Here is a 118,056-nt window from a genome sequence, read left to right as displayed (position 1 = left end):
GGGGTCCTGTCGTGGCCTCTCTGTCTTTTGTGTTTGGGAGCTCAGAGGGACAGAAAGAAAGAAAGAGAGAAAGAGAGAGAGAGAGAGGAAAAGAGGAAATGAAGGAGAAGAGCGGCCGAAAAAAGATAACAAAGATGACATCACGGGTATTTTTTTTTATCCCACAAGTGAGAATTTGGTAGGTAGCCCGATGATGGTAATGATGATGATGATGATGATGATGATTAGCCAGAGGCACAAAATGGGTGGCAGCTCAGTCTGAGAAAGAGAGAGAGAGGAGAGAGGGAGAGAGGCCCAGAGCTGAATGGGGCATTGTGGGAAAGACAGTGGGCACACTGGGCAGTAACACAGAGAACACTAACTCACAGATCATGCCAGAGAGTCTGAAAACACCCACACTGGGCGACAATGGCAAACTTCATCGCTCCACTTGGCCTCTTCTGAATACACACATACAATGGCAGAATCCAAATAAGATGCTCTGTTATTCGGGAAATTCAACACACTAAATTCCTTCACTGCCTCTGTCCCTTTGACCGGCAGCAGATGGCCGGGGCCCGAGCTGAGAAAATGTGCACGTACGTGTGCATGTGTGTGGTCTTGCTTTGGTGTTGCATCATGGGTAAGTAAGAAGTAGCTGAAATGTGGGAAATAATGCTTTTAGGCCTGACAGGTGTCATGTGTATGTTATTTAACTCAGTCTCACCAAATTTCAAATAATATCATGCAGATTAAACTTGTCTGTGTAGTGACTTTAAACACAATTAGCTGAATCAGTGAAATAAATCTATCCTAATTAGAAAGACATCCAGGGAGTCTCAGAAGCAACAGGTCTGACCTTCCTCCAGCTAGTCAGTATCAGTCAACAGCTCTCTGCTGCCCCCTTGTGGCGTATGTGAGGAACTGCACAGCTCTTTTTTCCCTACAGAATCCTCAATATACTCAAATATATATATAGTATATATTTATACTCATTCCAATGGATTTTACAAAGGAAACATACAAACTATTGATATAAATCATGTAGAAGCATTAGCAGTTGCTCTAGATCTGGAAATTGGGTCCTTGAACTAACAGGTGTAGTTTCCCCTCATTGGACCTCTGACACTCTTGTTGACAAAGCTGGTGTCAGAAGTCATTGGCGAGCACTGCTGTGTTTCAAAAGGTAATCTGTTTTCAGCTGAGAGTGCTCAGGACGGTGAGCACTAAAACACTGAATTACATTGGTACTCCTGTGATATATCACATACATGTGGAATACTTTGATTTCAGGTGCAATACCTCAATAACCATGTTCAATATTTTAACTTAATGCTGTAAGTGGACACAGGCCGCTAAAATAACGATTTTATAACTGTGACTTTTAGAATAAATATAATGTAGCACCTCAAATAATTAACAAGTATCTCTACATGCTGTACTATGCTGCAGTCTGCTGGGGAAGCAGTATAAAACACAAGGATGCGAGGCGACTGGACAAACTAGTGAAAAAAGCTGCCACTGTGATTGGAACCAGGTTGGACTCACTGGAGGCTGTGGTGTAGAGATGCACACAAAAGAAGCTAGAGGCCATTTCAAATTACACAGATCATCCACTTCACAACTTCTTTGTGGACCAGAGAAACAGCAGCAGTGGACGGCTCATCTTTCTGCGCTGCAGGACTGAGAGACACAGAAAATCATTCATCCCTGCAGCCATTAAGCTTCAGAACTCTCTAGCCAATGGGAGATGAGCTGACAGACACATGAATTAATTGTTTTATGTGATTTTTATAATTTCATCTGCCAGACACCTGAATTTCCCACTTCGGGGAATAATAAAGTATATTATATTCTACATAATGAGAAAAATGTGGTAATTATCAGAAATATCTCAAGTCTGACTGCAGGACAGTTGCTTTAAAATTAACAAAAGCCTTTTCTCGTTAAATTGGATCAAAGTGAGTATCAAAAGCAATATCTGGAGGATAAAAGTAGTACTAATAGGGAATTAAAGGAAAACAGTCAGTGGATATGATGTAATTTATGTCAAAGAAAAGGTAATCAGGTTGCAAGTATCAGAGTCTTTTTTTTCAAAAGAGGACTTTAACTTAAAAAATGTTACTGTACTTGATGACAGTATAGTGTAAACATGTAGTTTTAAAGACCTTGTTTATTCAACAGGCGCTCCCTATAGTATTGCCCCTTACTGCCTGTTCTGATGACGTTACGACAGTTCAACGACAGTAAACCGGTTTACGGCAGAGCGTGCTGCTGGAGGTCAGGGACATGACGAGAACTCGAACTCAGTCCTCTACCACGATAAGAACTGTAGTTTAAATCGAACCCTCTCTTTGAAACTCACCAGGCGGTCTGACGGGACCTCGTTTATCAGTCTTGGTGAATCCAGCTTCTCGTCGTCGACCACTTCGTGAGTTTTGTGACATATTAGCCAACGCGTGCTAACGTCAGGCTAGCTGCTTACACCTGGCTCCAGTCTTCTCCAGGTGACCCCCCTTCGGAACTCTCACAGCCATGGACAACAACTCACAAGGATCGGGGGCAGCGAAAGGGGGTCTCGGAAGTCTCTTTGGGGGCGGTGGACCTGAATACTCCAACACAGAGCTCGCCGGTGTCCCATGTAAGTATGATGTAATTTTACCTCAGTGCTAACTAGCTAGCTGCTTCAAAGCTAACAACACCTGAACAGATGTACTGTGAGATATTACCATCACCTTTATTACCTATAAATACAACATGTTTTTGTATTAAGGTATTAAACTGTGTAAAAAGGTCGTTAAACATGTCTGTTTTGTCATTTTAGTGACCGGCATGAGTCCCCTGTCCCCCTACCTCAACGTTGACCCTCGTTACCTGGTTCAGGTAAGCAGAATAAACGCTACTTCAAGTGTCACAGCTGTTGAATTAAACACATCTGTTACAACACATGTTTGTCTTCTTTAGGACACAGATGAGTTTATCCTACCCACAGGCGCCAACAAAACCAGAGGGAGGTTTGAACTGGCTTTCTTTACTATTGGAGGATCCTGCATTACAGGTAAGATGTGTTGTGCACCTGTAACAACCAGGCCTGTCACCTATAGCATGTTTAAAACTGTGATACAAGAACAATACCACTGTGACTAAACACTAAAAAGATATAAAGACTCTTAGCTTTGCAGTTGCATGTTTAACAATCATTTGGAAATATTCCAAATTGGAAACTTTCCATGGGAATTATCTGGGAATAGAGGGTTATTTAATGGAAAGGTATCATATCCAAGCATTAACATGTTTTGTTATAAGTAGACAACCATCCAAAATAATACAATTAAAACAGATTTATTTGTAAGTAGAACTTTATCCACTGTTAGACATTTGATTGAACAATCAATTCTATCATTGAAGAACAAAAACATGAATGTTGAGTTAAATATTACTAACCCCCCCGACCCGACCCAACCCAACCCATTCAAAAATGAATAAAAATGCAATCCCAACAAAGTCCCATTCAAAATGTTTAATGAAAAGATCCCCTCTCCCTCCAAAAAAGTCCCATTCAACATGCAAATAAAAAAAGCATCTTCCCTCAAGCTTCTCAAGCCTAGCCTCTGTATGTTTGCTAAACCCTTTCAGGCAATGGGCTCTTCCTGGCTCTCATCAAGATCCTCCATGTCCACTTCCTCAACATCCAACTCTGAATCTTCCTCTTCAGTGTCACTGTCCAGCCTTGTTGAGGATGGCTCAGCATAGATATTCAACTGTGCTTGCGTGAAATCTGTTAGTTTTAGTCAGGATTATGCTAAAATATATTTCCCCCAACTATATTTAAGTTCCCTATGAAGAGCCAACCTTCAATTTAGTAAATTCCTGTTTATTCCCATAAATTCCCATTAATTCCCATGGGAAGTTTCCAACTTTGAAAACTCCCGGAATTTTGCAACCTTAGTCTTGTGCATCTCTCTGACTCTCTGTGTCCTTTTTGTCCTACAGGAGCTGCTTTTGGAACTGTAAATGGTCTCAGGATGGGCCTGAAGGAGACCAGAGACATGGCCTGGTCTAAACCTCGTAATGTACAGTAAGTATGGAGACGTTTACAAGAGGTCATACTCCTTCCTCTTCGCTTGAATCCTCCTCTGAGTGATTGTTCTCTCTGCCCAGGATTATCAACATGGTGACCAGACAGGGTGCTTCATGGGCCAACACTCTTGGCTCTGTTGGTAAGACCTTACTCATGATGTCATCAGGCAGATTAACTCAACTCAGAGATGAAAATAATTTTGTAGCATTAAAGAATGGATTGATATGGGTTTTGTGAGGCTTTTGGGGGTGTGTGTTTCTAAGTTCCACTTTGAGTTAAGTCGTGTGTGTTTGGTTAATGTTCTGTGCCTTAAGCAGCTTTGTGTATGATTCTGTGTCACTGCAGCCTTGTTGTACAGTGTGTTTGGCGTGGCGATAGAAAAAGCTAGAGGAGCTGAAGATGACATCAACACAGTGGCTGCTGGGACGCTAACAGGGATGCTGTTTAAATCAGGAAGTAAGTGTATTTTCTGATTAAATATTTTCCCTTTCATTCTGTATTTAACCTTTTGCTACAAATGTTTGATTCAATAGGATGCATTTAATTTGATTCTATCACTTAGATCCTCTTTATCTTATCCTGTCTAAATACTGATGTATCTATTCTAATGTTTCATTACAATATTAGGCTTCAACAAGTTATTAGTGCAGCTGTTTATTATTGTAGGAGTTGTTTGTCATGGGTTTGGGTTATTATCTGTCAGTGCTCATGAAGTCAGTATGTCAAAAACACTGTAGGAAGAATTCTACTATTTGTCATAGATGTGAGATGGTCTCAAGGATGAACAGAGAAGAATTTAGTCTACTTCTTCAATTACCGCATAAATAAAAGACTGCAAAAACAACAAAGGAAAGCAGAGTTCCTACATTTTAGAAGCTGGGATCAGATGATCTTTTTTTTCACAGTTTTTGGTTGAACTCAAACTATCTGGTACTTTTGTTTATTGTATGTTGATACACAGATTTCCTCCCTCCTTCTTCTTCTTCTTCTGACTGATTTTTTTTTTTAGCTTTTTAACAAGTGTTTGTAGCCGTCTTGGTGTTGTTTTCTCTGCCCCTGTTTTTATCTGTGGATTCAGGTACAGCAAAACAAAAAAATACAAACCCCAAATTCTAAACTTTTTAATTGGAGAAGCAAAAATGGCCATCTACCTGACCCGTAGGGACAAACTGAAGGCGGGACCTGAACTTGATGCTGTGGCTTTGTGGAGGTGCAACATAAAGGCCAGACTGAGGCTGAAGTTTTGCTTCCACAAAGCCACCAGGAACATGGGGGAGTTCCTGCAGAGGTGGGGGTTTGAGGGCATTCTGTGTGAGGTCTCTGAACAAACAGAAACAGCTGACCTTTAATGATTGTCTTGGCTGAGTGAACTATGTGAAATACTCTTTGTTAAATGTTTGCCTGATAAACTTTATTATAAAATAAAGTGTTTTTCTAAAATCTACCAAAAAAAATCTTCTCATCCTTCTTCTTCTTCTTCTGTGTTTGCAGGCGGTCTAAAGGGTGTCGCCCGCGGCGGTCTGGCTGGTCTAGCTCTGTCTGGTGCCTACGCTCTTTACAGTAACTGGGACCACATCACAGGCTCCTCATCTTCATCGTCCAGACTGTACTAACCCCTACCACACTCATCTGCCTCCACATCAGGGCCAAACATCTCATCCCAGGACACAGCCTTTAACCACAGCGCTCAGAGGAGTTAGACTCTGGTCAAATGCAGTGTGCTGTGAGCAAAGTGTGAGTTGGTCCAGTTCACTGGTCCCCCCCCATCCCTTTGAGTGCCACCTTCCTTTCCTGGAGTATTCTGGGAAATGAAAGAAGTGCTTTAAGAAGAAGATGTGTAAATGGGGACTAAATTCCACTTATAAACCAGACTCTGACCATCCTAAAACAACATTTGTCTGTGTCCTCTGAGGTTCTCTTGTTGCTGATCAGATCAGCGATGAAAGGAGCCTGTGAGGATGTTATAAAGAAGTGATTCATCTATTTTATCATTGTTGATGCAGGACGACGAAAAAGTCTTCTTTGATGCTTGTATGGAAATCAACTTACTCCCTGATTTTGGACTGAAAGACTCTTTCAACTAAGCACAGAACTATGCCTTACGGTCTGTTCTGCTCTTGTATTTATTGAAGTATATCCGCTGTGGGTTCTGTTTTACCGTGCAAGAAGGAATCACTGTAAAGCTGTACTGGATGCACATGTTGTTCATGTATTCTATCAAACCTGCTGTATGTAAAACTAATAAAAAAAATGGGAAACGTTGCCAAAGATGCTTTTTACCAGTTTTATTGTACAAATGTCGACTGGCTGTGAAAGGTAAGGAGTTGTGTAAACCTTGTAGTCACGGTATTCTTCTGTTTGAAACCACTGAAGTTCATAGTTTAGACTTTAAGATACAGTGATTTAGAAAACGATTATTGCACGTTAAGAACATGTTTGCACATCTGTAAGTGGGTGTAAGTTCACAAACTGGTGAACATGTCTTCATAGAACTGTGAGAAAAAAAAGTTTGTAGTCATGTGTGGACATGAGACACTGAACAGAGCAGAGCTTATGTTTGCTGTCAGTCAGGTGGTCCGCTTAGTGCAGGAAGAAGTCCCTGATGCGCGTCGCCTCGATCCAGGGAATGTAGGCGGCGGTGCGGGTGAAGACGCTGGGTTTGTTCTCCACCGTGCAGCCGATGGGGCCGAAGCTCACCACGCCGTGCACCTCCCAGCGGTCCCGACCCAGCTGGCATAGCAGAGGTCCGCCAGAGTCGCCCTGAGAGAGGATGGAAGGAGGTGAGTGTTACTCATGTGAGGAACTTTGTGTGGATCATAGTGAACAGACTTGTAACTCTGGTCTGTGCTGACCTTGTCCTTTAACTGTAGTAGTATTTTTTAAATTAAAAATATCTCATCCTGTTGTCTTTTAAACATCAAATGTCAGACATCACTTACTGTGAAACTTTACACATGGAAAATAGAAGAAATAGACTTCCTGCAGCATGCTGTTTATCTCTACATCTAACACCTACCCTACTGCTGTGTTCCCAGGTATTCAAAATAACTAAAGAAATAATCCCAGGTCTCACTGTTGGTCTTGTCTGCTTCTTGTGGAGGCCCCAGTATTAATTTCAGCCCACATTCATAATCAGCTAAAAACTCCTTACAGGAACTTTAAGTAAGAAAACAACACATCTGGATTGTATTATTCTCTGTGAAAGTCAGTCAGTCGTACCTGGCATGCAGCAGGAGGGTCCTCAGTGTCTCTGAACCCAGCGCAGATCATCGAGTCTCGGACACGATCGCCCCAGAATTTCTTCTGCCGGCAGGTCTTGAAGTCGATGATGGGCAGGCGAGCCTGATTCAAGGCTTCAGCTAGAGACACATTCTCCTTCCCGCCTGAAATACATCAAAAGAAATGGAGGTACATTTAGCTGTGACTATTGACCGTTCAGCCTCACCAGTGTGCCTTTAGTCCTGATCCATTACTGTATGAGTTCAAACATCTCTATAACTATTAATTCATTCATGCTCATTACAATTTTAACTTTGAGTGAAATCCAAACACTAGAGATTTCTATAAACTGTGCAATAACCTTACCACTTTAATATCCATGTATATATAACTTTTCTTTCAGAAGCACTGAATCTAAAATATTCAGTGCTTCTGTCCTTACTTTTTATTGTTATTGTTGTTTTTATTTTATTAGTACTTATATCCTGTGATAGGTTGGTGACCTGTCCAGTGTGTACCCTGCCTTCCGCCTGAAGTCAGCTGGGATTGGCTCCAGCCTCCCGTGACCCCTAACGGGATAAGCGGTCAGGATAATGGATGGATGGATAGTACTTATATCTTATTTTATTCCTTCTTTCTATTAATATTCCAATATTCTTACTTATTATTATTATTATTTTTCTTTTATTATTTTAATGTTCCCTTATTCATCCTTTGCACTTTTTCTAATTTTCCTGATGTTATGTCGTCCTTTTACGTCCTTTTACGTCCTTTTACTCTGAAAACCTCTTTTATTGTCCTCTTAATGCTTTTATTTACTTCTCCATTTTTATTTATTCATTTATTTTTATCTATTTACCCTAAAAAACCTCTCAACAATGATTTACTGGTCCATTGTCACACCACTCCATACTGTTTAAATTGACGTGTATTCCCTTTATCCTCTTGCGTTGCATTTTGTTTTGCATTGATCAAATTTTCTCCTCCCTGTCTTTCAAATTGTTTACCCTACTATTTGAACCATGCTTTGTTTGTCAAAGCACTTTGTAAACATTTGTTTTTAAAGGTGCTATATAAATATTATTATTATTATTATTATTGTGTATAAGAGCGACAGTAATGACTGAATTTCCTCTCTAGGATAAATAAAGTATTTCTGATTCTGATTCTGAAATCCAAAATAATAACGTCCTCCTTTTTTAACATTCCCATCACAATAATCAGATCAAACCTTGACTTGCCAGATAGTTTGGATCATGATTTTTCCTGGAGTTTTAGTGTCCATGCCATCATTTCAGCATTATGACACTTAATGGAAACAAAAGAAGGATCTTAATATTTAACTGTGTGCTTTAAAACTTAGCTTTTCTTTAATTTCTTCAATTGCAATCCTAAAGAGCTCTTATGAAATACTTTAAATAAAGTAAACCCTCAACCCTCATGGACAGCATTGTTAAATTTTGACTCTTAATGTAGGTTTTTTCAAATTCCCAGATTACTAAATAATTGATTTATTAATTAATAAACAAACTATTATGGGAATGTATTGGTCTCATAGTGTTTAGACTTTGCTCAGAGCATGGCTGTATGTTCAATCTTATTATCCATTGTACATAACGACTCTCTCCCCTCTCTTTTGTCTCTCCCTGTGTTCTCTGCTCACCCCGGGTGTCGCCCCAGCCTGTCACCCAGCAATAGTGTCCTGGTTTGAGGCTGGTCTGCTTGCGCGGCAGGCAGGCGTAGCGGATGAAGTTCGAGGGGACGATTTCCGTGCCAGCCTTCACCAGGGCGATGTCGTAGTCCAGCTCGCTGTGAGCCGGGTAACGGAAGTTCTCGTGACGGTAGATCCTCTTCACAGGGAAGACCCTCTCTGGCGTCTCTGAGCGCTTCAGCTGGTGCTTCCCCAGGACGATCCTCCAGCTCCCAGCATCCTCAGCTTTACCTCTGAGAGACCAGACAGACAGCTACAGTAAGACCTCTACAGCTCACATTGTCACTTTTCTTTTAACATTGCCGTGATAAAGATATAGTCTTACTTTTGGAAGCAGTGAGCAGCCGTAAGGATCCAGTTCTTGTGGATGAGAGTTCCTCCACAGACATGAATGTAATGTTTACTCCCCCTGGGGCGAACCTGTTAGAGACATGCAGACAGCTACCTCAGATTAGAAATACTATCTCATCTCCTTCAGAAACTCTCTCATGTGAAAGTATAAATCCTGTTATTTAGAGTTATTACATACCCTACCTAAACCCTAGCTTCAAGAGAAAGCCCAGACCTAATCTCTCTTAATGTCACCTCTTCTTAAAACTCAAGATTTAAAATGTTGATAAAACAAACAGATAGTCAAAGTAGTTACTACACCTTTAAAAACCAATTAAAGGTTTAATAGTAGACTTTTAGAGCAATTTACTCCAAAGTGTGAAAAGTGACAGCCCAACCACACACTGTGTAAATGTACACTAATACTGCAGTGTGGAGTTTCTGCCACTAGGGGTCTCCCTGTGAAAAAATAACGACAGATTTTATCGTAGGTTAAATAAACATTATCTGACCTTTCCTTGTTTTCCATGAAGAAAAATGGTCGAATGAATTGCTGAGTTACTGTTCATAAAGAATGCATTTCTCTGGGGTTGAACATTGTTGGAAAAACTGAGATAATGTCCACTTCAGATCAACTAATTACAAACTTTGGTGTATATCATCCAAAATAACAGCTAATTAGTGAAATCATGAGACTAACTGCATCGATTTGCAAGATAAAAACAGAGTGCCGTGTTTGTCCACAAGAGGGCGCCAAGGAGTGAAATTTTCACCTTTTTTCCTCAATACATTTTACATTCTCTATGTGATAGGAAGATAAAGATGCGACGAATAAACAAAAATAAGAATGTATATTTTAACTCACAGATTGAATGCCTCTCTGCTCTCCTTCATGTCTTAAGCCTTACCTGTGTTTAAAAATGTTTCTCCAAATTAATCCCCAAAACATTTTTTATTACCCATAATTTGGTACTAATTAATCTGAGACTAGCTGATAGTTTCAATGTACACATGCTCAGTGAGAATGCATTGGTTGTTTACACAAATTGGTAAATGTACTGTTTATGAAGCACTTTCTCTAGCCATCTGACCTCTCAGAGCACTTTTACATTCATTCATCACCCATTCATACACTGACGGTAGAGCCCATCAGTTTTGACATATCTCTTTCACACACCACTAGCATAGCCAATTGGGGCATTTGCGTGTCAGACAGTGGGACCTGGGACCGGACCCCTGACCTTCTGATTGAGAAACGACCGGGTCTACCACTGAGCCACAGTATATCGAGATGAAGTCAGACCTTTTATAACGTGCTCATATCCCAATAACAATAAAGATGTGATTAAATAGGCAGCTCTAACTCATACTAGTGTCACGAATCTGTGTTGTAAACAAATATTGTAAATTGAGCTGTAGTGTCTTATATAATATCTTCATTCCAAAAATCTCAAGCATGATTTACAAAGAATAAATTCACATAAAGGCTTTCCAACTGACTCAGAAATATTTTAGAAAATGTATTTGAACTAAGTGTTGACAAAGAAATGAATTACTCAAAACTCCATAAACTACTAATAATAATGAAAACAACCATTAGTTTTGCAAATATCAGCATAATCCGTTATTTGGTGATTGTGATTTAAAACCTCTTCCTTCCTAGAAACTCAAACATGTCAACACTCAGACAGATTTACCTGCAGTGAGACCTGCCAGGGCCAGGAGTGAGGTCTCGCCTCATTCCCAGACACAATTCTCTCCGCCATGTTGGGCTTAAAGTGAGGCATGCCACAGTCCTTCGGCCAGTCTGACAGGACACACAGAACACAGGATGAAGCACAGATAAACAGAGGAATGGTAAAAATCACAGGGAAGTTTTATGAGGTTGGCATTCTGGTGTTGGTCCTCACCCAGATGGAGGATTTTGGGCTGAGGCTGTCGTCCAGAGGTGAGTGTGTATGCAGCTGCAGGCAGAGATGCCTTGCTAAAAAGCAGCGGCAGCAGCACAGACAGAAGAAGCAGAGGAGGTCCAGGCACAGCCATCTTCATCCACAGAATCATCGGCCGGCACACTTCTCACGCTATTTATACCAGGCAGCGAGTCCACGCAGATGTACATGTAGAGGCACACATACAGTACACAAACACACACGCACACACACAACAACAGCACACCTCCAGCGACAATGTGCTGTGTCACAACAAAGGCCCAGCGCTGGATTGTTCTCCTGTAGCGATGAGTTTCCACTGCCGCTGAGAAAAAGGGGATTTCAGGGAGTGTCATCAGCACTTTCACATACATATAGTATGCTCACAGTACGACAACATGCACACAGGACAAAGAAGATACTGCACTGTACCACAACAACAAACATCACATCACATGACCTAGAGCAGTGACATAGTGACCTGAAAATGACCCCTTATATCTGATGTCCAGATCCTCTTTGTCATAAATATTTATATCCTGTGTAAGTGCGACCCAGAGAAAAAGTTCAATACCTGCCAAAAACAATTCGTATGACTTTTTTTTTCATACTCCCACCGCATGAATCTCAACATCATGTTTGATTTCAATGTCACCAAAGTGCAGTAAAACTATAACCTTTGATTTTAAGTTAAATGTATTGACAGCTATTGAATGAGCTCTCATTTAGACACTCAGAGTGTTTCTGCAAAACTATTTTTTCTTTATCAGCCTCAGTTTTAGTTTGTGTTGTGTGTTAATAAGCTAATTAACAAGTGCTTGCATGCTCACTTGCTAAATTTTACCACGATCAATGTCACACCATTTGGTGTGATTGAGCAAGACTTGGAGCCAGGGCCTTATTTTTATCTTAACACTTTAATGTAATATGCCTGTTAAGCTACCGTAGTCTGACTGCAAACCTCAATACTGTGCAATATTTTCAGAGTTACAAACGAACAAGCACACCTTTTTTTCTCTTTACTCGTTCCCTTTGCAACACATGGCTCTGTTTCACTTCTTTAATGTCCGCTCTTTAAGGTGTTTCACGACTATTCCTGTGCAACTCTGTGGAAGAGAACTTAATACTCGCGTGTTTCTGCTCTGTAGTGATTAAAAGGCTTCTTCTCTCTTTCTGAACAGGTGTTGACTAGTACAAGGTTTCCCAAACTTTTCACCCCGTGACCCCCAAAATATAGGTGCCAAAGACTTACGACCCCCACTGTCCCTCAAAGGGATTTAATGTGGCTGGTATTCAGAAAATTAGCCTACCTATATGAGCATGTGGCTGTGTTTCCTGTGCCGTTATGAATTAACCTACTGCTACTGATGCTTTAGATAATTAATTGGTCACTAACGCTAAACTTAGGAGTCATCTGGCAAAAAGAAAGGCAGAAAATGTATTATCTTTTCTATTTTTCTAGGTTTTATTTCAAGTTTAGCATCTATTTTTGTCGATACTTTCTATTATAATAGGTTAAATGTACTATTTTTTAGATCATTCAAAAAAAAAAAACATTCTGGAAGACATCTCACGACCCCCCATTTGTGTCTTGCGACCCCCCAAAGGGTCCCGACCCCCACTTTGTGAACCCCTGACCTAGTATAACCTCAGAAAGCTGCTAACTGTGTGGTGAGTTTTGGGAAATCTTGATAAATGGACAATTAAGGTCATAGCCTGGTCACCAGGAGTAAAACTGGAGGGATCCCAATCCAAAAAAAATGTTGTAATATTTTAGCATTTAACATTTTTAATGACCTCCAGTGCTAGCGTCAAAAATCTAGTATCAGCCCTTTAAAATAAGAAGTTAAAAAATGTCGTATCACTTTTAAGTTTTAATAGTTTTCATATTTGTACGTGGTGCTGCTAACTTGAAGAAATAGTCCCTCTCTAAACCTGTGAAAGAGTACATCGTGGATTATGTGATTCAGATGTCTGCTGAAAAAACAAAAACAAACAGATCCTGATCAAATGTGTTTGTACTGAACACTAAGACAAGAAAACAGGAACAGACAAAGACAGTGGCCCTTCTGTGTGCTCTACACACATCTGTGAAAATATGACAACAATACCTGTAGTGGAAGCCACTGGTGTGTAGAGCTTTTTTCTGCAGTGAATGAAAGAGAATGTGCCCGCTCATCTGAACAGTAGAGCCTGAATGGTCAGACCTCACCACTGAGGTTCACCAAGTTTACACATTGCTCAACTTTGTGTATGTTTTCCACAGTGAATGAGTAGAGGGAGAGTAGGTGTTTTCTTCACATTGTCCCAGTGTTTTAATCACTTTATTTGTTGTGCAGTAATCACAGATTCATTATCATAGACGCCTTCTTATTTCAGTTTTTTTTTATTGTGGCTCAAGACAAGTCTTTGTTCTTATGTCCAGAGGAATATGTCATTTCAGGTTTTAACAGGTTCAAGATTTATTACAAATGTAAGACTCAAGAAGTGCAGAACAAAAGGTGCTCGAACAGCAATTACAGAGTACAAATTATCATCAGCTAGATGATCTCATGATATTATGAGTAAAAGGAAGAATTCGATATGATGTCATAAATGTGTAATTGATTACATATTACTTATTTCCTAATTTGCATACAGTATTTTACCTGCTGAGGTGAAGCAGCTTTGAACACTTGGTAAAATTGAATTGAATTTCATGAAGAGATTATAAGTTTTGTGTTTCATTAAAGTCTAGAAGAGTAGTCGTTTAATAAACAGATGAATAAATAAATATTTTTCTCTAAACAGTATCAGAGAAAGAGAGAGAAATTATAATCTGTCAGTGCAAAGTTGCGACAGATTCATAGGTATAAGTAGAGCCAATAAGTAACAAACTGTTGAAGACATTTCTAAGATATCTTTAAACAGTTCTATATTTGTAAATCTTAAAAAATAAAACATTTTAACATTGATATCAACATGGACCTGGTTCAACAGCTGTTGGGCTTGAATATAAAATAACAATGACAAAAGTATCGAAGTCCAAGTCAATCAAAAACTGTACCCATTATAATCTTAACAAAGTTTAAGATTAACCGGATACAAAGACAGATCTGTTTTTAATGGCCGTCTAGTAGAGGTGGTGGCTGACAGGAGAATTATGGCCAAGCTGTCGTCTTTGATGAACATTTTTTTGTTGTTTTTGTTCATATTCTTGTTGAAATTCTTCTTTTTGTTTGCTGCTGTAACTCCATGAATTTCCCCTTTGTGGGACAAATAAAGGAGTATCTTATCTTATCTTATCTTAAAGTGTGACCAGGGATTCCATGAAAACTTCACCAGAAATCCACCAACCCATCACTAAGCCTTGAGTTTGGCATGTCTCCATCTGTTTTTTTGGGGGGGGCAGAAAGGACAATATTCTAATATAATATGATAAGGGGGTGGATGAAGTGTCATCTTGCATGCAGTCAGCAGCCCCTAAAGTGAGGATTTCCTTTAAAGCTCCTGTGGTAGTGAAACAGACCAAAATTCTTATTTATGATCACTGACAGGAAGATGGACAATTTCTATCTGGTTCTTTTTAATGCCTGAAACCACTGCTGTGTGGAAGGTGTCAGTAACAGCAGGCTGCAGAAAAAACACTTTTGTTTTACATACTCCATGGCAAAACTTATCAATTAATGATGCTCAGGATGAAATTTTAGGTTAAAAAAAAACATTACTTAAACATGTATCGGACAAAATCAGCAAAGGAAATGTGGGAACCAGTATGTCCACAGGGGGGGCGCCAAAATCAACACACATTTAAAGTTCCTCACAGGAGTTCTCATGAAGCAAAATGAGGAACTCTAAGGAAACAAATCCTCTTTCTATAGTTTTAATTTAAGGATGAAGCCATATAGAATTCATTTTTTTAAACCAGGCATAAAGAATCAGGTTTCAACTTAGGAATCATAAGATCAAAGCCTGGGCTTGACCGTCTTATGGAGCCAGCCTCAAGTGGCCATTTGAGGAACTACAGATTTTGACACTTTCTTAGCTTTCAAGGCAAATACTTAAGTAAAGTTTATTTATATTGCACATTTGAAGAGCAAGTGTGGTGCTCTGTTTAAATAATATACATGATACCTCTGCATAGAAGTCTATGAAAACACAACTGTACTTCTGCCTTCATTTATTACCTCAGTGAAAACACACCGTGATAAATTGATGGTCTCAATTGACACTTCAAATATCCTTTAAGACAGCATGTAGTTCATTTTTCAAATTATGAACCCAATTTGAGGAAAATAGACAACACAACTACTTCTCAACCAAGCTCCCAGCATGTACCAACTCTTTCTCTCTTCTACATGGTAACTGAGCTGCCAGACACAAACAGATTGTCCGAGTGTTTGGATGAAATACACCAAAGCTACGGGGACAGGAGTGAGACTTTGAGATATCTTGATGTAGACTATGTCAGTGCTTTAAAGTGTACCCTGATTCCCCTAACACTGAATCTGTCCTTTTTTGTAAATGAAGAAACTAAAATCTAGTCAATAGTAGGATAGAACCAAATGAAAGCAAAAGCTTCAAATACTTAAAACTTCCTTTCTCGTAGTGCTTCTGTGCAAACTGAGAACTGAACCACCTATGGATCATCAATACGCCATCAAAGTCATTGGATTATTCTCCAAGATCAGTCATCTGCCTTTCTCGAGCCTCCACACCACCCAGTCCTCAGAGACCTGATCACACTCCTCTTGCGAACCTGTCCACTTCCATGTGAGGGGGACTTGAGTTGGCTGGTGCTTTCCTCTCCGCACACCTCCTCTTCTTCTGCATCAAGCGCCTCTGCTCTGCTCACTCTACGAACAGTTCTGTTTCCTCCTTTGTGCCTGCTCCTTTCTCCACCACCTGACCCCCTTTCTCTGTCTTGGCTGGGTCCTCACTCTGAGGCTCCACTATACAAGTGGATGAAATGATCAACGGAGGTGGATTAAGTTCTGGGGTCATGGCCTTCACTACATTTGATATGAGAGGAGGCTTTGGTGCTCTTTTCTTCTTCTTTGATGGACGCTTTTCGGGTTGGGGGCTGTTCTTGAGGTCCAGGTGCTTCTGGATGGCTGTGCTCAGAACCTCTGGGTCCAGAGATGCTCCGTGAATGTCCCATGTCATCCCTTCCTCGTCCCACTGCACCTGCTTCATGCTGCTTCTCCTACGAAGTTTGTCCCTCATTTCACCGTGCATCTTGAGACAGGATCTCCTCCTCTCTGGATTGTGCATGGTGGGAGAGTTGATCTCCCATGTTGGGTCATCTTCCTGCCTCTCCCCCTCATCCTCACTGCTCACTGGGAACATGCTTGAGGATGGAGACACTAGATTAGAGTTGGACCCCACTGATGATTTCAGGTTCAGCCTTGATCCAGGCGGCGAACCCAAGAGAGAGTGAGAGCCCATGTTGGAGTTGGAAGTGTTCCTCCTGAGACCCCAAAAAGAGCCGGCTGGGGAGATAGTCTGCATCGCTGCGTCCACCATCCCCAGATGTGAAGTCATTGTTCCTACCTGTGGAAAGACCTCAACCTTTGGAGCCTTTGTGAAGCCATCTCTCAAGTTCAAGTTGCACTTGCAGCATTCACCCAACTGTGAGTCACTCAAGGAATAAACCAGAGGTAACCTCCTGCTGTGGCCTGTTGGAAAGCTCTGGACTGGTGGACATGGCAGCTCAAGATGGCAAACTGATATTCCACTTCTTGATTCTTGTTCCTCTGCTGGAGAAGTTGGATTTGGAAGGTTAAACGTGTGCCTCAGGACTTTGTAGCTCTGGAGAAGGACAGAAATCTTGCTTAAAGTGGCCAAACCTTTGTATGGGGCTTCTCATTCCTTCGCTCTCTGATAACTGTGTGCCTCCAGGACTTTGTGTCCTGGAGGAGGGACAGGAATCAGACTGTAAGTAACCAGTAGGCAGTGGGCTTCTAACTTCACCACATTCTGATAATCGTGAGCTTCCAGGACTGTGTAGATCTGGAGAGACACAGGAATCATGCCTCAGGGGGCTGAACATTTGCACTGGGCTTCCCACTTCTCCACTCTCAAATAACTGTGTGCCTCCTGGACTCAGCAGGTTTGGAGAAGGATAAGGATCAAGCCTAAGGGGGCTCAACATTTGCAATGGGCTCCCCACTCCTCCGCTCTCCGATAACTGTGTGCCTCCTGGACTCAGTAGGTTTGGAGAAGGGTAAGAATCAAGCTGAAGGGGGCTCACCAATTGCGCTGGGGTTCTCAGCCCTCCACTCTCTAATATCTGTGTACCTCCAGGACTTCGCAGTGCTTCTATCACATCATCAACAATGCTGCAAGCATCTGATGGGACACCTCCCTCTGATATGCTAACAGATGAAGGGGCTGGTGAAGGGAAGGAAAAAGTAAGCATGTTATTCTCCAGGAAGCCCTCGTTCTTTGTACTGGAGAGGAGGTGGGCATTTGGGGAGTTGGACGGCAAAGGTGAGGAGGCGGAAGCCTGCAGGGGTGACTGCGGAAGGGAGGATGGAGGCGAAGTCTCATGGTTGTCTTTCTGCTGATTAGCGTTCAGTGTGAGTAGAGAAGAAGAAGAAACAGTTGAAGTTGGTGTCTGCACGGGGAGGTGAAGGGGGAGGGTGTGGTTGGTGCAGAGACTGGTTTGAACATGGGAGAGTCCGGCACAGCAGAGCAAGAGGTTTCTTGGGTAAAACTGGTTGGGCGCGAGTTCCCTTCTTTCCCCACGACTGTATCTGGAGTGCTGCTGCGGCTGTGTGTGCTGGCGCTGCACCCGCTCCAGCGCTGCATGTTAGAAATCCAACGCTCACTGAGGACAGGAGGGCTGTGCATGTCCACATTTTGGGCTGATAGACATAATTGGTGGCTGTTTGTGGTGTTGATGTGCTGCCACATTTGAGGGTGAAGCTGCTGCAGTGTGACAGAGTTCTGCTCAGAGTGCGTGTTGGTGCTGGAGCTGCGTCTCAGGTCCGTTCTAGCCCAGGCTGGATCCCGCTTGTGTGGCAACCCTGAAACCATGACCATATCCATGGAGCTCTTTGAGAGAGAGAAAATGGGCGCCTGATCGTCCTCGTCATCCAATCCAACGATCTCAGCAGCACCGGATAAAGAGACTGATGGACTTCCTGAATAGCAGATCGACTGGTATCCGTCAGATGCAGGGCGACTCTGCCTCGCCATTGTAGCAGAACAAATCTGTCAAGAAAGTAACATTTTGATTGTTTAGTTGCTCGTCATTCTTAAGCCTTCAAGAGAATATGTTGTTGGCACCAAGCGGCAACCTCCGGTCTCAAACTATGAAGCCCATGAAGAAGTGTTATAAACTGCAATTCATCGAGAATCCGTTTGAGGCTGGCTGCAGAAACACCGGAAACCACATACACACCAATTAAAAAAAGACGATTTTTGCAGCATTAATAAAATGTTTACAGCCTGGTTCAAAAAACGGCTTGGGTCTACCTAGCTAATCTCTCTATCGGCACACACTGTACGGGGGGTGAATTTTTTTCTAATGCGACGGTTCAGAAGATATTAAGATTAAGAGTTTTTGCCAAAATAAGGGCATGACTGACTTGACTCCTGGACGGGAAACACATAGCTGTTGGCTAGGAGGCTCAAACTCCGCCTCTTACGTCACACTCTGCCTGGTTGAGTTCTGCATTTCCAATATGGCTGCCACCGTCCGATCGGCTTCAAAACAGTGGTCAGGAACAGATGGGTGATGCACGGATACTACATCCATTATTTATACAGTCTATGGTTGGCACCACTCTCTCATTTTAGCATGAAGCTAAAGTGGCATGTAAGCTTGGTTTTGCATAAAAAATGTATTAAAAAAGGAGAAAACAACTGGCTCTTTGGGTCACAGTGACAATTGTCCTGCAAAGCGCTGAGGGTGCAATTGCTGCTGTTTGTGAAGAAGTAGTCTCCTACAAAAGAAATGTACTTCTTTAGTTTGTTACAGGTGAGCTGTAAGCGTACAGGTTGGTGAATTTGTCTCTTTTTACCTGGGCTAGCTGTTTCTCTACGCTTCTTGTCGTTACACTAAACCAAGCTAGCTGGCTCATGGTTCATATTTACATATGTTTCATATTCAAGTGAAACTATTTTCAAAATGAAAATGATATACAGAAATGTTTTATTCTGACTTTAAAACACTACCTTAACCCTGTCAGCCTGCGCACACACACACCCACACAAACACATGCCAACAGATTCACAGGCACTTCCAGATTAGGCTAATGGGATTACACAATCCAGATTACTTGATCATTGGGACGGACTGAGATTAATCTCGACAGTTTAAGGAAGCATTTGGCCTCCACTTAGCGGATGACAAAGAAACAAAAGAGACAAAGAAACGGCAAGAATGGACTTGTGTCGTCAGGAGAAATTATCCAAAACATGTTTTTTCTCATCTTCAAACAGAGTCAGTCAGCATGTTGTGTTTAATTTGGGCCTTCTGCATTGTAATTGTTTAAATAAACTTATTTTTTTCAATATTTCTGACATTAACCTCTTGAAAACAGTGTTACTCTGCATGATTTGGTCACACAAAAACATATTTACACCCAAACTTTCAAATTTAACTGTGTCCCAAACTGACCTAGCAGTGATTCACAACAACCTGCAGATATAAAGCCTACCTTACCGTACAGGAAAACTGCTAACCCATGCAAGTTACCATCTGTGTGCATGAAAATACATCATTATGTAAAATAAAAGGCTCTTACCTTGATGTTCACACCTCCAGAGTAAGTAGCACTAAATGGTGTCTCTCTGTCCTCTGCTCATTCCCTCCAACCTTCTTTCCTCACATCTTATGAAAATCCCCTTCCCTGCTCCTGGCTGCCCTCACACCCTCAAACAGTTGGCTTGCTCTGTTGTCACCTGTCTTCAGCTTGATCTTTTCCGCTGTCTCTTTCCACATCACCGGCCCCAATGTGAACTTGGCTTGAGTGTAAATATGGGGATTCTTCCTCCTCGATGTGTGTGCTTAGTGATGTGTGCATGTGCGTGTGTGTAAGAGAGAGAGCCATTACTCTGCCTTGAGCTCTCAGGATTAGCTGTCATCCCATTAGCTACCGTCCAATCCTTAAACAGTACGAGTGTGTGTGTGCATGTGTGTAAGTGAAACAAGGGCTGGTGGCTGAGTGGCTAATGAGCCTTTTGATTCTGACTTAAGAGCAGGTCATTTGTCAGGGCAGTCATTACACGTTTCTGTTAAGTTATTTAGAAGCATGTTGTTCTTTGTTAGGTGGATCAGACATGACTATTTAAAGCAGCGGATCAGTTTAAAACTAGACTGCATTGTAAGACTGTACACGATAGCAACAGGGTGCTTTGAGCTTATGCTGACTCCAGCTGCTCACAGTGAAAGTTTCCGTGTTAACTGCGTTGGCGCAGCTTGCTTACATTCGTCATTACCCAGCTGTGTTAAATACTCGATTCTGATTGGTTAAAACCCCTTAAAGTTGATGTTTGTAGTCACAGAGTAAACATATGTTCAGAGAGGGACTTCGAATGTCAACACTATCCCTCCCAACCAGATTTCCTCTTAGCCCACCAACACAGATCGGTGTGTGCAGTCATGATAGTGCCGGACTCATAACCAATCGGAGGACATAGTAGGGGCCACCCCTTAACCAATCAGGACAGAGGATTGGAGATTAGTTATGATTGGTCCGTCATAACAGGAACAAGAGGAATAATAACATTGCTTGATAAAAAAAAAAAGCCTTTGAAAATGAAGATATTTTGCAATAGTCTCACATTACTCCAATTACCGATGAGTACCGATGGGCATTATGACCTTTTCTCCAAACCCAGCAGAAAAAAAGCAATGTTCTTTACACCATTCCTACCAACAGCAGTTTTAAACACTTGATTCTGATTGGTCAAAACCCCTTAACAGTGGTAAACAATTGTCTACAGCAAAAGTGACGCCAGGGACAACTTGATCACATAGGTTGCACCAAATCGATTTGCGTAAAAGAGTTCGGCACATTTCACCACTGCCTGTTGACACTGTGTCTATCTCAGGCTGGTCTTAAGAGGTGAGAAACAATGAGTTACAAGTTACAGATTACATGTGAGATATTCACATATAGTGTGATACAATACTTTTCAGCTTCATGGTGGCTTGAAAGGAAAATCCAGTGAATTAATTAAGTCATTAGGATCCATCTTCTGGGTTCCTTGAATGCCAGTATAAAGGTTGAGTATATACCAAGCGGCAACCTCCGGTCTAAAAATATGAGTCCAATGCGTAAGTGCTAAAAACTGCAGTTCATCGAGGATCCACTTGAGGCTGGCTCCAGACGTACAGGAAACCACATACACACCAATTCAAAAAAGCTGATCATTACAGCAGAAATAAACTTGTTTACAGCCTGGTACAAAAGACGAGTGTAGTCTGCATAGCTCATTTCTCGATTGGCACACACTGTACGGGGGTGATTTTTTTTCTAATGCAGCAATTTCGAAGATATTGAGATTCCGAGTCTTCCAATGAGAGGCACCAGCTGACTTGATTGACAGGCGGGAACACTGTAGCTGTTGGCTAGGAGGCTCAAAGCCCGCCTCTTTACGTCACAATTGCTCGACAGCAGCAATATGGCTGCCGCCGCCGATTGGCCTCAAAACAGCGCTTCAGAAACAGATGGATGACGTCACGGATACTACGTCCATATTTTATACAGTCTATGGTATAGACCTTTAAATAGCTTTTCAGATATTTAAATATGGACAAAAATTACTGGCCAACAACAGCAGGTACTGTCAAAGAGGAGGGTCATGCCTCATAATTTGTGTATGTGGGCTAAAACAAAATCAGCCGTGTGTTCCTTTAAGCCGGCGACCAAAAGTCAAGATAACAGAGTGGAATGTGAGAATCAGCCACCTGTGTCGTACTTCCAGTATTCACTTCACACACTGCTGCTAAACGGGAGAACCACACGCAACACTCATTTTTAAGTAGCTTCAACTTTAAATTGTGCTGACAAGAAACAAGACAAGAAGAATCTCCTCTTGTGGATGTCACTGAAAAACAATGACAGGTAAGCATAAAACTGTTTTACACTCCATGTGTAGCACACTTGTTTTCCTTGTTAATGTGTTTATTTGTTCAGACCAGGTCTCTCTGGCTGCCGGTGTGTCTGTGGGACTCCTGTTTCTACTGCTGCTGGGTGTGATGGTTTACTGTCTGTGGAGGAGGAAGAAGAGGAGTCAGAGTCAGTATGAGGAGCTACTCTCTACTGTGCCTTCAGTGCCGGCATGCTCTCCTCCTGTGATCCTGGTGTCTCAGGGCTTCTGGACCACGTTGGTACCAAGCAAAAAAAAAAACAGCTACTAAGCATGCACATGATTCTACCTAGACCCTTTGTTTATTTATGCTGTCTTTCAATTCTACATGCTAGTACAGTACCAATACACAGTTCACGAAAGCTCTAATTTATATGTGAGATTATTTAAGATAGCATATAATGTTTCTTCGAGGAGCAAAACCAGCAACTTTTTCTACTAAAACAATGAAAAAAGTTGCATCAGTGAGTTGACATGCAGAAGGCATTATAAATAGTTTTCTTCTGTATGAAAGGCCCAGTGAGATCCCTTTTACCCTGCCTCCTCGCTCCATGACACAAAACGACGCTGATCTGAAAAATGAGCAGGAGGAAAATGTAGAAGAGTTGAAGATGGACGTTCGGAGGACCATGCTGGACCATCGTGGATCACTGTCAGTAAGCAGTAGGTCATTAAAGCTGTTATTTGAACACATGCTAAAATAGTTTTTTTTTTTAAAGAATATGAGGGGTTTGAAACTTAATTTAAAGGTATTAATTCAAGCATAAAGAATCTGATGATAGATTTTTTTAAAGATATTTTAGCTTCTGAAGTGATACAACCTCTACACAGCCGTGCTAGCTCAGGCAAAGTGGTGCTTTAAGCTGAATGATAACTTTAAGCATGCTAGAAATGCTGAGTAATGCTGGGGTTGACATAACTAAGTCTTATCTTTGTTTATATGTTAGTATTTAGATTTGTACTTACCATATTTTATGCTAAGATTAGCAAGCTCTATGTAGAAATATATGAAAAAAAGCTTTCTCTTTAGGATGTGAACTTGTTTCCAGAGCTTGTTTGCTTGAGCAGCCATCTATTGAATTTTTGCATTGTACTGAGAGAAAAAAGTCAGAACTTCTTAGAAATAAGAAGTCCAAAAAATATATGTTTAAGTAATTCAAATAGCTGAAGTCTGGTAGTATTATGTAAAACAGAAAAAACTTTTTTCATTTGGTAGCATCAAGAAGCCAAACATTGTCTACCTCTGTATTGCATCTCACACTAATATTTTTTAAAATTACAGTAAAAAAAAACAAAACACACATTTTATTGAAACACTGCATTTGTTCAAGCTCTTATATTTATCACATGTAATACTCATTGTCTCATAATTTTATGAAATACCTCTCAAGTCTCCACAAATATAAGCCTCATGGTGGCGCTAGATAAAAAGTCAAGGTATCAAAAGGAAGATATTAGGATTCAACCTCTGGGGACCATGAATATCAGTACAGTAATCATCCAATAACATGGACATTTCACAGAAATGATTTTTATTTTTTCACAGATATGTTTATTGACATTTTGTTAAATGCAAACAACACAAAACAAAGACAGCACAGAGACAGTGACACACAACAACAACAATAATAGTACATATTATATTAAAATGTAAATGATAAAGAGAATCGTATACAAATTAATGTGTATAAATAAATAGAAAAATAAAGTAAATAAATAATTAAGCAAATAGATAAATACAAAAATTAATAAAATTAAATAAAAATTAAAACAATTAAAAATAAATAAATTGTTATTGGTCAGTCTGTCACCCTCAACATCACTTTTGAAAATTGCCAAAAAGGTAATCACCTAATCAGGGATATCAGAGAGGTCCAGCTCCTGCAGATACTTACAGAACGAGTCCCACATCCTGAGAAACTCCCTCAGGGAGCCTCTCACTAAGTGTCTGATTCTTTCCAGCTTGACAAAGTGAAGGATGTCCTTTAACCACACAATATGGCAAGGAGGTGTGGTGGATTTTCATTTAAGCAATATTAACATCTGGCTGAAAGAGGGACAAAGGCCATGAAGGTGGTTTCTCGTGAAGAAAGTGGTGCTTTGGGTGGAGTTACACCAAACAGTGCGAACATAGCATTTGGTTCATAAATGATTCAATTGAAGTTTGCTTTCTATATAATAAAACTTGTCTCCATCAGGATGGTATCCAGTGGGGACGGTTCTGTCTGGTCTCTACTCGGTTCCTCCTTTTAACGAGGTGGTGGCCCCTCCCCCCGGCATGGCCACCCGTCTCTGCTTCTCTGTGGAGTACCGACATGGCAGTGAGCAGCTTGTGGTCTCTTTGCTCCGCCTTGGCAACCTCCCTCCTCGTTTTCATGGGAATGTGACACTGGTGGAGCTTCGGCTTCTCCCTGATGACCGGCGGCCCCGCCAGGCCAAGGCCCGGGGAACGGGGCCGGACCCTGAGTTCAATGACTGCTTTGTTTTCCAGGTGAGTACATATAAGTTTACACATATAACACATCTGCTGAGAAGAACTAGAAAGGGTTGTAAAAACATAAAGAAAGTAAGTGCACTTTGCTTAAAAACTGTACAGAGTCTACAAATAAAAGTACTGAGTCACACCAACCGCTGCTGAGGTGTTTGTTTCCCTCCACAGGTCTCAGGAGTGTGTGTACCTCAGGGCACGCTGAGTGTGTGTGTGCTGAGTGTAGAGCAAGATGGCAAACGCCACGCTGTGGGCAGGGTGCTGTTTCCTCTGGAGGGGGAGCTCGGTCAGGCGGGCAGGGTGCTGTGGAGGGACCTGGAGACAGAGGACGACCCACAGGTACACACTGTAACACACACAATGTTCACACATGAACAAGAGGTTTAACTTTGAATCTTATCTGTCATCTTTACTCTGTGTCAGTGTTCAGAGCAGGGGGATGTGCAGATATCTCTCAGCTACAGTCCGTCTCTGCAGCGCCTCTCTGTGGTCGTCCTGAGGGCCCGAGGGCTACACCTGCTCACAGACGCAGGTATGAGGTCCTGTGAGCTTAAAAAAGACTCAAAAAGATTGTGGATGATAAAATATGAGGCAAAGAGTCTCAGAGTAAACATGCAGGCCTTTGTAATCCAGTCCTGTATGTGTGTTTTCCAGGTGTGTGTGTCCAGGTGAGCTTACAGATACACACTCAGGTGGTGAAAATAAAGCGCAGCTGTGTGGTGAAAGGTGTCAACCCCAATTTCAACCACAGGATGACCTTTAAACTCCGTGCGCAGCACTTGGATGAGGCCTGTCTCAGGTTTGAGCTGCAGGAGCCGAACGACGTCTGCTCAGGTCAGATGTTATCAAATCTTATTTCAGAGACAGTCTGCTGTTACTTTAGCAGACAAATCCAATAAACACCTACAGTTTCTTCTCCAATGTGGACTCTGACAATCCTTCTTTTCTGAGAGCTAGAGTAACAGATTTATTTCTGTGTAGTATCTGTTCTTCCAATGACTGCTGAGTGTCGTTGTGCTCCTCTAAAACTGAAATGTTATTTTTCAAGAGGCACTGCCAGAAATTTAGATTCAAAAACTTAATCCTATATTTACTGACAGTAAAATGAGATTAACATCACCAAAGGGGTTTCCAAAGATACTAAAATCTAGATTGAGTGCTCTAAAGTCTTTAGTTTGACTCTCTCTGTCTTTTTTCTTTCATCCCAGAGCCTCCAGTACTACTCGGTGTGCTGGTGTTGGGTCCCTTCATGTATGCCAGAGGCCAGCAGCTGAAGCACTGGATGGACATGGCCAACGCACCACAGGAGACCATTAAGCTGTGGCACGGACTGGGCCGGGGCACTTAACACACAAAAGTATACCTGCAAAAATGTTTGAACAATAAAAGATGAAAATAGTATTCAGGTAATCATCATTTGCATAAGTCTGTAACCAGGAATTTGAGGATTTTTTTATGCTTGGCTTCCAACTTCAAATTCAACTTTTACACCTTTCACACCAACAGGGGATGGAGATTATTTAGGGTGTGAAATTGGGATTGTCAACTCTCTCACTCTCAAATTTTAGGCTTATTGTTTTGCTGACACTTATTGGGTTATTGTCACATGTAACTCTTGACCTTGGGGTTTGGAGCGGCTGATTTGATTGCAAATTTGATTAACATCTATTTAGCAAATAATGATATATTTAAAAATGTAGATAGGGTTATTGTGAATGCATGATTATAGTCCTATTTACAAGGTTGATCTTTTTTTTTTTTATGTAAAAGCCAGACAAGTTATGGATAAAACAATCTCTACCTTAAATATCAGGTACCATAAAATATGTTAGTACATTATAGTCAATCCACTTTAAAGTTATTTAATTTTATTGTGCATTTGTTTATATGATAACTTATGGAAGAGGATTAGGTCCACTGAAAAAAAAGGTACAATTTAAAAAATATGTTTTTTATCCAAATAATTAATTGTTTCAAATTGTATTTGATTATTTATTGTTTTAATTTATTTTAATTTTTTTCATTTACTATTATAATGTTCCTAATTTCTTCTGAACACTTTTTCTAATTTTCCCGATGTGATGTCGTCCTCTTATATGAAAACCTCTTTGATTGTCCTTTTAATGCTTTTACTTACTTATCCATTTTTATTTATTTATTTGTATTTACTTATTTATCCTTGAAAAACCTCTCAACATTGATTTACTGGTCTATTTTCTACCACTTCATTCTGTTTAATTGACGTGTATTCTTTTTAACCTCTTACGTTGCATTTTGTTTTGCATTGTTAAAGTTCCTCCTCCCTGTCATTCGAAGTGTTTGCTATGTTATTTGAACCAGGCTTTGTTTGTCAAAGCACTTTGTAAACATTTGTTTTTAAAGGTGCTATATAAATGAAGTTATTACTATTATTCTGAGAGTAAAGTCAGAATTTTGAATTAAATCTCAGAATTCTGACTTTAATGTTAAAAAGAAAATATTGCACCATATTTTTTATTTCAGTGGCCCTAATCCTCTTCTGTAATAACTTGTTTCCATTAATATTTTAATATTTTTGAATAGCCCTTCACTCATTCCTGAGCACTTCCTGACTTTATCCAGCAGGCGGCGCGCGCAGCCTTTCAGCCAGTTGACGCAGCCGCAGTTTAAATAGGAAGTGAGTGAGGATTCAGTATCATGCACAGAAACGTTAGGCTGTGCTAAATATTTTATCGTTTACATTGGTTCTTTATGCTTTTTTTTTCTACCATGAAGATAAACGAGAACACTTTACTGGAGGGAAGCAAAGTCGTGTTGGTTCCTTACACGGAGGAGCACGTACCAAGGTAAACACGAACAGCTGCCTGTGCTAACAGCAGCAGCAGTCTGACACGTGAACACATCACATCCCCAACCTCTTTGTGTCCTCTGTTACATTCATCGATCATTTATCATCTTCATGGTGGATTATGACTGAATTTAGTTTGATTTGAGTCCTATTATTTGTGTCTGAGTGTTTTTCTGAAGGTTGAAGTAGGTGCTATATATGCAGCAAATAAAACGGGTGCTTTAATTATGTACTATCATTGTAAACCTCTTAATGCTACTGTACATTTGTTTGTCTTGACAAGCTGCAAGATGAAAGTGATGCACACATGAATGCATCACTGGTTATACTCTTTGTTTATTTATTGAATGTCTATAGAGACTGCTGATGGATTATTACAGTAGAAATAGATCAGCTCTGGATACAAATAAACAAAAACATCATCATGTATTCATATATTTATTGCAAATCAATATCAAACACATCTAGTTATTTTTCTGATTATTTGTCCCCCTGCATCAGGTACCATGAGTGGATGAAGTCCCCTGAGCTTCAGCAGCTGACCGCCTCAGAGCCGCTGACCCTGGAGCAGGAGTATGACATGGCGAGGAGCTGGAGGGAAGATGATGACAGTAAGGAGTTCTCTGACAACAATGTGAACACAAAAAAAGAAAACATTCAGCCCGGGCGGTTCTGGGGAGGGGCCAACAGGGGCCAGTGCCCCTGTAAAAGGAACCTGGACCCCCTGTGCCCCTCCCTCCACACCAAACAAATATTATACAATAAAAAAGCTTCGGTATCGCACCGATGTTACAGGCGGAACACATGTGTGTGGCACTTGGTTCCAGTCCCTTAGAGCGCTAAGGGACAGCCAAACAGCTGCTGTCAGTCTGCATTTTGATATAGTACACATTAGTCTATATGTCTAGTATAGGGATGCACTGATGTTTTGTCAGTTTGTTCTCAGCCGGTCCTCGACCTTCTCAGTCTCTTTTATCAGGGTTGAATGTGTCCGTCTGACAACACCACTGGCCCAAGACTGGCCCCCCCAGTAAAATTGGTCTAGAACCGCCACTGCATTCAGCCCCCTGAATTGCCGTCTTTATGGCTGCAGATCAGTAAGCATGTAGGACCAGAAACCTCCCATCCGACTCCCGGGTTGAAAAAATATAGTTCTTAGCATTTGAAAGTGTCAGAAATTCATGTTTGTACAATTTATTTGTATTCAGAACATCATGCTTCAGATGTATTTGCCCATAGCTCTTGTAAATAACAGTTAATGACTGGATATCATTTAAAAAAATACCAGCATCAGCCTACCTCATTGTATAAGCGTGTAAAATATTTCAACTTTACCAAAAAGTGGCTTTGATTGTTTCATTGTCATTCTATCTTTCAGAGTGCACCTTCATCATCTTGGACAAGCAGCTGTGGGCGCACAGCAGTGTGGAAACAGAGCAGTGCATGGTGGGAGATGTCAACATCTTCCTGACTGACCCTACGGACCCATCCTTGGCTGAGTTGGAGGTCATGATCGCAGGTGAGGACCATCATTTTGTCACAAGCAAAACGTCACATAAGGATTTACCTTTCCCTAAGGTTTCAAGTGTAATCCTACCAGTTCAAATACATGTCCGACCATATGAAACATTTTGACACTGACACTCTAACTTTCTTGTTCCCACAGAGCCCAGTTACAGAGGAAAGGGAATTGGGAAAGAGGTGACGAGCATGATGATGTGCTATGGTGAGCAGATTGTACAACCAGACGGGTTTGATGGGATGCTAACACTGCATATTTTACAGTTGTTTTTTTTAAGCTTGCAACAGGGAGACAAATGGTTAAGTCCTAATAAATCATTGTGATTATTCTTAATAAGCATACTAAGACCAACAATAAAACAAAGGTGTATGAGCATAAAAAGAGCCACTGAGGCGGAGAGCTGTGGCAGGAAGCAGCAGTCCACTTCTCTCAGAAAAGTCTCAGTTTTTAGGAGAGAGAAAAATTAGATTTTTTGTTTATTTGTTTGTTTTAAAGTTATATTTTGTGGCTTCTACACCTTTATTCAGAGATGAGTTCACAGTGAATAGAGCAGGAGACTGGGAGAGAATGGGGGAATGACATGCCGCTTGCATCAAACCCGGGTCGCCCTCTACATGGGTGCGCAATTTAACCACTAAGATAAATCAGCGTTAAAAAAACAATCAGAATTGTTTCATTGCATTTTAAAAATCTACACATAAGAACTTTGATATAATTTGATGTGAACTGTAATGTGGACTTTGTGTCTTTTAGACGTTGAATGAGGGTTTCTACTCACAAGCTATTATCTAGCTCTCATGCAGTTTTCCCTTCAGACTAAAACCACCTCTGAAAATTAAACTCATGTTAAGAACTGTGATTAGTTGTCTCTGAGTGGAGCTGACCGCCCTGTTCTCCTCCACCAGGAGTCACCAAACTCGGGGTGAAAAAGTTTGAAGTGAAAATCGGACTGGACAACGAGATCAGCGTCGGCATGTTCAAGAAACTCCACTTCCACGAGGTAACGAGATCACATGACCGCAGTGTGTGAGACGGCTGAACTTAAACATGAATCTAACAACCCGTCCTGTCGTTTGTCACAGGTGTCTGTGTGTAAAGTGTTCAAAGAGGTGACCCTGGAGCTGACAGTGGATGAGTCTGTCAGAAAGAGGCTGCTGGATGACGTGGCCGACATGAAGGAGGGAGACTACAGACACACCTGCAGCAACAGACAGGAACTGCTTTCACAGTGAGGAGTTGTTCAGAGCTGCACTCACTTCCATTCATGAAGGAGATCATTCTGCACACAGAGGAAGTACATCTGAAGCCCAAAGGTGGTGTGTGGTTGAAGTCTGTGTGTTAATACACACCTATAACAAGACTGGGCTAAGTACTTGATTCTGATAGCTGCATCTCGAGCAACATGTCATCACAACTGTCTGTTATTTCTTGATGACAGACCGTTGCTGTTGCTGGAGATGCAGCTCTATACACAGACTCTGGAGGTCCAACTGTAATCATATCAATGCACAGAAAGAAGTCTGGTCAGTTTGATGTTTGTTTGTTTACGGCGGGAAAACCATGAAAAGAGGCAAAAACAGGAGAGAGTTCAAAGACACTTAAACTGTAGTCGATGACAGAGCGACCCACAAAACTGAGCATGCATGAAGTAGACACTTAACCGAATGAGGATGAGACATGGAGGTGTTCATGGGCCGTTAAATGGATTAGAAAATGACAGACTGACCGGGACAAGGCTGAAACCACTACTATCGAAGCAGCTCAAACTTAGAGTGGAATTAAGTACTTTTAGTTTAGCTTATTAGATCACACGTATACAAATAATACAGATTAACATACATCTAGACAATTAGAGATGTGATGGAGACATGCAGAAACCCTCACGGCCAAATTCCACCAGATCTGTCTCCGATCCATGGCACCGGATCTGATAGGTTTTTCTTCAAGTCAATGTGTTAACTCCCACTGGATCTGCTCCGTTGCGTTCTGGCTGCGTCTCTGATCCGGCAGGTCGGAACCAGGGGTGCATCTCGCTCGGCTGGAAGTGAAGCTTCCAGCAAAGCGTCTGCCCCCTGGTGGCTGGCTGCAGTGTAGGTCAAAAACTCTGTCTCCCCCATTCATTTGAATGGGGCTGCAGTCACACTTAAAAAAATAAATACACGTCGTACGAATGTTTCTCACATCTGTATGCTGTGGTGATATGTAGTTAGTATTTGACTTTTTTGTGTTCAAGGCCTCTTTTTTCTGAAAAGTTTCTTTTTCGTTAGCTCTTAGAGGTTAAAAAAATGTGTTTTACTTCCGGGTTCACTTTGATTGACAGCTGCCGTAGAGGGAAACTTCATAGGATCTTGTGACGCTACGCTGTAGGGCGGAGCTCGTTACCGTTCTGTGGCTTCGCAGAAGGCTGCACAATGGCTGCGCCCAGGAGCGGGTTTTTTTTGGCTTCAGAACCGTACAACGGGAAGAGGCGGTACAGAACGCAACGGATCAGATATGCAAGACTTCTATTTTTGCCATATGCTGGAGCATCAATATGCACGGAGCAGATGGAGCGGGACAGGAAGTCAGGCACCAAAACAAAATTAAAACATCCGGTTAATTTTCAGAATAAAACACTCTGTGTTATCACCAGATCTTATTTCACTTAACTACAACAACAAAACGTCATGATGAGTGGAACCAGGCCTGGAGTCAACAGGTCAGAGGTTTTCAGAGGACCATAAAGACAACATGGATGAGGAGAGGAGGAGCAGGAAAACCTTAGTCACACGACTCCGGCTGTCCGGCAGTCCTGCTCCGTGCGGTCTCAAAACGCAGCCGGACAGAGCACGGAGCTGGACTGCAGCGGATCAGAGATGGACCGGACCCAGATCTGGTGGAAGTCCTGTCATTAGCCTCTAAAAAGAAAAAAGAAAAGGAGAAAACAAAACAAATGTCAACATCAGGGTCATAGTCACCCTGCTGGGGTTCCAATCAGCTATAACAACCTGCTCACTGTACATTATCCCTCACTTATATACTGTTGTTTGTAATCTGTAATCCCAGAATACTCGAAAAGAAACTGAGGACACTTTCTGAAGTGCTGAACTCAAGTACTGTTTAGAGTAACTGAATCTGCATGCATGTTTTTTTGGACGTACTGTATACTCTATTTATTTATTTTGTCAGTGGTTAGCGCTGTTGCCTCACAGCAAGAAGGTCCCTGGTTCAAATCCCCCGTCGGGCAGGTTCCCCTTTGTGTGTGGAGTTTGCATGTTCTCCCTGTGAAGGCGTGGGTTCTCTGTTCTTCCCACAGTTAAAAAAAACATGATCACCAGGTTTATTGGTCACTCTAAATTGCCCCTAGTTGTGTGCATGAAGGGTTGTCTGTCTCTACATGTAAGCCCTGTGACAAACTGGCAACCATGTCGTACCCTGCCTTGGGCCCACTGACAGCTGGGACGGGCTACAGGCCCCTACGACCCTGAACAAGATAAACGGCTGCTGTATTTCAGATTGGAATAATGTCCAGCAGCTCTAATAGTCTAAAGAGACATGACAAGGATGTCTGGTCGTTCTGGATATCCTGAGGTCTCTGTTGGAGGTGGTTCAGTGTTTTTGTTTTGTCAGTTATTTGTCAACTTCAGGATACTGACTTTGTAAACTTTTTTTTCAATCTCAAAACAATAAATAAATATAAAACATGACTGAAGGCTTAAGACATTCTTGCTTCCTAAATCTGCTTGAGCATCACTTTGACACTTTTGACTTGTGATTTTAATAGAAACCACACTTATGAGTAAAGGTGATCAACAGCTAGATCTGTCGTTGTAGCGCATAAATAACAGGGTGTTTGTCGAGTTAGAGATTTTGCCTCTAAAAATCAAAGTGCAGAAATCCGTTTCCATTTGTTGTCACACATCTTTTAAAGACCGCCTCCTAATCTGAGTGAAACACATCTCGTGTGCATTACGTCAGTCATATTCGTCTCGTGTTGCACTTAATTGCCACATTAGTCTGCTATATTTCTCATAATATCCTTGTTTACGAGCAGAAACAAACGCCAGCTGCGGGAGCTTTATTGAACACCTATCATATTGCATCAATGTGAAGAGGAAGCTTATGATTCTGCTCGCATCCTCATAAACCAAAGTGTGCTGTTTCCTTTTTCCATAAACTGATTTCAAAGTCTTCAGGATCAAGAAGCAGAGATTTATTTGGGACATCCAGCATGTTGTTTTTTTCCGCTACAATAATTTTGCCTCAGCTGTATTAAACTAAACGAAAGAATCAGATATAAGACAGTTATTTTTGCTCGTAGTACATCTGAAAAAGTGGGATTATCTTATTTCAGGGTCTAGACCAGGGGTGTCAAATCATTTCAGTTCAGGGGCCACATACAGCCCAAGTTGATCTGAACATAATAACCTATAAATAATGACAACTCTACATTTTTCCCTGTTTTAGTCCAAAAAAGTACAAGTACATTCTGAAAATGTTCACATTTAATGAACTATCTTTCTACAAAAACAGCTGTTGTATTTTTCGCCTTGATGAGTCTCAGTGGGTGGAATATTTTACTCTTTAAGCCCTGAAACCGGCTGCAGACACACCAAACACACAGGTTACCCATTCACCTGACACAGAGTGTAATGTTTACTGCAAAAGAACAGATAGATTATGATAATGAAGAAGGTAAAGTTGACTATTTTGAACCCCTCAGCTCCAGCATGAACAGTCTGCTTACTGGACAGTCTTGTATGCAGTGTTATTGTTAGTAGTGACAGAGCGTACCTGTGACACATGCACATGTATAGTAATCACACTTACAATATTTGGCTGCTTTCGAAAATTGTGGATCCACCATTGTAATGTGACAAATTTACATATATGTAAACTTTAGTGCTAATTGGATCATCTTATAGTGCTCTAAAAGGTCTTTATGAATCTCAACCAGATTATGTAAACTGCAAGTAATCTATTTCCTCACTTTGAGAGAAAAAGTCTCCGTTAGGGTAGGGCTGGGCGATAATTCAATAATGATAATTATCTTGATGTAATTTTTCTCAATATAAGTATAACAAATGTTGGATAAAATTTGATATTTTTCAACGTGTAATGACACCCCAGCCACTGGAAAGGGAGGCTGGAATCATAGACTGTAAAAAATATGGACGTAGTATCCGTGACGTCACCCATCTGTTCCTGAGAGCTGTTTTGAAGCAAATCGACGGCGGCAGCCATATTGGTAATGCGGAACTCAACTAGGCAGAGTGTGACGTAGTGTGAGTCTCTTAGCCAATGGCTGTGTGTTCCCGACCGGGAGTCACGTCAGTCATGTCCTTATTTGGGCAAAACTCATAATCTTAATATCTTCTTAACCGTCACGTTAGTAAAAAATTCACCCCCCGTACAGTGTATGCCATTAGAGAGATTAGCGTTGTAGGGCCAAGCCGTTTTTTGAACCAGGCTGTAAACATGTTTATTAATGCTGCAAAGATCGTCTTTTTCCCATTCATATCTATGTGGTTTCCGGTGTTTCTGCAGCCAGCCTCAAGCGGATTTTCGATGTATTGCAGTTTATATCACTTCCGCATTGGCTTCATCGTTTGAGACCGGAGTTTGCCGCTTGGCTGGAATGTGTCTTAAACGCTTGTTGCCACCCTACATAAGAACAGACATTGAACAGCCAGTCATGTCGCAGGGTGAGAGGTAGGCGGGGCTTAAAGACGTATGGAGTGTAATGTAAACATAGCTGAATCGAGCGACAGTGACGTGGAAGAAAACGTAAAACCTAGCAGTTCAAAGCAGAGTCTGTGGTCAGACACTATGTGGACTCTGTGTTAACTATTATTTCAATACACTTCATTAAACACAGGATGTGGGTAAATAAATCTGATTATGCAAATTATCTCAACCTGAGAAAAATAAGAATCTAGAAATTAAAACTTCAGAAAATCTAAATCTCATCTTACAAAAAAGACCTGCTTCCTGTTAGCACTGCTTATCACAAAACTAAATCCAGACACAAGCTAACAACCTGTCTGGTTTCCTCAACTTTTACCCAGGAGCAAAAATCTGTCTTAAATTCAAATTTAATAATTATTTGATTTTAACCGTGATCGCCCAGCTCTACTTTTTTCTACTTTAAGGCAAAAAATTAATGTATCAGACATGTTCTGTTTGTTACTCGCAAAATCATAAAAGTCCTTCCTAATAGTTATAAATGAATCCATTCAGGATCTGAAGTCCATCCTTGTGAACACATTTTTCAAGCGTACAGAACAGAGCAGACTCAAAGTGCAAACAGTGAATATCTTGCGGTGCATAGCCATTTATTGATGCTGACAGTGTTTGAGCGTGAACAGAGCTGTACAAGAACCACAGCAGCAAAGGCAGCTTTTTACACAGACACACCCCGATGAAGGGAAAGAAGTCGTATTTCTGAAGCGTCCTGTTAAACCCAAAGAACTGTCAAATAAGACGGTTGAACTCATCTCATAAATTAATGACTGTAAGAAGAAAGACGTTTCAGACTTTGGCTGGCTAGTTTGATACAAACACCTGTGATTACAGATAGAGGGAGAATTAACAGCTGGAGCTGCAGTGCTCTTTTTAAAGGACCATTTCACTTTTTTAATGTAAAATATCGTTGGAAAATAACACCGAAATAAAAGATGTACTTTTTTATTAAAGCAAATGATGCTGTTGTATTCTATTCAGGCACTGCTTTCTTTTGTGTCTGTTTAGTTACAAACTGACTTTTGAAACTTGGCACAGGAGTGTAATCGCACCACTCATCAAAGTCTGGATACAGTTGTGTTAAAGTTCAGTTTAATTTGCAGTAATGCCATTGAGGTGCAAATATGAGTTGGAATCTGTGCACTGCATAATCTCATTAAATAGTTTTACTGTTCCATAAAAAATAAACTGCTGCACACTTTCACACAAGTTCAGCGTGATGAATTCTGCATCTTCAGTTTCAAGAGTCTTTTGATAAGTTTGCAGAAAAAGATGGATTAGAATGAATAAAGGGATCTTTGAAACACACATCCACCAGTCTGAAATACAACGATGAGTTTTATAAAGGGTGTTAAATTGCGTTTTGGATAGGAAGGGCTAACACATGCAAAAGGACCATCAGTTTGGTCCTTTAAACAGTCCGTGCACTGCTAATGTTGTAGGTTACAGCCTGAGTGATCCAGGTTTTGAGGCTAATAAATAAAAATCATTTTTTGAGTTTAAATTAAATCTAAAGGAATTTATTTGCCTATTTTTTTAACAAAGGCAAGAGTGGAAAGTCAGTTAATGGATCAGTCTATGGTCAGTAAAATAGCACCATTATTTCTGAATCGAGCATCATAACGGGACTGATGTTTTCTGATTTGTGTTAAAGGTTCTTTGGCGTATCTTCGCAGACATGTAACACGTTTGTAGTTTAGTGATAACACTCAAAGTTTGTGTTTCAGTTTGTAGTTTAGATTGTTCAGGTGGAGATGAGCTGTGAGATTGAGCTGGTTTCACTGATATAAGACTAAAGGAGGAGATCACAGACGAGTGAGCTCTACATTCACAGCCTTCGCTGCACATGCTCAGACTGCCACATCATCACTGGCTGAAGCACGACTCAGACCGGCAGTTCACATGTGACTGGGCGCTCTAGTGCAGCACGGACAGGGTTCACCTGACGTTTTCACTTGACATCACTCAAATACTCCCCGAGCTCCCCATGTGGAGCACAGAGACACACACGCACCAACTCAGGGTGGAGGTCAAAGTGCCAAACATGGTGGGCAGGGAGACATTCAAGAGGAGTTTATTTTAAAAAAAACAGGCTGTAGTACAAAGAGGGTACAAGAGTGACAACAATTCCATAGGAATTTAAGATGACTTGAACACATCTGTCCACCCCCCTTCATTTTTCTGCACAGACTCTCCAGCACCACGAACACGGTGAGGGGATGCAGGAATGCCCGTCTCGATGAGATTTATGAATTCAACATATTAAAAAAAGAAAAATCCCAGTATTTACAGGTTAGGGAGGAAAAACCTGCAGCTCCTGAAGCTGATGGCGACAGATGATAGTTTTAATTTTTAGAAGCCTGTGTGGACTCGAGGAACTCCTTCGCTGCAGAGGACAGGTTTGACACCAGCTGCCTGACCACACCCTCCTGCTCTTTGGCCCAGGATAGACCATCGTCCACAGCGACGTTGACCGGCACGCACATGTCTTCCTTTCGCAGGTCAGTCAACCGGCATGCAGCCGCAACTCCAGCCAATCCCAGACACAGCAGAAGGAGGAGCTTGAACACGAGGCCAATGAGAGAGCGTCGAGGTTTAGGTGCCGATTCAACAACCTTTTTATCTGCTGAAATGGAGAGAGGGAAGACGAGTTTTACATCCAAGACAAGACAAACTCTTAAAACACCAAAACAAGGGACGCCATTGGCCTAGCGGTATAAGTGCGCGCCCTATATGAAGAGGATATAGTCCTTGTTGCAGCAGTCATGGGTTCGACTCCCAGCCTCGCTTATTTGTTGCATGTCTTCCTCCATTCTCTACTCCCCACATTTCCTGAGTCTCTTCATCTGTCCTGTAAAACTAAAGATGAAAATGCCAAAATATATAACTGAAAAATGTGTTTCTTGTTTGGTTCACCTCGACTGCACAAACCCAGGTTCAGGACTGAGGACAGTTCAACAACTGTAGGAGACAATGCAAGAAAAGAAGACCAATATAATCCTCAAATAATCCTTACATTTTCTTATCTTATTTTCACGGTTGCTTATGAATTTGATACTTTTTATAGCAGCTGATGTTCAAATGTTAAATGACCATGAGACAGATTTAACTCATCGATCACCAATTGACGCATTTTCATGATCCATGTGAGTTTATAAATTAAACTGTATTAAACGTTAAAATACTATCATCATCAAAGAATGTCATATCATGTCCTTCTGTAGCTTTTAGTCATTTTTAATCGTATGGTGCCATTTGTACTTTTCTTTTCTTCTCTTTTTTTGTTTGTTTGTTTGTTTGTGTTTTGGTTTTATCTTTGTTTAATCTTGATCTTTTTAGGGAGCCTTTTAAAATCTGGCAAGGGACTACGGATGTAAACTAGCCTTTTGGCTAACTCTGGCATATTTACAGAAATGTTAATTAATATGCATGGTCCTGATTAGTCATTCATTGATTTTGCACCAGTTAATATCTACATATCAACTTCCTTTGTGTTCCTGTTATGAGGTTAAAGTCTTAATTACTTGCACAGGCGCTGCATATTTGAATCCATACTTACGTATTGTCTCACGTGTGTTATCTTTGTTAAAAATAAATATTAAAAATATTGCTCTCGGCACAGAAAAACATCACTAGGTGGATGCCTTCTGTTTTTCCTGAGGACTCAACTCCAGTTAGGGGCGTCCATCACTTTGGTGTTCACTCATTTTGAAAAAAGATAGAGACCAAACACAAAATCATTCAGTTTAAAGCTCTTCCGTCAATATTTGTGACAGAAAAACTCAGATTGTAAAAGTGGTTTTCTTCTTAAAGAGGTATTACGGTTAAAACCCTGCTGACTCGTTATCTTGGTTTATTTTGATGGACTGGCACATTCTTGTGTGATCCATTTTAAAGCTCATTTTCGGGCCGTTTTGCCTTTAAATTATAGGAAAGTGAAGCGAGTCAGGAGATGATTGGGAGAGAGAGTGAGGAAGCTGGGACTTGAGCCAGAAGCCTCTGTTTGGACGTCTGCAGCCTCTGTGTGTGTTTGTGTGGAGCATGCTTTGACCGCTGAGTGAATCCTGCACCCCTCATTCTAAACATTGAATAACACGTCAATTCTACCTTCAGCATCTCAAAGCCCATCATGGGCTGAATCGGTTGTTGGTAGAAGTGAAATTTAAACATTAAAAAAAAGTGAAATGTCCCTTTAAAGCATGCATAAAGGGCCAGACCTTTAGTCCCACCTGCTGCCTGTCCGTTCTTTTTCTTTTTCTCTTCGTTCTTCTTCTTCTGTTGTTCCCGCGCAGCCGTGGCCGCCACCTGAGCGTTGTACTCTTTCCTCCTCTTCTCCTTCTCCTCCGCCTTCTCCCGTTTACGAGCCTCCTTCTCCCTGGCCTCCCGCTCCCTCTGCTTGACCTCCTTCTTCCTCTCTTGCTCTGAATGACCATGAAGGAAAGTGTGTTTAGAAGAAAGGCAGACAGATCAAAGTCACATGTGTCTGAAGCAGGACCTTCATGTAACTATGTCTTAGAAAACAATAAATACGAAGTACTCCAGAGGTTCGTCCAAGCTTTCATGAGATGATAAGAGTCCTACCCTTTTCCTTTAAAAGGCGTTTCTCTCGTGCACGATCAACCTCATCCTGGATCCCTCTCATGTGCTGCAGAACCTGTAAGGGAGATAACCTTCAGTGACAGATTCTGCAGGCCTCACATCTGATCTCTTTGCAGTCGTTTGCTCCTGTTCTTCTCTCTCTCACTCTCACTCTCTCACCTTGATGGCACACTGTTTGCACTGCTTCTCATCCAGGCAGTCTCCTGCTGCCTTGGCCAGGTCGGGCTCCAATGGGTTATCCTTCAGATCGCACCACTTCAGACTCTGAGACACACACACACACACACACACACAAACACACACACACACAGTAAGAGAGTAAAATAAATAAACAGTCATAAAAACAAAGACAGCTTATCTTGATGTTAGGTCTGTAAACAGCTTGCCATGCTCTTTCCAGAGATAAAAAATGTCTTTAACTTGAAAATGCTCCACATTGTCACCTCCTCTCGCTCCCTCAGGTCTTCCTCCTCCCTCCACCTCTCTGTGCCCCCTGCCCGTCTCAGCACCATGGGGAGCAGAGCTTTCAGTTGCTCTGCTCCCCAACTCTGGAACTCACTCCCATCAGACATCCGAAACTCTGACTCACTACCCCTTTTCAAATCAAAACTCAAAACCCATCTGTTTCAAACTGCATTCGCTGTCTAACTTATCTACCTCATTTTAACTTGGGGAAACTCTGCTTGTTTTTATTGATTTTATCATGTTGTTTTATTTATTTAGTGTTTAGAAAGGTGCTTCTAAATAAAATGTATTATTATTATTATTATTATTATTACAGTGCATGTGTCTGGCACCCACCCTGAGCTGAGAGAAGCTGACAGGAAGGTTGGTCAGCTTGTTGTTGTACAGATCCAGATGTTGGAGGTAGCTCAGGTTCCCCAGGTCGTCTGGCAAACAGGTCAGCTGATTTTTACTGAGATCAATCTTCACCAGGTGTGTCAGGTTGCAGAACTCTGGCTGCATTAAAGAAACAAAGAAAGGGAAACAATGTAGGGGCTGGTTCTGGTTTGTTAGGAGAAGTGAAATGTTTGGAAAATCTGCAGGTAGAACTGAAGGAGAGCAGTTTTAGTAATAGGGGTGAGTTTTGCCAAAAACCTCGCGATACGATACGCATCACGATACTTGGGTCACAATATATCACAATATTGTGATATATTGCGATATTCTACACAGTAAACTAAGAAAAATAGAGGCATGGTGTACATGTAAATCACACAATATCACTCAAAATTGAAAGGACAAATTATGTCTAAACTATTTGATTGAAAACAACTTTTCCACTTTATTGTTTTTGAAATACTGGAGTCGTATTTTAGTTCCAACTCGGCTAAAATGTGATTTTTTATTATTACAAAAAAAATTATATTAAGAGTTAAAATATAGATATCATATTGGAGGTCAAAGTATTGCAATATATTGCTGTATCGATATTTTTTCACACCTCTAGTTAGTAATGAACAGACTGGTGAAGAAGGCCAACTCTGTCCTGGGCTGCCCACTGGACTCTGTGGAGGTGGTGGCTGACAGGAGGATGATAGCAAAGCTATCTTCTCTGATGGACAACACGTCACACCCCCTCCAGGAGACCATAACAACACTAGTAGCTCGTTCAGTGACAGACTTCTTCACCCGCGGTGTCTCACGGAGAGATACTGCAGGTCTTTTCTTCCTGCAGTGGTCAGACTCTATAACCAAAAATATATATATATGTATGTGTAAGATATGCTTATTTTTTTTACCTCTTTAAAGCTGCTGTGAGGAACTTTTAGCTTGTATCGATTCTGGAACCCCCTTGTGGACAAAGTGATACCTCTTATCTCTTGTCCTGTACATGCAAAATAATTGTCTTCAGACAATAACCTCATCCTGTTGTCTTTTAACATTTTAACATCTTATCTCACTGGACGCCTTTAGGTCCATCTTAAATGAAAGACAGACCCCAGAACAGTGCCTGTGTTTTTAAATGCTGTTTTGTAATCACAAATTGCACTTTACTTGAAAATAAGTTGCACTTTTAAATTATTGTTTGCTTCTACATACTGTCTGTATATATGCTCCATGTTGTTGAGTTGTGCTATTTATTTTGACGTGTGCTGCTGACCTCTTGGCCAGGTCGCCCTTGTAAATGAGGTCTTGATCTCAATGGGACTTATCTGGTTAAATAAAGGTTATACTTATCTTACAATGTGGTTATTTGCAATGAAAACAGCCAAAAAAGGGTGTTTCTAAAGCGAGATGTCAATCATCTGTTCTGACACCTACCCCCTCAGAGGAGTTTTAGACATTAAAATGACAACAGAGAAGGTATCAGTGTTGTTGTAGATGGTCTTGTTTGCTTTTGAGGGTCATAAAGAGGCATCAGTATCAGTTTCAGTCTGTTTCTCAGCCAGTTAAAAACTCCTCATAGTGCCTTTAATTTAATTTTAATCTTAATTGCTAATAACTTTTTAATAATTGTTACCTTATAGGCTCTTGTTTTCTTTATATATTTATTTTGCACTGTCTACTCTGTTACTGTGACACTTGAATTTCCCCGTTGTGTAAAGGAATCTCTCATCTTATCTTATCTTATCTTAATAACACAATATCAGTATCAACCTCTCATGCAAAGGTGGCACTGCATGTCATGGACTCTATCATCCAAGAACATCACTAAGTTTCTGTACTTACAGGAAGGGAGGTGATGTTGTTGCAGGACAAGTCCAGAACAGTTGCTTTGGTGAAAAACGCCTGTTGGGGTGAAACACAGCACAGGTCACTGCAGCAGCATTTAAATACCACTAAAAGACACTAAATCTGCACACAGGTCATCCCAGCTTAACGTTTATAGTTAGTAAATTGATATAATGTCGTATAAAGTTATATCACATTTTCATATCCAACCTTACATAACAAACATGACTCACCAGCTCTCTGACTGGCACCTCAGCGAGGTTACACAGGCTCAGGTCCACTTCATTACCGCTGATTTTATCCTTCAGGTTCAACACTTTGCTGTTTTTACTCATCCTGGACTCTCTGTGGAAACACCCTGTAGAGTTCATGTGAAGATAAACACTTCAATGATGTGTTTTAACCCCGAACAGTGACACAGTCTGTACTTTAGTCCAGCAGAGACCTGGAAACCAGCGTTTAACAGTGACGTTTTAACAACATTTGCTCACCGGATATGAAAGTTGTGACACAAGCTTGATGAAGACGTGACAGAGGAATGAAAGAAGAGAAGTAGTCCGACCTGAAAAGATGAAGAAAGTTGTTGGAAAAGCTCTGACACGTTAGTCAGTCTGTTATTTTGGAAGCTCTGATTGCCTCAATGAAAATCCACGTCACTGATTGAGCGACAGCGCGGTGACGTCGCAGCAAACAGCGCCCCCTGCAGCACCGGAGGAAGCAGTACACCCTAAAAATAAATTACTACAACATATGATGAGAGGAAGTGAGCATTTTATGGAAGCTCGTTTCCGCCAGTTTAAAAAAAAAATTGAAAAAAAAGAAAAAAAAGAAAAATTCTTGCTTAGGAAAAGTATAAAAAAAAAAAGATGAAAATGGGGGAAAAAAGGAAAAAAAAAAAAAGGAAAAAACAAAGTTAAGTCATAATAATGAGATACTAAGTCATAATTATGAGATAGGTTTAAATGGGCTTCAATGTGTGTTGCGCTGCAGCTACAGTTTGAAGGGGCCAAACTATGTATGGTATATAGATGGCTATGACAAATTGAAGCCCTATGGAATATGCATCAGTGGTTGTCTTGTGCACAGACATAAGCTGAGTATTGCAACACCAACATGTTAGGTGTGGATAGGGGGGGTCATAGCAAGTGAGCAATTGTTCATGTGTGTGATCCCTTTTTCCATTTTGTAAAACCCATTATATCACCATTACTGCAAAAAGCTAAAAGAAAAATGGTCCGACTCAGACGTGCCTTTCACTTCAAACTTTACCACTAGGATGATGGTGATCAAGAAAAGGGGGATAATTGAATAGTTTCTTAGACCTCACTGAAGATTATACGTGAAAGCACTTTGAAAACTGAGCAACCACATAAGTGGAAGTGAGAAGTAAACTACTTATACTCTGATAGGAAATTGATTCACCCACAGACCCCTTGAGGGTGATAGGAGTTCTCAGAAAAGGACTTGCATTTAGTGTATCTGCTTTTATTTGACAAACTAGTTATGAAGAATTAAAAAGGCAGGGGGCGTGGGATCAATGAACTTGCCCTGCCCTCATTCAGTATTAGGCGATGATATTAGTTCTACAACAAACATTTACCGACAACACAGAGGACTGGATGGTTCATTGACTGTCGGACCTTCAGCAGTCATGATTGCAGCTTTCCTTTTTTTGCTCCTCATCACAGGTAAGCTACAATAAGTCAGTCTGGTACATGAAGCTTTACAGATCTACAGTTTAGCTACAAATATTATTTACTGATCATTCCTGCTGCTTGTTAATTAAATCTAACAACTCTTTTAACAATGTTGCAGAAAAATTTTAGTTTAAGGATCAGAAGGTTGACTGGTCCTTCGAGTCCTCAGTCCTTTATTCAACCCCCCCCCCCCCCCCTCTCTAAGTGCATCTTATTTTATTACATAACTAATAAAGCTTTTAAAGTATTTACTTTCATGTACAGCAGGAGATGAGTGTCTGAAATTAAAAGCCTGTGTTTTCCTTCTTTCTAGGAGTATTTTCGTCTAATTACACAGAGCCCCCGGAGTTTGATGAACCAACAGCCAATCAAAGCAGCAGGGACGGTATGTAAACAACCACTCAGTTTAATACCTTACAGTGCACAGTAACACTTTGTTATCTGTGAGAACTTTTGCAAACCTGACTGTCAATTAACACATTTTTTCAAAAGTTGTGGTCCCATCATAAGATTGAGATTATCTTTTGATAACCACGTGACATGATTTGAAAAGTATATTAATGATAACTTGATTGTAAAGCTGCTGTTGGTAGGAATTGTGTAAAAAAAAACGTTACTTTTTTTCAGCTGGGTTGGGAGAAAAGGTTATAATACCCAAATATGCTCATCGTTAAGTGAAGTAAATTGAGACTATTGCGAAATCTCTGTGTTTTCCAATGCCTTTGTATCAAGCAGTGTTATAATTTCCCTCGTTCCCATTATGATGAACCAATCATAGCTAATCTACATGCTGCGATTGGTTATGAGTCCAGCACTATCTTGTTCCCGCACTCCGATCTTAGTGTGGGTGTGACATACGGGAGCAGTGAGGGGAGGGGGGGCTAAGAGGAAATCTGGTTGGGAGGGGTAGTGTCGACAGTTGAAGTCTCTCCTCTCAACAGATGTTTACTCCGTGACTACCAACAGCTGCTTTAAGGCTCCAAAATATGAAACTATTTTGTCATCTTGGAGAGTAAACTAAATTTCTTAGGGTTGTGGACAAAAAACAAGAGCTTTGTGAAATAATGACCAACAATAAATATGTTATGGACTCAACAAGATGCATGTATTGAGAAAATGATCAAAGATTTATTGAGAGGACAAGCAATTATCTTCAGTTCTTTATTCAACTGCCCTCTCTCTTAGTGCATCTTTTCATATTACATAACTAATAAAGCTGTCTGCACTCTCATGTACAGCAGGAGATGAGTGTCTGAAATTAAAATACTGTGTTTTCCATCTTTCTAGGAGGATTTCTGTCCAATTACACAGAGCCACTGGAGTTTGATGAACCAACAGCCAATCAAAGCAGCAGGGACGGTATGTAAACAACCACTCAGTTTTAACACCTTACAGTGCACAGTAACACTTTGTTATCTGTGAGAACTTTTGGAAACCCAACTGTTGAATGCTGCTGTGAAATGAGGCTGAGCTGAGAACAACACAGGGCAGCTACTGTAACTGAAATGCAGTATTTTCCTGTCAATTAACACATTTTTTCAAAAGGTGTGGTCCCATCATAAGATGGAGATTACTTTTTGATAACCACGTGATGTCATTTGAAAAGTATAACAATAAAGAATTATCTGATTTTAAAGTAGCTGTTGGTTGGAATTGTGTTAAAAAAAAATGTTACTTTTTTTCATCTGGGTTGGGAGAAAATGTTATAATACCCAAATATGCTCATCGTTAAGTGAAGTAAATTGAGACTATTGCGAAATCTCTGTGTTTTCCAATGCCTTTGTATCAAGCAGTGTTATTATTATCCTCGTTCCCATTATGGTGGACCAATCATAGCTAATCTACATCCTGCGATTGGTTATGAGTCCAGCACTATCTTGATCCCACACTCCGATCTTAGTGTGGGTGTGACATACGGGAGCAGTGAGGGGAGGGGGGGCTAAGAGGAAATCTGGTTGGGAGGGGTAGAGTCGACATTTGAAGTCTCTCCTCTCAACAGATATTTACTCTGTGACTACCAACAGCTGCTTTAAGGCTCCAAAATATGAAACTATTTTGTCATCTTGGAGAGTAAACTAAATTTCTTAGGGTTGTGGACAAAAAACAAGAGCTTTGTGAAATAATGACCAACAATAAATATGTTATGGACTCAACAAGATGCATGTATTGAGAAAATGATCAAAGATTTATTGAGAGGACAAGCAATTATCTTCAGTTCTTTATTCAACTGCCCCCTCTCTAAGTGCATCTTATTTTATTACATATATTACAAGTAATAAAGCTGTCTGCACTTTCATGTACAGCAGGAGATGAGTCTCTGAAATTAAAAGCCTGTGTTTTCCTTCTTTCTAGGAGGATTTCTGTCTAATTACACAGAGCCACTGGAGTTTGATGAACCAACAGCCAATCAAAGCAGCAGGGACGGTATGTAAAGAACCACTAACAGCTGTCCCCTCTCTTTAATATTAGATAAATAATAAGCTGTCTGCACTTTCTTTTTTTTAAGAACTTATATTTTATTTGCTTTTCTTGATAAGGTTACATCAAAATAAAACACGTTATACAAACTTTGGTGTCAGCTCACAAAAGTCTGATTAGCCTCCTTTAAGATAGTCCATTCTCTTCAGACTTTTTGATGGGCTATAAAGTCAGTCCACTTTTTCCATTTTCCTTGGCAGGCAGATTGTTGAAGTCTTAAACTGTGTGTAAAGTTGACCATATCATGTAGGTTTTCCACAATGTCCAACCAGTTTTTCTGAGTTTGGGGGTCCTCCTTACACCACTTTCTGGTTATAGCTTTCTTTGATGCCAGAATAGTATTTCAGCCAGGTATCTGTCTTTGATTTGTATATTTTCCTGCGTTAAATTTCCCTGATACGACACTTCACATGTCTATGGAAGTTCATAACCTAACATTGCTGTCATTCCATTCCACACCTCATCCCAGTACTAAGTCATTTTCACACATTGCCAAACAACATGAGCATGATCAACATTATGCTCACCACATTGTCTCCAGCAAGGTTGTGGGACTAGCTGTCTGCACTTTTATGTCTGAAATTAAAGGGATATTTCAGTTTTTTTGAAGTGGGGTGGATGAGTTACATTACACTAGTGATCCTGCTAGCCACAATGAGTGCCGGTGAGCTCTTCTCATTTAATGAGAAAACTTACTTGGAGACAAATTTCCATTTAGCCTTTCAGGTCGTGGATTTTTTTTTCCAATTTATCTTTGGAAAGTTGAAGGAAGTCCGTAAAACACTGATGTTTAGTAAGGCAGGGAACTCTGGATGAATGAGTGATGCAGACTGGAGCCGTGTGTAAGCCGCTGGTATCCTCTGATTCAGAAAGTGCAGTTCTGGAAATTAGAATATCCTGAGAAAGTTAAATATAAACTCATAAACTCATAAACTCATAAACTCATACATTACATTGATTCATTACACACAGAGAGACATATTTCAAGCCTTTATTTCTTGTAATTTTGATGATTTGCTCACAGATAATGAAAACCAAAATTCCATGTCTCAGGAAATTAGAATATTACATAAGATCAACAAAAAAGGACATTTTAAACAGAAATGCCAGGCTTCTGAAAATTCTTTTCATTTCTATGGACTCAATACTTGGTCGGGCCTCCTTTTGCATGAATTACTGCATCAATGCGGCGTGGCATGGAGGGGTTCCCCCTTGTGAACCACTACCATTGGGACACGATAAAAACTTGTCGACTTCTCTCTGTTTGATTGGTTAGGGAAACAGTAAAAAACGCAAACCGTAGGTGTTTTTCTTGTGTTTATGTTTCTGCGCCAACTGCTGCAAATCACTTCCTGACCCCCATCTACATTTTACACCACTGTCAAGCAATGGAAATGACGTTATATGCAAACATATGTGTGTGTGCGTAATGCGTGTGGGCAGGGGGATTATTAGAATAATCGTTGAATAGATGCCAATGATTATCAAATAGTATTTTGGCTTGAAATGCCCATCCCTAGCAAACAACCACTCAGTTATACCATTGTCTTTAGACTACAGGAATTTCATCATGATTCCTAGAGATTTGGGAAAGTGCTCCTGATTCTTTATTCTATAAGAGTGCTGGCAGAATTCTGATTTACCTTAGAGTTTTCATAAGTCTTCAAAATGCAAAAAATCAACATGTAAGTCAAGGATTATTTTTTTCATTCAGATGGTGCAAAACCTATAATGCAACGTAAGACACATGACAACACATTATACAATAAACAAACCAATATGGAAGACATGACAACATGTGTACAGATAGACAACAGATATAACAGAGAGTAGCAGAAACAAAACAAGTTTGTAATATTTAATGCTCGCAGTCTTGAAAATGCAAAAATCTAACTTGTAAGTAAAATATGTTCTATTTTTTATTTTGCTGCAAAGGTAGGTAAGACACATGACAACACATTATACAATATACAAAAAAATGTGGAAGTCATGACATGTGTACAGACAGACAACATACAAAACAGAGACTAGTAGGAACAAACAAAGATGTGTAATATTGAATGCTCACCAGTCTTGGAAAATGCAAAAATGTAACTTTTAAGTAAAAGGTGTTCTATTTTTTATTTTGCTGCAGTAGAGAGGATGCAAGGTAAGACACATGACAATACAGTGTAAAATGTACAAAACAATGTGGAAGTCATGACAACATGTTTACAGACAGACAACAGACATAACAGAGACTAGCAGGAACAAACAAAGAATTGTAATATTAAATGCTTACCAGTCTTGAAAATGCAAAAATCTAACTTTTAAGTAAAATATTTTCTTTTTTTTGTGCAGCTATATCTTTTCTCCATGAAGGTAAGACACATGACAATTTATACAATATACAAAACAATGTGGAGGTCATGACAACATGTGTACAGACAACAGACAAAACAGAAACTAGCAGGAACAAACAAAGTATTGTAATATTGAATGCTCACCAGTCTTGAAAATGCAAAAATCTAACTTGTAAGTAAAAGTTTTTCTTTTTTTTATTCAGGGGCTGCAGACCATTACCGTAAACGTAAGACACATGACAACACATTATACAATAAACAAAACAATGTGAAAGTCATGACAACATGTGTACAGACAGACAACAGACAAAACAGAGACTTGTAGGAACAAACAAATAATTGTAATATTGAATGCTCACCAGTCATGGAAATGCAAAAAAATCTAACTTGTAAGTAAAATATGTTCTATTTTTTATTTTGCTGCAGAAACGTTTAGGAGAGGTAAGACACATGAAAACACATTTTACAATATACAAAACAATGTGGAGGTCATGACAACATGTGTTCAGACAGACAACAGACATAACAGAGATGAGCAGGAACAAACAAAGAATTGTAATATTGAATGCTCACCAGTATTGAAAATGTAAAAAAATCTAACTTTTAAGTAAAAGGTGTTCTATTTTTTATTTTGCTGCATCAGAGAGGATGCAAGGTAAGACACATGACAATACAGTGTAAAATGTACAAAACAATGTGGAAGTCATGACAACATGTTTACAGACAGACAACAGACATAACAGAGACTAGCAGGAACAAACAAAGAATTGTAATATTAAATGCTTACCAGTCTTGAAAATGCAAAAATCTAACTTTTAAGTAAAATATTTTCTTTTTTTTGTGCAGCTATATCTTTTCTCCATGAAGGTAAGACACATGACAATTTATACAATATACAAAACAATGTGGAGGTCATGACAACATGTGTACAGACAACAGACAAAACAGAGACTAGCAGGAACAAACAAAGTATTGTAATATTGAATGCTCACCAGTCTTGAAAATGCAAAAATCTAACTTGTAAGTAAAAGTTTTTCTTTTTTTTATTCAGGGGCTGCAGACCATTTCCGTAAACGTAAGACACATGACAACACATTATACAATAAACAAAACAATGTGAAAGTCATGACAACATGTGTACAGACAGACAACAGACAAAACAGAGACTTGTAGGAACAAACAAATAATTGTAATATTGAATGCTCACCAATCATGGAAATGCAAAAAATCTAACTTGTAAGTAAAATATATTTTTTATTTTTTTATTTTGCTGCAGTAGAGGACGTGCACGGTAAGATATATGACAACACATTATGCAATATACAAAACACTGTGGAGGTCATGACAACATGTGTACAGACAGACAACAGACAAAACAGAGATGAGCAGGAACAAAAAATGAATTGTAATATTGAATGCTCACCAGTCTTGGAAAATGCAAAAATGTAACTTTTAAGTAAAAGGTGTTCTATTTTTTATTTTGCTGCAGTAGAGAGGATGCAAGGTAAGACACATGACAATACAGTGTAAAATGTACAAAACAATGTGGAAGTCATGACAACATGTGTACAGACAGACAACAGACATAACAGAGATGAGCAGGAACAAACAAAGTATTGTAATATTAAATGCTTACCAGTCTTGAAAATGCAAAAAAATCTAACTTGTAAGTAAAAGATGTTCTTTTTTTTGTGCAGCTATACCTTTTCTCCATGAAGGTAAGACACATGACAACGCATTATACAATATACAAAACAATGTGGAGGTCATGACAACATGTGTACAGACAACAGACAAAACAGAGACTAGCAGGAACAAACGAAGTATTGTAATATTGAATGCTCACCAGTCATGGAAATGCAAAAATCTAACTTTTAAGTTAAAGTATGGTCAAAGAAAGGATAGCTTTACTGGGACTAGTAGATCTTCCACCTCATCCATAGACTGTATAAAATATGGACGTAGTATCCGTGACGTCACCCATCTGTTTCTGAAGCGCTGTTTTGAGGCCAATCGTCAGCGGCAGCCATATTGCTGCTGTCGAGCTAGTGTGAGGTAAAGAGGCGGGCTTTGAGCCTCCTAGCCAGCAGCTACAGTGTTCCTACCTGTTAATCAAGTCAGATGTGCCTCTCATTGGAGGACTCATAATCTCAATATCTTTGAAAGTACCACGTTATGAAACGTTATGATTGTTCATGTCTGGTGTGAACACAACATAAGAAATTAGTCGACAGATTGGTGTAGTTCCTTCCAGCACAATTACAAAAAATAACTCAAAGTCTAGATTGTGTACTGGCAGTAACAGTTTCATATATGTTCTTAATGTTTTCCTTGTAGTACGCTCCTGTACCAAGACCTATCACGATCTGTTGAAGTTCTTAGAACTTAACCTCAAAAGAGACCTGTTCACAATGACCCGGCCCACTAAGAACCACGCAGAACCCACAGTTGTAAAGCTGGATGTACTTCTCTATGCTATTCTAGATGTGGTAAGTAGCTGATTTTTATTCAAAGTTACTTTTTTCCATTCATCTTGAAGATTATATTAGTTTATAATTATTGTGACATTCATTTGGGCTGAACCTGAACCCTGTACTGTATCATACTGAATAATGCACAATGAAATGTTCCCCTCTCAGTATCAAACCCTGGTGAGTCCGATCAGTGTAGCATTGTTCACTCTACTGTCTGTTAAACTTGAAGTGACTTGTTTAAACGCTGACTTTGGAAAGATTTTCATCCATATTTATTTTCCCACAGCGTGAAAAGGAACAGATATTTGTTTCTTATGTTTGGGTTGACATGGTGAGTTCTCTTTGAGGAATGAAAAAGTTTCCACTGAATTAATTTCTACCTCTTACTCAGCTCTTGAATTGACTGTTTTTGTTCTAATATCTCTCTGAAGATTTGGAATGATGAATACATTCAGTGGAACCCAGTGGACTTCTGTGGTATTGAAGAGATTGATCTCCCTACTAAACTGTTCTGGAAGCCAGATTTAACCATTGAAGAGATGTAAATCTGAATGTGTCTGCATACTTTCACACTTCATAATAATACTGCACACAGCCTTGCCTACCAGTAGATACCAAAAATTAAATTGGTTGACACACATACAACATATTTTCTCTGTTATTTGTCAGCTGTATCACTAAGAAAGCAAAGATCTGCACTTAATTCTCAGTACAACCTTCAAAGTACTATAATGATTATAGTTATGACTTTGTTACTGAATAATGGACAATGGTGTTACATCTGTCATTGCTCCCTCACATAAGGAAACATGTCCATGAATATACAGTGGATATAAAAAGTCTATACACCCCTGTTAATTCTGAACACAGCCACATCCCCAGTTATAAGAGGGTGTGTACACTTATGCAACCACATTATTTTAGTTGTTTATTTTTTAATTCTTCCCCCTAAAAGATTTTAATATTTTTTTCAATTGAACTGTTCATGTTATAGCTCACATTAAAGGTGGAAAGAGTTCTGACATGATTTATCTTGATCTCTTTATTTTACATCACAAAACCTGGCAATTTAACAGGGGTGTGTAGACTTTTGCTATCCACTGTAAATCCATTGATATTTGGGATTTAATGGTATCAAAAACCCCTCTTCAACAATACTTTGAAATTGCACTCTGCTTGCTTGAGGCTATGTGTAACTTCAGCTTTTGTACAGTGTTCGACTAAAGTATGGTCCTGATGGGAATTTAAACTGGGGCTCCAGCGTTGTTGACTAACATTCTGAGTCTTTTGGTGTCCTTCATAGTAGATGCCCGTAGACTTTAGACTTTATTGTCTCCTAGGGGAAATTCTTTTTCACAGCACCTTCCTGCATTTCCACAGATATAGACAAATATAGAACATACACTGTAGGCTCAACAAACAGTCTACCAAGACTTCAAAACTCAGACAGAGTTGTGCAATTCAGCGAGGCCTTTTGTTCAGGCTCGCTATAACAGCAGGGATCAGGCTCTTGCCGAGGCGACCCCTTCTGCACCTCACTGCTCTGTACCTGCGTCCTGAGGGGAGTGGGATGAGGTGGGTGCTTAGTGGATGTGTGATGTCCTGTTCTATTGAGGTTGCAATGCGTATGATGGCCCTGTGGTTTAAGTCTGTGAGGTTTGGTGTGGGGAGACTGATTATTTCAGAAGCTGTGGTGGTTATGCTTGTGAGTTTGGCCTTGTTTTTAACAGACAACATGTTGAAGAAGCAGGTGGAGCAGTACAGGAGGATGGATTGAGTCATGCTTTGATATAGCAGCAGAAGGAGGCGGGGGGCAACATAGAGTCCTTTTAGTTTACGGATGGCTGACAGTCTTTGATGGCTCCTTTTTTGAATGTCACTGGTGTGCTAGTTGAAAGTGAGTTTATTGTCCAATGTTACTCCGAGGTATTTAAAGCTGTCAACTGTTTCTACTGCCTGATGGTTGATGGTGATAGGGTGCTGAGGTGAGGTGGGGCTGATTATTAATTATTTTGTTTTAGTGACATTGAGATGGAGTTGATTATCATTGCACCACTGAGTGAAGTGTGTAATGGTGCTGTGGTATTCCAGGACAGAGTTGTTGTCTGTTAGCAGAGAAATGATGGCTGTGTCGTCTGAGTATTTGAGGTATGTGGTAGTGGGTGATGGGCTGGTGCAGTCATTGGTGTAGAGGGTGTAGAGAAATGGGCATAGCACACAACCTTGTGGTGCTCCAGTGTTGATTGTGATGAGTGGTGATGTGGATGTGCCTACCTGGACTGCCTGCAACCTGTCACTTAAGAATTTATGGATGAGATGGATCAGACGGGAGGGGATGTTGAGCTGGTGTAACTTTTGGATCATCAGGTGCTTCTGGATTGTGTTAAAAGCGGAGCTGAAGTCCACGAGGAGGATCCTGGCAGAATGACTTGGGGAGTCCAGGTCTTTGGCTTGATATTCAGCGATACATTGTTATCTCTTGAGCTCTCGCACTGTTATGTGGAACAGAGGCTGTAAACACTTCCTTTAGAGCCTGACAGGATTTTTTTCATCCAGCCTTCTTGAATCTTTTCAGAGGAGCAATTCGCCAAGTAGCTTCTCAAATTACTTGTATTGCCTGATGTGTAAGTGTCTGTAAATTGTATTTGTCGGTCACCTTTTCTCCTGTCACCTTTTTGACTTGGGAAAATGCCACCACAAATCAGATTACAGGCTGCTGGAACATGGACAACTTTAAAACTGGCTCTCCGGCCACCATTTACACAGGTGTCTGCCATTTTTCAATATACAGTATATGTTCTCTGTATAACACAAACTTTGAGCGCTGTTGGCCCAGTGGTTCATGTAGCAGTCACAGCATTCACTGCTTCAACTCCCCCCTTGGCCATTTGTTGCACGTCTTCCCCCACTTTGCACTCCCCACATTTCCTGTCTGTCTTCAGCTGTCCTATCAAATAAAGGCAAAAATGCCTGAAAATAAAACTTTTTAATTCCGTTGTACAAAGTAAAATGTCAATAAGATATGTATTTTTAAAATAAACAATTAATAAGATGAAATTGAAGGTAATGTTACATCCATACTGACACGTTTCCAAACTTGAGGAAACAATGGGAGACACAATGCCATTGTCCTTTATTTGAATGCAAAAAATGCCCACAAGCAGTAAGTAGGCAGAGATTTTGAAGTTAGATGGCATGCTCTAATGGACACTGCCAGTGTATTTTACAGTATGTTTAGTTATGTGTTATTGCAGATAAAACTAATGTGAAAATAAGTTCAAAACCTAACACGTGTTTCCATTCAGGACAGAGAAGGACAAGGCCACTCAGAGTCCTTATCTCAACCTAGAATACAGTGGGCAAGTCCTACTTAGGAATGACATGGTGTTGACCACAACTTGCAGGATGAAAGTTTACAAATTCCCCTTCGACACTCAGAGCTGCAGCCTCACCTTCAAGTCTGTCTTACACAAAGGTAACAGTGTGATGAGTTGTGTTTTTGAGCATCACTCCTGTCCTTGCTTCTCTCCACTGGATTAGATAGAATAGATTTTAAAATTTTACTGACCACTTTTAAACCTTGCCTGGGTCTCGCCCCAAACTACATTGCAGAGATGCTAACAAATTAAAAGCCATCTCGCCTTAGATCCTCAGGTGGGGCATTTTTGGTTGTTCCAAAGTTGCTAAAATTCAAAGGGTTGTCAAGCTTTCTCAATCAAAGCCCCTCGACTCTGGAACAACCTCCCTGAAGAGATAAGGCACGCAGAGTCAGTGACATCTTTCAAATCTCTTCTCAAAACCCTTTTTACAGACTTGCTTTTGTGACTTTATCCTTCTAACTGCTTTCATTTCTATTTTATTATTTTTACTTTTTATTCAACTAATTAATTGTTTTCATTTATTATTTTAATATTCCTAATTTATCCTTTTTACTTTTTCTAATTTTCCCGATGTGATGTCGTCCTCTCATTCTTAAAACCTCTTTTAGTGTCCTTTTAATGCTTTTATTTACTTATCCATTTTTATTTATTTATCCTTGAAAAACCTCTTAAACAATGATTCATTGCTCTATTGTGACACCATTTCATTCTGCTCAATTAACGTTTGTTCTTTTTAACCTCTTGCGTTGTATTCTGTTTTGCATTGTTAAAATTCCTCCTCCCTGTCTGTCAAAATGTTTACTTTTTTATCTGAACCAGGCTTTGTTTGTCAAAGCACTTTGTAAACATTAGATTTTAAAGGTGCAATATAAATATAGTTATTATTTTAGCATTTTCTGTCTTTCACAAAAAGAGGATGTTTGTTTTTGGTTGAGTCTGTGCAGAAGTACAGTTTGTGCAGAAAGTGGGTTATTTGAACCTTTGGTAAGCATTAATCTATGTTGTCATGTTTTACTAATTGATATAAGATGTTCACGTGTTTGCATGTCTGTCAGTTTGTGTACCTGTTTGAGCATTAATAACTTTCCTGTCACCCTGGCAAACACAATCAGTGTTTCTTTGATGAGGATCAAGATTAAGCAGTTCTGTTTTTCTCTCCTCCCTCAGATCATCAAGTGAAGTTTGAAATACTTGTTGACTCCAATTGGGCAACAGAACAGGCTAAAGAGGCTATGAAATCCCAGTCCGACTGGCTTTTCATCAACATTACATTAACCAACCAGACTATCGTAAATTTTGGGATCAATCAGAGCACAGTTGTTGCCACTGTAAGTATTTTAAGTTACAGATGATAGAAGTGGAAGTTCAATTTTTATTTCCTGCTTAATGTGTCACAAGTAATAACAAGAACTATGCAGAAGTATTTCAATGATGCACCTTATATGTTTGTGATGATGTGTGTAAAGCAGTAACTCATGCTCCTTCACCAGCTTTTATTTCCCTTCAGCAGTCTTGCTGAATATACTGTTGTCTGGAGTATGGTGGTGATGTTGTCCATATAGCCCCTCACTGGTGACAGCCTCTAGCCTGATTCCCCTCCTTAATTGTTTGTCTTGTTCCCATAAAGATGATCTTGAACACCAGGAAAACAAGATGGGTGAGACAGAGAATCCTACAGCAATGCCTACATCTGACACCAATCTGGAATGAAAACTGTTACAGCTTTTTGCCACTCAGAAGGGATTACTTGGTTCTTCCAAGCTGCCCCCTGAGATTCAACAGGACCATCGGGCAGTTCCAATAAAGCTTATAGGGTATCCTATTAGGGCCTGGGGCCAAGGCTGCTCTCTCTTTCAGAACTACAACTGCTACCTTGCTAGGTTTTTGTACAGCCATGTTGAAGGGGAAGGCTCTGGGATCTGGGCTAGGAATGTAACACAGGGATCCCAATGGTGTTGCCTCTGCTGGAGCACAGGACAGCTCTCTGATTCCTGCTCCTCTTGTCCTCCAGCAATGTCTTCCCTTTAAAGGAAGATCCTTAGGATGCCTCCCAATCAGATGCCCGGACCACCTCAGCTTGCTTCTTTCTATGTGAAGTAGTAGTGACTCTTCTATGAGTTGTCATGAGTGTCCAAGATCCTTACCCTTCCTGCAAGTCTTAGCCCAGCCACCCTGAGGGGCACTTATTTTGACTGCTTGTATCCACAGTCTCATTCAATGATTGACTGGTGAACTGAAAGCTTTGCCTTCCAACTTGGCACTCTCTTCACTGCAACAGTTCAATGCCTGCATCACTTTTGACGGCACCAACCCACTTCATCTAACTTAATTACCCTCCTTCATGAGATCCTAGTGGTCCCCTCCTTTAGTTAATTTTGTCAAGCATATCTTTCAACCAGCTGACCCTTTGATGTAATTTCACAGATCACCATGCAGAGGCGATCAGTGCTCTACATTGTCAACTTCATAGTACCTGTCCTGTTGTTCTTGTGTCTGGATTTGGCCTCCTTCATGATCTCAGAGAGAGGGGGTGAGAAACTCGGCTTCAAGGTCACTGTGCTGCTCGCTGTCACAGTGATGCAACTTATTCTGAATGAAATTCTGCCTTCCTCTTCAAACAGGATTCCACTGATAGGTAAAGAAGCAGAGACTTTTGCCTTCTTTTAAAGTACTTTATAAACTATGCATTTATAAAGCTTATTTCTCTCTATAGCAATTTACTGTATCGGGATTTTTGGATTGATGCTGATGAGCCTTCTGGAGACGATTGTGGTGATGTATCTGTTGGAGAAAGACTCTGAACACCAAGACAGTAAGACGGATGCAGACCAAAGCCTGTGCAGGGACTGCAATGACAAACAAGAAAAAGTCAAATGCCAAAACTGCTTCAGAGGTGAGTTCAACAAATTGGTAAGTTTACATATTCAGGATTCAACAGACAGAACCATACAGCTGGTCAATTTAGGAAGCAGCATAGATCAGATACCAGACTTAAACATTTGGAATTCATGATATGTTTTTTTTTTTAAATGGACTAATCTGTTGAAATATTTTCAGACATCAAAAAGTGGACTCACTGTGCGTCTCCCTGTGACATGTCTCCTGGTGAAATGCCATCTGAACTGCTTCCGGTGTCAAAAGAGGTCAGGACTAAACACATTACCCATGGATGGCTCAGCCACTTTCAAATCTTTGATTTCAGTTCTTTTTCTGCTTAAACTAAAAACTTAATTTAAAAAAAGTATGCTTTCCCCTACCTTCTAATTAATTATGGTGCCAAAATAAACAAAAAATGTGATCACCAAATGAAAAAGTATGTATCAGACATAACCACATGATCTAACTACAGTTTCTTACATTTTCAGGCTAGCAGCAGCAATCTGACAGGGGACTCCGATGACTGTGAAAAAGAAGGGATGAAAGCGTTCTCTCTGCCCCTCAGCAGCACGGAGGAAGAAAGACAGACCGGCTACTGGGAGAGAATGACCAAAAAGATCAACAGAGTCTTCTTCCTTTTCTATATCACATCTGCGAGTTTGTTCCTAGCCTTCATGTCGTACAACTGGATTAAAGAAGACTAGAGTAATAAGCCTGGGAGCATGTCATAGCTCCCAGGAGTTCAGATGCAACTACTACTATCCGTCTCACCTCTATCATCATCTCTCTCTTTATCTCCCTCTATCCCTCTTTCCAACCCCAACACAGTTGAGGCAGATGTGTGTCTAACATGAGTCTGGTTCTGCTGGAGGTTTCTGCCTGTTAAAAGGAAGTTTGTCTTTGCTGCTGTAACTACCTAAATGCTGCAAAGTGCTCTGCTCATGTTGGATTTAGATGAGATCAGACTGAGTCCTGTCTGTAAGATGGGAGCTGATCCTGTCTTGATGTTGGGTCTTGGTTAATGATATAAAATAGAGTGTGGTCTAGACCTACTCTGTAAAGAGTCTTGAGATAACATTTGTTGTGATTTGGCGATATATAAATGAAGATACATTGATGTTATCAAAACAAATATGCAAGTAAAAACTTTTTTGAGTCATAAACACTTTGAACTCACGATGGATCATAAATATTAATGGATTGTAATTTATAACAAAATGCCTTTGTGTTAGCAGAGGTCCTGTGTAGCTCTAAAGATGGCAAAGTCACTCCTCACTGTTTTGGTAACCTCACTCATGACTCTAAGTCCCACCTGGCCTGGACCATATATCACAACAGTTACAGGGTTGAATTTGCCGCAGCTGTATTCACATATGAACAAGGCTCCTAAAAACTCCAAAAGTATTTAGCGTGATCTGCATTTGGGGGTGCAGATGTGACATTTTCTCTGGTCAGGACAGCATGTAGGGGAGGCGCTGTATTGTAATCATTCCAGAGCGGCAGAAAAAGTGCTGCCAAAATGCCTCCAAGGAAGAAAAGTTAAGTAAAACCACGGTCACGTGAATACTCAGTGTCTTATGAAACAAAGCTGGTACAAAAGTATATCAACTACACTCAGGCTGCTTGTATACAACTATAACTTTACTAATGCTTCAAGGCTACACTAGTGCAGAAACACAAGAAGTAAATAAAGTGCATGTTTGTAAACGTATTTTGAAGAATGCATTAATCAGTGATGTGAAAAGGTTACAAATGAAGACTGAAAGAGATTGAAAACAATGACACAAAAGAAGACAAGAGTAGATCATTATTATAAAACAACCATTGTTTGCTAAAACAAAAACAAAGTATGCATGAGTCAGCAATACTGCATGTTCTACGTGTTCTACACAAGTAAATATACCTTTTGAATGAAGGAAACTCAACATCCCGAATGCATGCATGCAGCCAACAAGGTCATGTCATGTGCTTCTGTATTTCACTTTGTAAAGCGTTATTCACATGCTTACAGTATTTATATTGTCTCGTGTATACTGTGATAGTTTTGATGTTGGATTAGGAGGAAAAGCTTCAAATAAACCTGCAGCAAGAAAGCCACTTGTGTCTGCCTGTGCTTGGAGGGAATTACAGATGTAATATTAAAGTCTGAATATAATCATGCAGAGCAACAACGGTACTAAACTGAACCATAGACTGTTTAATAAATGGACCTGGTCTCTGTTACGTCACCCATTTGTCTCTGAAGAAGTGTTTTGAGGCCTGTCGTCGCCTGTGTTGAGTGAGTGTGACGTAAAGAGGCGGAGTTTGAGCCTCCTAGCCAACAGCTACAGTGTTCCTGCCTGTCAATCAAGTCAGCTGTGCCTCTTTAAATGGAAAGCTCGTAATCTTAATGAACTCTGTATTTTGTACATGCTCAAGAAGAGAAACAGGAAGGAATATAAATTAATTCTAGGTTCACTTACATAAAGTATAACTCCAAAGAAGTACTGTATGTGTTAATGTAATAGTTTTATTCACTCCCAACTGAAACCTGTATATGGTCTATGTGGGCTTCACGGCATTGGACCCCCTCCTGTAGGATGTTTGCCTACATATGTGGCAGGATTAATCCACAGCAGTCCTGATGTTGCCCACAGAACTTATTTTCCATGTCTTTGTGGATTTCTCTGAAAGGACCTGCCGACACCCCTTCCTCGCTCGAAGGTCCTGCCGACGCCCCTTCCTCATCCCTTTTGTATTTTTACTATTAAAACGTTTATTTCTTAAGTCTGCATCTTGGGTCCTCCTTTGTTTCTCCCCACTGTGACAGAATGATCCAACCAATAACTCCAGAAGACTTTTTTGTGTTTGTAGTTTCACTAGGAGGTTCTGCCTTTGCCTGTTTCCCCATCCGGAGGACCTGCTGGCGCCACTTTCCCAGCCCGGAGGTCTTGTCCTCTCTGACCTGATGAAAGTCTTGGCAATGGATTGCGCTCATCGGCAGAGCCAACACCACCTCATCATGAGAGCTCCAACAAGCATGTGAAAAATGTCAATATCTTGTAAGGCCAACATGAAAATCCCAATGGTAAACATGGTAAACGATAAAAGATATGTAGGCACTGTTGCCATCTAGTAGCAAACAATTATGAAATGCAATGCTATATCCAAATAACCATTCAAAAGGAACTTTAGTTGTACTGCTGACACTGCTGTTTCCAGCTTGCCGGCTAGCCAGGAGCAGATAGCCAGGCAGTAACAACTAACTGTAGCTAGCTTGAACCCTGTGGTACTAACAATGGACAATTCATTTTTCGTTTACATTCAATGTGGTAATATCAGCGGTTTACATGAGAATCAGATATGTCTTCCTTGGATGAAAATATCATATATGATGTAACGCGATCGTCTCTTCACCGCTACCTGTCGTCATCCTTCAGCTGTAGTCTGCCTCAGAGCATTCATGTGTTTGGAGGCATGGCTTTAAAAATCAAGCTTTTATCCTTTCAAAATCAAGCTAACTGCTGCGGCTTTCTCAGGATGTCATACTCCAGCTTCAAGTCTGACGTAACACCCTTTCAAGATAAGATTTACGGGTCCAACACTTCCTTTGTTCACAGGATAAACAACAATGGCCAAACCGATGAACCTTTTTACCATCACTTCTTTCTTTAGTTAGACATCACATAGGGTAAAGAAAGGCCTAGATTTGTTTAAATCAAACAGAGTGGCGAGTGTAGCTGTTCTACTGGTGGTATCATCAAGTACAGTGTCCAGGCATCCGTGAACATATTTTAGGAGGTTGAGGTGACTTAATCCATCATGAGCATTGCACATCGCAGTATTTAGCTAGTTACAGTGGCAAGGAAAAACTTCCTTTGAACAGGCAGAAACCTCAGGCAGAACCAGACTCATGTTAGACAGCCATCATGCCTCGATGTCCTCCAATCAGTCTCCTCCATCCTCTCTCCTCCAGGAGAATTAAGAGGTTTGGGACGCCATTTTCAATGGCAGGTCAGTATCTACTTCCAGTTCGAGCGAGGAATGAGGAGAGAGGAGACTGGGGTTAAGAGCCTCGAGATGCACCCTTAGTCTACCAAGATTCATGTGATCGGACAGACAGCTAATTCCCTTCGCTGTTACAGCTTTGACTTCGACTCAGGGTTTTCCTGAGCGCCATCTGCAGTGCCGGAGGAAGCAGACCACCCAAAAAATAACTTATTACAGCATATCAGGCCAGGAAGAGAGTATTTAGATCCCTCTTTTATCAAAATGGTACAGGGTCTGACCAAAGTTATTACTTTTCTGGCTTATATTTAGGCTTTGGATATGGCTGTGGAATCACTGACATTGTTTCAACAGCTTCCTAAAACGCAGATTCACTTTTATGAAAGGTCCTCTTTTCATTGCCTTTCAATTGTCTTTTGAATTCATATACAGTGTATGTTTTTTTATTGATTTTAGTCTGTTATAGCCTTAATGTCTTTATTTCAGTTGTGTCTTCTCTCAGAAATGTCTTTCTCTTGTCTTGTGCAGAGACATAAGTTGAGTATTGCAACACCAGCTTGTTAGAGGTGGATACGGGGGTCATAGCAAGTGAACATTCGTTCATGTGTGTGATCCCTTTCCATTTTGTAATACCCATTATATCACCATTACTGCAAAAAGCTAAAAGAGAAATGGTCAGACTCAGAAGTGCCTTTCACTTCAAACTTTACCACTAGGATGATGTTGGGCAAGAAAAGGGAGATAATTGAATAGTTCCTTAGAAATCTTGGAAGATTATACAGGAAAGTACTGTAACTGTCCAGCTACATAAGTGGAAGGAAGACGTAAACAACTTGTGCTCTGATAGGGAAATTAATTAACCACAGGCCCCTTGAGGATAATAGGAGTTCCCAGAAAAGGACTTGCACTGGGTGTATTTGCTTTTATGAAACAAATGAGTTATGAACAACTAAAAAGGTGGGGGGTTGATCGTTGAACTTGCCCTGCCCTCATTCAGTATTAGGCGATGATATCAGTTCTACAACAAACATTTACTGACAACACAGAGGACTGGACTGCTCGTTGACTTTTTGGACCTTCAGCAATCATGATTGCAGCTTTCCTCTTTTTGCTCCTCATCACAGGTAATCTACAATAAGTCAGTCTGGTACATGAAGCTTTTCAGATCTACAGTTTGGCTACAAATATTATTTACTGATCATTCCTGCTGCTTGTTGATTAAATTAAACAACTCTTTTAACAATGTCGCAGAAAACTGTTTAAGGATCAGAAGGTTGACTGGTCCTTCGAGTCCTCTCCTCTGTAACTGATTTAATCTATTTAACACTCCAGGCTTCCTGTGTGTGCTGCAACCTGTTGACAAAGCTTAAGTAAGAGGTTTTCAAGAGATGGGAGTGGAAGGCAGAGATGATTGGTTCTGGATGTGAACAATGGAAAAGATAACATTTGGCTGAACACTTGGGATCACAATCAGATCAAAACCTTTACCAAACAGGGTAAAAATGAAGTGAGGAGGGTCTAAGGATGGAGATGAGAATATCTATATAAGCAGTGATTCTTTCAAAGCAGGCTGGTTGCTCTGTAGGACTATAGATAATTGTGTGTTTGAAAGAAAAAAATAATCTTGATCTGCATTTCATACTGCTTTTGAAAGTTACCTCAGACCCACAGAAAATTCAGCATTACGAACAGGATTGGAGCCTGTGCGGGGAAAACCCATTGGACTTCAAGTCAAGGGGGAACTTTAATTAAAAGAGCGATGGTAACATTAATACAAAATCTGAAATTGTGTCTTAAGGATCCCACAAAAGAATATTGATTGAATTTGTAAGTTGTGATCTTTACTGAGATTATTAATTAATTACCTTTGATCCTTTATTCAGCTGCCCCCTCCCCCTCTCTAAGTTCATCTTTTTTTATTACATATATATAAAGCTGTCTATACTTTCATGTACAGCAGGAGATGAGTGTCTTAAATTACAAGCCTGTGCTTTCCTTGTTTTTAGGAGCACTTCTGTCAAACTTCACAGAGCCACCAGAGTTTAATCAACCAATAGCCAATCAAAGCTCATATGACGGCATGTAATATATATATATATATGAAATGAAAAAATTAATAAGCCTCAGTCCTTTATTCAACTGCCCCCTCTCTGAGTTATTCTTTTTTAAATATGGAAAATCAAACACTGTTTTCTTTCATGTACAGCAGTAGACGAGTGTCTGAACTTAGAAGTCTGTGTTTCCTTTTTTCTAGGAGGATTTCCGTTGAACTCCACAAAGCCACCAGAGTTGAATCAACCAACAGCCAGTCAAAGCTCAGATGACGGTATGTAAACAACCACTCAGTTATGATACTGTATAGTGCACAGTGGTAGATGGATGAAGATTTTTTTGTAGCTTTAATGATTAGAGTCTTTACACTTCAGGAATTTTACCATGAGTCACATAAAGTCTATTAAGTGATTTGGCAAAGTGCTCCTGATTCTTTATTCTTTGAAAGTGCTGGGAGAATTCTCATTGACCTCAGAGTTTTACACCGGTTTTGAAAATGCAAAAATCTAACTTGTAAGTCAAGGTGTGTTCAAAGAAAGGGGAGCTACAGCCACTGGGAAAAGTAAAACTTCTGCCCAGGGGCGTCCCCAGACCCCCTGTACTGGGGCACGTGCCACTGGTCATCGGGAGTACCGGGAGTTTTCCCGATAGGCCGGTATGGCCGGAGTAAAAAAAAGATAAGACTTTCGGTGCAGTGGTTAATGAGTCGCACCCACCTCAGTGTTTCCCCTACATTTATTTATTTGTGACCTGCTCGCGACGGAAGTAATGTTGTAATAGTAAACCAACTGAGAGAGTTCTGACTTGCCATTGTTTATGTCATATATGCTTTTGCTGCCATGTTCAAAGTGTTCATAATTGTTAAAATTAATATTTTCATACACTCATTAATATGTCAAAAAGTAGTTTTAGTAAGAGTGTGGCAAAAGTAAAACGACAGTGCATCTGAAGGCAAAAAATTTAAGTAAGTTATCAGGTTTGCTTTGTCGGGGATCTCTTTTAAATGTCTTCTTTTAATTTAATTTTTTTATTTATTTTACCTTTATTTTACCAGGTACAAATGTTTGAGAACCAGTTCTCATTTACAAACATGACCTGGCCAAAAAAAAAATACTTTAATCAAAGAGTCATTCCCTTTTTTTACTTAGAGTTAATTTGTTTATTTAATTTATATGTATATATATTTCCTTCAGAGTTCTTTCAAACAAATGTTATGTGTTTTAAAATGTGTAATGATTTCATTATCTCCCTTTTGAGGCTCCTGTAAAGTACTTTATAACGTGGTTTTAAAATTGGCTCTATAAATAAAGTGTATTATTATTATTACTATTATTATTATTATTATTATTATAAAATAACACAGTATCAGGGCCAACCTCAATATATTTAAATATGATAACTACCTTTACAGAGTTGTTATGTTGATATGTAAACAAAACTAGGTATGTGTGCATGGAAATATTTTAACCAAAGATCTGTGTTTTCTTTGTGTTTCTCCAATCATGCAGAGGACATGTATGATATCTATTCAGAGGACTACTTCAATGAAGATATGTACAGTCCAACGTTGCACAGCAATGGTATTTCTAAACATGTATTTGTGTAGCCTTAAATACACAATATCAGCCAAAACTAACTCAAACAAAGTGGAAATGAACTGACTTACTAAGCTTAGTTCATGTCCCATCTTTACTGAGTTATTTTAAAGACATGCTTTTGAAGTCAACGATATGATTAATTATAGCTGCAGCACAGCAGTGAGTGGGAAATAAGCGTTCTTGACCTCCATTAAATCAAACATTGTATGTTCATCAGTTTAGAAGTCTTCTGCATGTTTTCATTCAGACTCTTTCAAGATCAAGCTTACACTAGCTAGTTGTTCTACGTTGCTTGACACGTAAATCCCAACCAAAATGATAATAATTTGTTATTTAGGAAGCTCATAAAGTTGACCGTTCACTCTCATGTATTGAACAAAAGTGCTCCCAGAAACTTCACACACCACTGGCTTAAAGGCCCTGTCACACCTTGACGATTTAGCCAGCGTTTTCCCGACGTCCATGCGGACCAGGAGGAAGGTATGAGACTGTGCGTTCAGGCCACAGCAGGTTTACTGTTCATATTTCAAGTGCAATCGTTTAATTTCATTGTTCATATGTAGCTACTGGGGCCACAGTCAGTGGTTTCTGTCACTGCAGAGAAAAAGTTACATGTATTCATCAGCTTGATGTGTGATGGGCACGGTGTGGATTCTCTGTTCAGCTTGTTCGGACTGAATATTAATAAAAAATGAATGAAAATTAAATGCTATTGAACATGTCATTATTATCATTTTAAAAAATAAAGTGTCGGGTAAAAATAGATTATGACGGGATTTTTATGACCCTGTCAGGCAAAAGACAGACAACGAAAAAGTCTAGCGTACCTCTCGCCGTACTTCAACGTATACCAGCGTGCTTCAGCGTGCTCCAGCGTGCTCTGAACTTATACAAAACTTACCTATAACTTATGCGACGTACGCCAGCGTACTCGCCCATTTTTTTATACGCCAGCATACGCTGGCTAAATCGTCAAGTTGTGACAGGGCCTTAAAGAAACGTATTGATCTGTGTTTTGTTGTAAATATTACTAGCCAAAAAAAAATCAACAATAAGAAATGAGTCAACATTTTGGTGTAGTTCCTCCAGTACAAAAACCAAAATAACTCAAAGTCTAGATTGTTTACTGACTGTAACAATGCCATATATGTTCTTGATGTTTTCCTTGTAGTAAGACCCTGTAACAAGACCTATCAGGATCTATTGGAGCACCTACAATGGACAGACAAAAGAAGAGAGATGTTCACTTTGACCCGGCCTGCCAAGGACCACTCAAAACCCACAGTAATACTGCTGGATGTTCTTCTTTATGCTATTCTAGATGTGGTAAGTATCTGATTGTTATTCAAAGTTAATTTTTTTTTCATTAATCTGGGAGATAATAATATAGATTATATTTGTTTAATTATTATTAGTTTATAATTATTATGACGTTCATCTGGGCTGAACCTGAACCCTGTACTGTATCATACTGAATAATGTACACACTCAAATGTTCCCCTCTCAGGATCAAACCCTGGTGAGTCCAGTCAGTGTAGCATTGTTCACTCTACTGTCTGTTAAACTTGAAGTGACTTGTTTAAACGCAGAATTTGGAAAGATTTTCATCCATATTTATTTTCCCACAGCGTGAAAAGGAACAGACGTTTGTTTCTTATGTTTGGGTTGACATGGTGAGTTCTCTTTGAGGAATAAAAAAGTTTCCATTGAATTCATTTCCACTTCTTACTCAGCTCCGGAATTGATTGTTTTTGTCCTAATATCTCTCTGAAGCTGTGGAGAGATGAATACATTGGGTGGAACCGAAGGAACTTCTGTGGTATTCGAAAGATTGTTCTCCCTACTAAACTGTTCTGGAAGCCAGATTTAACCGTTGAAGAGATGTAAGTCTGAATTTGTCTGCATAGTTTCACACTCTGTAACAAATCTGCATACAGTCACGAGAGTAACAGGGGATACAGTTACCACATCTCATCCACTCCTTGAGCCTTTCCTCTTTGAAGCTGCTTGATTATCTCAGCCAAAGTAATAAAAAAGTTTTGCCCTGAACCTTCAAACCGTGCTTCACTCTCAAAGAACATCTTTAGGTTTAGGACGCATCTCCAGTTTTCTTAACACCCTTCAAAAATATCCTCAGTCGAGTAAGGATCAACAGGCACACCATGACTGATTCACTGGCTGCTGGCACTTCGTAATAATACTGCACACAGCCTTGCCAACCAGTAGATACCAAAAATGAAATTGGTTGCCACACAAACAAAATATTTTCTCTGTTTTTTGTCAGCTGTATCACAAAGAAAGCAAAGATTTGCACTTCATTCTCAGTACAACCTACAAAGTACTATGATAATTATAGTTATGACTTTGTTACTGAATAATGGACAATGGTGTTATAACTGCCGTTGCTCCCTCACATAAGGAAACATGTCCATGAATATATATCCATTGACGTTTGGGATTTAATGACATCAAAATCTCACGTTTTGATAATACCTTGATAACAAGTCTACGGTATGGTTACAATATTTAAAAAAGACAAATGTAGAGTTAAAGAAAAATGCTGTTGTGTTAGTGAGGTTAGTAATGTAGCTGAGTAGTTGTGAAGTTCACCCACCTGTTGTGAGTGAGACACACTCTGCTTGCTTGAGGCTCTTCATAACTTCAGCCTCTGTCTCTTTGTACAGAGCTGGTAATAGTGTTTGACTAAAGTATGGTCGTGTTGGGAATTTAAACTGGGACTCCAGCGTGTTTACTAACCTTCTGAATCTTTTGTTGTCGACCACAGCAGAAGTCCGTAGGTCTGTTGCTTCATATTCAGAGATACATTATCTCTTGAGCTCTTGCACTGTTATGAGGAACTGAGGCTGTAAACACTTCCTTTAGAGCCTGACAGGATTTTTTCATCCAATCTTCTTGAATCTTTTCAGAGGAACAATTTGCCAAGTGGCTTCTCAAATTACTCGTATTGCCTGATGTCTAAGTGTCTGCATATTGTATTTGTGTCACCTTTTATCCTGTCACATTTTTGACTTGGGAAAATGCTACCACACATCAAATTTTAAAACGGGCTCTCCGGGCACCATTTACACCGGTGTCTGTAATTTTTGCTGTACCCGATCTGAGACAGCAAACATAGCACAAAGGATGATGAGCATGCATGGAACAATGGTCCCTGTGGTTGCCTCCCTTTGCTCTGCACCACTGCAACTGAAATAAAACTTCACTTTTTGCCTTAAACACTTATAGTTTCATCCAGGACGGTATCAATACACACTATCAACATACATGTTCTCTGAATAATAAATATCAGAGCCCTAATTGGCCTAGCAGTTAAAGCGCACGCCCTGTATACAAAGGCTATAGTCCTCCTCGCAGCATTCACGGCTTCAACTCCCCCCTCAGCCATTTACTGCATGTCTTCCACCACTCAGTGCTCCCTACATTTCCTGTCTCTCTTCAGCTGTCCTATCAAATAAAGGCAAAAATGCCTGAAAATATAACTTCTTAGTTTTGTTGTACCAAGTACAATGACAATAAAGATATATTCTATTCAAACAAAAAGATGAATAACATACAATTAAAGGTAATGTCACATCCCTAGTGACATGTTTCCAAACCTGAGGAAACAGTGGAAGACACAATGCCATTGTCCTTTATTTGAAAGGAAAAAATGCCCACAAGCAGTAAGTAGGCAGAGATTTTGAAGTTCAATGGCATGGTCTAATGGATACTGTCAGTGTATTTTACAGTATGTTTAGTTATGTGTTATTGCAGATAAAACTAATGTGAAAATAAGTTGAAAACCTAATGCATGTGTTTCCCTTCAGGACAGAGAAGGACAAGGCCACCCAGATTCCTTATCTCAGGCTAGGATCCAATGGGTGGATCCTACTTAGGAATGACATGGTGTTGACCACAACTTGCAGGATGCAAGTTTACAAATTCCCCTTCGACACTCAGAGCTGCAGCCTCACCTTCAAGTCTGTCTTACATGGAGGTAACAGTGTGATGAGTTGTGTTTATGAGCATGTTTGTGTTTGAACAAAATTGTGACACGTGAGACATTTAGTTGAAGGCTTATAAGCACGGGAAAAAATATCTAACAATGCTAAAAAGGTTAGGTTATTTGAACCTTTGGTAAGCATTAATCTATGTTGTCAAGTTTTATTAATTGATATAAGATGTTCACGTGTTTGCATGTCTGTTTGTCAGTTTGTGTACCTGTTTGAGCATTAATAACTTTCCTGTCACCCTAGCAAACACAAAATAAGTGTTTCTTTGATGAGCAGTTCTGTTTTTCTCTCCTGCCTCAGTTGACCAAATACGGTTTAAACTATATGGTGACTCCAAGAGGGCAACAGACAAGACTAAAGAGGTGATGAAATCCCAGTCGGACTGGCTTTTCATCAACATTACAATAACCAACCAGACTATCGTAAATTTTGACATCAAACAGAGCGTGGTTGTTGCAACTGTAAGTATTTCAAATTACAGATGATAGAAGTGGAAGTTCAACATTTTAATTTCCTGCTATATATGTCACAAGTAATAAGAACTATTCAGAAGTATTTCAATGATGCGTCTTATATGTTTGTTACATTGTACAAGAATGTAATGCTCTGACACTCCACAATAATCCAGCAATGATTACAAGAGTAAGAATCTAGTTATTCAGGATGAGAAGCCCTATTTTCATGAACACCAAGTGTGATGATGTGTGTAGAGCAGTAACTCTTTCTGGAGTATGGTGGTGATGTTGTCCATACAGACCCTCACTGGTGACAGCCTCTAGCCTGATTCACCTCCTTAATTGTTTGTCAACCTAGAATGAAAAGGAAATAGCGAATAGAGCGAGTAAACACAAAACATCCTCGCGTCCGTATTCGTGTGAATAGCACGATCGTTCGCGTTTGGTGTGAAGGCACCGGGAATCCAAGACCACCTCAGCTTTCTTCTTTCTATCTGAAGTAGCAGTGACTCTTCTCTGAGTTGTCATGAGTGTCCAAGATCCTTACCCTTCCTGCAAGTCTTAGCCCAGCCACCCTGAGGGGCACTTATTTTGCCTGCTTGTATCCACATTCTCATTCAATGATTGACTGGTGAACTGAAAGCTTTGCCTTCCAACTTGGCGCTCTCTTCACCGCAACAGTTCTGTTCAATGCCTGCATCACTTTTGATGGCACCAACCCACTCCATCTAACTTAATTACCCTCCTTCATGAGATCCTTGTGCTCCTCTACTTTTGTCTGCAACTCAGCTCCAAACCTGAGGTAGCATTCCACTGCTCATCATTGCTGGAGAATCATGGCCTCGGACCTGAAGGTTGATGACAACTTCCCTTCCCCCTTCCCCACACATGTACACAGTGCCTGCTGATGTAATATTTTAATAAAGCCAAGTTTTTATTCAAATGAAGCCAAACACAGTCAAGGTTATGAAAATGCATAGTTAGTTTTGTCGAGCATGTCGTTCAACCAGCTGACCCTCTGATGTAATTTCACAGATCACCATGAAGAGGCGATCCATACTCTACATTGTGAACTTCATAGTACCGGTCCTGTTGTTCTTGTGTCTGGATTTGGCCTCCTTCATGATCTCAGAAAGAGGGGGTGAGAAGCTCAGCTTCAAGGTCACTGTGCTGCTCGCTGTCACAGTGATGCAACTTATTCTGAATGAAATTCTGCCTTCCTCTTCAGACAGGATTCCACTTATAGGTAAAGAAGCAAAGACTTTGACCTGTTTTAAAAGTACTTCTATAAAAGATGCATTTTTAAAGCTTATTTCTCTCTACAGCAATTTACTGTATTGGGGTTTTTGGTTTGATGCTGATGAGCCTTCTGGAGACGATTGTGGTGATGTATCTGTTGGAGAAAGACTCTGAACACCAAGACAGTAAGACGGATGCAGACCAAAGCCTGTGCAGGGACTGCAACGACAAACAAGAAAAAGTCAAATGCCAGAACTGCTTCAGAGGTGAGCTCAACAAATTTAGGAAGTGGCATAGATCACATTCCAGATTTTAAGATTTTCGAATTCATGATGTGTTGTTTTAAAAATGCACTAATCTCTTTAAATCTTTTCAGACATCAAAAAGTGGACTCACTGTCTGTTTCCCTGTGATGCGTCTCCTGGTGAAATGCCATCTGAACTGCTTCCGGTTGCAAATGAGGTCAGGATTAAACACATACTATATCACTGCATCCACGGATGGCTCAGCCACTTTCAAATGTTTGATTTCAGTTCTTTTTCTGTTCTTTTCTAATGAAAGTGGATGGAAACGCCTCCCTTATTTTAGAGCCTCTAATCAAACATTCAAAATTAGGAAATTCTGCTTCACCTACTGTAACCAGATGCTATTCAAACAGGTTTCACTGAATAGGTCGGTCAGTTTTGGCTTGTTATTTTTATTTATTTATTTATCTTTAAAGCTGGGGTTGGTAGTCAGATTTAGATACACTTTTTCTTATACTGGTTAAAATTATCTTTATGTCCCGATTGTAATCAATACATAATGTGTTCCTAAAAAAGGGCGGAAAAAAAGCCGCTATCTACAGCCGGAGTAAACCTGGGAAAACACCAACCAATCCCTGCCATCAGGAACCAAATTATAAAATCCCGTTCTGCCCGCCTCCTGTGCGTACATTTCATGTTTGTTTGTGTTTTTAACTTTCACTATGATAATGTTTTGGTGTTTTCTTACCACTGAGTGAGACATGAGTTGACGGAGTGCAAAACACAAACGATGTGCTGAGGACCGGTTTTGAATCAGTCACGAAAATATGGTCGCGAATCAGTGGCGGTCGCGCATGTGAGCGGGGGCGTCGTCTTGGAGGAGCTCTGAAGGGAGGGGGGGAGGGGTTAGATGGAGTCCTGAGGAAATGCTACATTCAAATTCATTCTAGTTTTCCGTGACTACCAACCCTAGCTAAGTTATATTTTTGGGGGCTTTTGTGCCTCTAAGATAGGACAGCTGAAGAGTGACAGGAAATATGGGGAGCAGAGAGGGGGGAAAAAAAGGACATGGTCGCGGCCGTGAATCGAACCTGCGACCTCTGCCACGAGGACTATAGCCTCTGTATGCAGGGTGCTTAGACCGCTAGGCCACCAGCGCCCCAAAGGTATATTTTTTGGGGCATTTTCGCCTTTAATAGACAGGACAGCTGAAGAGAGACAGGAAATGTTGGAAGCAGAGAGTGGGGATGACATGCTGTTAATGGTCGGGGCTGGAATCAAACCTACGACCTCTGCGATGAGGGCAATAGCCTCTGTACATGGGGCGCACGTTTAGACCGCTAGGCCAATGGCGTTTTGGCTAGTTGTCACCTTATTCCATTGAAGCGTCGATAATAATTACAAAACTGTGACATTACCAAAGAAGAAGAGAAAGAAAGGTACTTTATTAATCCCCAGGGGGGAAATTCAATTTTTTCACTCATGCTATTTTTTTTTTGGACATGCTACACATACAGTTTTTTTTGGTATATACATACAAATGCACACACATGCAGTGAACATGCTTAGGGAGAGATGTCAGAGTGAGGATACTGCCGTCAACCTGCGCACCCGAGCAGTTGGGAGTTCGGTGCCTTGCTCAAGGGACACCTCGGCAGTGCCCAGAGAAGTGAACCAGCATCTCTCCAGCCATTAGTCCACTTGCCAAACTTCGTCCATACTGGGACTCGAACCGGAAACCCTTGGGTTCCCAAGCCAAGTCCCTATGGACTGAGCTACTGCCGAACAGTAACATTAGTTGTGTACCAATCAAGCCTGCCCTTTGACAGAAATACTCTTTCTAGTTATTTTATTCATAACATAAGCAAATATAAAAACCCATCTTTTCATCTCAAAACATACAAGACATACAAGACCCTGACAAATGCTTTCCCCTAACTTCTAATGAATTATGATGCCAAAATAAACAAAAGTTGTGATCACCGAATGAAAAAGTATGTATCAGACATAACCACATGATCTAACCACAGTTTCTTAAATTTTCAGGCTAGCAGCAGCCATCTGACAGAGGACTCCTATAACTCTGAAAAAGAAGGGATGAAAGCGTTGTCTCTGCCCCTCAGCAGCACGAAGGAAGAAAGACAGACCGGCTACTGGGAGAGAATGACCAAAAAGATCAACAGAGTCTTTTTCATTTTCCATATCACATCTGCCAGTCTGTTTCTAGCCTTCATGTCGTACAACTGGATTAAAGAAGACTAAGCCTGGGAACATGTCGTAGCTCCCAGGAGTTCAGATGCAACTACTACTATCCGTCTCTCTATCATCATCTCCCTCTATCCCTCTTTCCAATCCCAACTTCAGTCGAGGCAGATGTGTGTCTAACATGAGTCTGGTTCTGCTCAAGGTTTCTGCCTGTTAAAGGGAAGTTTGTCCTTGCTGCTGTAACTACCCAAATGCTGCAAAGTGCTCTGCTCATGGTGGATTAAAATGATGTCAGACTGAGTCCTGTCCCTAAGATGGGACTGGATCTTATCCTGCCTTGATGTTGGGTCTTTGTTAATGATATAACATAGAGTACAGTCTGGACCTACTCTGTAAAGAGTCTTGAGATAACATTTGTTGTGATTTGGCGATATATAAATGAAGATACTTTGATGTTATCAAAACAAATGGCAGGTAAAAATTTCATATTTATTTTGAACCTTTTTAGTCATAAACACTTTGAACCCATGATGGATCCTAAATATCAACGTATTGTAATTTATAACAAAATGCCTTTGTGTTAGCAGAGGTCCTGTGTAGCTCTAAAGATGGCAAAGTCACTCCTCACTGTTTTGGTAACCTCACTCATGACTCTAAGTCCCACCTGGCCTGGACCATATATCACAACAGTTACAGGGTTGAATTTACTGTAGCTGCATTCACATATGAACAAGGCTCCTTAAAACTCCAAAAGTATTTAGCGTGAGCTGCATTTGGGGGTGCAGATGTGACATTTTCTCTGGTCAAGACAGCATGTAGGGGAGGCGCTGTATTGTAATCATTCCAGAGTGGCAGAAAAAGTGCTGCCAAAATGCCTCCAAGGAAGAAAAGTTAAGTGAAACCACGGTCACGTGAATACTCAGTGTCTTATGAAACAAAGCTGGTACAAAAGTATATCAACTACACTCAGGCTGCTTGTATACAACTATAACTTTACTAATGCTTCAAGGCTACACTAGTGCAGAAACACAAGAAGTAAATAAAGTGCATGTTTGTAAACGTATTTTGAAGAATGTTTTAATCATTGATGTGAAAAGGTTACAGATGAAGACTGAAAGAGATTGAAAACAATGACACAAAAGAAGACAAGAGTAGATCATTATTATAAACCAACCGTTGTTTGCTAAAACAAAAACAAAGTATGCATGAGTCAGCAATACTGCATGTCCTACATGTTCTACACAAGTAAATATACCTTTTGAATGAAGGAAACTCAACATCCCGAATGCATGCATGCAGCCAACAAGGTCATGTCATGTGCTTCTGTATTTCACTATGTAAAGCGTTATTCACATGCTTACAGTATTTATATTGTCTCGTGTATACTGTGATAGTTTTGATGTTGGATTAGGAGGAAAAGCTTCAAATAAACCTGCAGCAAGAAAGCCACTTGTGTCTGCCTGTGCTTGGAGGGAATTACAGATGTAATATTAAAGTCTGAATATAACCATGCAGAGCAACAACGGCACTAAACTGAACCATAGACTGTTTAATAAATGAACGTGGTCTCCGTGACATCACCCATTTGACTCTGAAGAAGTGTTTTGAGGCCTGTCGTCGCCTGTGTTGAGTGAGTGTGACGTAAAGAGGCGGAGTTTGAGCCTCCTAGCCAACAGCTACAGTGTTCCTGCCTGTCAATCAAGTCAGCTGTGCCTCTTTAAATGGAAAGCTCGTAATCTTAATGAACTCTGTATTTTGTACATGCTCAAGAAGAGAAACAGGAAGGAATACAAATTAATTCTAGGGTCACTTACATAAAGTATAACTCCAAAGAAGTACTGTATGTGTTAATGTAATAGTTTTATTCACTCCCAACTGAAACCTGTATATGGTCTATGTGGGCTTCATGGCGTTGGACCCCCTCCTGCAGGATGTTTGCCTACATATGTGGCAGGATTAACCCACAGCAGTCCTGATGTTGCCCACAGAACTTATTTTCCACGTCTTTGTGCATTTCTCTGAAATCTTGGCAGATACACCAGGTGGGCTGACCTCTGACCCCCCTGACAGAGGTCAACCCACCTAGTGTGGGAGAACCTGCTGGAGTCATCTGCAGAACATCAAACATGAGGCTCAGGTCCCTTGTGAGGCAGAGCTCCAGGATTTGTGATTTTTTGCAAATTTTGTGTTTGAATTGTGGCCTGTAAAGTAAATCCTGAACATGTCTGCATATTTGTGTTTAATTGTTCTTGTCATAGTCGATGTTTAGTTCAGTTTTTTCCTTGTGTTTCATGCCTTGGTTCTTCCTGTGTTTATTCTGTGTTAGTTATCCTTTGTGTTCCTTGAGTGTTTTGTGATCCATGTCTCTTTTTGTACTTTCTTGTGTTTCTTAGTCTTGTCCTGTGTTCTCTGTTTTGTAGTTCTGAATCCCCTGTGTTTCCAGGTTAGTTACTTAGTTACTACTCCCTTGTTGGACCATTGTTTGTCTTTGTCGTGTTCAGTTTGTATGTCCTTCTTGTGTTCTCTGTGTGTTTGTCTTTCTTGTGTTCCCCGTGTCAATTTTTGACTTTTTGGATTACAGTTCTGTAGACATTTTAGTGGTTCTTTTTGTACCTTTTGTTCTTTTATTATTAAAACCTTTTTATTTTAAGTCTGCATCCTGGGTCCTCCTCCTTTGTTTCTCCCTACCGTGACAGAATGATCCAACTAGTAACCAGACTTTTTTGTTTTTGTAGTTAGATTTTTGTTTAAGTTTGATTTGAGTCCTTTGCCTTGAGCCTGTTTCCGTTATTATTCAAACGTTTATATTTTAAGTCTGCATCTTGAGTCCTCCTTCGTTTCTCCTGACTGTGACAGAATGATCCAACCAGTAACAGACCCAGCAGACGTGTCTTCCTTGGATGAAAATATCATATATGATGTAACGCGATCGTCTCTTCACCGCTACCTGTCGTCATCCTCCAGCTGTAGTCTGCCTCAGAGCATTCATGTGTTTTGAGGCATGGCTTTCAAAATCAAGCTTGTATCCTTTCAAAATTAAGCTAACTGCTGCGGCTTTCTCAGGATGTCATACTCCAGCTTCAAGTCTGACGTAACACCCTTTCAAGATAAGATTTACGGGTCCAACGCTTCCTTTGTTCACAGGATAAAAAACAATGGCCAAACCGATGAACCTTTTTACCATCACTTCTTTCTTTAGTTAGACATCACATAGGGTAAAGAAAGGCCTAGATTTGTTTAAATCAAACAGAGTGGCGAGTGTAGCTGTTCTACTGGTGGTATCATCAAGTACAGTGTCCAGGCATCCATGAACATATTTTAGGAGGTTGAGGTGACTTAATCCATCATGAGCATTGCACATCGCAGTATTTAGCTAGTTACAGTGGCAAGGAAAAACTTCCTTTTAACAGGCAGAAACCTCAGGCAGAACCAGACTCATGTTAGACAGCCATCATGCCTCGATGTCCTCCAATCAGTCTCCTCCATCCTCTCTCCTCCAGGAGAATTAAGAGGTTTGGGATGCCACTTTAAATGGCAGGTCAGTATCTACTTCCAGTTCGAGCGAGGAATGAGGAGAGAGGAGACTGGGGTTAAGAGCCTCGAGATGCACCCTTAGTCTACCAAGATTCATGTGATCGGACAGACAGCTAATTCCCTTCGCTGTTACAGCTTTGGCTTCAACTCAGGGTTGTCCTGAGCGCCATCTGCAGCGCCGGAGGAAGCAGACCACCCAAAAAATAATTTATTACAGCATATGAGGCCAGGAAGAGAGTATTTAGATCCTTCTTTTATCAAAATGGTACAGGGTCTGACCAAAGTTATTACTTTTCTGGCTTATATTTAGGCTTTGGATATGGCTGTGGAATCACTGACATTGTTTCAACAGCTTCCTAAAACGCAGATTCGCTTTTATGAAAGGTCCTCTTTTCGTTGCCTTTCAATTGTCTTTTGAATTCATATACAGTGTATATTTTTGTATTGATTTTAGTCTGTTATAGCCTTAATGTCTTTATTTCAGTTGTGTCTTCTCTCAGAAATGTCTTTCTCTTGTCTTGTGCAGAGACATAAGTTGAGTATTGCAACACCAGCTTGTTAGAGGTGGATACGGGGGTCATAGCAAGTGAACATTCGTTCATGCGTGTGATCCCTTTCCATTTTGTAATACCCATTATATCACCATTACTGCAAAAAGCTAAAAGAGAAATGGTCAGACTCAGAAGTGCCTTTCACTTCAAACTTTACCACTAGGATGATGTTGGGCAAGAAAAGGGAGATAATTGAATAGTTCCTTAGAAATCTTGGAAGATTATACAGGAAAGTACTGTAACTGACCAGCTACATAAGTGGAAGGAAGACGTAAACAACTTGTGCTCTGATAGAGAAATTAATTCACCCACAGGCCCCTTGAGGATAATAGGAGTTCCCAGAACAACTAAAAAGGTGGGGGGTTGATCGTTGAACTTGCCCTGCCCTCATTCAGTATTAGGCGATGATATCAGTTCTACAACAAACATTTACTGACAACACAGAGGACTGGACTGCTCGTTGACTTTTTGGACCTTCAGCAATCATGATTGCAGCTTTCCTCTTTTTGCTCCTCATCACAGGTAATCTACAATAAGTCAGTCTGATACATGAAGCTTTACAGATCTACGAGTTTGGCTACAAATATTATTACTGATCATTCCTGCTGCTTGTTGATTAAATTAAACAACTCTTTTAACAATGTCGCAGAAAACTGTTTAAGGATCAGAAGGTTGACTGGCCCTTCGAGTCCTCTCCTCTGTAACTGATTTAATCTATTTAACACTCCAGGCTTCCTGTGTGTGCTGCAACCTGTTGACAAAGCTTAAGTAAGAGGTTTTCAAGAGATGGGAGTGGAAGGCAGAGATGATTGGTTCTGGATGTGAACAATGGAAAAGATAACATTTGGCTGAACACTTGGGATCACAATCAGATCAAAACCTTTACCAAACAGGGTAAAAATGAAGTGAGGAGGGTCTAAGGATGGAGATGAGAATATCTATATAAGCAGTGATTCTGTCAAAGCAGGCTGGTTGCTCTGTAAGACTATGGATAATTATGCATTTGGAAAAAAAAAATCTTGATCTCCTCAGACCCACAGCCAATTCGGCATTATGAACAGGATTGGAGCCTGTGCGGGGAAACCCCATTGGACTTCAAGTCAAGGGTGAACTTTAATTAGAAGAGCGATGGTAACATTAATACAATATCTGAAAATGTGTCTTCAGGATCCCAAAAGAGAAAATTGATTGAATTTGTAGGTTGTGAGTCTTATGAGATGATTCATTAATTACCTTTGGTCCCTTATCCAACTGCCCCCCCTCTCTAAGTTCATCTTTTTTTTATTTAAAAAATGAAAAAAGGCTGTCCCCATTTTTAATGTACAGCAGGAGATGAGTGTCTGAAATTAAAAGCCTGTGTTTCCTTGTTTTTAGGAGGATTTCTGTCGAACTTCACAGCTCCACCAGAGTTTAATCAACCAACAGCCAATCAAAGCTCAGATGACGGTATGTAAACAACCACTTAGTTATATTACTGTTTATTGAGTGATTTGGTAAAGTGGTCCTAATTCTGTATTCTGCAGAATGGTAGAAGACGGGTGAGAGACATGACATTACAGGATACAATATACAAGACAATGTGGAAGACACGACTACAGGTGTATAGACAAACAACAGACAAAACATAGGGATGTATTGTTTTATTGAATGTTCATGGCTAGAAAATAGGACTGTGGTTTGAGAGTAACTGAGTGGGAGAAAATGCCAGAAACAAATCTTAGGAAGGGATTAAGCTAAAGGAATAATAAACAGATAGACCAAACATGAAATAAAAAATGACTTTGTAGTTGAGTAGGCAAATAAGAAATTGAGTAAGTATTATTATTATTATTATTAGAATAACAAAAAATAAATATAAATAAAAAATACAAATAAATAAATACAAATTAATAAATAAATACTACTACTACTACTAATAATAATAATAATAACAATAATTCTAATACTAATAATAATAGTTGATAGGATTTTTATGGCGCTTTTCTTGGTATTCAAAGTCGCTTTACAGAAAATAATAATAGAAATAAATATAGAAAAAATAAAGCAAATAAATAAAACAGAACAAAGACAGAGGTGGGTGAAAGTAGAGGTCATGTGTTCCATGCTTTTTTGAACAGGAAGGTCTTGAGGTGGTTTTTAAATAACTGAAGTGAGTCAGAGTTGCATATGTGTGGAGGGAGAGAGTTCCAGAGAATTGGGGCAGCAATGGCAAAGGCTCTGTCCCCCAAGGTGTGGTGCTTGGATTTGATGATAAAGGACAAGAGGTTGGCATCTGATGATCTAAGGCGGCGAGACAGGGAGTGGCGTTTGAGGAGGTCGGTCAGGTATGAGGGGTCAAGGTTATTGAGAGCTTTGTAGGTGATGAGCAGGATCTTGAAGTGGATTTGGTGCTGTATAGGGAGCCAGTGGAGGTGCTGAAGGATGGGTGTGATGTGGGCTCTGGAGCGGGAGTGAGTGAGTAACTGGGCAGCTTAGTTCTGGAGGTCAGTGGAGGGAAGGACGTAAAGGATGCTGCTGCAATAGTCGAGTCAGGAGGTTATGAAGGCGTGGATGAGGGTTTCTGCAGCAGAGGAGGAGAGAGAGGATCTGAGCCGTGCAATGTGGCAGAGGTGGAAGGATGTTTTGGTGACTAGCAGGAACAAACAAAGTATTGTTTTATTGAATGTTCATGGCTAGAAAATAGGAGTAAGTATTATTATTATTATTATTATTATTATTATTATTATTATTATTATTATTATTATAAAAAGAATAATCTTTACAATAGTAATATTAATAAAATAAGTAATAATAACAATCAAAGTAATAATAATATGCTATTAATAATAAAAGTAGAAGTTATAATAAAAATAAATGTAATTATAACAATGACAATAATAATAATGAATTATAATAATGATAATAATGCATTTTATTTATAGGAGCTTTTCTTCACCTTACAACATTAAAAACAAACAGAGTTTAAATAACAAACAGTAAATAAAACACAATTTAAAAAGTTTTAAGTGAAGGGACAGTGGAGTTGTGGTCAGATGGAGTAAGCCAGTTTAAACAGATGAGTTTTGAGTTTGGATTTAAAATGTGGGGGTGTTACAGAGGTCAGGTGGGAGAGAGTTCCAGAGCATGGTAACAAGGCGAGCAGGGGGGACAGTGAGGTGGATGGAGGAGGAGGATCTGAGGGTGCGGACGGGTGTGGCAGTATGGAGGATAAATACAAATTGTTGTATATATAGCCATAATAACAGTCCGGTGATGAAATAATGATAGCAACAATGATAGTGACCATGATGGGCGCAAATTTGAATTTAATTGCGCACCCATATACTGGCCGGCCCACGTTCAACTCCAGCCTGGCCCCTTTCCAGCATGTCATTCCCCGACTCTTTCCCGGTTTCTTACCATATCCACTGTCCTCTCCTCTATCATTAAAGGTGTAAAAGCCCAAAAATATAACTTTAAAAAAAGATAGTGACCACAATAACGATAAAATAATGACAATGGTGACATTAATAATTATAATAATGATAACCAAAACAATAGCAATAATAGCAATAACAACACTTATTATTATCACCATCACTGCAACCATCATCCCCACTATTTACTTTCACCCCTAGACTGAGATTGTTTTTAAGGATTAATGCCAGTCAATATACACATATTTGAAATGAAGAAATGAAGAGGTCCTTTATTCAACTGCCCCCTCTCAAAGTTAGTCTTTTCTAAATATGAAAACTAAAAAGCTGTCTATGGTTTCATGTACAGCAGGAGACGAGTGTCTGAAATGAAAAGCCTGTGTTTCCTTGTTTTTAAGGGGAATTTCTGTCGAACTTCACAAAGCCACCAGAGTTGAATCAACCAACAGCCAATCAAAGCTCAGATGACGGTATGTAAACAACCACTCAGTTATGATACTGTATAGTGCACAGTAGTACATGGATGAGGATTTTTTTTGTAGCTTTAATGATTAGAGTCTTTAAACTACAGGAATTTCACCATGAGTATAGTTTATTGAGTCATTTGGTAAAGTGGTCATAATTCTTTTGTCTGGGAGAGTGCTGGGAAAATTCTCATTGACCTCAGAGTCTTACACTGGTTTTGAATATGCAAAAATCAAACTTATAAGTCGAGGAATGTTCAAAGAAAGGAGAGCTACAGTCACTGGGAAAAGTCAAGCTTCTCCCTCATCAGGAAGGTATAAGACACAGGAGAAAGATAAAAGTGCAAAATTTGAAAGGAAGAGGAGGGTAAACAAAAAGTAAATCGAAAATGCACTGAATGCAGAAAAATGAAAGTAAGTGATCAGGTCTGCTTAGTCAGGGATTTATTTTAAATCTCTTCTTAAAATAAACTTTAATTAAAGAGTATTTCCTGATTTTACTTAAATTAAATTTGTACTTGAGTTTATTTTTTTATTTAATTAAAAAAAAAAAATATATATATATATTTCCTTTAGAGTTATTTTTAACAAATGTTATGTATTTTATCTACGTTGCTTGACACAGCTGTAACTGATAACCAATATGATATTATTTGTTATTTAAACAGCTCATGAAGTTGTTCGTTCACTCCCATGTATTGAACAAAAGTGCTCCCAGAAACTTCACACACCACTGGCTTAAATAAACATATTGATCTGTGTTTTGTTGTAAATAATACTAGCCCAAAAAAAATCCACACTTGGAAATTATTTAACATTTTAGTGTAGTTCCTACAGCACAAAAACAAAAAATAACTCAAAGTCTAGATTGTTTACTGACTGTAACAATGCCATATATGTTCTTGATGTTTTCCTTGTAGTACACTCCTGTAACAAGACCTACCAGGATCTATTTGAGCACCTATATTTGGACAAAAAAAGAGAGAAGTTCATCATGACCCGGCCTGCCAAGAACCACTCAAAACCCACAGTGGTAACGCTGGATGTACTTCTCTATGCCATTCTAGATGTGGTAAGTAGCTGATTGTTATTCAAATGTACTTTTTCCCCATTTATCTAGTAGATCATAATATAGATTATATTTGTTTAATTATTATTACTATAATTATTATGACATTCATCTGGGCTGAACCTGAACCCTGTACTGTATCATACTGACATAAACGCAGAATTTAGAAAGATTTTCATCCATATTTATTTTCCCACAGCGTGAAAAGGAACAGATATTTGTTTCTTATGTTTGGGTTGACATGGTGAGTTCTCTTTGAGGAATAAAAAAGTTTCCATTGAATTCATTTCCACTTCTTACTCAGCTCTGGAATTGACTGTTTTTGTTCTATCTCTCTGAAGATGTGGACAGATGAATACATTCAGTGGAACCCAGTGGACTTCTGTGGAATTGGCGAAATTGATCTCCCTACTAAACTGTTCTGGAAGCCAGATTTAACCGTTGAAGAGATGTAAATCTGAATTTGTATGCATACTTACACATTCACAAATCTGCATACAGTCACGAGAGTAACTGGGGATACAGTTACCACATCTCATCCACTCCTGGGGCCTTTCTTCTTTGAAGCTGCTTGATTATCTCAGCTGAGGTAATAAAAACAGGCTCCCCCTGAACCTTCAAACTGTGCTTCACTCTCAAAGAACATGTTAAGGTTTAGGTGTAGCTCCAGTTTTCTTTACACCCTTCAAAAAATATCCTGAGTCAAGTAAGGATCAACAACCTCCTCTCAAATCTTTGCACCATGACGGATTCACTGGCTGCTGGCACTTCATAATAATACTGCACACAGCCTTGCCAACCAGTAGATACCAAAAATGAAATTGGTTGCCACACATACAAAATATTCCCAGAGGAAAATTTTACTGCCTAAGGCTTTCTCTTCTAAGCCTCTGGAGACAAAATTGAGATTCTCACTTCAGCCTCATTCAAGTTTCAAATTGTTCTCCTTTGTTTCTCATTAGTTTCTCCTAAAATTCACTAGGAGAAATAGTTGAGACCATGACATGAGTCTTATTAGCGACCTGCGCTTCTGCCAATCAATCCCTTGAATTGTAATAATCTGGTTAAATCTGGTCAGCCCTTTTAGCGGCCCATATTTTAAATAAATGGTCTGTCATACCTGGTATGAAATCTCTATCTTTTGCAGTTTCTCTCAAATCCACTAAATCTTTGTGAAGTTGTTTTGTTCCAAACAGACTTGTAAAGGAAGGACCATACTGTGAAGTCAAAGAAGAGATCATTTCACATCTAAATAACTGATCTTGAAGTGGTTCAAATGTTTTAATGAGAATTGTAAGTTTGTGGACAATTACATTGAAATCTTAATTTTGCAGGGCACTATAAATGTTCATGAAAAGATGAGCTCAGGCTCTTTCTTTGCTCCATCTGAGCTCAGCTTGAGACACAAAAACTGAGTCTGACAAAAACAAATGGATGAGGTTAGATTGAGACAGTTGAGAGAGCTCCCTGATTTCTCCACCTGAGCTCAAAAGGAGTCACAACACTTGGGAAATACCTGAGAGTCATTTCAGATTTAGACCAGATCTCCCTCTGAACTGAAAGGGAGACTACGCTGAGACTTCTTACAACTTTTTTTCTGAAGGCAAGAATAAGAAACAGGAGACATAAGCTATAGTCTCATTTTGCTTTCAAACAGATCTCATTGTTGTCTAGGAGACATAAATGAAACACTTTTGAGATCTCCTCTCTAAATTTATTTTCCTATGGGTTTACTCTGTTTTTTGTCAGCTGTATCACTAAGAAAGCAAAGATCTGCACTTCATTCTCAGTACAACCTACGAAGTACTATGATAATTATAGTTATAACTTTGTTACTGAATAATGGACAATGGTGTTATATCTGCCGTTGCTCCCTCACATAAGGTAACATTTCCATTAATATATATCCATTGACGTTTGGGATTTAATGACATCAAAATCTCATGTTTTGATAATACCTTGATAACAAGTCTACGGTATGGTATTCATTACAATATTTAAAAAAGACAAATGTAGAGTTAAAGAAAAATGCTGTTGTGTTAGTGAGGTTAGTAATGTAGCTGAGTAGTTGTGAAGTTCACCCATCTGTAGTGAGTGAGACACACTCTGCTTGCTTGAGGCGCTGCATAACTTCAGCCTCTGTGTCTTTGTACAGAGCTGGTAATAGTGTTTGACTAAAGTATGGTCGTGTTGGGAATTTAAACTGGGACTCCAGCGTGTTGACTAACATTCTGAATCTTTTGTTGTCGACCACAGAAGACGTCTGTAGGTCTTTGGCTTGATATTCAGAGATACATTATCTCTTTAGCTCTTGCACTGTTATGTGGAACTGAGGCTGCAAACACTTCCTTTAGAGCCTGGCAGAATTTTTTCATCCAATCTTCTTGAATCTTTTCAGAGGAGCAATTTGCCAAGTGGCTTCTCAAATTACTCGTATTGCCTGATGTGTAAGTCACCTCAGTCTGAAAGTGTCTGAATATTGTATTTATGTCACCTTTTCTCCTGTCACATTTTTGACTTGGGAAAATGCCACCACATGTCAGATTAAAAGCTGCTGGAGCATGGACAATTTTATAACTGGCTCTCTGGTCATCATTTTCACCGGTGTCTGCCATTTTTGCTGTACCCGATCTGAGGCCACAAAGGATGACGGGCATGCATGGAATGGTCCCTGTGGTGGCCTCCCTTTGCTCTGCACCACTGCAACTGACAGAAAATTTCACTTTTTGCCTGGAAGACTTATAGTTTCATCCAGGACGGTATACACATGTTCAACATACATGTTCTCTGAGTAACACATGTTCTCTTCCACCACTCAGTGCTCCCCACATTTCCTGTCTCTCGTCAGCTGTCCTATCAAATAGAGGCAAAAATGACTGAAAATATAACTTATAACTTTTCAATTTGGTTGTACCAAGTACAATGAAAATAAAGACATATTCTATTCAAAGAACAAAATTAATAACATACAATTAAAGGTAATGATAGATCCCTAGTGACATGTTTCCAAACCTGAGAAAACAATGGGAGACACAATGCCACTGTCATTTGTTTGAATGCAAAAAATGTCCACAAGCAGTAAGTAGGCAGAGATTTTGAAGTTAGATGGCATGCTCTATTGGATACTGTGTATTTTACAGTATGTTTAGTTATGTGTTATTGCAGATAAAACAAATGTGAAAATAATTTGAAAACCTACATGAATGTGTTTCCATTCAGGACAGAGAAGGACAAGGCCACTCAGAGTCCCTTTCTCAACGTGGGATACTTTGGGAACATCCTACTTAGGAATGACATGGTGTTGATCACAACTTGCAGGATGCAAGTTTACAAATTCCCCTTCGACACTCAGAGCTGCAACCTCACCTTCAAGTCTGTCTTACACAAAGGTAACAGTGTGATGAGTTGTGTTTATGAGCATGTTTGTGTTGAAGTTTGAGAAGTGAGACATTTTGTTGAAGGCTTTTAAGCACAGGCGATAATATCTAACCATGTTAAAAACAGCCTCTATAAACACATTAGTGTCTTTCATGAAATGAGGATGTTTTTAGTTGAGTCTGTGCAGAAGAACAGTTTGTGCAGAAAATAGATTATTTGAACCTTTGGTAAGCATTAATCTATGTTGTCATGTTTTAATAGTTGATATAAGATGTTCACGTGTTTGCATGTCTGTCAGTTTGTGTACCTGTTTGAGCATTAATAACTTTCCTGTCACCCCAGCAAACACAATCAGTGTTTCTTTTATGAGCGGTTCTGTTTTTCTCTCCTACCTCAGCTCAACATATACAGTTTAAACTATATGGTGACTCCAAGATGGCAACAGAACAGGCTAAAGAGGTGATGAAATCCCAGTCCGACTGGCTTTTCATCAACATTACATTAACCAACCAGACTATCGTCAATTTTTACATCAATCAGAGCACAGTTGTTGCCACTGTAAGTATTTCAACTTACACATGATAGAAGTGGAAGTTAAACATTTTTATAACCTACTAAGTGTCACAAATAATAACAACTATGCAGAAGTATTTCAATGATGTCTTATATTTTTTTTACATTGTACAAGGATGTAATGCTCTGACACTCCACAATAATCCAGCAATGATTAGAAGAGTAAGAATCTAGTTATTCAGGATGAGAGGCCCTATTTTCATGAACACTAAGTGTGATGATGAGTGTAAAGCAGTAACTCATGCTCCTTCACCAGCTTTTGAATTCCCTTCAGCAGTCTTTCTGAATATACTGTTGTCTGGAGTATGGTGGTGATGTTGTCCATATAGCCCCTCACTGGTGACAGCCTCTAGCCTGATTCACCTCCTTAATTGTTTGTCTTGCTCTCGTAAAGATGATCTTGAACACCAGGAAAACAAGATAGGGGTGAGAGAGAATCCCATAGCAATGTCTACATCTGACACCAACCCGTATGAAAACTGTTACAGCTTTTTGCCACTCAGATTCAACAGGACCATCAGGCAGTTCCAATAAAGCTTATAGGGTATCCTATTAGGGCCTGGGGCCAATGCTGCGCTCTCTTTCAGAACTACAACTGCTACCTTGCCATGTTTTTGTACAGCCACGTTGAAGGGGAAGGCTCTGGGATCTGGGCCAGGAATGTAACATAGGGATCCCAATGGTGTTGCCTCTGCTGGAGCACAGGACAGCTCTCTGATTCCTGCTCCTCTTGTCCTCCAGCAATGTCTTCCCTTTAAAGGAAGATCCTTACGGTGCGTTCACACCAAACGCGAATAAAATCATTTTCTCGAATGAATTACATGTTAAGTCTATGTAGAGGCGCGAGTAGACGCAAGTAGAGGTCTGGTGGCGCGTATCACGCAAATTGAGCGACGCGAATGGCGTGAATGAAGGGACTCATTCATTCGCGAGTAAACACAAAAAAATCTTGCGTCCGTATTCACGCGAATAGCGCGATCGTTCGCGTATGGTGTGAAGGCACCGAGATGCCAAGACCACCTCAGCTTTCTTCTTTCTATGTGAAGTAGCAGCGACTCTTCTATGAGTTGTCATGAGTGTCCAAGATCATTAACCTTCCTGCAAGTCTTAGCTCACTTATTTTGCCTGCTTGTATCCACAGTCTCATTCAATGATTGACTGGTGAACTGAAAGCTTTGCCTTCCAACTTGGCGCTCTCTTCACTGCAACAGTTCTGTTCAATGCCTGCATCACTTTTGACGGCACCAACCCACTTCATCTAACTTAATTACCCTCCTTCATGAGATCCTGGTGCTCCTCTGCTTTTGTCTGAAACTCAGCTCCAAACCTGAGGTAGCATTCCACTGCTCGTCATTGCTGGAGAGTCATGGCCTTAGACCTGAAGGTTGATGACAACTTCCCTTCCCCCTTCCCCACACATGTACACACAGTGCCTGCTGATGTAATAATTTGATAAAGCCATTTTTTTATTCAAATGAAGCCAAACACAGTCAAGGTTGTGAAAAGGTATAATTAGTTTTGTCATGCATATCTTTCAACCAGCTGACCCTTGAATGTAATTTCACAGATCACCATGCAGAGGCGATCAGTGCTCTACATTGTCAACTTCATAGTACCTGTCCTGTTGTTCTTGTGTCTGGATTTGGCCTCCTTCATGATCTCAGAGAGAGGGGGTGAGAAGCTCAGCTTCAAGGTCACTGTGCTGCTCGCTGTCACAGTGATGCAACTTATTCTGAATGAAATTCTGCCTTCCTCTTCAGACAAGATTCCTCTCATAGGTAAAGAAGCAAAGACTTTGACCTTTTTTAAAAGTACTTTATAAACTATGCATTTATAAAGCTTATTTCTCTCTATAGCAATTTACTGTATCGGGGTTTTTGGTTTGATGCTGATGAGCCTTCTGGAGACGATCGTGGTGATGTATCTGCTGGAGAAAGACTCTGAACACCAAGACAGTAAGACGGATGCAGACCAAAGCCTGTGCAGGGACTGCAATGACAAACAAGAGAAAGTCAAATGCCAGAACTGCTTCAGAGGTGAGCTCAACAAATTTAGGAAGTGGCATAGATCACATTCCAGATTTTAAGATTTTTGAATTCATGATGTGTTGTTTTAAAAATGCACTAATCTGTTTAAATCTTTTCAGACATCAAAAAGTGGACTCACTGTCTGTTTCCCTGTGATGCGTCTCCTGGTGAAATGCCATCTGAACTGCTTCCGGTGTCAAATGAGGTCAGGATTAAACACATACTATAACACTGCATCCACGGATGGCTCAGCCACTTTCAAATGTTTGATTTGCAGTTTTAATGCAGATGCAGTTTTGCCTTTAATAGACAGGAAATGTGGGGAGCAGAGAGTGGAGGAAGACATGAAGTTAATGGTCGGGCTGAAATCAAACCTAAGACCTCTGAGATGAGGGCCATAGCCTCTGTACATGGGGCGCACGTATAGACCGCTAGGCCGACAGCGTTTTGGCTAGTTGTCACCTTATTCCATTGAAGCGTCGATAATAATTACAAAACTGTGACAATAGCAAAGAACAGTAACATTAGTTGTGTGTAGCAATCAACCCTGCCCTTTGATTTCTGCACAACTTCAGACCACAGACACAATCTTTCTAGTTATTTTATTCATAACATAAGCAAATATAAAAACCCATCTTTTCATCTCAAAACATACAAGACATACAAGACCCTGACAAATGCTTTCCCCTAACTTCTAATGAATTATGATATAAACAAAAATTGTGATCACCAAATGAAAAAGTATGTATCAGACATAACCACATGATCTGACTACAGTTTCTTACATGTTCAGGCTAGCAGCAGCCATCTGACAGAGGACTCCTATTACTCTGAAAAAGAAGGGATGAAAGCGTTGTCTCTGCCCCTCAGCAGCACGGAGGAAGAAAGGCAGACCGGCTACTGGGAGAGAATGACCAAAAAGATCAACAGAGTCTTCTTCATTTTCCATATCACATCTGCCAGTCTGTTTCTAGCCTTCATGTCGTACAGCTGGATTAAAGAAGACTTAGAGTAATAAGCCTGGGAACATGTTGTAGCCATAGACTGTAAAAAAAAAAAAAAAAAAAGGACAGCGTCGCTCCGCCTTTCCCCATTGAACGGTTTTGAAGCCAAAATATCCCATTCCAGAACGCTGCCATCTTGTAAATTTTTCTGCAGCCAGAGTCTGCGCAGTAGTTTCCATGGTAATGAGCTCTGCCCTTCAGCATACCGTCCAGAGGTCCTGCAGGGTTTCTCTCTACGGCAGCTGTCAATCAAACTAAATTTGGATGTAAAACCCCATTTTTTAACCTCTAATAACTAACGAAAAAGAAACTTTTTAGAAAAAAGAGGCCTTGAACACAAAACAGTCAAATAATAACTACATATCACCACAGCATACGGATGTGAGAAACATTCTTACAACGTGTATTTATTTTTTAAAGTTTGACCGCAGCCCCATTCAAATGAATGGAGGAGACAGAGTTTTTGACCTATACTGCAGCCAGCCACTAGGGGGAGGAGTTTTTGTGGAAGCTTCACTTCCAGCCGAGCGAGATGACGCCCATTTTTTTTTTTACAGTCTTTGGTCGTAGCTCCTAAGAGTTCAGATGTAACTACTACTATCCGTCTCACCTCTATCATCTCTCTCTCTTTATCTCCCTCTATCCCTCTTTCCAACCCCAACACAGTCAAGGCAGATGTGTGTCTAACATGAGTCTGGTTCTGCTTGAGGTTTCTGCCTGTTAAAAGGAAGTTTGTCCTTGCTGCTGCGAAGTGCTCCGCTCATGGTGAATTAAGATGAATCCAGACTGAGTCCTGTCCGTAAGATGGGAGTGGATCTGATCCTGTCTTGATGTTGGGTCTTTGTTAATAATATAACATAGAGTGCGGTCTAGACCTACTCTGTAAAGAGTCTTGAGATAACATTTGTTGTGATTTGGCGCTATATAAATGAAGATTGATTGATGTTATAAAAACAAATGGCAGGTAAAAACCTCATCTTTTTCAACCTCAACGTATTGTAATTTATAACAAAATGCCTTTGTTTTAGCAGAGGTCCTATGTAGCTCTAAAGATGGCAAAGTCACTCCTCACTGTTTTGGTAACCTCACTCATGACTCTAAGTCCCACCTGGCCTGGACCATAGATCATAACAGTTACAGGGTTGAATCTACTGCAGATGCATTCACATGTGAACAAGATTCCTAAAAACTCCAAAAATATTTAGCATGAGCTGCATTTGGGGTGCAGATGTGACATTTTCTCTGGTCAGGACAGCATGTAGGGGAGGCACTGTATTGTAATCATTCCAGTGAGGCAGAAAAGGTGCTGCCAAAATGCCTCCAAGGAAGAAAAGTTAAGTGAAACCACAGTCACGTGAATACTCTGTGTCTTATGAAACAAAGCTGATACAAAAGTATATCAACTACACTCAGGCTGCTTGTATACAATTATAACTTTACTAATGCTTCAAGGCTACACTAGTGCAGAAACACAAGAAGTAAATAAATTGCATGTTTGTAAATGTATTTTGAAGAGTGCATTAATCAGTGATGTGAAAAGGTTACAGATGAAGACTGAAAGAGATTGAAAACAATGACACAAAAGAAGACAAGAGTAGATCATTATTATAAACCAACCGTTGTTTGCTAAAACAAAAACAAAGTATGCATGAGTCAGCAATACTGCATGTTCTACATGTTCTACACAAGTAAATATACCTTTTGAATGAAGGAAACTCAACATCTCTAATGCATGCATGCAGCCAACAAGGTCATGTCATGTGCTTCTGTATTTCACTTTGTAAAGTGTTATTCACATGTTTACAGTATTTATATTGTCTCGTGTATACTGTGATAGTTTTGATGTTGGATTAGGAGGAAAAGCTTCAAATAAACCTGCAGCATGAAAGCCACTTGTGTCTGCCTGTGCTTGGAGGGAATTACAGATGTTATATTAAAGTCTGAATATCATCATGCAGAGCAACAACGGCACTAAACTGAACCATAGACTGTTCATAAATGAACGTGGTCTCCGTGACATCACCCATTTGTCTCTGAAGCAGTGTTTTGAGGCCTATCGTAGGCGGTGGACATATTGAAATGCTGACTCAACATAACCTTGGTTGATATAGAATGAAGCTAAGACGTGGAGTTGAGGCAGGCTCCTTGGCCTCTTTGTTAACAGCTACAGGATGCCCACCTGTCAGTCAAGTCAGCCATGCCCTTACTTAGGCAAAACATGAAAGCTTAATATCCTCAAAAATAACGAGTAGTAACCCCTAGTATTTTTTATTTACAGTATATTAGGATTTTTGCATTCTATTGGCCAGGTTTAAAATCAAATTTTTACAGTTTTAGGTTGGTTGTACCACCTGACATGGAAAGTGTTACCTATAAGTTGATAAAAGCTATTCTATTATTATTTAAGAGACATCTACAAACCTTTTAACTCAGCCATGACAATTAGTTGGGTCCTCTGAATTATGTTGAAGTCCATTATAACTACTTACTTTCAAAATAAAAGGTCCATGGGTGCCACCCTGACATTTGAGAACATGCAAATTACCGGAAAAGTTCTTAAATAACCTTAGGTGCCTTTAAACTATTGATATTTATGAAATTATGTTTATTTCAAAGCTCGTATGTGTAAAGTTCTGCCATGATGTCTTAATTTGAATTTATTGTTATTAAAATACATTTTTTTTAGTGTTTTAAGTCAGTTCACTTGCTCGGACGGTTGCGCCACCTGGCATTTTCAGGGTTTGAGATACTTAAAAATAAATAAATCTCAATATTTGAATGTACTGAAATTGCATTTAAAATAAACAGATTTTATAGAATCAATTGATGTATGTCTTAAAAATAACTAATTATTTCAAAAGAAAATAATGGATTCGGACACAAAAATATGCATGTCAATGACCTACATACCTCTAACAAAATGAAAAAAATGACAAAGCTGTGCTGGTTTGCATTAGGTTGTGTAGCAGTCTTAAGATGGTTTGTTGTCAGCATGAAGGTAGTCACCCAGACAGAAGCCTGGATCTGCACGTTTATTCTTTCTAAAGAGGGGCACTATTTACCAGAAATGGACAACTAACTGAGCACATTCTCCTGCTTTCCTTTATTTTATGTATTAATTATTTTGCTTTAATATTTTATTTATCTACCTATTTTTCTATTTATTAAAAAACATAATTCATCCGTCACTCCTGTGTCTATGCACTTTGTCTCTGCCTCTAAAGCCTAAAGTGATTTGCCCAATGCATGTTGTCTTTAAATAAGCGAAGCAGATGATTTCTGCTGATAACAGCATCATGTCTCCAAGAGCAGCTGTATTATCAAGTAAATTAGTTTCCTCCATTTGGCGTTATGTTGACAATAAACATCTGAAATAGTTAGACTGGTTTTAATTATCTTGTGCCCACGAGATAAAAAAATATTTCTCTTAGGGACTTCAGGGGCTCCGTATAAAACATATCAAATAAGGAAGATATTTTCCTCACTTTTATCTCGAAAACTACTCCAGTGCTTTTAAAGTGCATAAGAACATTATAAGTAGCATATGTACATCAAAACATACGTATATAGAGGGGCACAGGGCAAGGTCGCACACACAGGCAGGCAGGGGCACGGTCTCTCTCTCCTGCAGCAAGTCGAACAATATGCAAATGATGGGAAACATCCAACGTATTTAACATGGTTTACAGTCCGTTTTACCGACCAACATCAACGGTTAAACTCATACACATGTTAACAAAAGTCACAGCATTATTTTTATGCAGCCTGAAACAGTTTTAACAACTTTTAAACAAGCTAGCTTAAAACAAGGGAGAGAGAGAGAGAGTCACATCGCTAACAGTCGGTGCACGACTTTTGGCGGGAAAGTGCAGCTTCATCACGCCTGTGTCTCCGTGTGTGTCATTAATTATAGACCCCCCTGCTAAGATAAGATAAGATAAGATACTCCTTTATTCGTCCCACAACGGGGAAATTCATGGAGTTACAGCAGCAAACAAAAAGGTGTACAGTACAAGAATTTCAACAAGAATATATATATAAAAGAAATGTTCATCAAAGACGACAGCTTGGCCATAATTCTCCTGTCAGCCACCACCTCCACAGGGTCCAGAACTGAGCTGGCCTTCTTCACCGGTTAGTTCAGTCTTGCTCTCCTGTATCCTGTCCGCCCACAGCAGGTGAAATCCTCCCAATGTGGTGTTCGTATCCGGTGTTAGCTCTGTTAGCATGATGCTACTCTGCCAGTATTCCCTCTGGTGCTGGGTTAGCTCGTCCAGCTTATCCTAGATAGATCTTATATTCCCCATAACGGTGGGTGGAAGGATAGGTCGATGTCTTCTTTTCTTAGCTTGCACCTTAGTACCAGCACGTCATCCTTGCCTCCTTCTCCTCAGCTCGCAGGGAACATCAGGCCTAGCATCGTTTAGCATCGACATGCTACGAGCTGCTAAGCATAGCCAGTTTGGTGTCGATGGCCAACAAATGAGTCATTAAAAGTCATAACAGGCTCCAAATACAAAGATAACTCAACAGATATGAGAAAAGAGTTGAAAAAAGAACAGCCAAGAAAGAGCTGCTGCAACAAGCAGCCACTCGAGCGGCGCTAAGCAACGGACAGGTAAGTGGCACCATGTAAACATCTTTAAATTCAATATTGGGTTATAGACTGTATAATACTCGGTCTCATTGACTGCTATGGCAGAAAATATTATATTGATGTTTTGAGAATGTTCATTGAAAATAAAATTACATAACATTTAAGAATAAAATATTTACTCGGCTACAGTTGCACAGGTGTACTTACTGAACTCGAACACATAATGTAAAATACAATGAAAGGGCAGGAAAGAAAACGTTCAGTTTTAGTTGTTTATTTTTTTAAGTTGTACAGATGAAATATTTGGGGGACAGCCCAATCATGCCAATCAAAGGATATATCCTTCCCTCTGCATCTTACCCTCCTTTCTGCATCTGTTTCTATGCACCAAAGCGTTACAATTATGCAGCAGGCTGGTAATCACCAGCCAGCACACATCCTTTTGTATTTGTCCTCTCACTCTGGAGTGTATTTAATTTTAATTTTAATTGCTAATAACTTTTTAATAATTGATATTTTATAGGCTCTGTTTGCTTTATACTCTTTTGCACTGTCTACTATGCTACTGTGACACTTACATGTCCCCGTTGTGGGACGAGTAAAGGATCTTATCTTGTCCTATTTGAGGGTTGTGCAGCTATTTTAAGAGACTTAGACCAAGAAACATTTATATAAACTATGATTTTGTTTCTACTTCTTTTCTTTGACTGGCTTTAATTTTGTGCATGTGGCCTATGCATGCTCATACTGGATTAATGGAGAGGGAAAGAAACCTTCACATCACATTATACAGCAACGGCACAGTCATAATGTTAGCATCAAATAACGTGTATTACAAGCTTTCCAACACTGTCATGCTATATTCTTTATTATATTGTAATTATTGGTACCTGTTGAATTCATCAATGTTAGGATTGCACATCACATATCAAATACATATAGAGCCATAAATTGAAAGGGTAGCAGTACATGTTATTTTTGGCGATGTGTTTGACATGCAAATAATACTACTGAGGAACTTCTTATATCTGGAGAGTTGTGATGATGGGAGTTAGTCACAAGAAGTGCACTAGTCACCTGTGCAGTCATTGATCTCCATGTATGCTAAAAGTTGCCAAAAGGAAAACTTTTTGAACTTTTGTTCCTCATTATTCATATTAACTCCACAACAAATGTCAAACTCACACAGGTTAGGATGTTCTGTTGTAAGCTGTTGTTTTTTGTGATACTATTTCATGCTGATAAAAAAAGAACAATAGGACTAACATGCAGATTTGCACTATTCAATATATGCATTATTTCTGACTATCATATAATACATCTATACCAAAGTGTAACACAGTACATGTACAATCTTAGAGCTACATTACATATATATTGTTATATATATATATATATATATATATATATATATATATATATATATATATATATATATTGTTATAATTAAATAAAGCAGAAAGTATTTTAATGTTAATTTCATCAATTGATGGATTGAATATAGAATATAAGTGTAGTATAATATTACAATATAATATAATTTTATAATATGAGTTATGTGTAATTACAACAGCATATTGGGGCCATTGTACAAATTTGTAAGATTGTTACAAATTTGCAAACTTGTGATAAAACAGCAAATTTGTGAAAACCACAGACCTTAAAGGAAAAAAGTATTTATAGAAACCATGTTGCTTCACTTTGGAACATCCTGGTTATGCCCTTTTTACTAGCTGGTAAAAAGGGGACACCACACGCACTCCAAGTAAAGAGGTGTAATAGCGCTTCATTAGTTAAGTTTGCTTAAGGGGAAATTAATGAAGAAGTAGGTTTATGATCAATTTACGACAGATGATAATAATCAAATGCTAAATCTGATTGAAAAGTATAAATTAATGAGATGGAGCCGGGCAGGCGTGATGCAGGTCAGGGATGTCTGAGGTGCAAAAGTGAGAGGCGATAAGGTTCTCTGTTAAACTTTTTCTGTGTTTTTTTTTTCAAATCTGTAACTTAACTCTCACAAATTTGTGAATTCAATCTTGGAATATTACTCTTCTCCTCCCACGCTGTGTTATTTTTTCCTAATTCACCAAATTGGAAAGCCAATAAAGGGCTTTAAACCGTCTCATACTGAACTAAAGCTAAGTTGAGTCAGTCAGCCAAATACATTTCATTTGAACCTTTGTCAGTGAGTAATGAGACGAAGGAAAGGTCACTAAATGTGATCATAGAATGGGCTGTTGGATAACTTTGTGTGTACACAGTTATTCATCTGCTGTATTCCAACTACACAACATAAAGACTAAAAACACGCAGACAGTTATGATATAGAAAATGAAGAAAAATCGGTTGATTTTCCGGGTCATTCTGGTCCAGTAGCCGAGCTTCTCCTCTTCTGTTCTGCTGTTCTGGAGCAGAGACAACGCTTTCATCACCTCCTTTTCAAAGTCATGGGACCCCTCCAGCAGCTGGCTGTGGCTAACCTGAAAAAATATGTTCAATCAGTCATGATTAGAGAACATGATACATATGTTAACTATTGTGTGTGGCTGAAAAATAATTTCTGGTCACATTTTCTGCTGCCTTTTCTTGTCACACCTGCAGGCAAAATGTAAGTGTTGTCTACCTGTCATCAGTAGTCTTGGATGTCAAAGTTTGTGCAGTTATATAAATTTCAGATTATTTTTCAAAGTGTCCCAAACACTCCATGTTAACACTTTTACAGAGTCTTTATGTTTTCAGTCATATTGATTAGGAACAACACTACGGTGTAATCCTGACCTCTTTTGCAACCTGCAGCAGATCAGATGAAGTTTCACCAGACGACATGTCACAGGCAGAACCACGGGGAATCAGCTTAATGTCTGAAAAAATGTCAAACAGATTGGCGTAAATTCAAAATAATATCACAGAAGTTACATATGTCAGAGATTTCAAACAGTAGCCCAATATGAACATCTAGGGTAACATCTACTGCATGCTACTTTGCAAATTGAAGCAATGTCTGACTTTTTTGAATCATGAAAACAACAAGCTTACCTGTGCGTTGTTATAACTCTCACCTCTGAAACAGTTACAAAACTTGACATTGCCTTGTTTCTCCTCACAGTCCTCACTCAGGCTTCGGTCCTTATCTGCCTCGTTGTCCAAGGGTGTGGAGTCTTTCTCCATCAGATACATCACCAGAATTGTCTCCAGAAGGCTCAGCAACATCAAACCGAAGACACCGATGCAATACATTGCTGTAGAGAGAAGGAAGTGTAGTAACAGTGAATGAATAGCTACAAACTGCAGCGATGGAGGTGGAAGTGGGGCTGGCAATTGAAAATACTGAAATGCATCATCCTTTTAATACTATATTATGTCCTGTATCCATTAGTTCATAAGGACAGTTTACATTGATTGTGCTTTAGTTTGTGTTAACAAACAATTTTAATCTGTTCATCTTACTTTCTGTCAGTTCTGTAATCCCAGACACAAACACCTGTTTTTCTCTCTTTGTACATACACAGTGTGTCCCATTCATCCTCCCACTATGTCGCTTTAAGTGTCTGATCTTTTGACAACATTCATCAGCAGTTAATTTTATTCAGACGCTTAAATAACATTTCTCACATTTTAAATACTTTCACTTGACTTGGTGTAGTTTTAGACGCAGACCTTGATTTCAGCAGCCACATTAATACAATTCCAAAATCAGCCTACTATCACCTTAAGAATATATCAAGGATTAAAGGACTTATGTCTCAGCAGGATGCAGAAAAATTCGTCCATGCATTTATCTTTAGCAGACTAGACTACTGTAACGGGGTCTTTACAGGACTCCCTAAAAAGTCCATCAGACGACGGCAGCTCATACAGAATGCTGCTGCTCGAGTCCTAACAAGGACCAAAAAAGTAGACCACATCACTCCAGTTCTTAGATCTCTACACTGGCTTCCTGTCTGTCAGAGAATAGACATTAAAATCCTGCTGATGGTTTATAAAGCTCTGAATGGTTTATGCCCAAAATACATTGCTGATCTGCTGCTAATGTATGAACCATCTGGACCTCTGAGGTCATCAGGGAAAACATGGTGAAGCAGCGTTTAGTCATTATGCACCACATATCTGGAACACACTCCCTGAAAGCTGTAGGTCCGCTCCAACTCTCACCGCTTTTAAATCAAAGGTTTTAGACTTTTTTATTGCTACTGCCTTCCTGTCTTAGCTCATTTTAACACACTTTAAATGCAAATCTTAATTTTATTTTTAAATATTTCAAATTTTCCTTTTCTTTTCTGCTTTATGCTTGTCTGAATGTTTCCAATGCTTTTAATGTTTTAATGTAAAGCACATTGAGTTGCCCTCGTATATGAAATGCGCTACACAAATAAAGTTGCCTTGCCTTGATATTACGTCATCACGTTAACAGGTGATCCACATGTGGACAAGATTTGTTAATGGTGTAGCGTTTGATTCAAAACTAACATAACACAGAATGACATCAGCAGCTGCACATAACCTTTAGAGCCTTTAGTCAGATTTCAATCAATTCATCAAGGAGAAACATGCAGTCACACCTTACTCTCTGATTACCTGCAGCACCTGACACAAGCTCTGCTGCAGGTACTAAGACACAAAGCATTGATCATAGATGGCGGTTTTATGTGGGTTAGAAACAAATAAAAAAAGAAAAATGGTGGGCGAATATCTACTTAGGCGGTTGAAATGTACTTGGATGGTCTGCTCAGGTATCGTCTCTCTGTGGGAAACACTAAAAAGAGCCAGTGTATATTTGAAGAGCATTTAAACATTGAGGAATCTGGGCTTCCTTACCTATGAGTGGTATCCTGTATGAAGAGGAAGGCAGAATTTCATTCAGAATAAGCTGCATCACTGTGACAGCGAGCAGCACAGTGACCTTGAAGCTGAGCTTCTCACCCCCACTGTCCGAGATCATGAAGGAGGCCAAATCCAGACACAAGAACAACAGAATCGGTAGTATGAAGTTCACAATGTAGAGTATGGGTCGCCTCTTCATGGTGATCTGTGAAATTATTGAATGAAAGTTTTGTTAGCTCACACAAGCAATAACGGCTAAACTACAGTCCAGCAACTACAGTAACTAACAGGTATGTATTGTAGCAGATAGGATGCAACAAGAAGTTCATCTTTCAGTAACAACCAGCCAGTGTCCACAGTTATGGGAGAAGCACTCAATGTGAAGGAAAGTTTAGGGTCACTTGGTGCCCCAAGAGAAGGGTGCCAAAACTAGGACAGTTCAGATCAGTTATTTTGGTACCTTTCCCAACGTTTGATGGCGGAAACACTGATTATTGTGTATCGAACCAAACTGGAGGGGACTGGAGTGGACCACTTGGAGAGAACAGTTTTATAAAGAATCATTCAGACTATATTCTGAAAATTATTGCTGGATTATTGAGAAGACTGAGCAATCCTTCCCTTAATGAAAATAATCTAATGAAAATAAAAACTCTTAAAAATCAAAATGATTTCCCCTCCACCACTGCTTGTCTGTATCAAAAAAATACTTACAGTGTAAACAATCATGCTCTGATTGACACCGAAATTATCTTTAGTTTTGCTGGAGAATGACATGTTGACGAAAAGCCACTCAGCCTTGGTCTGCATCATCTTTTCAGACCATGCCGAGATCCTTTCAGCAGTACTGGGCTGATGAAGCTTTATATGCTTGTCTGTTATGCAGGATAAAAAACAAAGCGATGAGTTTACCTTATCAGTCAAAGAAAGAGTGTATCATATTTGTTCTGGTGATAATAATTAGCAAGCCATCAAAGTGTGCACAACTATGCAAACTTTGAGACAGCAGGTGAAGGGCTTACCAGAGTGTATGATAGACTTGAAGGTGAGGTTGCACTTCTGAGTGTCAAAGGGAAATTTGTAAACGTGCATCTTGCAACTGCTGATCACCACCATGTCGTTTCTCAACCACACCATACCATTAGAAACCACAGCAAGATAAGGGCTCTTAGCAGCCTTATCCTTCTCTGTCCTGTATGTGACCAAACACACACTTTTAGACTTTACAAAGAATTTCCAGAAATACATTCTTACTTATTGTACAAATTATTATTTTTTTCTGAATATGTGCACTAAATCTGTTAAAATTCTGTATTCTGGGAGTTGAGGTACACATTTCTGGCATCATTGGTGACCTTGACCCCAAACGGTTGCTGAATAAGACTACCAAGATTCATGTGATTGGACAAACAGAAAATTTTTCAGCACTATACTTTCCACCAGAGAGCATGTATGTTTTTGCACTATTTGCAGACGCAACACAGACAGACTCTTCAGCCTGCAGCACAGTGCTTGCATGCTGTTTCTCCCTTGAGTTTCTCAATACAGGGACCGAGCTGAGTTGCATCCATTGTGGCTAGTATAGTTCCTTGTGATTTAAAACTCATACAACTTCAGGTTCAAAAACACTGAAATATCACTTTGAGTGCCTGGTGTGGTCCTGCTCCTAAAACTTTTCTATGTAGCATCCCAAATTGAACTCTGCATGGTTTAATATGGGTGTTCCAGGGAGCGAAGGGTTGCAGAGGCACAACATACATGGTGTGTAAACATAGGCGGGATGTCCAAATACACAATAATCAACATGATTATTATCATTAAATCTACTGTTATTTGGTTTGCATTTCTTACTAACGCCCTCTGATCTGTCCCTGTTATGTGACGTGTAGCGCTGTCCATGGTGCTGATGTGACCTCTGCCTTTTGCTGCACTGGCTGAAAATTAGGTTTTGAATTTCCAATATGGCCACTGCCGTTGTTTGACTTCAAAACTAATACTTCAAACTACTCCACTAAAGAAATGGGTGACTTGACTTAACTGAGACTACATCCATGCTTAACAAAGGCATAAATATCTTGCCTTGAACTGACAATACCTGAAAGCCTTTGACCAACAGGTCACAACCCTACTTGAGGTGACCGATACTTAAAATGTTTTATTTAAAAGATGACGGGTACGTTCAGGTTCACTTAAGTTTGTAGTTTTTAACAGTTCTACAAGCACCACAGGAGAACGAGAGGATGGAGCACATTGTTAAGGTAGCACTATTTTGATAGCGATTAACTTTCAGTAGCCATCGCAATGTAAAGATATTATTCACTGTAGAGGTGTATTGACTATCATCATATTTTGGGAATTATCTATGTTCAAATTTGTGTAGATTTGTGAGTGTGAAAGAAAACACTTCTTCAAACTCACATCTCTGAAATAGTTAGATCTGGTGTCCACACAGATCCAGTGGGAACATATATAGTTTCAATACCACAGAAATCAGTGGAATTCCAGGAAATGTAGTCATCTTTCCAATTCTATGGGGAAAAACAGAGGAAAAAGACAGTTGGAATGAAAATGGAATTGAAAAAATTTAATTAAACTCTTTCATTGGAGTGAAAGAAGATTGTTCTGTAACTCACCACATCAACCCAAATGTAAGCGACAAATTGCTGCTCCTTCTCCTGCTAAGATTAAGAAAGACGTCTGTAAATAATTTTGCTTCAGTGTTGATGTAAAGTCAGGGCATTTGCACATCTGGTAGATTTGATTGCAGTTTTTCCAGATATAGTTGAAAATTGCACTTGCATTAAGCCTTGAGTTATTTGCAGTTGCTTTGAGTAAAATTAAATATTAGTCCTCCAGTAAGGGCCTATTTACATCCCTGAAATGTTCTATGAAATGTTCTATAAAATTTCAGGACAGCCTGCCACAGGAATTGTAGTGTCACCCGTCTCCATATGTACTTCACCAGTGGCATATTCAGGCTGTTTGAGGGGCAGGGGCAAAAACAAGTTAAAAGGGCACCTGCTGGATGCCATGGGGCACCAGGAGAAAGTTGTGATTCAAGACAATCTGCCTCTAGGAGCATTTTGAAGACCATTTTATAAGCTCTTCACTTTTCTGTCCTGTCTTGAAATCTGTAATTAGAAGGTATTTGCATATACCTGCAATAACAAGAGGGGGGTCATGGGGACATCCCCCAGTACATTTTCAGCAGCTAACACTTAATTCCTGCATTCTGGTGAATAATTATGTGACTGTGCTGGAAATTGAATTATGAAAAAGGAAAACACAGAATGATTTATTTATTTCTATATTATTGATTATAGTACATAATTAATATAACAACATAATTAACTAAATGGGCATCCAGACAGCACTTTTTGTTACGTTTTACACATTTGAGGGGCATCGAGAGGGCACTTTCTTGCGGGTTATACATTGTAATACAACACTGAGTACAACACTAGTAATAAGAGAGAGGTCTGGGGGTCCTCCTCCAGGAATTTTGAGCACCTATAATTCCCTTCATTCTGATGAATATTCATGCAGCAATTTGTGGTGGCACACCGTTTTGACCCTGTTTCTATTTTTGTCTTGCCGTGACAGTGATGCATCAATAATATCAATATCTGTGACCAGGAGCGTCCTGTTTTTCTGTTTACGAGTGCGAACATGGGGAGACAGAAACTTCTCTTCCATTTCGTCTCAAACTCTTCGGTGTATTAATGAACTAAAACACCAAGAGTGCTGTTTATACTACAAGCAAGCTAATGACCTAACTATCCAAAATGTACCATATGATTATGTGATATTCTGTTAAACGGCAAAGAAAACAGAGACAGGAGTGACGACTTACAACGTCCAGAATTGCGTAGAGCAGTACATCCAGGTATATATACGTTGAATTCTCAGAGTCTCTGGTTGGCTGGGTCAAGGTCCACTCATCTTTGTTTTCGGATAGGTTCAGATACTTGACAACATCCCGGTAACTGCATACAGATGATGCCCCATCTAATGCAAAACAATCAGGACACCTTCACTAAGACAGAGTTAACTCTTTAAAGGAAATATGATGGTGATAAACATGCACTACACCTCTTTTAGCATTGTAGCAGCAAGTGTTGCTGAACAAGACAACACGTATACATATACACGTATAAATATCTGAGTCTTAATGCAGTCGATGCTTGAGTCCAAGTCAAGTTAAGAGTCGTGAAAATAAGGATTCAAGTCAGACTCTATAGTCCAAGAATCAAAACACTGGGTTCAAATTCTAAAACTCAAAATTTTGGACAACAAATGTAGCTCTAGTGAAAGTTCAGACAGGAAGACTATAAAGCAATCACAGCAGTTGTTTAACTCTCCTCTCCATCGTTCATTAGCTCACCCTCTTCCTGCTGCATGCTCCGGAGCTGTCATTGGTTAATCAGCGGCGGCTGTCATCCAATAGCTCAGTGGCACGCCCTTATCGTCAGCCTATCAACTTTCTGCTGTCTTTTGAAATGTGTCTGTGGCTGTTTCCGAAATCGCCTACTATACTAGCAATACGTACTGATATGTCCAAAATTCAGTATGTAGTAAGTAGTATGTGAACAAGAGCAAAATCTGCAGTAAGCCAAAACTCCCCGGATGTCTACTGATTCGGGAAAATATCTCAGTGTGCATCGGACCAGTCTGCCTCGCGTACTGTTTCCCATAATGCACAGCGCTCGTTCTGCTTTTTCTTTTTCCTCATTTTTTGACGGGAGGAAATCAATTTTTGGGTGCTGTGAAAGTTATCAAATTACATATAAACCACTTCCTTACTTTTTAAATCATAAATGGATGCTAAATAAGCTTTTTATTTATCGGCTTCGCCGTTGTTTACTTCCGCTTTCCGAAACCGGTAATCCAGCGAAGTCTGGCTCAGCATGCTGCATGACAGATCGGACAGAACAGTCATACTACATACTAAATTCAAATGCAGTATGTAGTAGGCAATACCTACTGCCTACTACATAAGTAAGTAGTATGTAGCAGGCCGTTTCGGAAACAGCCTCTGTCTCCTGCTAGTTCCTTCTTGCACTGATGGTGCACACCCCTCCACCTCCCCATCTCCACCTGGTCTCTGCAAGTCTTCAATTCCTAGGATTCATCAAGCACCAACACCAGTGTCTGGACTCTAGGGGGATTTCTTCTGCTGCCAAATTCACACATCCTACGCTCACAAAATGATCCCCATAGAGTCCTTATGCCAAAGATTTCTGTAAAGTTTCATCATTCATTCAGTTGTAATAAATATCCTTTAATATTCAAATTGCGTCTCTCCTGATTGAAATACTTTTAACAGAAAATCTGAGGTGGCTAGAGCATCTAAGAGGATCTACACAACTATCCTGCCTCCTTCACTCACATTTTTCTGTGACATTATTTAAGTAAAATAAAAATCCATGGGAATCACAAAAAAGTAATTGCAAGCATCATTCTGAATTGTGTTAGCTTACCTGTAAACAAGAGAAGAAAGAAGAATCGTGCAAGCATCATGGCTGCGAGAGCTCTCTGCAGGCGGTTAGCATCCCGGTCCTTTCTGTGTTAATAGAAATGATTGATAGAGCGATAATATCTCTGCTTTATACCAGCGGAGGGCAGGGCAAATTCATAGAGAAACTTGTTTTGAATCTAGTTATTCTGCACTTATTGCATCAAGGCTGCTGGGAACTGCCACTCCCTTCTGCAATTATCAACCTGTGGTCAGATCAATTTTTTCTACTCTGTTTTCTCAAACAAAGTAGTTTACTGCTCACTTCCTTTGTTGAGGCGGCAAAGTTTTCCATTTAGAGTGTGATGTAGGACATGCATCTGAAAGGGGTGTGATGTCTAGGATGAGACAACACCTTGGGCTTTTAGGAGCTATTTTCAAAAATATTAGCTTAACAATTCATTATCTTACTTCTCACGAACCTACAGTGTGTCAAGAGAAGTAAAACAAAGAGCCATCACCGGATCAGCAAAACAGACAATCCTGCCAAGTTACAAATATCTGTGTGTTAAACTGCATCAGCTTTATCTACTCTCTGACCAAGAACAACTGAACAACTGCCATTTAACACGCCTTGCTTCCCAAAACACCAATGAAATCCAAAAACCTCACTCTCTCTTGGTTTAGTGTTTGTTTTTTGATTATGGTTACATCATCAAGGAGCTGAATAAAGCAGATATAACAGATTTTGGGCCTTTCGAAAAAGCCGGCAAAGGAACAATTATTGGATAGTTTTGAAGATCATCTTGCCCGATTATCCTTTGGTGTCCGATGTGTTCAGGGTGATTTCCCATCCCATGATCTGCGCAGAAGATGATCTCAGCCATGAATATTTACAATCAGGAATCTTGTTGTGTGGCATATAACCAGGTCCTAACTTTACTCTCAAAAACGTGTTCAAAGCAGCACCTGGATAAGGTGTTTCTGGGATGGAGGGAGAGGAGACTATGCAGTATTGGAGATCTTAACATAGATACATTTCCCTCGGCTCCAAATACATTTTCGCATTTCTACCGCTACCTTCCAGTCTGATATTTTGTTCAAGAGTGCATTCCAGAAAAAAACAAAAAAAGCCAAATTTTTTATGATGACCTTCTATCAGAGCCAAATTCGAAACATTGAATCTCTCGCTTTGTGAACACTCTGATGGTATCAGTGAATGCCAGTCATCTCAGGGAAGTTTGGGCTGTGGAATTTAGTTTCTCTAGTGTCTGAAGAATTGTGCTTAGAGGGCCTGTCCATCTATTCTACATATAGACCAATTCAATTTAAAGCTTTACATAGACTTTCTTTTTCTGCAACTAAACTAAACTAAGTATTTCTACCAAATACTTTAAAAAACAGTCATAGAAAAAGTTTTGTTGCTCTGGATGGAGACAAAACAATAAAGTGACACTAACTTGTATGAAAGCGCCTGTGGTGTGATTAATAAGGAAAGGCATATACTGAGCAGGCCATTCTGTCAGGTAGTGTTAAAAAACAAAGATGGAGGACCTAAAGGGCAGACATAAATAAAAGGGTTTAATAAACCAGAAAAACAGGAACAAAAACTTTCATCAAAGACCAGGGTTCAACTGAAGAATCCACGAGGCAAAAGCTTAATAATCACAAGATAGAACACAGGTGGAACACTGGAGAACACAGGGAAGCTAAACACACACCGAGTAATCAACACAGGTGTGACAAAAGACACAGGTGAAACTAATTAGTGTAATCAAACAGGAGGGACGCACACAAGGACAGGAAGTAAAACTAAATCAGACACACAAGAGCCATAACACAAAATAAAATGGGAAACACACTACACATACAAGGAGTACAGAACACAGGGGAAGGATTGGAAATACCACACAGGAAAAGAGGGGAGAATTAGGGAAGACTAAAACAAGAATGATTTAAAACTAAACAACAGCAACTCATGACACATTATGTAAATAGAGTTTATATTCCACATAATCACCCACTTACTATAAAATACACTCACTCATCTTCAACCAACTACTGATACAAACAATTGCACACTAAGTACTGATCTAAAGATGATTTTATTGATTAATATTCAGATTGCATTTTCATTTTAAAGAGAGCCTCTGTGTTAAATGCTCTAGGGGCACAACTTTACAGGCAGCCACACACTGAAAAGTGGCCAGACGTCTCTAACTGAAACATCTTCTACACTCACACATGACTTTATGTTCTATAACAACCTGAAACATCATTTAGCATGCACTACTACTAATAACCAATAACTGTACAACAATTATAATGTTGCTAACACACTTTTTAACATCAACGTTTACAGTCCTGTGGGCCTTCGCTCACATATGTCTGCCCAAAGTTCAAGCGAGTGATCTTCCAGGTTGTGACAGTGATCTTATCAGGTCAAAGTAACCTTGTTTTCATTCACGTTAAAGTCTCAACATTAGCCCGCTTTACTGTTACAAATTACATAAACTTATAATTTTCATTCGCTGTAACATCAAAACATCAGCCTTTTCTTGTTGCCATTCTAAACAGATGCAGAAAACAACATCAGCACGTGTATAAGGTCCTCTTCCATGTTACTTCTCTTCAGTTGGCATCGTCTTCCTGCTCAATGAGTCCTGTAACACGACCAGATGTCCATACCATGTTGCGGTTTGTGGTTGCAATGTGTCCGTTTTCTTCAATTTGGTCAATGTGTCTTTCCCTCAGCTCCTTGTAACATGCCTCACTAATGTCTGCAATGTTTCAGTCCTTTTGTCTTCTTCTCTGGGCTGTTGACTGGTCAGCCATCAGCTAAGAATCAAAAATATTGTCAACAGGAAGAGGTGAAATAATACACTTTAAATGTACATGAATACATGGATGACACTACACTTCATACTATGTTAATACCGTTCTTATGCCACACTAATTGCATGTGTGTGAGTTGCTAGTGACACCAAAACTGAGCCTTCCTAATAACCACAGCTTCAACACTGAGCTTCAGTTACCAGGATGAAATTTCACCTATGACCAAGCTTAGGTCCCCACAGATGAACTCATGACCTGTGTCTTTTCTTCTGTATTCCACATACAAAACATGACGGTTAAAAACACTGTGGAAGTTATGATATAGAAACAGAAGAACGCTCGGTTGATATTTTTGGTCATTCTGGTCCAGTAGCCGCGAGTCTCCTCTTCCTTCCTGATGCTGAGGACCAGATATAATGCTTTCAACACCTCCTTTTCAAACTCATGGGTCTCCTCCGTCAGCTGGCTGGGGCTTGCCTGAAAAAGTTGTTTAATGAGCTAAGGTTAAATCCCTTGCTTCTGGAAATACAGCTGCAACATATCACATTAACATTTTTGTATCATTGTTTATATTCAGCAGGGGGTCGACTAAAATCACTGACAAAATAAATCGCAAATATAGTCACCTCTTGCTTAGCCAAAATCTCACTGTTGCTGTTGTTATCAGCAGTTTGTATTTGGTATCAATTTAAAATTGCACACCATTGTGTGTGTCTGGTCGCTGAAATGTATTCCCCTCCTCCCAGTCAATAAAATTGAAGATTCCATTTGCCTTGAACTCTGTAAGTGACTAGTGTTTTGTTTGTGGTCTTTGAGTGATTAACAGCACCCCATCTTCAGAGTCAAAATTTACAAGTTAAATTATAAAAAGTTGCTCTTAATCCTGACCTGTTTTTCCTCTGGAAGCAGCTCTGATAGCGTTTCAACAGAAACATCTGAAACAATTCAACAGGCAGGTCAGTGCACACTAAGATATAAAGGAATAAATGTCTTAAAGCTGGGGTTGGTAGTCAGATTTAGATACACTTTTTGTTATACTGGTTAAAATGATCTTTATGTCCTGATGGTAATCAATACATAATGTGTTCTTAAAAAAGAGTGAAAAAAGCTGCTATCTACAGCCAGAGTAAACCTGGGAAAACACCAACCAATCACTGCCTTTAGGGTCCAATTTATTAAACCAATCAAATCCGGTCCTGTCGTTCTGCCCACCTCCTGCGTGTACATTTCCCCGGCGTGCACTCCTCGTCCCCTGCCTCTGCTTACCCTGACTCTATTTACTGTCCCTCTCGCTCGACCTCGGGCCTGTCCCCTCTGACGTGACCTGATCCGGACGCTGTAGGGATAACGAGCCAGTTCGTGAACACGTTGAGCTTTACTAACCGGTCACTGTCAGCCATGACCATGCCAACCAACAAAGCAACAATCAATGTTTGAATGAATGAAGAACTTCTCCTCTTGTCTCTCCTCTCTCCCGCTCGCACACTCTGCACCTCTCCTGATGCCTTCACTGACCGTAAACACTGTAGGAATTAAGAACATCTACACTGAACACGTTTAACAAACAGTGGAGCTGTTACAGTATTATATGTATTATAGCTTTTCTCCTGATATCGTGTCACCAGTACAACTGGATAATGCTAGCATGACAGTTGTGAGTACTAACAGCAGCCATGTTTATTTGTGTTTTTAACTTTCACTATGATAATGTTTTGGTGAGGACCGGTTTTGAATCAGTCATGATCATATGGTCGCGGGGGCGTCGTTTTGGAGGAGCTCCGAGTGGAGAAGGAGGGGTTAGATGGAGTCCTGAGGAAATGCTACATTCAAACTCATGCTAGTTTTCCGTGACTACCAACCCCAGCTTTAAATAATATGTTTAAAAAAATCGTCCATGTTTCTGAGGATTGAAAAAAGCAACAGAGGCTTCAAATCTTTCTAAACTAATCTTTTGGATATCACAAGTATTTATCCATACAGTGTTTGTGCGAGTGAATCTCACCTTCACAACAGTTCTCGATTCCAAGGTTTTCCTTAAGGTCCCCACTCAGGCCTTGGTCTTTATCTGCCTCAGTGTCTTGGTGTTTAGAGTCTTTCTCCATCAGATACATCACCAAAATCGTCTCCAGAAGGCTCAGCATCATCAAACCAAAAATCCCAATACAGTACATAGCTATTGATGAAAAGGAGGCTTTGTTAATGTTGACACATAACAACCAACAGTTTATTATTGAGGAACGATTCGACTTCTTTACCTATCAGTGGAATCCTGTCGGAAGAGGAGGGCAGGATTTCATTCAGAATAAGCTGCATCACTGTGACAGCGAGCAGCACAGTGACCTTGAAGCTGAGCTTCTCACCCCCTCTCTCTGAGATCATGAAGGAAGCCAAATCCAGTAACAAGAACAACAGGACCGGTAGTATGAAGTTGACAATGTAGAGCATTGATCGCCTCTTCATGGTGATCTGTGAAATAACGTTTGACGGTTATTGTACCACATGTTTGATGATAAGGTAACATTACCAGTCCTGCCTCCTTGAAATTACTTTTTTGAAATACCAATTAACATTCCTAAAAGAGATTGTGATGAGACTCAAGGTCATTTTGGGTGTGATGTTTCACTGACTGAGGAATAAGGGGGAGTTTGGATTGTCATAGCCACAGTCATTCCCTTGGGTTTGGTTGTGTGTCCTCTGCTCTGTGTGTCTGTTGGCTTGGTGTAACAAAAAAGCTGGTGAATTATTTTAATCAACATTCTAACTCGGCTGTTGAGTCAGACAGTTAAAATCAGACGCCGCCTCCATCTCTGCTGTCTGCACCCTGAATTACTTACGTTGTAAACTAGAATGCTTTGCCTGATGTAAAAGTTGTTGACAGTTTCGTTGGTGGATTCGATGTCGATGAAAAGCCAGTCCGACTGAGTCCCCATCATCTCTTGAGACCATTCTTTCATGCTTTCTTGGTTACTACCATGAACAAGAGTTATTTCTTTATCTGAAGTGGAAGACAAAAATAGAACCGTTAATGTGTCATTGCTCTGTAATTAAGAAAAACTGTATCATATGTTTTCTCAGGTACACATCCACAAGCATACAACAGAAGAGCCCATTAACAGCCCTATGTTCCCACATATCGGCCTCTATAAGCTCTGCTTCAGCCGAAACCCTTTTCGGTCAGCCTATTTTATTTTTTCTTGTAATGATTGTCATGTTGATGATTTCTGCTGCTGCTGATCAAAATAAAATAACTAATTCATTCATTCATTCATTCATTCATTCATTCATTCATTCATTCATTCATTCATTCATTCATTTACTATAAAGTGCTTCCAAAAAATCTTGTGGGAGGATGGGGCTTAAATTGAAGGGAAATGTACACTCAAAGAAATAATTTGTTGGGTGAACGTAATAAAATTATGGACAGAATTTCCACCTAATTAAAATGCTTTCATTTAGCGAGACACAATTTTGTTGAACCTAATTGTAAATATGTTGAGTGAACATAAAGTATTGACATTACCATTAATGGAGCGATGCCCGCGAGCTAGTTCAGGCAGACAACTCGAGCTGCAATGCTATACACGTCACATGTCCCACTCTCATAACCAGCATCCAATCCTGCCCTCTGCCTCTCAAACTGGCGGTCTATTTAAACTGGGAAAATCTCCCATCTCTCCCTCTGCCTGTCAACGCCTCTGCTGCTGCATGCCTATTGCTGAATTTTCTTTCATCCTGTGGAATCTTGATTAAATACCCTCTATTATAATCATGCATTTTTCTTACAGATAATCCTGTGCTTCTTATTATGTTCATGTATTCCTTGCTCATGTATTCTTCTTTTTAACAATTGTATCAATATGTTTTTCATTATACTTGATTTATTGAAGTAGCCTGTAATAGTAAGGCGTAAGGTCAGAGATCTGTGCAAATATCTGCACAAAGGTGAAATCGAGGACAGAACCCCTACTTCTGCAGTTCAAGGCAGGTTTAGCCCGGATGTGGTTTCACATCTTCAGCCCACTGCCTTGCAAAAGGCCAAAAGGCCCACCATGGTCTCAGGTTGCAGTTGAATGAGAGCTGAGGGGATTTTTTTGGTAACATGATGATAAACGGTTTGTACTATGATAAATGAGCGCCTTATGATTACATAAATATTCAATGGTAACGATGTACGCTTTCTTAAGATGTTTTTTTGATAACCGCAAGTGTCGTAAGTTGTAGACATATGCTTTTTGTAAACCGCTAGACTGAGGTAATGTCTCTGTTGTTTCCAGAGTACAATGTTCACCTGACATGACCCTTTGCTCACCCTTGATTGCAACTCACCCACACCTGTCACCCCCCCCTTTCTCCCCCTCCCTTTGTCTTTTCTTTATGAACAACTGTATTAAGATGACACGTACACATGTTTCCCCCCTCCCTTTCTCCTCCCTTATGTTTGAAGAACTATAAAGTATTGAGCATCTCTGTCATTCGGCGGAGAACTTCATATGCTCTTGAGTATGCTGTAACTTCTCTCTCATGCTGCATGAATAAACTTTGTGTGTAAACTTTGATACTGAGTTCGAAGCCTCGTTTCTGGTCACTGCTCCGCTGGACGATCGCCTCACGGCTGGGTCACCCTACCACAATCCCCACCATCACCCCAGCATCCACCTGCAGGCTCCGGGGGGGTGTTTAGTATGTTTTGCTCATCAATCCTCAATGTCTGCATGTAAACTTATCTGCAGGGAGTGATGAGGCCAGAGCCTGGGCACCAAACTTGAATATGTATTGCTGCTACAATAAACAATTTAAACGTGAGTTGTCTGACTGAACTTATTGCAATGTTTGGGTCCAACTTAATTTTAAATGGTACAATAACACTAATTTATCATGCTGACTTAACAAACTAAAGTTCAATCTATCCATCATCTTGACCGCTTATCCTGTTTGGGGTTGCAGGGAGCTGACTTTGGGCAGAAGGCAGACTACTATCCACGCACAGACACACACCTACAGGAAATTTAGAGAGATCAGTTAACCTGGTGAGTATGTTTTTGGACTGTGCAAGGAAGCTGGAGTACCCAGAGAGAACCCATGCATGCACAAGGAGAACATACAAACTTCACACAGAAAGGCACCTGACCCGAACCTGGAACCTTCTAACTTTGAGGCAACAGTGCGACCCACTGCACCACTGTGCAGCCCATATGCTCAATCATCAGAAATGATTTGAACTGTGAGACAAACCTTTTTATCATGTGAAAATAAACTCTAAAATAGTAATTATTGAGAAAATAAGACATTTTTGACATACCAAGAATGTTTACATTTAGCAGTTTAAACGTGCCAACTTAGTTTACCCCCAGTTGGTGTGAAGTTTGGAGAAAGACCACAAAACAGACTGGGTTTGTTGGAATAAAACTCTATTCCCCAAAGAAGGCAAACAATGACAAACAAAAAATATGGATCTTGACTTGATAGCATTTGAAATAAGTGCTTACTGACATTTCGTCACCATAGATGTTGCACGTTACTGCCACCTGCAGATGGGATTCCTACCTAAACCCTTTATGTTGTGTTGACATAAAGCAATCTTGTAGTTTTAGGGATTTTGCATCTCATGTTAAAATTACATTATTTAAAAAACTTTAACCACTAAACATGAATTAATATAATAGAAGCTACATGTTGTACTTATGTTGATAAAACACACACTCATGTTGCTTTTTTTGAGTGTAGGAACACAAGACCTAATTTTGAACATAGGGCGATGGGCTGTGGGAACATAGGGATGACCCCCTGCACATCTACCAAGAAACAACAACTCATCATGCTCTTACCGTCATGTATGACAGACTTGAAGGTCAGGTTGCACTTCTGAGTATCGAAGGGGAATTTGTAAACCTGAATCCTGCAGGAGGTGGCCAGCACCATGGTGTTCCTGAGCAGGATAAGCCCATCATGTCGGACACGAAGATAAGGACTCAGAGTGGCCTTATCCTTCTCTGTCCTGGATGAAAAGAGCCACACAAACAGAAGGTCCTCACAGGAGCTTTAAAAGTGCTGTTGGTAGGAATGGGGTAAAAAACTATACTTTTTTTCTGCTGTGTTTGGAGAAAAAGCTGTACTACCCATAGACATTCATCAGTAAATGAAGTCATTTCAGATTATTGAAAAAAACTCTATGTTTTGCTCAAGGAATACACAAGGAAGAAAATGGCGAAGATACCAAAGACGCTTCCTGAGAAGCATGGACACGTGCGCTACGAGAGCAGAGAGGGGAGGGGGGATGAGGAGAGGAAATCTGTTTGGGATGGGTAGTGTTGACATTCGAAGTCTCTGTCTGAACTGATGATTACTCCGTGACTACCAACAGCAGCTTTAAGTTGTGGTGGATTTTAAGGACTAAAAATGTGTGTGTATGTTAGAACTTACCTCTCTTCAATAGTTATGTCAGGCAGCCACAATAGTTTTGTTGGTAAAGGCAATTTCATGATATTACAGAATTCACCAGGATTCCACTGAATGTAATCACTATGCCACCACTACAGAGAAAAACACATTAGTTTCCTTATAGAAGGATCATTTACAAGTCACATTTCATTGAATGAGAGATTGTTTCCAGAGAGGACTCACCATATCGACCCAGAGGTAAGAAACAAACTTCTGTTCTTTTTCTTTCTGTGGGAGAAAACATGAATGAAAATCTCTCCAAATGTAGTGATAATAGAAATCACGATAACTTCATAAACATCAGACGGAGACTGACAGAAGATGGTTTAGCAGATGATTTAAAAAAGGGGTCTTATGAGGACTGATATTGTCTGGCCTAGATTTACACTTTGCCACTCAAGATATCTTGCTAATCATTTTTCTAAAAATCACCCACTTACCACGTCAAGAATGGCATAGAGTAGTAAATCTAGGTTTACTTCTGTAGCTTTTTTGGGGTCGCTACCAGGAGGGATCAAGGCAAACTGGTCTTTGTGATCCATCAGCTTCAGGTGCTTTATAACATCCCAGTAGCTCTTATTACACATTTTATCTTCAGCTAAATCTTCCAGAGAAAGAGAGAGAGAGAGAGAGAGAGAGAGAGAGAGAGAGAGAGAGAGAGAGAGAGAGAGAGAGAGAGAGAGAGAGAGAGAGAGAGAGAGAGAGAGAGAGAGCAGATAAAAGTTAATGTGAGGTATTCAACAAAAACTTCAGTGCAACTACTTCTCAATCAATAGAAATGTCAAAGTAGGGATTTGAACATGCAGACTCGAGCGGCAACCTCAGGTTTTGAAAATTAAAGCCAGTGTTGAAGTGCAAAAACATTTTTTGTCTCTGCAGCTCTGTTCGTGAATACTTTGTGTGTCATGTTCAAGGCAAACCAAGGTGCAGGACCCAAAATTCAAACACAGAAAAACAGTTTAATAAACTAAAACCCAGACAAACCTTAGATCAAACAAAATCCAAGGAAGAAAAACTGGAGAATACTAGAAGGCGCACAATGAACTGACACAGAAGAGAGGAAACACAGAGACTAAATACTGACAGGGGCAATCAGACACACGGGAGACAATGAGTCACAGGTGGAATTTATGAAGGTGCATTAAAACTGGGGGGGGGGGGGGGGGGGGGTACACAAGGACAGGAAGTAAAAGTAAACCAGATACATGTGGGGCAAGAACTACAAAATAAAACAGGAAACACAAGAGACTGAACTAGAAACACAAGTGAAAATACACCAACACAAGACATGGGTCACTAACACCACAAGTAAGACATAAGGTCAACTTATAACAAGCACAGAATACACACAGGGAGGAAACAAGACTGAAACACAAGGGACATCTTGAAAATCATGACAGAATACAAAACAATACTAAACAAAAGCAACTCATGGCATTGTGTGCATCAGTTTAGATTATAGGAAGGCTAAGAATTTTGCATATCATTAATGGTGAGCTTAAAGCTGCTGTTGGTAGCAATTGGGTAAAAAACTGTACTTTCTTCTGCTGTGTTTGGTGAAAAACTCATAATACCCAGAGACATTCATCAGTAAACTAAGTCATTTGAGATTATTGTGAAAACTCTGCTTTCCACTGCCTATGTATCCAGTAATGTTATGATTCCCACCACTCCCTTTATCACAGACCACTCAAAGCTACTCTCTGACCCTCCTTCCTGATTGGTTTCAGAGCGGCAACCACTACATTGTTCTGATTGGTTATTAGTACGGCACTACTTCCTCATAGAGCTTGCATGAGAAGATCCCAAACAAAGTTTGTAGCAACAACGGACAGCCTCATCACAAACATTCAATTCCCCCTTTGGCCACGACCGCTTATACAAGGAAGAAAACGATGAAGATACCAAAGACGCTTGCTGAGAATCAGGACACATTTAAACATTGGTGTTGCGTCATGCAGTTTGCACGCGCGCTATGAGAGCAGAGAGGGGAGGGGGGATGAGGAGCGAGAGGAAACCTGTTTAAGTCTCTCTCTCTGAACCAAGCGAGGCTATCTGCAGAAACACCGGAAACCACATACACACAATTAAAAAAGGACGATCTTTGCAGCAGAAATAAACATGTTTACATCCTGGTTTAAAAAACAGCTTGGGTCTATGTAGCTAATTTCTCTATCGGCACTACTGTACGGGGGGGGGGGGATTTTTTTCAAATACGACAGTTCTGAAGATATTAAGATTACCAGTTTTGCCCAAATAAGGACATGACAGACTTGACTGACAGGCGATAACACAGCTGTTGGCTAGGAGGCTCAAACCCCGCCTCTTTACCTCACACTAAGTTTGGTTGAGTTCAGCATTTCCAATATGGCTCCCACCGACGATTGGCTTCAAAACAGCGCTCAGGAACATATGGGTGACGTCACGGATACTACGTCCATTATTCATACTGTCTATGGTTGACACTCAAAGTCTCTGTCTGAACTGATGATTACTCCGTGACTACCAACAGCAGCTTTAACTGTGTTGACCTACTTTGCAATTTTGGACAGTTTGTTGCAGTTATGTACCTTCCTCGCTGGACCGGTTCTGGATGAATGTTGTTTCGAATCGAGGACCTATTGGAGCAGCTGCGAAAGTGATGGTACTTCCATCTGAAAAGAAAATGACACAGGTCTTTATTTCATTTAATGTCATTTCAAAGCACACCTTAAACCATTTTTTAAATACCAGTATCCCTTAAAAGAGTACTAGTCATATTGATATTGAAGGGTTAACGTCTTCCCTGTGTTTTTAAAATTTGCCCTTGCTCCTGAACATACTGTACATCTACTTTGCAGCTTTTGGCTCCATTTTCCAGCAAACATTTGTCCTTCCAACTTTCTTCCCCTTAAATCCACTTCTCCTCTCCATACTCCTTCATGGCCACAAATCTGCTTGTTTGCAGAACAGACCATGGGTTATGTTGAAATGCTTTCTAGATTCAATGTTTATATAAGTCTTTCAGTTGTTTTACTTTAGACAAAAACAGCAGCCAAACATTCAAAATATTTCTGACAATCAAGAAACTTTATCCTCAAGACGACCATGGTTAGGGCTGTGGGGACAGATATTCAGAGAGATATCATTACTCAGGACTTTGTAACATACCTTCCTCAAAGCTGTTGTTGGCCGTTTGGTTAGGGTACTGTGGTGACTCGGTGTAGTTGAAGGTACCTCCAGCTGACAAAGAAAAAAAAAAGGTTAATTAAATATCAGAAAATGTTGAAAAGTCGTGATCTCTGTGTTCACAGTTTGGACTTTAGAGATAATGTCTCGTCTAAAACTCCAAAACTGCTCAATGTCAAATCAGAGAGTTTGGACATACCTGAAAATATAAAGTGAGATAAACTGTTAACCGAATCTCTACCTGCTGTTTAAATTACTGTTAAAATTTTTAGCAATAACATGCCATTTTGCGAATATTGAAAATAGACTCATTAGGAATATTTCCAAGATGTCTCACTGTCCCGTTGAGATACGTCCAGTAAGTAGTTCTGGTGAAGACTGCACAACAACAAACAGTTTCACAATACAAGTCACAGATACCCTGAAACGATGAAGGAGAACCGGGTTCTCTTGCATGATCAAAAATTCAACAGTCACATTATTTTAGTCACGATTATTTAAAAAAATGAATTTTAGTTTTGTTACAGCAACAAGTATCACAAACTAAACTTCATTCACCTCTGCTGTAATGGGAAAGCAAAAGAGCATGTCAAACAGATGGACCAAAATGATCTACAACACTTAACAAAGGTTTGTTATAATGGTCAGAACTGACTTCAAACTTTTCATGTAGATATTTTAGTACTCCAGGAAGCCTACAGTGGGAACCTCAGAGGATAGGCCAGCCTCTCCTAGTTTACACAGACCTTGTACAATCACTTTGTCAACAGTTTTATTAAACTATATTTGAACAACACAGGAATGCTAATACACTTATGATAAAAACTGTAGATACACCCGCAAGCACCATCGAGATATTGTTCTAGCTTACCTTTGAGGAGCATTACAAAGAGTAACCCTGCAAACATCATGACTGCAGAAGGTCTGGGCAGTCGAAGGTCTTGTCCTTTGTGTGTTCCTGGGTGTTTGTTTCAATGTCACTGCCTTATAAAGTATGGAACAATTAAAATGATCAACTCTTCTTCGCCCAACGATAAGTATGTGCCTAATGCAACAGCTCTGCCAGTAAGTGCCCTCCTCCTCGGTTAAGTAGTCGCCTGTGGGAAGATCAATTTGCTACAAAACCAAAGTCACTTCCAAGAAGGGGGGCTATGTCAGGACATTCATTGTCAATAATAGTGAGTTGTTCTCTGATCGACAGAGCAGTGAAATAAGTAAAGTCAATCTCAGGTCTGACAGTTATTTCGTTAACATGTCAGTAACATCTTTGGGGGCAGGTGAGGTACTTTTTCTCAAAACATGTTAATGCTGACAGCCCTAGAAATAAGATAAATGAACTTAAAAAAACATTTGGTATTGATACAGTGAAATTCAAATGCTATCCATGCAACACGGAGACCTTACATGGGACCATAAAACATGGTCTCCACAACACACAAAATCAGAATCAGTAATGAGGAAAAATATACCATTATGCTGTTTGTTTACATGCAGGAAGTGTGTGACTGAACAGAT

General features: G+C 39.8%; 10 protein-coding genes across 12 annotated transcripts; 6 read left to right on the top strand and 4 right to left on the bottom strand.

The window, feature by feature from the left end:
• Positions 1 to 2,206: 2,206 nt before the first annotated feature.
• timm23a (translocase of inner mitochondrial membrane 23 homolog a (yeast)) lies at positions 2,207 to 6,328 on the top strand. The gene is made up of 8 exons (XM_034708271.1): positions 2,207 to 2,410; positions 2,477 to 2,620; positions 2,804 to 2,862; positions 2,944 to 3,037; positions 3,973 to 4,057; positions 4,141 to 4,199; positions 4,406 to 4,516; positions 5,552 to 6,328. The coding sequence occupies exons 2-8, from the start codon at positions 2,515 to 2,517 to the stop codon at positions 5,671 to 5,673; spliced, it is 636 nt and encodes a 211-aa protein (XP_034564162.1). The 5' UTR covers positions 2,207 to 2,410; positions 2,477 to 2,514; the 3' UTR covers positions 5,674 to 6,328.
• Positions 6,329 to 6,336: 8 nt separating this feature from the next.
• Positions 6,337 to 11,363, bottom strand: zgc:112285 (uncharacterized protein LOC561476 homolog). Its single transcript, XM_034708270.1, has 6 exons — positions 11,231 to 11,363; positions 11,018 to 11,127; positions 9,316 to 9,410; positions 8,943 to 9,223; positions 7,280 to 7,443; positions 6,337 to 6,820 (listed from the first exon to the last, which is right to left on the bottom strand). Exons 1-6 carry the CDS (start codon positions 11,361 to 11,363, stop codon positions 6,641 to 6,643), a joined length of 963 nt encoding a protein of 320 aa, XP_034564161.1. The 3' UTR covers positions 6,337 to 6,640.
• Positions 11,364 to 22,016: 10,653 nt separating this feature from the next.
• Positions 22,017 to 26,220, top strand: syt15 (synaptotagmin XV). The gene is made up of 8 exons (XM_034708384.1): positions 22,017 to 22,308; positions 22,381 to 22,570; positions 22,848 to 22,996; positions 24,532 to 24,824; positions 24,993 to 25,160; positions 25,245 to 25,353; positions 25,476 to 25,655; positions 26,030 to 26,220. Exons 1-8 carry the CDS (start codon positions 22,302 to 22,304, stop codon positions 26,167 to 26,169), a joined length of 1,236 nt encoding a protein of 411 aa, XP_034564275.1. The 5' UTR covers positions 22,017 to 22,301; the 3' UTR covers positions 26,170 to 26,220.
• Positions 26,221 to 27,468: 1,248 nt separating this feature from the next.
• nat9 (N-acetyltransferase 9 (GCN5-related, putative)) lies at positions 27,469 to 32,856 on the top strand. Its single transcript, XM_034708819.1, has 6 exons — positions 27,469 to 27,646; positions 28,150 to 28,259; positions 29,027 to 29,167; positions 29,315 to 29,374; positions 30,076 to 30,170; positions 30,253 to 32,856. The coding sequence occupies exons 1-6, from the start codon at positions 27,552 to 27,554 to the stop codon at positions 30,400 to 30,402; spliced, it is 651 nt and encodes a 216-aa protein (XP_034564710.1). The 5' UTR covers positions 27,469 to 27,551; the 3' UTR covers positions 30,403 to 32,856.
• Positions 32,857 to 35,459: 2,603 nt separating this feature from the next.
• On the bottom strand, positions 35,460 to 42,860 carry lrrc59 (leucine rich repeat containing 59). 3 transcript variants are annotated; one of them, XM_034708058.1, is made up of 8 exons: positions 42,658 to 42,860; positions 42,400 to 42,511; positions 42,164 to 42,223; positions 40,292 to 40,450; positions 39,650 to 39,754; positions 39,473 to 39,545; positions 39,121 to 39,312; positions 35,460 to 37,517 (listed from the first exon to the last, which is right to left on the bottom strand). In XM_034708058.1, the coding sequence occupies exons 2-8, from the start codon at positions 42,499 to 42,501 to the stop codon at positions 37,237 to 37,239; spliced, it is 972 nt and encodes a 323-aa protein (XP_034563949.1). In that variant the 5' UTR covers positions 42,502 to 42,511; positions 42,658 to 42,860; the 3' UTR covers positions 35,460 to 37,236. The 3 variants fall into 3 exon arrangements, with proteins under 3 accessions (XP_034563949.1, XP_034563950.1, XP_034563948.1); XM_034708059.1 differs by having other exon boundaries at positions 35,460 to 37,514; positions 42,400 to 42,524; positions 42,658 to 42,859; XM_034708057.1 differs by having other exon boundaries at positions 42,400 to 42,524; positions 42,658 to 42,858.
• A 7,435-nt stretch (positions 42,861 to 50,295) lies between these two features.
• LOC117830382 (5-hydroxytryptamine receptor 3A-like) lies at positions 50,296 to 58,223 on the top strand. The gene is made up of 10 exons (XM_034708480.1): positions 50,296 to 50,401; positions 51,021 to 51,172; positions 51,444 to 51,488; positions 51,589 to 51,698; positions 54,463 to 54,632; positions 55,705 to 55,865; positions 56,962 to 57,172; positions 57,251 to 57,430; positions 57,595 to 57,680; positions 57,903 to 58,223. Exons 2-10 carry the CDS (start codon positions 51,095 to 51,097, stop codon positions 58,116 to 58,118), a joined length of 1,257 nt encoding a protein of 418 aa, XP_034564371.1. The 5' UTR covers positions 50,296 to 50,401; positions 51,021 to 51,094; the 3' UTR covers positions 58,119 to 58,223.
• Positions 58,224 to 61,930: 3,707 nt separating this feature from the next.
• Positions 61,931 to 89,235, top strand: LOC117830524 (5-hydroxytryptamine receptor 3A-like). The gene is made up of 13 exons (XM_034708672.1): positions 61,931 to 62,358; positions 77,649 to 77,815; positions 78,668 to 78,739; positions 81,108 to 81,179; positions 82,094 to 82,245; positions 82,442 to 82,486; positions 82,584 to 82,693; positions 85,462 to 85,631; positions 86,018 to 86,178; positions 87,761 to 87,971; positions 88,050 to 88,229; positions 88,340 to 88,425; positions 89,014 to 89,235. Exons 2-13 carry the CDS (start codon positions 77,779 to 77,781, stop codon positions 89,233 to 89,235), a joined length of 1,518 nt encoding a protein of 505 aa, XP_034564563.1. The 5' UTR covers positions 61,931 to 62,358; positions 77,649 to 77,778.
• Positions 62,351 to 73,379, top strand: LOC117830525 (5-hydroxytryptamine receptor 3A-like). Its single transcript, XM_034708674.1, has 13 exons — positions 62,351 to 62,525; positions 63,656 to 63,727; positions 64,962 to 65,033; positions 66,223 to 66,377; positions 66,559 to 66,570; positions 66,680 to 66,724; positions 66,825 to 66,934; positions 68,879 to 69,048; positions 69,365 to 69,525; positions 70,555 to 70,765; positions 70,845 to 71,024; positions 71,135 to 71,220; positions 73,050 to 73,379. Exons 1-13 carry the CDS (start codon positions 62,489 to 62,491, stop codon positions 73,263 to 73,265), a joined length of 1,527 nt encoding a protein of 508 aa, XP_034564565.1. The 5' UTR covers positions 62,351 to 62,488; the 3' UTR covers positions 73,266 to 73,379.
• A 6,246-nt stretch (positions 89,236 to 95,481) lies between the features above and the next one.
• On the bottom strand, positions 95,482 to 104,203 carry LOC117830523 (5-hydroxytryptamine receptor 3A-like). Its single transcript, XM_034708671.1, has 10 exons — positions 104,126 to 104,203; positions 102,499 to 102,653; positions 101,279 to 101,323; positions 101,064 to 101,173; positions 99,668 to 99,837; positions 99,360 to 99,520; positions 98,640 to 98,850; positions 96,884 to 97,063; positions 96,603 to 96,685; positions 95,482 to 96,304 (listed from the first exon to the last, which is right to left on the bottom strand). Exons 1-10 carry the CDS (start codon positions 104,163 to 104,165, stop codon positions 96,086 to 96,088), a joined length of 1,374 nt encoding a protein of 457 aa, XP_034564562.1. The 5' UTR covers positions 104,166 to 104,203; the 3' UTR covers positions 95,482 to 96,085.
• Positions 104,204 to 106,186: 1,983 nt separating this feature from the next.
• Positions 106,187 to 117,455, bottom strand: LOC117830265 (5-hydroxytryptamine receptor 3A-like). The gene is made up of 12 exons (XM_034708307.1): positions 117,413 to 117,455; positions 116,524 to 116,595; positions 115,944 to 116,027; positions 113,814 to 113,977; positions 113,557 to 113,601; positions 113,356 to 113,465; positions 112,761 to 112,930; positions 109,770 to 109,930; positions 109,191 to 109,401; positions 108,938 to 109,108; positions 107,824 to 107,870; positions 106,187 to 107,412 (listed from the first exon to the last, which is right to left on the bottom strand). The coding sequence occupies exons 1-12, from the start codon at positions 117,450 to 117,452 to the stop codon at positions 107,164 to 107,166; spliced, it is 1,524 nt and encodes a 507-aa protein (XP_034564198.1). The 5' UTR covers positions 117,453 to 117,455; the 3' UTR covers positions 106,187 to 107,163.
• Between the last annotated feature and the right edge of the window lie 601 nt (positions 117,456 to 118,056).

The sequence above is a fragment of the Notolabrus celidotus genome, chromosome 18 (assembly GCF_009762535.1).
Source record: "Notolabrus celidotus isolate fNotCel1 chromosome 18, fNotCel1.pri, whole genome shotgun sequence".
Classification (NCBI taxonomy): domain Eukaryota; kingdom Metazoa; phylum Chordata; class Actinopteri; order Labriformes; family Labridae; genus Notolabrus; species Notolabrus celidotus.
This window is presented reverse-complemented; position numbering and strand designations above follow the sequence as displayed.

Coding starts and splice junctions, on each gene's coding strand:
- LOC117830523 (XM_034708671.1), bottom strand. CDS start 104,165: ATGATGCTTGCACGATTCTTCTTTCTTCTCTTGTTTACAG. Junction 102,654..104,125: donor CTTTCTTCTCTTGTTTACAG/GTAAGCTAACAC, acceptor GTTTTGCATTAG/ATGGGGCATCATCTGTATGC. Junction 99,838..101,063: donor GATCTAACTATTTCAGAGAT/GTGAGTTTGAAG, acceptor GGTCACATACAG/GACAGAGAAGGATAAGGCTG.
- syt15 (XM_034708384.1), top strand. Junction 24,825..24,992: donor ATGACTGCTTTGTTTTCCAG/GTGAGTACATAT, acceptor TTCCCTCCACAG/GTCTCAGGAGTGTGTGTACC. Junction 25,161..25,244: donor AGACAGAGGACGACCCACAG/GTACACACTGTA, acceptor ACTCTGTGTCAG/TGTTCAGAGCAGGGGGATGT.
- nat9 (XM_034708819.1), top strand. CDS start 27,552: ATGCTTTTTTTTTCTACCATGAAGATAAACGAGAACACTTTACTGGAG. Junction 27,647..28,149: donor ACGGAGGAGCACGTACCAAG/GTAAACACGAAC, acceptor CCCCTGCATCAG/GTACCATGAGTGGATGAAGT. Junction 29,375..30,075: donor GAGCATGATGATGTGCTATG/GTGAGCAGATTG, acceptor CTCCTCCACCAG/GAGTCACCAAACTCGGGGTG.
- LOC117830524 (XM_034708672.1), top strand. CDS start 77,779: ATGATTGCAGCTTTCCTCTTTTTGCTCCTCATCACAG. Junction 77,816..78,667: donor CTTTTTGCTCCTCATCACAG/GTAATCTACAAT, acceptor CCTTGTTTTTAG/GAGGATTTCTGTCGAACTTC. Junction 87,972..88,049: donor AGACAAGATTCCTCTCATAG/GTAAAGAAGCAA, acceptor TTCTCTCTATAG/CAATTTACTGTATCGGGGTT.
- LOC117830265 (XM_034708307.1), bottom strand. CDS start 117,452: ATGATGTTTGCAGGGTTACTCTTTGTAATGCTCCTCAAAG. Junction 113,602..113,813: donor TCTATGCCATTCTTGACGTG/GTAAGTGGGTGA, acceptor TTTCTCCCACAG/AAAGAAAAAGAACAGAAGTT. Junction 107,871..108,937: donor AATCGAGAACTGTTGTGAAG/GTGAGATTCACT, acceptor GAATTGTTTCAG/ATGTTTCTGTTGAAACGCTA.
- LOC117830382 (XM_034708480.1), top strand. CDS start 51,095: ATGACCCGGCCCACTAAGAACCACGCAGAACCCACAGTTGTAAAGCTG. Junction 54,633..55,704: donor CAAGTCTGTCTTACACAAAG/GTAACAGTGTGA, acceptor CTCCTCCCTCAG/ATCATCAAGTGAAGTTTGAA. Junction 57,431..57,594: donor ATGCCAAAACTGCTTCAGAG/GTGAGTTCAACA, acceptor AAATATTTTCAG/ACATCAAAAAGTGGACTCAC.
- zgc:112285 (XM_034708270.1), bottom strand. CDS start 11,363: ATGGCTGTGCCTGGACCTCCTCTGCTTCTTCTGTCTGTGCTGCTGCCG. Junction 9,224..9,315: donor GCTGCTCACTGCTTCCAAAA/GTAAGACTATAT, acceptor CTGGTCTCTCAG/AGGTAAAGCTGAGGATGCTG. Junction 7,444..8,942: donor AGGCTGGGGCGACACCCGGG/GTGAGCAGAGAA, acceptor GATGTATTTCAG/GCGGGAAGGAGAATGTGTCT.
- LOC117830525 (XM_034708674.1), top strand. CDS start 62,489: ATGATTGCAGCTTTCCTCTTTTTGCTCCTCATCACAG. Junction 69,526..70,554: donor AGAGCGTGGTTGTTGCAACT/GTAAGTATTTCA, acceptor GTAATTTCACAG/ATCACCATGAAGAGGCGATC. Junction 70,766..70,844: donor AGACAGGATTCCACTTATAG/GTAAAGAAGCAA, acceptor TTCTCTCTACAG/CAATTTACTGTATTGGGGTT.
- timm23a (XM_034708271.1), top strand. CDS start 2,515: ATGGACAACAACTCACAAGGATCGGGGGCAGCGAAAGGGGGTCTCGGA. Junction 3,038..3,972: donor TGGAGGATCCTGCATTACAG/GTAAGATGTGTT, acceptor TTTGTCCTACAG/GAGCTGCTTTTGGAACTGTA. Junction 4,517..5,551: donor GATGCTGTTTAAATCAGGAA/GTAAGTGTATTT, acceptor CTGTGTTTGCAG/GCGGTCTAAAGGGTGTCGCC.
- lrrc59 (XM_034708058.1), bottom strand. CDS start 42,501: ATGAGTAAAAACAGCAAAGTGTTGAACCTGAAGGATAAAATCAGCGGT. Junction 40,451..42,163: donor ACAACATCACCTCCCTTCCT/GTAAGTACAGAA, acceptor TCTTTAATGCAG/CCAGAGTTCTGCAACCTGAC. Junction 37,518..39,120: donor AAAGAACGGACAGGCAGCAG/GTGGGACTAAAG, acceptor TCTCCATTTCAG/CAGATAAAAAGGTTGTTGAA.